General features: G+C 54.8%; 8 protein-coding genes across 15 annotated transcripts in view; 4 read left to right on the top strand and 4 right to left on the bottom strand.

The window, feature by feature from the left end:
- Positions 1 to 2,213, top strand: part of LDLRAP1 (low density lipoprotein receptor adaptor protein 1) — a 10,637-nt gene extending 8,424 nt beyond the window's left edge. For all 3 annotated transcript variants that reach the window (XM_063177415.1, XM_063177416.1, XM_063177418.1), the window contains exon 9: positions 378 to 2,213. In XM_063177415.1, coding sequence (XP_063033485.1) covers positions 378 to 516 — 139 coding nt within the window. In that variant the 3' untranslated portion in view covers positions 517 to 2,213. The remainder of the gene's footprint in view (positions 1 to 377) is intronic.
- A 10,320-nt stretch (positions 2,214 to 12,533) lies between these two features.
- On the top strand, positions 12,534 to 62,357 carry MAN1C1 (mannosidase alpha class 1C member 1). The gene is made up of 12 exons (XM_063177630.1): positions 12,534 to 13,130; positions 29,686 to 29,782; positions 47,357 to 47,472; positions 48,880 to 48,960; positions 50,940 to 51,034; positions 53,831 to 53,954; positions 55,630 to 55,723; positions 58,473 to 58,588; positions 58,764 to 58,983; positions 59,496 to 59,668; positions 60,230 to 60,345; positions 60,685 to 62,357. Exons 1-12 carry the CDS (start codon positions 12,564 to 12,566, stop codon positions 60,803 to 60,805), a joined length of 1,920 nt encoding a protein of 639 aa, XP_063033700.1. The 5' UTR covers positions 12,534 to 12,563; the 3' UTR covers positions 60,806 to 62,357.
- A 1,946-nt stretch (positions 62,358 to 64,303) lies between these two features.
- SELENON (selenoprotein N) lies at positions 64,304 to 76,344 on the top strand. Its single transcript, XM_063177631.1, has 12 exons — positions 64,304 to 64,417; positions 66,381 to 66,498; positions 67,441 to 67,571; positions 67,969 to 68,181; positions 68,842 to 68,966; positions 69,920 to 70,057; positions 70,918 to 70,999; positions 71,861 to 72,049; positions 73,111 to 73,216; positions 73,978 to 74,090; positions 74,681 to 74,782; positions 75,109 to 76,344. The coding sequence occupies exons 1-12, from the start codon at positions 64,304 to 64,306 to the stop codon at positions 75,277 to 75,279; spliced, it is 1,602 nt and encodes a 533-aa protein (XP_063033701.1). The 3' UTR covers positions 75,280 to 76,344.
- Positions 76,345 to 77,454: 1,110 nt separating this feature from the next.
- MTFR1L (mitochondrial fission regulator 1 like) lies at positions 77,455 to 82,648 on the top strand. Its single transcript, XM_063177634.1, has 7 exons — positions 77,455 to 77,506; positions 78,053 to 78,115; positions 78,741 to 78,845; positions 79,474 to 79,583; positions 80,106 to 80,317; positions 80,853 to 81,174; positions 81,790 to 82,648. Exons 2-7 carry the CDS (start codon positions 78,101 to 78,103, stop codon positions 81,893 to 81,895), a joined length of 870 nt encoding a protein of 289 aa, XP_063033704.1. The 5' UTR covers positions 77,455 to 77,506; positions 78,053 to 78,100; the 3' UTR covers positions 81,896 to 82,648.
- Positions 82,649 to 82,923: 275 nt separating this feature from the next.
- On the bottom strand, positions 82,924 to 84,732 carry LOC134429832 (uncharacterized protein DKFZp434B061-like). Its single transcript, XM_063177210.1, has 3 exons — positions 84,643 to 84,732; positions 84,087 to 84,255; positions 82,924 to 83,705 (listed from the first exon to the last, which is right to left on the bottom strand). The coding sequence occupies exons 1-3, from the start codon at positions 84,730 to 84,732 to the stop codon at positions 83,062 to 83,064; spliced, it is 903 nt and encodes a 300-aa protein (XP_063033280.1). The 3' UTR covers positions 82,924 to 83,061.
- Positions 84,733 to 85,626: 894 nt separating this feature from the next.
- Positions 85,627 to 88,796, bottom strand: PAQR7 (progestin and adipoQ receptor family member 7). Of its 2 annotated transcripts, none has more exons than XM_063177633.1 (2): positions 87,841 to 88,796; positions 85,627 to 86,867 (listed from the first exon to the last, which is right to left on the bottom strand). In XM_063177633.1, the coding sequence occupies exon 2, from the start codon at positions 86,834 to 86,836 to the stop codon at positions 85,814 to 85,816; it is 1,023 nt and encodes a 340-aa protein (XP_063033703.1). In that variant the 5' UTR covers positions 86,837 to 86,867; positions 87,841 to 88,796; the 3' UTR covers positions 85,627 to 85,813. The 2 variants fall into 2 exon arrangements, with proteins under 2 accessions (XP_063033703.1, XP_063033702.1); XM_063177632.1 differs by having other exon boundaries at positions 88,362 to 88,795.
- A 1,983-nt stretch (positions 88,797 to 90,779) lies between these two features.
- STMN1 (stathmin 1) lies at positions 90,780 to 96,103 on the bottom strand. Of its 2 annotated transcripts, none has more exons than XM_063177636.1 (5): positions 96,023 to 96,103; positions 93,302 to 93,372; positions 92,466 to 92,638; positions 91,629 to 91,820; positions 90,780 to 91,294 (listed from the first exon to the last, which is right to left on the bottom strand). In XM_063177636.1, the coding sequence occupies exons 2-5, from the start codon at positions 93,312 to 93,314 to the stop codon at positions 91,226 to 91,228; spliced, it is 447 nt and encodes a 148-aa protein (XP_063033706.1). In that variant the 5' UTR covers positions 93,315 to 93,372; positions 96,023 to 96,103; the 3' UTR covers positions 90,780 to 91,225. The 2 variants fall into 2 exon arrangements, with proteins under 2 accessions (XP_063033706.1, XP_063033705.1); XM_063177635.1 differs by lacking the exon at positions 96,023 to 96,103 and adding an exon at positions 94,821 to 94,896.
- Positions 96,104 to 106,642: 10,539 nt separating this feature from the next.
- On the bottom strand, positions 106,643 to 113,589 carry PAFAH2 (platelet activating factor acetylhydrolase 2). Of its 4 annotated transcripts, none has more exons than XM_063177514.1 (11): positions 113,310 to 113,587; positions 112,489 to 112,577; positions 111,831 to 111,978; positions 111,434 to 111,530; positions 111,274 to 111,342; positions 111,077 to 111,191; positions 109,611 to 109,751; positions 108,687 to 108,778; positions 107,964 to 108,134; positions 107,699 to 107,847; positions 106,643 to 106,909 (listed from the first exon to the last, which is right to left on the bottom strand). In XM_063177514.1, the coding sequence occupies exons 2-11, from the start codon at positions 112,570 to 112,572 to the stop codon at positions 106,815 to 106,817; spliced, it is 1,161 nt and encodes a 386-aa protein (XP_063033584.1). In that variant the 5' UTR covers positions 112,573 to 112,577; positions 113,310 to 113,587; the 3' UTR covers positions 106,643 to 106,814. The 4 variants fall into 4 exon arrangements, with proteins under 4 accessions (XP_063033584.1, XP_063033585.1, XP_063033581.1 ...); XM_063177515.1 differs by having other exon boundaries at positions 109,611 to 109,724; positions 113,310 to 113,585; XM_063177511.1 differs by lacking the exon at positions 106,643 to 106,909 and adding an exon at positions 106,930 to 107,212 and having other exon boundaries at positions 107,975 to 108,134; positions 109,611 to 109,724; positions 113,310 to 113,589.
- Between the last annotated feature and the right edge of the window lie 936 nt (positions 113,590 to 114,525).

Raw genomic sequence — 114,525 nt, forward strand, 5'->3', positions numbered from 1 at the left:
TCTGTATTTACTTCCCTCAGTGCATTTCTCTGTATTTATTTCCCTCACTGTTTCTCTGTATTTATTTCACTCTGTGCGTTTCTCTGTATTTATTTCCCTGACAGTTTCTCTGTATTTATTTCCCTCACCGTTTCTCTGTGTTTATTTCACTCTGTGCATTTCTCTGTATTTATTTCCCTCACCGTTTCTCTGTGTTTATTTCACTCTGTGCATTTCTCTGTGTTTACTTCCCTCAGTGCATTTCTCTGTATTTATTTCCCTCACTGTTTCTCTGTGTTTATTTCACTCTGTGCAATTCTCTGTATTTATTTCACTCTGTGCATTTCTCTGTATTTATTTCCCTCACTGTTTCTCTGTTTCCCACCTCTGTGCCCCAGGCTGGCCCAGTCCAGGACCAATCCCCAGGAGCTGGACACGGGGCTGTCGGCGCAGGAGGCTGCAGAGGCTCTGTCCCCCCTGCACTGGGGCCAGCTGGAGCCCAGCCCGGCTGAGCAGGACGATCTCTTCATGTTCTGAGGGCCCCAAACCCTCCCTGAGCCCCTCTGGGACCCTCCAGGGCCCCCACACCGCCGGGTGCCGCGGCCCAGCTCAGACCAAAGCTTCAGAAACCCAGCGTGGAATTTTGTACCTTGCTCTTACCCAAACCACAGGATGCTCTCGGACGGATTTACTCACAGTTTACAAGAGGCGTGGGGCTGTTCCTCCTGCAGGCACCACCACAACCCTCTGTGGGTGCAGACGCAGCTCTGGGTGTCACCAGTGCACCCAGCCTGGCACAGCTCTGGGTGTCACCAACCCATCGTGGGATGCAGACACAGCTCTGGGTGTCACCAACCCATCGTGGCCCGGCACAGCACCTGCGTGGCCAGGGAGGGTCTGCAGCAGCTGCTGGCAGTGTGACAGCACAGAAATCACAGGGAGCAGAGCTGGTGCTTTGTGCCCGTGGCGCTCTCGCTGCTGTCGCTCACCCCAGCGGGTCCCAGCTCCTGTTTAACCCAAAGACTTTTGTAACTCAAAGAAGTTTTGCACTTTAACGCTTGGACAGAAAGCAGCGCTTGGAGTGTCAAGGTGGGCAGTGCCTGGAGCTCTCCTCAGAAGCTTTTCACCCAAAAAGAGCCCCCCTGGCAGTGCTGCAGCTCTGGCTCCAGGCTGACTCCGGGTCCCAAACTCCAAAGTTGGCTTTAACAGCAAAACCAGCAGGGACCAAAGGTTTGGTTTTGGATTCTGCTGGGAAGGGCAGCTTGGGAGGAGCAGCAGGGGCACAGCTCCACGTTCCCAGCTCGGCCCTGCAGGTTTGCCTGGCCAGGACTCCTCCTGCCCCAAACCCATGTGGATGGGATGGGGTCAGGCAGCAGCAGTCCTGGTGCCCAGTGGTGCTCCCACCCTGTCCCAGGAACTCACTCCTGGTGCCCAGTGGTGCTCCCACCCCTGTCCCTGACAGCTCCAGGGGGCTCAGGAAGCTCCATCTACCCCTGGGGCTGGAACCAGCCACGGAGGTACAGCTCGTGCTAACTCGAGATTGGGTTTAACCATCCCAAACAGCCTCACTGACACCTCTCAGTGTTTGTGGCCTTACGTGAAGTGTACTAATCTGTTTTATAGATTTGTAACTCGGGTTTGAAGCACTAATTCATTCCCCTGATAGCTCTTTAGAACTCCCTCAGAACTGCTCACAGGAAGGAAGGAAAACCCTCTGAGTCAGCTGCAGAGTTCATGAGGGAGCAGCTGAGTGGCTCTGCCTTAGGTTGGAGATGTTTTTTCCCCAAAGTGTGAGTGTGGGAAGGTGTTGGGGGTCTCTCTGATGGAACCTGTGCTCTGTGGGCTCTGCAGGGAGCAGCTCAGAGCAGTTCCAGGTCCTGGCAGGGCTGTGCCCATGGGTGCCTCAATCCCGGGGGCAGCAGCTCTCGCCAGGACCCTGGGATGGGTGAGGAGCACATCCTGCTTTCCCCAGTAACCTGGGATGGAGGGTGAGGAACTCCTCCTGATCTCCTCTGGAACCTGGGATGGAGGGTGAGGAACACCTCCTGCTCTCCCAAGAACTTTGATGGAGGGTGAGGATTCCCCTGTCCTTTCCTAGAGCAGCACCATGCTGACATTCACAACACTATCTCTGTGTGTCCAGAGTGTTTTGTTTTGTTTTGTTTTTGTTTTTTAAGAAAACCTGATGCTGTAAAGAATTTTCTGCACTGAGGGGAATAAAAACTCTGCCTTTTTTTTTTTTTTTTTTTTTTGCAGGCTCTGTGCTGGGTGATTTTAATTTATTTCCCCTGTGGTGGTTTCTGTGTCTCTGGGTTCAGCCTGGCCCTGGTGTGTGGCAGGATGGGATCAGAAGGGTCCTGGGGGTGATTCCAGGGGGGCTGAGCTGGATCTGCTCCCAGGGGATGCTGAGGGACTGGAGGGGACACACAGGAACGCAATCCCAGTGTCCCATCCCAACTCCCAGTGTCACATCCCAGTTCCCATCCTCATTCCCAGTGTCACTCCCAGCGTCCCATCCCCTCTCCCAGTGTCCCATTCACAGAATCACAGAATTTTCAAGACTGGAAGAGACCTATAAGATCATCTAGTCCAGCCGATCTTCTAACTGTTCAACTAGATCATGGCAGCAAGTGCCACATCCAGTCTTTTTTTGAATTCTTCAAGGGATGATGCCTCCACCACCTCACTGGGTAAATGATTCCAGTTTCTGACCACTCTTTCTGTGAAGTATTCCCAGTGTCCCTTCCCCATCCCAGCCCGTCACCAGCCCCTCCCTGGTCACAGCCCCCGTTCCCAGGTGTAATTAATGCAGCAAATGAGTAAAGACTGGAATCTGCTCCCAAGTGCCAATTTTATCCCTTCTCCAGGGCTGTCACAGCTCCCAGTCAAACTGACAGCAAGGAATAAAACACTTGCGTCTCTGGCATTTTTTATTACTTTTAATGTGGTTTTTTTTTTTTTTTTTTGGTGAGTTACTGGAAATTTAAATTATAATGGTATGCTTCACTTAAAGAAAGTATCCATAGCAACAGAACATCTAAATTATTGCAGGCTGATCACTTCCCTGCTGGAGTCACATCTCACTCCTCTCACAGGCACTCCCAGAGGTGCAGCATTTTAATAGAGGTTTGGGTTTTTTTAACCTTTTTTTGCAAATAAACAAGAGAATACACAGCGTTTCTCCATCAGTGCAATACCTACAGGGAGACCCAAAGGGAGCAAGTGCTTTTGTTGTCCAGACAGGAGGGGCTCCAGGCTTGCTCTGCAGTCAGAGATTTCTCCTCTGAGTCTGGGGTTATTCCATGTGAAACTGGGGGATTTCTGTCCACTTCAGGTGCTGGAAATTCTCCTGACCAGGAGAAAGCAGCAAGGGGAGATTGTCACATTCATATTTTCTGGAAAAAATCCCTTTGCCCAGGATTTTGCTCCTGGGAAGCTGAGAAGCCTCAGAGAAAAAGGAAAACAATAATTACCTGATCTGCTTCTCCTGTGTTTTGCTGTTTTGGAATGTGTTTAAAAGGGAAAACAATAATTATCTCATTTGCTTCTCCTGTGTTTTGCTGCCTTGGAATGTGTTTGGGGATTGTTTACCAACAGGTGATTGTTTCATTGGTTTCATGTGAGTTGTTTTCACTCTTTGGCCAATTGGGGCCAAGCTGTGTCAGGACTCAGGAGAGAGTCACAAGTTTTCATTATTATCTTTTTAGCCTTCTGTCAGTATTCTTTCTGTAGAATAGAATAGAATAGAATAGAATAGAATAGAATAGAATAGAATAGAATAGAATAGAATAGAATAGAATAGAATAGAATAGAATAGAATAGAATAGAATAGAATAGAATAGATCAGCCTTCTGAGAGCATGGAGTCAAATTCACCATTCCTCCCTTCATCAGGGCACCCTGCAAATACAATAAGAGATCAGGAATATTTTGTTTGATTTTGGGTTTATGGGTTTATTTCTGTTTTATTCTTTCCAAATTCCTGCTTGACAGGACAAAGGGGGATGGGTGAAAGCTCAAAGAAAGTGGGATTAGATGGAATATTAAGGAGAAATCCTCTGCCCCTGGCAGTGGCCCAGGCCAGGCTGGAGCACCTGGGGCAGTGGGAGCTGTCCCTGCCCACCCAGGGCTGGGAATGAGATGATTTTTAAGGTCCCTTCCCACCCAAACCACTCCATGATCCCCAAAAAAACAACTCCAGCAGCTGCTTGACATTTAAAGGCAATGGGGGAGAGAACACCCAGGTATTTTGCTCCCACCATCGCTGAATTTTGGGCTGTAGCAGTCACAAATTCCCACTTTGAAAAGATTCCTTCACTTTAATCACAGCAAAACTCGAGTGCTGCACGCCTCGAGCTGTCACACGTGAGAAACAAACTCGCTGGGAGGAACAGAAATGTGTTTTTTTCCATTCCAATCTCAATTATGGGAATCAAATGCGTCATGTGGATCAATAGTAGGTTGAGATTGCTCAGCCAGAAAGAGTTCAGATATAAAAAGCTGCAGCTGAGAGGCTTCCTGAAAGCTCATGTATTATTGCAGGGGAGATGGTGACAGTGAGCAGTGCCTGCAGTGTCCCCTGGACAGCTCAGGGGAGAGCAGAGCTTTAACTGGGGTCCTGTGTGCAGGACCCTGAGCCCAGGCAGAATTTCCCCTGCCCAGGATTTGCCTTTGATGTCCCCTGGTTCCCCCTGCCCTGTGGAGCACTGCCAGGCCATCCTGACCTGTATCTCTGCAAAAACCTGCAGGACAATGAGGCAGCATGAAGACACATTAAATATTTTTAACCATTTAACATTTCTAGAACAGGAGCTGGTGTGCAGAGAAGTGGCCGTGGCTCGGCCAGCCTAAAGGAAAATGTTAAAAAAGCGGGAAAAGGTGTCAGGATTCTTCGGGTGATTGGGTTTGTTTGTAAGGGAGGCTCCATGTCCATGGGAAAGGAGATTTTGGGGTGACCAGGGTGGCAGCAGTGACAGGAGCCATCTCCTGTCAGCGACTCTCAGACCAGCTTGGCTTCAGGTGTGAGTTAAAAGCACAGCACAGAAGGTGGGTGGTGGAAGAGGGATGAGAATGATGCAAAAAATCTGCTGGACCTGCAGATCCAGCTCAGGTTTGGGACTCTCAGCCCCTGGGAAATCACCTGGGACAGGAACCTGCAATTTCGTGGTTGGTGCAGGAGCCAGAGGATGACCCAGGTGGAGTCAGGGGTTTCTGCTGAGCACGGATCACTCCCAGCCCTGCAGAACCAGAGCTGGGGCTGGCGCTGCCCAGCTCCCTCCCAGCTGTTCCACATCAGCTCAGCTCTCCCTGCCCACAGCTTCCCCAAATCCACCCAAATCCCTCCCCCAGAGGAGCCAAATAAACCCCGGAGCCGGGGCTGCTGGTTCTGCAGAGGATTTGTCTCCCGTGGTGTGGCTGTGGGATGGGGATTTGCTTCTTGAGTGGGGCCAGATATGATATTTGGCATTTATGTTTGAGGCTCTGATGGATCCTCAGACCCATCAAACGAGCTCCAATGACAGTTTAGGGCTCAGTGGCTTGGCCAAACGTGATTTCGTGTGGCAGTAGGCAGTGCTGGGCAGGCAGGAGCTTGGCTTTCGGGGGATGGCAGAGGCTGGGTTTGTTTTTCCACGCTGGTTCAGCGCGGTGAGCCAGCCGGCAGCTGGGGGTGTACATCACCATTCAACCGGGGACGGTCTGGCAGGATCTGGGTCAGCTGCTCCTCCGTGCTGCCGGTGATATTCCGAGCGGGGCTGACTCACGGCTGCGGAACGCGGTGGGAGCTGCGGGAACTCCCGGCTGAGAGCATCGGGCTGGGCAGCGCTCTGTGCCCCGGCTGAGCTGCTCGGAGCCGGGCGATGCCAACCCAGCCAGCCCCGGGCACACTCGGAGCGCTGAGGGACGCTCCGGGCACAAGCTGTGCCCTGTGCCAGCAGCCTCACCATCCCCAGAGCTCTGTGTGCGTGTCCCCAGTCCCCTCTGCCGTGCCACCATCCCTCGCAGGGATGCAGGTGAGTCCTGCCCTCGGACTGGCACCGCTGCCGCCGCGCTGGCAGTGCCAGCCGCGGTGAAATGGCACCGCATGCGTCTCTTCCGAGTGGTTAAACCCGCTCAGAGCCCGGCGTGGCGCTGGGAAATGCCCGGGCTGAGCATCCCCACCTGCCCGCAGCGGTAAAGGCTCCTTGTAACGCTGATTTAAAGCTGCCTGTCCTGCAGGGCTCGGGCTTTATCTGCTTTGGGCCGTCTCAGGGAGGTGCTGGAGCGATAACACAGCGACATACCTGGAGAGGAGCTCCTGGCTGCGGTGAGAATGGCTAACCTGGGGGAGACGCTCTCAGCATCCCTGTGCCTGTGCAGGGATGCTCGAGGTGTCACCGAGGCCACTCACAGCCCCCAGACGCGCTCAGGGCTCACCAAGCACAGGGACAGGAGCAGGGAAAGGGCACTGCCCCGGGCAGGGGCTGCTCAGCCGGGCTGAGGCTCCAAGGAAGATTTTTTTGGGGTTTTTAATGTGGATTAGGTATAGCCCCGTGTGCAGTTCTCAAGGAGGGAAAGGCAAGGTGAAATCTGAGCGGGTCTGCAGGAGATTTGTCATTCCGAGGGATCTCAGGGAATGAGGAGTCTGAGCTGGGGCCACACAGAGACACCGGGAAGGGAAAACATTTCCCCGCTTCGCACCAGCACCTTAAAGTTATTTCGTTTCCTCCTGACCCAGGAAAAATGGAAAGGACATTTCTGAAGGCACCTGGAGGATCAAACCCCCCTCTCCCAGCAGCAGCAGCAGCAGGGGCTGTGCTGGCACAGTGCCACCAGTTCAGGTACTGGGAACACTGGAAACCCGCTGTGTGAGCTCCCAGAGCTGTGCTGAGCTCCCTCCAGGCTCTGGCTGTGTCACAGGACGTGTCTGGCCTGAGGATGCCACCAGGAACACCAGACTGGCACCGTGACAACAGCTCAGTGCTGGCTTCAAATTTAGAGCAGACAGTGACTCACCCCAGGCAGCTCGGGGTGACCTGTTCCTCGGGTTGGGACACCTGAACTTCACCCTCAAGGTGACTGCACAGAGCCCTCTCCTTGTCTCGGGGAGCTCAGCAGCAGCAGCTGCAGGGGGTTTGGGCACCCAGGGAAAAGCTGGGCTTGTTTTGCTTTCACCGAGTTCCTCCCTGATTTGTCTTCGGGTCTGAGCTGCGTTTCCTGCCAGGTGAAGTCTTTGGCTGGAAATTATTCTTAGACCTTTCCCACTTGGGATCTTCCTTCTGAAGCCATCTAAAACGGGCTGGTGCTCCACATTCACAGCATTCCTCTGGCCCTCTCCTCGTTCCAGCAGGGCAAAGTGGAGCACAGGAGTTCTGATGGTGCTGATTTTGATGGAAAAACAGGGAAAAATAGCTGCAGCCTGCTCCATTAGTCACCTGGTGTTACAGGGCAGCAATAAGCTGGGAATGTTCCTGCTCTCTCCTCCATGCACCTTCTGTTGTGTTGCTGCTTTTGTGCTGGTTTTCAGCGTCTTTGATATTTTCCCTGGCACGCAGGAGGGAAGATTGCTGAGATGTAGACCTTTACCATAATTAAGCAAGATTCCTCCTCTTGTGAGAGCTTGTTCCTACACAATTCTGGGGTGAGGGACTCAGATTGGGTTGTTATCTCAGATGTGAATGGTTTTTTTCCCTATTCTGGGATGGAACAGGAGTCTGGCTGAGGTGCTGGGGTTGGCATCGTGCAAATGTCTCTGTTGGAATTCTCAGACTGAACAGAAATAATCCTTCACCTTCCCCAAATCCCCTCTCCCTTGAGGAAACCTCACACAGCAGAGAGGCTGCATTTTGTCTCATCATTATTGAAAAACCAACCCCAAACCAGCCCAAGAAAACCCCTCAAACCAAAGCTGCTCTGTTCCTGTAGTGGTCCCTTGATCTTCTTAGGGAAGGCCCAGGATGGGAAAGGTTGGGCAGCTCTGCTTCCTAAGAGGATTTGGGGGCATCAGGGAGGATAATAAATAAAAATCAACAGCAGAGAGCGAAGCAGAGGGAGGATAAAGCAGCCAGTTGTGAGCAAAGCACAGGGCTGTGCCTCGCTCCCCATTCCAGGCAGCAGCAGCTCTGGAAAACTTGGAGGCTTATCTTTTAATTAGGTTAAATTAGGAAATCTTTTTGTTTTGCTTTTTTTTTTTTGTGTTTAGCATAACATTGTCTTGGAGGTAAAAGCTTGGAATTGGAAGGTTCTCCAGATTAGGTTAAATTAAGATATTATGCTTCTTAAAGAAGACAAAGCATTGTCTTCAAGGTAAATGTTTAATTACATTTCAAAAACAATTTTGTCTGTGCAATAATAAGACAGAGCCCAGCTCTGCCCGTGACTGCAATTCCAGACAGAAGCCAAATAAATTGAGAAATTGCTGCTGAAGGAGTTAGGAGGCAGAGTGTAATTACTGGGGAAATGGGGGTCCTGTTGCATTATGATTCTTGGTTTTTTAGCAGCTCTGGAAAAAATAATTTAAAGAAAATTACTTTCCCTTTTTTTTTTTCTTTATGGGCGCAAGAAAAGTAGAATTTAATATCCACCTTTCTGTGAGGAAGCAAACTACAGAGTGACAGATAACACCCAGGGCAAAGGAGTTTGGCCCAATTATTGCACTGGAGCCTCCAGACCATGTTTTAGAGAGCCTCGGTGTTTATTCCTCTCCCAGAGCAGAAAACATTTCTGGTTCTGGCTGTGGGGTGAGTCCCAGGGCTGGAACGTGGATCCAGAAAGCTTTTCTGGCACCCAGATGGGGATTTTTGGGCATCACAGCCATGAAAGGATGGAGCAGGCAGAGGGAGAGAGGCTCAGGGGCAGAGCCAGGAAAGAGGGGGGGAAAGGAAAAGGAAAGGAAACCAACCCAATAGTCAGGGATGAGGAGGGAAAAATGTGGAGAGGGGAAAGGAAGGGAAAAGGAAGGGGGGAAAAGGAAGGAAAGGAGGGCAAAAAGGAAACCAACCCAATAACCCAGCCTTGCTCCCCCGTGGTGCAAAGGGATCTAAACACGTCCCCAGAGCAGGGCAGCCCCAGCGTGTAGAGCAGACACAGAATCTGTGCTGATAGCTACTACAAAGTGCAGGCAGTGACAACAAACCCTGCTGGGGCTGCCAGCCGTGACAGGGAGGGATCCCCTCCCTCCTTCCTTCCCTCCCTGCCGGGGAACAAGCTGGGCTGACAGAACAAGGAGCCATCTCCCTGGAGCAGCTCTGACATCCACAGCCCCGTTTGTGCCTCAGCTCCGCAGCCTGAGCTCAGCATCCTGCTGGGAATGGGGGCTCCTGATGCTGGGGATGGATCCTGGCTGCTCCCACCTGGCTCTGCCTCACCTGGCCAGCAGGGAGGATGGCCGGCCCTGGGCCATGGTGGCCATGGTGCCCTGTGGGCCGCGGTGACCATGGTGGCCATGGCCTGTGGTGCCCACAGCTCCTTCACGCTCAGCAGGCCCTGCCTCCAACAGCAGAGGGAAAAATAAGCTATTTCAAACCCAAACTATCAAGATGCAAATCTGTGGTGGCCATGGTACCCTGTGGGCCATGGTGGCCATGGTGTCCATGGGCCATGGTGCCCTGTGGGCTGTGGTAAACATGGCGGCCATGGCCTGTGGTGCCCACAGCTCCTTCACGCTCAGCAGGCCCTGCCTCCAACCGCAGAGGGGATAAAAGCAATTTCAAACCCAAGCCATCAAGATGCAAATCTGTGGTGGCCATGGTACCCTGTGGGCCATGGTGCCCTGTGGGCGGTGGTGAACATGGCGGCCATGGCCTGTGGTGCCCACAGCACCTTCACGTTCAGCAGGCCCTGCCTCCAACTGCAGAGGGAAAATAAGCGATTTCAAACCCAAACCATCAAGATGCAAATCCTTTTCAGAGGGTGGCCACCTTCAAGGTCCACCAGGCAGGCACCGGAGCTGAAAGCATCATGATTGTTTGGGTTTATTTGACTAAACCTGCAGCAGCTGTGGAGCTGTGAGGAAGGTGAAGAGGGAGGATGGCCAGCTTGAGGTCAAGGGCAGCTCCACAATCCTGTTGTGCTGCCTGCTTTATGCCCCTCAAAGCAGTTTAAAGCAGGGAAAATGACAATTTTAGTGTGGCTCTGACTCTCAGAGGTGTGGGCCCTGCAGCAATCAGCTCAGGTATCTGTCCCCCGCGGTGCTGCTTATTGTGCAGCAGGCACACACCGAGCACACAAACTGCAGATGATTTCTTTCCTTTCCTCGCAGTTCCAGCTCCTTTCCAGCCTACAAAATGTTCCCTTTTAGCTCTTCCAAGTTTAGTCACAGCCGTTCTCCGGTGGCTGCGTTTACCCTTTCCTGGGAGCCTCATCCTGCCCCCTTCCCCCATCCAGCTATTCCTGAGGGGTTCCAGATGCCTCCGGCGGTGGGTGATGCCCTTTTCTCCCTTTCATTGCTAATTCTGCAGGTTTGAGGGTGTTTTTTGTAACATTTATTAGCTGAAACTCTGATTCCTCATCTTCGCCGCTGGTATGGTATTAGCTCACAGGGTCACTCAATTTACCTGGTGAGAAATTGAAGGATAAGGTGTGGATTTGACAATTTGGGATTAAGAAGTGCTTCATGGCACTTAAACACGGGCTTGTATAAAGCAGAAAAGGGGTTCCCAAGGCACTCCAGCCCCTCTCCAAAACTCCCACTCCTCTCCTCATGCCAGGCAGCGAGGCAGTGCCCCCCAGGGCAGTGGCACCCACAGGGTAGGGAGCCCCTCGTGGGGGGATCTGTGGGTAAGTCGGTCCGTCAGAGCCCTTACAGTGTGGGAGGATCGGAATGAGTGCCAGTGGCAGCACGCAGACATACCGAGCCCTCACAGCCTCTGGAGCTGCCGCGTGCCCGCAGCCGCTTTTTAAAGTAGCGGCGCCCCCCCTCCGCCAATCGCAGCGCGGACGGGGCGTTCCTCGCGGCCAATGGGAGGCGGTGGCTGGAGGAAAGGGGCGTGGCCAACCCTCGCCGAGCTCGAGCCGGGCGGCTGTGGTAAACAAGGGGGCGGAGCCCACGGCTTCCCTGTCGCGGGCAGCAGCCAATGGGTGATCGCAGGGGTGGACAACCAGCCAATAGCGCGCGAGGGTGGGCAGAGCCGCGCGCTCTGATTGGCTGGCGCGGCGGCGGAGTGACCGTTGGCGGGAGGGGGCGCGGCGGCGGGGGCGGGGCCGGGCGCTGTCGCAGTGAGCGGCGGCGCGGGCGGGGCTCCGTGCGGGCACCGGGCAGCGCTGCCCCGCCGGTCCCCGCGCCCGGCACGGGCACGGCCAAAACCCCAGCCTGGCCAGGGGCTCGCGGCAGTCAGGCGCTTCCCTCGTGCGGGCTCGGATGGGCAGCGAGAGGAGCTGTCCCCTGGAGAGCGCAGCATCTTCCCTCGCCTACTTGAGCGGGCATCCGTGAGCGCTGGCAGCAGCGAGGGGCTGTCGCTTTTGGGATGAGCGGGCAGGACTGAGAAGATTTTGCTCGCTGCAGGAGCCAGAGAGGCTTGGATTAGTCCGAGGGTGAGTAAACAGCGCTGGGGGTGGGAGAGCGTCCGCCCCAGCGGGTGTGACGGCGCTCGGGGGCAGCGCTGTCCCTGCCCGCAGGAGAAGGGGCGATTTGGGCATCGCACGGAGGGGTTTAAGCCGCGTGCTGCCGGCTTGCGGGGTCTGGAAGTTGAGCTCTGGCTCTTCGGCAAGGAGAGGATTTGTGAGGGGATACGGATAACTAGCAGGCAGAGATTTGGGACAAAATTGCCGGTATCTATTAGGCAAAACCAAACCCCGTAGATTTAATTTTTTTTTATTACTGTTTTTTGCCTCGAGAAGCTCAGCCCGAGCGAGCTTTCCGCATGGGTGGTTTGCAGCCCCATCGTCCCCAACCCGGCGCGGGCGAAGGCAGCTCCTGGCAGGGAAGCGAAGCAGCCTGGTCCCTGTCTGTGTGCGCTGTCCCAGGGCACCCTGTCCCTCCTGGGGTGTCCCGGAGCACCTCCTTCCCCCCGGGGTTCTCCCCCTTGTCCCCCGGGCTGCCCCGCCAGCACAGCCCGGCATCCCGGCGCTGGATGGGAGATGGTGCAGAGCTCAGAGCTGCTCGCAGACAGGAGAGTTGATGCCAAGTCCGGACAGAGGGAACCGAACTAGTGCCGCTGGAGGGTGGGGGACCGGCCGGGGACAAAGGCTCGTCTCGCCGGCCGCATCCCCGGCGGTGCTGAGTGACCGCGCTCTTGTCTCCCCCGCCCCGCAGAAATGCTGCAGCATGAACCCACCGCCGCCTAGAGAGACGGGCTCGCACCGCCCCGGCGCCGCTGCCTGAGCCAGCCCCGGAGCGCCGTCCGGCCGGGAGCCCGCACCGGGAGCAGCCCAGCCCAGCCCAGCCCCGCTCCGCCCGGCCCCGGCGGGATGCGCTCGCCGCCGCCTTCATGCCGGCAGGGGGGACGCTGAAGCGCCGCTCCGCCCGGCCCGGAGCCACCCACGTGCGGTCCCCGCTGAAGGCGGCCGGTGCAGCCCAGGGCGGGCCCCGCTGAGCGTTCGGCCGCAGGAGGCAGCGGCGGCCCCCGGCGCGGCGGCGGGTCCAGCCCGGCGGCCGCGATCCGGTGCCCCATGGTGGTGCTGCGGAAGCTGCCGGGCATGCCGGGCTGGCCGGCGGCGCTGGGGCTGCGGCTGCCGCAGAAGTTCCTGTTCCTGCTCTTCCTCTCGGGCCTGCTCACGCTCTGCTTCGGGGCCCTGTTCCTCCTGCCCGATTCCTCCCGCTTCAAGCGCCTCTTCCTACCCCGCCGGGCCACCGCCTCCGCCTCCTCTTCATCCTCCGCCTCCTCGTCCTCAGCCTCCTCCTCCTCCACCCGCGACACCGACCTGCCCCGCAGCCCCCCCGCCGCCGCCGAGCCCCGCCACGCCAGCCCCGCGGCCCCGCGCCGCCTGCGGGAGAAGCTCCGCACGGCCGCCCGCATGGCCGGGCCGCCGGCCCGCACCGCGCCCGGCTCCCGGCAGCAGGTGCAGGGCGGCGAGAGCCGAGCCCAGCCCGCCAGCGCCGCGCCCCCGGCCCGGGAGACGCGGGCCCCGTTCCGCTTCGACTACGAGCGGTTCCGCCGGAGCCTCCGGCACCCGGTGCGGGGCGGGCGGAGCGGAGAGGACCCCGAGACCCGCGCCCGCAGGATGAAGATCAAAGAGGTGGGTGAGGAGCAGGCAGCGCTCCCGGCCGAGTGCTGGCTCAGTCCCTCCATAGCCCCCTCAGGCAGCCTCACCTCAGTGCTCACATCCCCCTCAGGCGGCCTTCACCTTGCTTCACCTCCTCACAGCATCGGCTCCCCTCAGGTGTGTGTCCCCTCAGCCATGTCCCCATCAGCCCTCATCTCCCCTCACGAGTGTATGTCCCATCAGCCATGTCCCCATCAGACCTCACCTGCCCTCACAGGTGTGTGTCCCCTCAGCCGTGTCCCTGTCAGACCTCACCTCCCCTCAGGTGTGTGTCCCCTCAGCCGTGTCCCCTCAGCCGTGTCCCCATCAGACCTCATCTCCCCTCATGAGTGTATGTCCCCTCAGCCATGTCCCCATCAGACCTCGCCTCCCCTCACAGGTATGTGACCCCTCAGTCCTCACCTGCCATTAGCGGCCGCATCTCCCCCTCAGTCAGTCCTTGCCTCCCCTCACAGCCACATCGCCCTCAGCAACCCTTGTCCCCTCTCACAGCCATGACCACCCTCAGTTTCTGGGGCCGTGTCCACCTCAGCCCTCATGTTTGGGTCCCCCCTCAGTCAGCCGCAACCTCCCCTCACAGCCATGTCCTCCTTCAATCCGCTGTCACCTCCCTTCACAGCCACGTCCCCCCTCAATTTGCTGCCACCTCTCCTCACAACCATGTCCCCCCTCAGCCATCACCTCCCCTCAGCCGTGTCCCCCTCCTTGCTCCTTTTCCCAAGGAGGGTGGCAGGAACTGGGGTGTCACTTTCTGGGGGAGTGTCCCTGTCACTGCCCGTGTGTCCCACACACTTCCATTCACCCGGTGTCACCGAAATTAACGAAGGGTAAATTTCAGTTCCGTTATTCACGGTTGTGGGGGGAAGAAACTTGCTTGGTGGGAGATGTCTTTGCTTGTGCAAGAGTCTCCATCCCTGGGGGTCAGATTTGCACAAAAACCAGGGCATGACAGAGCTTGGCTGGTGCAGGGGGATGGAGGGACGGGATGCAGGGGCCGGGGAGGAGCAGGAGGCTCTGTCCCTGCAGGTCCCTGTGGGACTGGCACTGGAATTGTCACCCCTGTGAGCTGGGGGGGCTGCCAGGGCCAGGGGAGGCTTTGGCCCCGTGTCCCCAGCCTGGCACACACGTGGAGCAGGCTGTGACCCACTTAACCGCGTCTGTGTGGGGTTCCATCGTGGCTGTCACATCCCTCGCCCTGATGGATGACCGACTTGGAGGGAATTCTGCTCTGGGAAGAGGTGCCAATAAGTAAAAAGCACAGGTTTAATTAAGCAGAGTATAAATTTCCTGGGTCTGTGCTCTCGCAGAGGTGCAGGCATCCAGCGACGATACTGGATTGAAGAGAGAATCAAGTCGGTGATAACACACCGAGGGCTTTCATCCTCTGCAACCTGCGTCTCAAAAACAGTTTTTAAAGCTCCCCTCCCGCTGTCTTTGTCAGGCACTAAAACAAAGGCTGTGAATTCCAATTGCTCTGCCAGGCAAGCATGCCCAGGGGTGCTGGGTTCCCTGATGGTCCCAGGAGGGTTCCAGCCATCCTCTCCTGCTGCCGGGTGTGTGGAATGTTCCAGTGCCCAGCCCTCACGTGTGTGCCTGGCTCTCTGCAGATTGCCACCTCCAAGGTGTGCCAGGGAGCACGACACACCCCCAGGAGCAACCCAGCTTCCACTCCCTGCAAACAAATCAAATTGAAAAATCAAATTTAGGGGAAGCGAGTGGCATTCAGTCCTTCATTTGGAGTTAATTATTTTTTAAATATAGCATTATTTCAAGCTGTATGGATTCAGCCCCATCTGTTTCTAACAGCCATAATCAGTGCTGGGTAGCAGAGTTAGAGTTTTCAAGGATGAGAATCCATAAATATTAGTTTTATGCTGACAGCTAATTACTCTTCAAACAGAGCCCTTATTTCTTAAAAGTGCCTACGCTTCTATTTATTCAGAGAGAGAGAAACAAATATGGTGCTGAGATACGAGGCTGAACATGCAAAACAAGGGAGGGTGGTGCAGCCTGGGGAAGAGATAAGGTGTGTCTCTTTTTGTTAATCAAAAAGACAAGAGGAGAACAAACCAGGAAGGTTAGAAGACAAATGCTGCATAAAAAAGAAACAGATGGAGCAAAAAAAAGAATTGCAAGGAAGAAGTGATGATACAGCCTTTGGATTAGCAGATATTGCTCACATGATGGGAGATGCCAGCAGGGCAGGTGGTGGCTGTGCTGGCTGCTCTGAGTTGCTTTTCCCTCCTCCCTCCAGAGCTTTCAGTCCTGTCACTTGCTAGAAGGAGTCCCCAGCTGTCCTTGCACTGGGAGTTTTGTTCTTTTCTCTGCCTTCCCTCAGGCCATTCTCCCAGCTCTGTAACAGGGAGGATGGGTGTGGATGGGATTTGTGGATGTTTTTCCCCTTCCTGCCTGCCAGATGAAAGCCAGGAGGAAAAACTGGTGCATGACCACAGATGCCCAGCCCAGAGGCTGGAACTTTCTGTGTTCCCCAGGACCCTCCAGCGTGAGGAATTCCAGCCAGGAATCCGAGCTGGTGTCCCCTCCTTCCCACCACCTCTGAGCTGCCTGATCTTCAGCTAAAGGGGAGGCAGTGCCATGGCTTCCCTGTAGCCCTGCTAGACCTTCCCTGCTTGAAAACCAGAGTTTGAAGCGGAAAGCCCCATGGCCTCTCCCATTTTATTGCTGTTTGGGAAAGCCTTTGGGGCGAGAGGAGCACTCGGGCTGTTTGCAGAGTGAGGAAACGGCGTGAGGCTGGGCTGACGTGTGTGTGCAGGTACCTTCACCCATAAACACGAGTCCAGGGTCGGTTAACAGCTGTTTTCTTGGAAGTAAAAAAAGAGAGCAGCTGTATTGCACAGCTTTTGCTGCTGAAGGTCGTTGGTCACCTGCAGAACAGTCTGGGAGCCACTGCTGTGTGTTCCTGTGGGCAGCCCAGGCTGGGGCACTCTGACCTTTCCAGGAAAGCTGCGGAAAGCCAAATAACAAATGTGCCCATGCTGCAGGTTGGGAAATTTTGGGAGGGATTATTCATCTCTTAAGATGACCTCTGGAAAAGGTATTAGTTGTGTAATTGATCAGTCAGGCATGGCTTTGGGGATTAGCTGGTTTTTTACATGTGCCAAATACAAATCACCGATGCTCAGGGAAAAGAAAAAAAAAAAGAGAAGTGGTTGTAGCTGGAGAGTGACTGCAGAAATTCCACGGTGGGATTCCATATTTATTTGCTCTCAACAATTTCCAGATCAAATTGGCTCAGGGAAAAGTCAAAATTATTTCCCCTCTAACTGCTGCCTCTGCAAACTCAGCCTCAGATGTGAGGAAATCAGAGCGTGTGGTTCCTGCCTCCTGCATCGTAACCAGTAATAAAGATTGTGCTGGTGGAGCTGAGCTGACACTTTTGCTGATGATGGATGGAGCCAAACAGGCTGCTCCTTGCTGCACTCCTGGGTCTCACAGGTGGGGAAGCAGGGGGGAGACAGGGAAGAGCATTTCTTTTAAGTATTTTTATACCAACCACTGCTTAAAGACAACCACAGGAACCAGGCGGAGCAGAAAGTTCATCGTTAAATACTTCCAGCTCGGTCACGGGATGTGAGAAAAATGTGAACAGAGGGAGAGATTTATTAGTTTTTCTTCTCTTTTTTTGGGTGCAAAAGGCACTTTTCCATGCCTGAGGTGTGGGAATGCCTCGTGCCTGAACCTGGCAGTGCCTTTTGTCCCTTCCAAATGAGGGAATGTGTCACATCCAGGCAGGGATTGTCCCCTTGGGTCTGACACCTGCGTTCATTTCCTCTGGATTAATGATACCAAAGCCTGTTTGTTTCACAGTGCAGTTCTCTTCATCCTGGCTTTTCCTGCCATCTGCACCTCTCCCTGCCTCACCTGGCTGTCCCCTGTCCCCTCCTAACACAGCTCTAGACATGTGTTTGCTCTCAGAAATCGGCCACTGGGGGCAAGGAGGCACCAACTCACACAGTTATCCTCCATCACTCTGCACATCAGCAGGTGGATCAGTCTTTGGAACACAAATATCTTGACAGCTTATCACTGAAAGGTAATTAGCAGGAGACAGGAATGTTATCAGGAGTTCAGCCTCTGGTGAAAGCCCCTTGGTGGTGGTTGCTGAGTTCCCTTTATGTGGTTTTGACTGTTGTGACTGCAGTGAAAAAACTGCCCATATTTGGGGCAGGGCTGGGGAAATGCTGCAGCTTCTCCTGATTTTTTTTTTGCCACAGCCCTGACCCGTGCCAGGGGAGCTCTCAGCCCTGGTGCTGCTTGCCTCTGGCGCACCTGTGTGTGTTTGGGTGCTCTCCTGGAGCTCACAGGTGCCCTGGGTTGGGCTGTGATCACCAGTTTGCCAAAAGCAGGGCTCAGAGCAGCTCTCACGCTGAGCTGGGCTGTGAATCCCATCACCGGTCATCTCTGACCTGCTCCTTCCCACAGCCAGCAGGAAAAGGATGTCAGCCCTCTCCCTTTGCCTGCACTGTGCAACTTTCAGCGCACGCATTGGAGCAAATGCCTTTGAGTGCTGTGCTCTGGGGCTGAGCGGGCTCCAGGCCAGCCGTGAAATCCGTCCGTGGCTCTGTACGTGAGCAGCACCACGCTCAGCCCAGCTGGAAATGCTCCTGCCGTGCCCATCTCCCCTCTGAGGCACGGTCTGATCCTGTGTGCCGGGCACATGGGCACCCAGGCACTTCCAACAGACTGGCTCTGGCTGCTGAGGGTAAGGAAACCAGTTCTCTGTAAAATATTTACTGTGGTGCAGTGGAATTATGCTCTCAAACCAGTCAGATGTGCTGTGATTGTAATTCTCTCTCCGGGGTAGAAATACCTCTGAAAGAGAGAATTTCTCTGCAGTTGGAAGCACTGGCTGGCTCCAGCCTTGCTGGAATTTTCCTTTGCTCCACACTCCTCATGCATTTATTTACTGAACCTGTGAAAGGGGTACTGTGGTGGAAATCCCACAAATGGTGCATGCAGTGGGTTCTTTGCTTCAGTAGCCTCCGGTGGATTCACGCAAACAGAATTTAGACCTGACCTGGAGCCTGTTCTAGCTGTAGGGGATACAGTTAATTGACTAAAAATGTATTTGTTCAGTCGGTGGAGTGCAGAGCACAGGAGTCTGGGCTGTGATCAGTGCTGCAGAGCTGCTTGCCTCAGTGCTACCTCAGAGCTCGCTCTGACCCAGCACTCTGGAATTTGGGAGTGCTCTGCAATTTGCAGTCATTTGCTCCTCTCTCCCCAAGTCTAGCAGCGAAAGCACTTGTTCCACAACAACTAAATTTGATGCTAGACTGGTTTCTGAACTGCCACTTAGAGCCAGCACACGGCTCCAGCACTGCAGAGCTGCTGGCGGGCGGGTGATGAGTGAGTGCTGGGCGGGGGAAATGAAATGACTTTGTGGGATGCCCACAGATCTGTGCTGCTGAAGGACCTGCACTCCCCTGGATCCCTGCAGGAAATGCACGTCAGCTCCTGGAAATGGTGTGGGTGGGAAGATGGGGTTAGGGCAGGGGGATGGAGCCTGGCTGGGAGCTGTCAGTGACATCCTGCTGGAACCTCCCTGCTCCTCCTCCGCCGGGCTGGGGCCTGAGCACATCCAGGTCTTCAAATATTTACTGAAAAGCAGTCACCTGCGTTAAGATTCCGTCTTCCCAGCCAAAATTTTTATGGACTCGTGATTAACTTTTAATCAATGATTAAATCTGCCCCTTAATGGGAGAAAGATTTTCGTGCTAAGTGTTCTTTCCTTTGGTTCTGTGTGCAAGGCTTTGCCAGATGAGGCTAATCCATTATGTTTAGTTTACTCTGTGACTCTGTTATTGTACAGATTGTTTGTCATTTTGATGTTTTTGAATACGTTCTCCGGTATTGAAAACAATTCCGATTTTAGATGGGGCAGCTGAGAGGGAGGAAGGGAAATGTACCTTAGTACTAAATGAGAGACTGACCTGAATATAAAACTGACATGCAGCTGTCAGAAGGAGAAGGCAGGAAGGAAAATTCACTCCAGTGGTGGCAAGAGGAGATCTTGGTGCTGGGAGCGTTCTGATTTTTAAACTTTAGGAAGAGACTACATTTAAATTCCCCAGAAAAATACTTTTCAGTGGAAGCTGTGAGTGGATTTGGCATGAGGAGCACACGCTGCCATGATTGCTGTCTTTACTCTGGGTCCCCTGGCACTTGAGTTCATCATCTGACAGCACATTTTGGAAGGGCTCCAGAGGAGCTGTTGTGGGCAGTGGTGGCTGTGAGCTGCACGTAATGTGAGGGCTTTGTGCACGGTGCACCTAGAGTGTGGCAGGAGGCACAGCACCCCGGGAGCTGTGCTGCAGGAGTGGACAATAACCATCCCCACTTATGGGCCGGGATGGCACTCGTGTGTGCCCTGGCTGAGGGGCAGAGCAGCCTCTGGGAATTGAACAGGACACTCTGTGCTCTGTTCCTGAGGGCACATCCGTGGTGGCGCCTCTGTGGAACGGGCACACGCTGCTCAGTCCCTGATCCAGCAGGAAAATGTGCAGGAGGACGCTGGAGCGTGAGTAAAGCACGAGGCTGCACTAAGCTGAAGTGACTGCTGTGCTTCCCTCCTGCATCTCCTGCTGCTGACGGCAGAGCTGCAGAGTGCCCTGTGGGATTGTGGAGCCCAAGGAGGGATCTCAGCGGGTTGGAAAGGGGAATTGTGTTCCCGAGGCTCTTTCCCTGGGCTGGAAGGCAGCAGGGTGCAGCTTTCTAGGAATGTGTGCTGGAACCTCCTCAGAGCCATCAGGCAGCCTGGGGCTCCCCATCCTTGTGCCCCCCGTGTGAGCCCCAGGCCCCATCCCGACCCTGGTGCCTGTTCCTCAGTGCAGCAGCAGGAGCCCTGCACTGACCCCCCTCTGTGGGGCTCCCTGGGGGTCTCCCCCGCTGCAGCCTGCACTCAACTCTGCTTTCTCTGTGACCTCTCCCCTCTGTCAGAGCCAATTGAAGCTTTGCAGCTCAAGAGGTACCGGGGAGGACGGGGCAGGCGACAGCGGAGCAGCAAACGGTTCCTGGGTTCATTTGAGCTAATTGTTCTAAAGGCTGGGATTGAGTGGGAGCCAGGAGCTCATTAGTTCTAATCTGGCCTCCAATACTTGCCTTGCGTGGCCCTGGAGCTGTTGTTAGATTTTCCTCTCTGAGATATTGCAAGAATAAGGCTGCAAAGAATATTATAAAGAATATGAAATGCGGGAGATGGAGAAATCCTGCAGCGTCTCGTGCCAGCAGCACTAGCACAGGAGGATGATATACAGTGAGTGTTCCTCCTAGAGAGTGTCCCTTCCCTTCCCTTCAGAGGCCCTCGCTGACAGAGCTCCTGCTGATTTATGGAGCAGGATGGCTCTGCAGCCTGTCTGTGCTGAGAATTGGAGCCGTGTTAGCGGCGTCCGAGCAGCCGTGTTTAAAGCAGGGCTCTTGCTCTAATTGTGTTAACATGATTTCCCTGGGCAGGGAGGGAAGTGCAGAACCGTGTACTTTGAGAAGTAACACAGGATAATTGTGGAATAATCGCGTTTCATCCGTCCTGAAACCCTCCTGCTGCCTGGGTTAGCCAGCAGGATCTAATACAAATAAAATACTTCCAGTGGAAAAGGACATTTCTGGCTCTCCTTCCACATGAGCCTCGTTTTTCTCTGGAGTTTTCTAGGAAGGACATGTATTTACATTGGAATGCAGCGCTGATGAACCCAAACAAACCCCTGGCTGATTTCTGGTGCTGTTTTGGCTTTCCTGAAGGCCTTTCTCCAGCACCAAGACCATGTCAGGATTGATGAACCACTATGACTGTGTTTGATTATCTTATCTCTCAGAGGTTTGTGCTGCTGAGCCCAAACAACCAGAACACCACTGCTGCTGGCTGTGGCTCTGCCCACCCTCACTGGTGGCTGCACAGCAAAATAATTCAAAAGGTTGGCACAGGACAAAGCCATAGGCAGCTCTCTTCTCTTGGTTCTTTCGTTTCTGGCTTTCAAAGGCTGAAATCAAGTTTTGAGCTGAGTGTTAGGGTGGGGTTTGGTGAGTGGAGGCTCATTCCTTAGGCCTGAGCGTTCTGTGGGTGCCACTTGTGCACTGACGTGGAGTCTGGCGGCAAGGAGCTGCCTCCAATTCTGATGTTATTTCTGCAGTTTATTACCCTGATGCCCGAAGCTGCCGTTCCCTGCTGCATTCTGCCAGCAGCCCATTAGTCACAGCAGTGTGATGGCGGTGCTGGAGCGGTGCCAGGGCCCAGCCTTGATCCCTCTGGGCATGGGAGGTGAGGCCCAGGCCCCTCCATCCTGCCAGCTGAATCCTAACATTGTTCTCATACCCACCCCACCAACCTCATTTTCATCAGGGATCCGGTGTTTGTGACCTGCTTTGTGATGATTTATTGTGGGCTCTGGGGCTCCTGTAAGGGTTTATCAGCCTCTGGCTAATAAATTTGCTACTGTGGTCCAAGGATTTCTTGCACCACTTTTGTGAGGTGACAGCTCTGACACGTGGCTGTAGGAAGGCTCTCAGTGAGTTTCTCGTGTCTGTTATTAGCTATTACCTGTGATAAATTATTGGACTAATCTCAGCTGACTACTTAATACTTGAGAATTGCTCTGTTCCTCTCTTCAGAAGTTCCAATCACGAGGAACTCTGGAAAAGGGAGAGGACAGCAGTGCTCCAATCTGTCCCTCTGAGCAAGGACTACAAAGACAGATGGGGAGCAGGTGAACCAGCAAGAAATCATTAAACTAAACTCATCCTCCCAGATCTCTCCTGCTAAGCCATCCAAGTGTGAGATGAAGCACAAGGTGTGCTGGCAGTCCTCAGCCTCCCTCTTTCTCCTGTTCCAGCATTTGGACTGAGACAAAGGCAGTTTCCAAACAGATGTTCCTCCTGCTCCCTGAATCCGTTCTCACAGCGCAGAACAGGAGCGGTGCAGGATGACTCTTGGCCTGTATTTACATTTTTTCCTTCCCTTCTCCCTTCCCTTCAGCTCTCCCATCTGCTTGTGCTGTGTTTTGGGCCCCTGAGCCATCCATGTGTCAGCAGCAATTCGCACCTTGTGGGTGCTGGGGGAGAGGCAGCTCAGCTGCTGGTTCTGGGGTGGGGAGCTGAGCTCTGGGGGAGCTGGCACGGGGCTGCTCCTTTTGTCTGTGCCAGCTGTGCTGGGTGTGGGGCTGAGCCTCACTTTGTGTCTCTGGGGATGCTTTGGGAGCCTGCCCTTGGCTGTGAGGCTACTGGGGTGGGAGCACCCCAGATCTGGTGCGCCCACCCTGATCTCCATCGCACCCAGGACAGGCAGGGAGCTCACAAATCCCCTCCTCTGCTGCCCTGCCTGGCCTCGGCTCCCTGGCACACAGGAGCTCTGGAGCCTGTTGGCTCTTCCCACCCCTCTGAGGATTCCTGCCATCCTCCCCCAGCCAAGGCTCAGCAGTGCAAAGCCTCCTCTCCCCTCTGTTTTGTTTCTTTTCGTTATTGATCTGTTTGACATTTGTCCTACAGCCTGTCAAACAGACAGGCCCAATATGTTCTAGAGACTTGGGTTTTCTTTTTTTATTTTCCTTGAAAAAGAAAAGCAAAATATTTCCACACCTTTTCCTTTCCTTCCTTCTCCTTGCAGTGTTTTGAGTTACTTATGGCTACAGCTCCTTTTGAGCATCCCCTTGGGCTGTGGCTCTCCAGAAATGAGAATTCTGTGCAGATGGTATCTGTAGGGAAAAGGGAAAAAAAACCTTCCCTTGCCATAATGCAGGTCTGTAGAAACAATCCTGTGTTTGTGTTTCCATCCACCTTGCCATGCAGCGTGGGGGGATCCTGGGCAGGAGCTGATGGATCCTGCCTGCCTGCTCAGCTCTTGCTGGTGCTCACCTGGAATGCTGGGCACTTTCAAGGAGAATTTGTAGTCTGTGTGTAATTAGGGATTTACAAAGCCCTGTGCTGTACATGCTTGGAGGGAAGTAGCTGAAATGGAAGAGCCCTCAAGGCAGCCTGCAGGAATGAGACAGTGCCCAAAATCTTGAGAGCTCAGGGAATTCCCTGTGTGGTTTGTGCTGCAGGCTCAAAACCCAGGAGGGGACCCAGAGGTGACATTTGAAGGAGCATCATTACTAGGGAAGTAATTTTTCCCCCACTTTTCTTTCCTTAAAGTGTGCTGGAATGCAATAGTAGTTGCTAAGAAAAGCCAGACTGTCCAGCCTGGAGTGAAACGGAGTTGAAGAAATGCAAAGAGCAGTGTCACCCAATGGGTGCTGGTGGCTTTGTGCTCCTCCTGCTGTCCCGTGTGCCTGCAGAAGCTCAGGAACTGTGTTTGACCCTCAGGTTCAGCTCCCCTGGGCAGGTGCAGCGTGGGGCTCAGGGATTGCCTCTGCTGCCATCTCCCTACACAGTGACAGCAGTGCCTGACACAAGGAGCATTTATTGTGTTTATTATACTGTGCAGTGCCAGCCTGGCTGTGCTCTGGAATATCCTGACTCTGATCAGCCCTAGGGGCTCGCAGGGAACACGAAACTGAGGTGTCAGGGTGGCCAGGAACACAAATTCCTTTTGTTCCCATCAGAATTTTCCCCAGGCTTTGATTCTGGGAAGCAAAGGAAGAGGAGGCTGCAGTTCCCCTGATCTCTCCACTAAATCACCCCGTGCTTTGGTCTAGACTTGCAAATTTGTTCTCAAAACCATTGTCAGCCTCTTCCAGGCCAGCATCTCATTACAGAGCTAACTGCAAAATCAACTGCTCTTGCTGACATGTTTCCTGATTTAGATGCAGCTGGATCCAGCTGGGGTTTAGTGCCTCAGATAGCCTGAGAAGGGTTTTATTTTTTTCCCCCTCTTGACACGGTTAAATCTAGTTGCATTAGGAATTTAATTAGGTGTTAGTTTAATTGTGGTTTGAGCTGTTTTCTCCCATTCAGCTTGCCTAGCAGGGACTGACTCTTGAGTTCTATTTCTGTCCTTTCTACTAACACTGACAACCTTGGGCTGCTCTGTCCTCCCAGTGCATTTTTCTGTCCTCCCAGTGCATTTTTCTGTCCTCCCAGTGCTTCTTGTCCTGCTTTTCCCTGATTGTGCTGGGCAGGGAGTGCTTGGCTCTGCAGGTCTGTGCTGGAGAACTCACCTTGACCTGGCTGCTTGGGAACACCAAGGAGGAGCTTCAAACTTTTTTTTTTTTTTTTTTTTTATATTGTGACTTGCTTGAAGGTGATTTCTTCAGTTCCTAAAGAATTCTCCCATTGTTCCAGTGATGGAGATCAGTTTTCTGAGCAATGTCTTTGGCTGCTGTGCAAGAGAGGCTGAGCTGTGGTAGCAGCTGATGGCAGAAAAATCCACCCATGCAGCTTTGGGAAGGAGTTTGCCAGAAAGAAATCAAAGCAAAGCCCGACTCACCTGTTGCTGCAGTTGCTCTGTTACGTTTTTTTCCAGATAAAGCTGCCTGTAGCAAGCAATTCCTCTATCTGCCATCTCCTCCTGAGCTCTCGGCTGGTGTGTTTGCAGGCAGGAGCTGACAGGGATGGAAATTTTGGGTGAGAATCCTCCAGGAAGAGTGGAGCCCCTGGGAGGAGCTCTGTAGCCAGGCTGCTGCTTTGGGTGTGGAAAATGAGCCTTTATCTTGTGTTTAAGGAGAACCTGATGGGCCAGGTGAGCTCAGGCTCTCAGTGTCCGGTGCCCTCTGGGTGTTTCTGTGTCCAGCTCCCTCTGGACGTTGCTGTGCCCAGTTCCCTCTGGATGTTTCCACCCTGCCCAGTCTCTGTGTTTTATCTGGAGGGGCTGAGGAGCAGTGGAAGCTGCCCAGAGGATGTGTCAGAGTCACCAGTGGAGAGGAAAGAGCTGGAGCTGGGCTTGTGCTCTCCTGGCCTTCCTTTGGAGTGACAGGCTCAGGTTTTACCCCTTGGCCATCAGTTAAAGGGATGAGTTTGATTTAAAGTGGGAGGAGAGAGGGGATGTTGGATTGCCACGTTTGAGGGCCCATTAAATGGAAATCTCTGCAGTTCCCGAGTGCTCCATCCCAGCAGGACAGAACATGGCTGCTGGAAAACAGGCAGGTTAGCCAGGGTGCCTTTAAACTGCTGGAGCTGCTGTTGGGATCTATTGGGTTTCCTGTAATCTTTAATTATGAGGTGTAATTGCTTTAGGATGGATTGTCAATGTTGGTGTCCATCTGCGGGAGTTGCTTGGTAACGTCCCTGGGGCTGCAGCTCCTCCTGCTCTGCACTCCCAGGCTTTCAGAGGCAGCTCTGGCTATCAGTGTCTGCCTAAATGGAACATCTCCGTGCTCTGGAGTGAGCACACAGCCTTTTTGTTATCATTTTGCTGTTACATAAAAGCATTACCGGGGACACGGGCCCGGAGAAGTAACCTGAGAAGTTGCTCAGCTTTCTATTAAAGGTTTTCAAATGAATTCCAGCCTTTTTATAGCATTCTGCCCTGCTGTTTGCCTGGGTATTTATATCTCCATGTGCAGCAACACAAAATAAACATGATGCTGTTTCATTACCTTTTCAGCAGATCCTGAATTATACAGGTTTATGCAAGTTTGATAAGGGAAAAATGCATCCATTATTCCAAACAGAAATGAGTTATTCCAATGTGTTCAGGCACACTTCTTCCTACAAGACTGACAGTTCCTCTTTTCCTTCTTTCTTGTCATCTGGCAAATTATGTTTTATACAGGAGGGGGGAAAATAAATGTCATTACTGCAGCTGGAAGACCCAAAGTGGCACAGGGTTACCATGGGGCAAGGAGGTTAAAGGTGGGAAAGAACTGGTCCTGCTTTGGAAACTGTCAGCACAAATAATCTGCTCCAGCTGCAGGAAAAGGAAGAGAGATGGGGGAAAAAACAAGTTAGGAATACAATGGAGAAAGAAATATTGAGATTACACTCACCCCCCTGCCCTCCTTTTTTTTCCTAACCCAAACTGGGAATTTCTTTGATATTTTATAGGGGAGTGTTTGAAGGGAAGTTGAAGGAAGGAGGCTGAAGAGGCACGGAAGTGGTTATCTTGTGTAGATAATGGCTTTGTGCAATGTTCCTTGGAAGTGCTTGAAAGGGGCTCATTGGTTGGTATATTTAGATTTCATCTTTTAAGCATTTACTAATGATCCCAGTCTAGATGGATAAAACTAATCAAATAGCTGTTTGGGAATGCTCTGCCTTTGGAAATCTTCCCTGTTGACAAAAGGAGGGCAAGTGATGGTGGGGGGAGCTTTTTCTTCTTTCCTTCCCCTCTCTTCTCTCTGCTTTTTGCAAGTCCATAAGCCCAGAGATTTGGAGTGGTTTAGATATTAAATGTGCTAAAGATTTGCACGCCTCTTCAAAGTGAAAACACTTTCTTGGTCAAGTTTTTATCCCGAGACCCATTTCCTCATTACCTGGGTCACAGCATCCCTAAATGCTTTTTGTTCTGCTGCTGCCTCTGTGAAGCAGATGGGCTTGAAAGCCAGGCCCCTTTTGGGTTTGGATGGAGCAAAGCACAGGAAAAGATGGGGATCTAAGGGGTGAAAATGATAGTGCAGGTTTTCAGAGGTCAGTTTTGTCATTTCTAATTGATTTTAATACAGGCTTGTCTGTCTGGGCAGCTGAAACTCCAAAGTAACAAGTGACTTGCAGGTGAAAGGAAAGAAAGAGCAATCTGACAAATTAACTTATAAATTTGGAAGTCTCTGCTATAAATCAGCTGAGACCCAGAGTGCTTAGAATACCAGGCCCAAATAGATAATTGTCTGTTAGGTGGCAGATGGCTCGCTGGTGAGAACAAAATCTGAAATTATGGATCTATTTCCATAATTTTTGTGGTTCCAGTGCCATTTTTCAAATGCAAAATGGCACAGTGTTAACACTGATGTATTGTAACGTGTCAGGACCAGAATTCATAAAATATTCACTTCTAATCCTCATCAGAAATGAGCCTGGAACGCCTCACCACACACATTCCCCTCCCTCCTGCGTCCATCCCTTCCCTTCCAGGCTGGAATTTGGAATCTCTGTGAGTGTGGATTCCCCCCTTTCAGGACCTTGCTGCATCCCTCCAGTGCTTTGGAAGCCAAATTTGGGCTGGAGAGGCAGCTGCAGGCAGCCAGAACAGGCAGAGCGGTGCAGATGCTGTTTTGGCTCTTCACCTGTTCCAGTTGCTGCTCTTTGGAGCCCTCAGTGGAGAGAGGCAGGCTCTGGGGTGCTGGGAGATGGAAAAGCTGCCACGTTCTGCATCCTGCCTCCCAAATCTGCAGGGTTCCAAGGCAGCCAGCACCGTGTGCTGCACCCAAAGGCAGCACTGCCATCCCTGAGCATCAGCCTCTGAGCAGAGGCAGGGTTTGGGCAGGAATCTGTGCTGGGGGATTTCTCACAGCAGTGTGGCACAGGCAGCTGAAATGGCTGAGGAGGCAGGTGAGGGATTCACGTGTTGGCTCCATCCTGGGGGACGTGGGGCACTTTGGGGAGCCTCGGGCTTGATGAGGAGATAGAAAAAGAGATTTTCCCCATAGACGTGGCTGATGGAGGCTGAAGGGAGGCCTGGGTGGTTTCCATGCCCTCCCTGGGATGGGGGTGTCTGCAGGCAGCCCCAGGGAGCTGTGCCCTGGTCCTTGTGCACTGGAGGGGTTAAAGGAGTCGAGGGAAGGAAATAACTTAAAATTTCACACTCAGCTTAAAATGAGGCTGACTCAGGGTCACAGCGTTGGGAGTTTTAGGGAAGAAAACAGAATCATTTCCACATCCTGTGCATGTCCAGGCTCCCTCCTGTGTGCCAGGAGGGTGGGTCCCCATCCTCACCCTGACTGAGGAGCCCGGGAGGGGCCTGGCTGGTTCCTTGTGGTGCTGCTGGATGTGGGAATGCTGCCTGGACAAACGGCATCCTCCCTGCTGCCAGCTCCAGCAGCAAGCTGTGACACACAGAATGGCTCTGCATTGCCCAGGGAGAGGCCTGAGCTCCTCACAGACTCACCCTGGTGTGTTCGTGGAGAATGAGAGCTTCCCGTTTAGAATCTGCTGCCACTGGGGGAAAAAAAACCAACAAAACAAAAAGAGATTTGGCAAAAATGAAGCAAGCACCCCGAGTCATATGCCTGGGACATGTCTGAGTGCATTTTGTGGAGGGTTTCTTCCCCCTCCCTGGGTCATTATTTAGTTCTCCACTGACTAATTCATCCCACACTGAGTTTTTAAACCCCAAATTGCCTTTATTTGTTTGTCCAGCATTCCATCTCCTGGTGGTGTTGGAGCCTGAGTGTTAACAATCAGTTCAGCAAATGTTTATCCTCCTCCATCTGAGCAGCTCCAGGAAACTTTACTTTGGAAGCTTGATGTTTAAAAAGGAGGGGGGGATCGGGGGATGTGGCTTTGTGCTAATTAAGGAGGATACTGCCAGGGGCTTGTGATGCTGGGTTTGTGAAACACACAGCTGGAGGGGAGAGTGAGAGCTGAGATGACAGGAGGAATTTCAGGAGGAATTTCAGACCAAGGCAACCTGTGATCCTGATCCTGAAACAGAGCCCTGCTGCAGACACGGGACAGGAGCACTCTGTGCAGGAAGGATTTTGTTTAAACTGCCATTTTCCCTCAAAAGCCTGCTCTGAGGGAAGTGTTTCAGACTTCTCTTATCTTTGTTGGAGAACATGGCTGGTTCTCTGAAGCCCCCTCTTGCCCTTTATCTTTTTTTTGCCAGGAATTGGATCAAAGGATGTTCAGGTCAGTGCAGTGCTGGGGCTGGAGCTGCTCAGAGCCAGGCTGGGGTTGGAAAAGGCAGCTTGGTTTAAGGCACTCCTTGGAATCTGACAAGCCCCAGTGTCTCCCAGGTGAAGAAAGGACACTTGCATGTTTAATTTGCCCTCCCAGAGGGGCAGGAGGGCAGACAGAGCTGCTCTGGGATACGTGTGTGTGTTGGAACTTGCACAAGCACTGCCCCGCCGCCCTCAGGGGAAGGTCAGGGTGCTGGGCTCGGGCAGGACAGCTCAAACATCGCAAAAGGAATTGTTTGAGTTGGAAGGGGTTGCTCAGAAATCACCCAGCCCCTGTGCAGAGCTCTCTGAGGAAAGCACTGTGGAGTTCTGAGAGAAGATAACAGAATGTCATGGGTTTGGTCTTTGTGAATGTATATTAATTATGTCAATTAACAGAATGAAAACCTCTGTACAGTCCCTAAGATCAGCTCCTGCCTGTACTTAGGCACGGATCAGCTTTGGCCTTACATTCTTAGCCCATTTTAACAACCATTCTGAAATACTGCTGTATTTAACAACCATTCTGAAATACCCTCTGAAAAAGGCTGGAAATTCAGAGATGGAGACAGCTTTTTACAAATCCCACGTGGTTTGCAGGGCCAAGGTGAAATGTGGGGTTTTGGTGGGACATGTGCCAGGTTCTTCCCCAGGAATGATGAACTGGAGACTTCCCAACCTCTGGGTGCAGCCCCGCTCCTGGTGTTCAGCGGGAATGAAGATTTTCTCATTAACAGGCCATGGGTTCAGCAGCGAGTGGGAAACTGCCGTGGGTTCCCGGAGCTCGGGAGTGGAAATCCTGACTGTTTTCACTGCCTTTGCCCTTGCAGATGATGAAGTTTGCCTGGGATAACTACAAGCAGTACGCCCTGGGGAAGAACGAGCTGCGCCCGCTGACCAAGAACGGCCACATCGGGAACATGTTCGGTGAGTGGGGCTCAGCTGCTGCAGTTCCACTTTTCCTGAGCTTTGGAAGTCACATGAGCAGGGCAGGGAGGTGCCTGTCACAGCTCTGACCCCATCCCTCTCAAAGCTTTGAGTCCCCATTCTGTGCCTGTCCAGGGCTGGGACCTCATCCCTGCAGGCAGCTCCCAGTCCCAGCCTGGGGCTCCTCTCTGTGCACAGCCAGCACCAAATGCAGTGCTAAAATGAAAGTGTCTTTATTAAAACATGAAGCCAGCCCAGAGCTGACAGTGCTGCTATTTGTCTGGGCTTGTAGGCTTCGGGACCTGACCAAATTGAGCATTTTCTCTCTCTCGTTTCTTCACTGTTGAGCAAGATGTGAATTCCATGAAATATTGAGTGAATCAATATTAAAAGCTCTTTATACTCAGTGCTAACTGGCTTGTATAATTTTACTCTTTAGCAGATTATCTTTTTTTATGTGAGCCACTTTGAGTGCTATTCCCCTGCTCATTCTGGTGGGATACTTGTTGTGGCTTTGGGGTATTTGTTGGCTTTTGGGGATATAAATTGTATTTTTGCTGCTCTGCACGGGGAGCATTTCCCTGCTCTGCTCCCTGAGCCTGTGCCATGGGGATCCCTTCCTTTCCTTTCCCTTCCCATCCCTGGGGAATTCCTGCTGTGCAGAGGGCTCTGGGCTGCTGTCCAGGGATGTGTGTGCAGAGATTCTCTCCTGGAGTTCCTCCATGGGCAGGCCACCGTGAGCTGATTGCAGAGGGTGGCACTGAGCGTTTGGAGACCACTCCCATCCTGTTCTGCACTCTGTAGGTGCCCAGGTCCTTCTCCACACCAGCTCCAGGACCTGGGGGGAGCTTTCAGCCCGAGGGTATCTGCTTTGTGCAGAGCCCAACCCTCATCCTGCTCAGCTTTGGGGGCTGAGGTTGGGGAAGGGATGTGTGAAGGTGGAAACGGCATCAGGTGTCTGTGACACCATCAGAGAAGGTTTGGGGTGACTGATTGTGGCCTTCCAGGACCTGAGGGAGGACAAGAAAGATGGAGAGACCATTTAGGAGGGTGTGGAGTGACAGGAGTGGCTTCAAAGGGACAGAGGGCAGGCTTAGATGGGACATTAGGGACAGGTTCTTTGCTGTGGGGTGGGGAGGCACATCTGGCTCACAGCTGGCTGGGCTGCAAGGAACCCCATTAACCCTTGTGGAGGCTCAGGGAAGGAGGTCTGGGATTGTCACAGGCTGGGTGTGAGCAGCCCCTGCCCCTGGCCAGCCCCTGTGTGCCAGGAGCTCTGCTTTGGGTGGGTTTGGCCTTGTTTTGCTCTTTCAGCCCCCTCCAGCAGCAGCCAGGTTCCTTACTGGAGGCTCTGCATGGAGTTCAGAGCAAGCTGAAGCATTTTGCAGCTCTTCCACTCTGGCAAGCTTGTCAAAATTCCTCAAGGAGTGTGCCAGTAAACAGACAAAAATATTGAAAGCTTTAAAATGCATTTATCATGCTAAAACAATTGACAGTACTTATGCTTGTTTGCAGTGTGCCCGTGAGCACTCTCAAGAAAAAAATGCTTTGGAGCACGAGGATTTGCAGACAATTGCAGAAAAGCAGCTCCGTGGTACATTTCAGCCTTTTCATAGGCTTTTCCCCCTCCTGGCTGTGCCTCTGAAGGAGAGAGCATCAGGCAGTCCCTTGGTGCAGCCCTCTGTCCCTCTGAGGAGCCAGGACAGGGCCCTGTGGCCCTGCACTGCTGCCCATTCCCCCTCCTGTCACACCGAGTGGCTTTTTATCCCAAGCTCCAGCTGGAGAGGAGGCAAACTGGGTGCTCTCCAGGCTGGAAATGTCAATATTAAGCTGAGATTTCTGTGCAGCTGCTTCCATGTGGGAGGGGAGGAACCTTTTTCGGGGCTATTTTCGAGTGTGTTTGCGTGCATGGGAAGCAATCAAGTTCCTGAAGGGTGAATTTGCTGTTGTGGATGTGCTGCTGCTCACTTGGAGCCTCCAGCTTGGCAGCCTCAGCCCGGGGGGAGCTGCTCTGGATCAAATATTGCCTCTAAGTCCAAGTAGAAATAAAAATGAACTCTGAATTCTGCTCCTGCAGAGTGCCCTGCTCCTCCTGGCAGCCAGGACAGAGCATCCCTCCCCATTTTCCTGCCCAGGTAGGAAAACTTGGATCCCCAGCCCCATCAATCTCTCCAGAAATCCAACTTTGCCATTTCCCAGGTGTTTTTCCAGCATTCCCCCTCTCCTGCGCTGTGATCTGGTCTCATGTTCCTGCTGGTGCTTGGTGTTCTCCAGCTCCTGTTTCTCTCATCCTCCCACGTTTCTGGCCAGAGTTTATTTGCACAGAACTCCTGTGATTGCTGTCATTTACAATCACTGCAGCTCGAGAGCCCTTTCCCTAAACCCACAAGCTGTGCTCCTTTCATCAGCATTAATTATTCATCAGCCACGCTTGTGGTAAGAGGTGCCACGCTGAGCAGCCCAGCCCATGCCCTCCAGTGGGGTAAACACGGTTTGGGCTTTAGGTGTGGGATGATTTCCCTGGAAATGGTGCCATGGGAGTGGGCACAGTGCCCCACAGAGGGTGGGGGATGATTTCTGATGGAGCAAACCCCACATCACGAGGTTCCAGTGGCTCCTAAAGGCTGCACAGCTTGGGGGGGGTTAATTATTAATTTATTTTATTGTTATGTTTGTTATTTATATTTTTATTATCATTATTATTAATTCATTTTAGGTTCAGGGTTGTCTGCAGAATGCCAGGCACTGCTCAAACCAGACCCCAAACAAGGTGGTTTAGGAACATTGAAGCAAAATGGCACAGCTGAGCTTGAGGCTGAGGGTGAGGCTGGAGATCTGCAGGCACCAATTCTGCTCCCAGTGCTGATGCAGTTGTTTTAACCCTTCTCAGCACCTCAGCCCTGCTGCCTTGGGTGCTGTAGGGATTAAATTCCGTGGTGTTTGCAGGGGTTCCTCCCTGGGGCTGCTGGAGAGGGCACAGCCCCTGAAATGCACCTGTCACCCTGAGCTCCAGAGCTCTGGATTATTATTCTGCCCACTCCCCAGCTCTGTCAGAGCCACTTATTTTTCTGACAAAATGTTTTTAAAATCCTGATAGCTTTACAGAGCTTCTGCAGCTACGGGAGAGTGAGCTGGCATCTCGTTCTGCTCGTGCATCAGCTGAATTGTCAGTTACATTTTGATTGCACAGTCTTTTAACAATGATAAGGTGAGAAGCCTGATTTTCAGATATCTCTTGAAGTGTGCAGTGCTGGCAGCAGAAGAATCTTTCTTTGACTTATACCCTGAGCCAATTTGCTCTGAAATCAGTGACAGCAAGTAAATATGGAACCCTGCTGTGCTGTTAGGCGTTCCTCACCACCTAAATGCACGTTGGTTTATTAATTTTAGTTTAAAAATAGCAAACCTTAACCAGGTTTCTCCCCTTTTTTCCCCTCTTTCCCCACTCGATATCATGCCTTGAGATCCTGAATTGCCTCGTCGCAGCCATTGCTGCTCTCAGCATATGCTGAATTTCTGCAGCACAGGGAGGCTGCCCAAGTGCCAGCTGTCACAGCCAGGGCACTGCCAGGCCAGCACGAGGCCTGGCTCAATTTCTGCAGGTGTTTGCACCTCAGCCTGCAGCAGGGCCATCCTGTGTTGGATTGCCTGGTGACAGGGCCCAGGCTGGAGGAATTCCTGGAAAATCCATGGCTGTGTTTGTGTGTTTGTGGGCTCAGACCTTGGCTGGGCTGTTTGCTTTGAGGACAGGAGGTCACTGGCCTCAGCTGCCTGGAAATGGGGCTGGTTTGGCTCAAAGGATGAAAAAAGGGGAAGAAAAGCAGTGACCACAGGAATGCATCCAGAGAGGCCTCTGGAAAGGACACAGCTGAGCTCCAGAACCTTCAGGTTTGTTCTGCCTGGCAGATCCCACCAGAATTTGTCTCTGCCCTGCCAGGCTCAGATCTGGATGGAGATTCCAGCAATGCCATTGGGTATTCCAGGAATCCCCAGTGGATTTAACACCCCCAGGGCTCCTGTGACAGCAGCTCCTTTTAACAGCAGCTGCTCACGTCCTGGACCCCAAAATCTCCAGGTGCCCCCAGTCTGGCCAGCTGAGCCAAGCATTTCCCAGAGAGCTGCTTCCTTCTGCAGGATTTAGCAGGCAGCAGACACACCCAGCTCAGTCAGAAGCAACAGGAGCTGGTCTGGGAATATATAACAGAGATAATTGAATGAAAATATTAATTCAGCAATATCCCAGCTACCAGAAGAGAAATGGGAACCTCCAATTGTGCAATCGCTTACTGCACCTTTTCTCTTCTGTCTCTGGGTCTCTTTCCCCGTGATCACAAAATTGCAAAACCCTGGAGAGTCCTTTTATGTGATTAAAATAATAATAATAATAATAATGGTTCTTTTAATTTCTATGCTGAATTATGCCTGCTGCCTATTGCTCATGACATTGGATGCTTGGCTCCATGGGCTCTTTAAAGAGAAAAATACCTTGTAATGAAGATGTTGCTGGAACTCTGTTGCTCCCTGGCATCATCATCTTTTTTTATCTTTTTCATGTGTAATGTTCCCCAGATGAATAATTTTCAGGAGGGCATTTTGAGTTGACTTTGGCTTTTGATGCCAGTGAAATCTGCAGCAACAAACTTATTTCCTGGCAGCAGGAAGCAGGGAATCAGGATGTGCTCCAAATCCCAAACTCACTGGAGTCTGGCTGCATCTTGAAGCTGACATTAATCCCTGTTTTGGGTTTTTTTCCCCTGTTTTGACATCACTCCCAAGCTAATTAATCCTTCAGGAGATCTGTTCCCACTCCACTCTCACCTTGGGTCCTGCTGGCAGTGGTGGCTCAAACTTCAGGGCTCTGCTGGACCCTAACCAGGGGTTTAATCTGATTGCAGTGGCTCAGCTGACTTCTCAGCTTGAAATACTCATTTAAAAAGTTTAACCAGAAAAAAAATCCCCAACGTCTCAAGAGCGGCCTCCAAATGAGGCCACCTTGCCATCAAACCCTGGCTCTGGGGCTGGGCAGGGCAGTGACTGTTGAGAAAACGTCATTTGAGCAGAGTGGGCTCATCTTAGGTTTGCATTTTAGCAGGGGAGTGAAGTCAGGAAGGAGAAGGGGAGCAGAGGCTGAGGGATCTGGGCGCTCTGGGCACCCAACCTGCCCTAGCAGCAAGCTGGGCGAGCTCCAGCTCATCTCCCCCAGCCCATCCATCAGCCCAGCTTCCTCAGCAGCCTCCTGAGCTTTCCCCTGACCCCGGGCTGGGGCCGGAGCCCGACGAGGCCTGGGAGGAGCGGAGCGCGCCGCGGGATTTGTCGGGAGCGCTTGGCGCAGCAAAACGGGGCAGGAGGAGACAAAGCAAGGAGCAGAGAAACGGCCATTAGAGCAGCAGGGAAAGGGAGAGAACTGAGCAGAGCTGGGAGTGGGGAGGGTTCTGTGGGGCCTCTGTGGGCTGTGAGACAGGAGCGGGCAGAGATGAGGAGGGAGCCACACGTGAGCAGCCCCGTGGCGCAGCACGCAGGGAACAATCAGGCTGGAGCTATTTTTTAATCCTTTTTGCAGGCTCTGGGTGTATTTTAAAACACAGCGAGCTCGTCTTTAAGATTTTTTCCCTCTTTGCTTTTAATATTTTCTTTAAGCACCCCATTATGGATGTTGCCTGTGCCTCATTCTGGACACTAATTATGCGGAAATAATTGTCTAATCTTGAGAGATATTGAGCGTGTGATTAAAAGGCAGCCAGCTGAGGGTGGGTGGAGTTGGACTGCTCACAGATCCAGCTCTGGATTAGGAGCCTTTGGTGGCAGCTCCACAGCAAAAGCTGAGTTGGAGGCTTGGCACTTGCAGCTGGTTTGAGCAAACATCCAGCACCCGCTCCAGGGAGCTGGGAACCACTGGGAGCCTGGGTTGGGATGGGATCTATGGGGTGGGATCCACAGTTTGGGATGGGTTGGGATGGGTTGGGATGGGATGGGATCCATGGGTTGGGATCCATGGGATGGGGTCTATGGGATGGGATGGGATCCATGGGCTTTGAGGGCACTTCCCACCCAAACCAGTCTGGGATTCCTTAGGGAGGTAGATGCCCCACCTGGGGCTCCTGATGCCCTGCTTGGGCTGAAGGTGGATTTTGGGAGTGCTCAGGGCCACTGCTTGCAGTCAGATTCTTGATGAGGTTCTTGCCAGAATCACAGAATTAAGGCTGGAAAGGACCTTTAAATCCAAGCACTGGTCCAGCACCAGCCCTGTGCTCACCACTAACCCACATCCAGATGTTCCTGAGCACTTGCAGGGCTGTGACTCCAGGAGTTCCAGTGCTTGATAACCCATTCAGGGAATAAATTTTCCCTCTGTCCAACCTGAACCTCCCCTGGCACACCTTGAGGCCGTTTCTTGTCCTGTCCCTGTTCCCTGGGAGCAGAGCCTGACCCTCTCTGGCTCCAGCTCTGTTCCAGGAGGAGTTTGCAGCCACAGCCCTCCCTGCACTACCAGGAGCTCCATCAAATCCAGGTTAAGAATATTTAAAAAATACACTTTTAGCTATGCCTTTTAATGTTGGAAATATCTTGAGACTCGAGGGTTTCTTACCTTTATCCCTCTGTGTTTTAGCTTTCCCTTGTTTATTCAGAGGAGATGGAAACTGTACAGCAAAAAACCCACTTACTTTGGTTTTAATTCACTTGGTTTCTGCTGCTGAAACTTCTGAAGAGATTAAGCAGGTTCCAAACTGGCTTTGCTGTGTTGGATTTCACATTTAGAACTTAACTGCTTTATCACATCATTTTGTGCTGCTGCTGAGGTTTCTTTCCACCCTCATTATGTATCTCATTGGATATTCATCTGGATTAGTGTTAGATTTTGACATTTTTCCATTCACCTCCAGGAGATCATATATCAAATGGGTCCTGCTACTGAATTTCTTCCTCTGTAATTTCTCCAGGTGCTTGTTTCTGATATTTTTTTTTTCCATCTCTGCTGCCTTTTGGGGGGAGAGGAGTCCCTTATCTCGCTCAATCAGTGGGTTTAACTCCCTCCCTCAGGACGTGAGCTCTCAGATTTGTCCCTGCTCGGGGCTGGCTCTGTGTGCTCAGAATGCTGTGGCAGGCATTTGTCACTCCAAGACCTTCATGCTTTCACAGAGTGCTTCCTTTTAGCCTCCCAGGATTGTGTCTGTCTCTGGAGAGGATTTTTTTGGAGGTTCAAGGAAATCCCTCAGCCTTTGCTTGAGGCATCCGTGTGAAACACAGTGAGGATTTTTTTTATTTTTTTTTTTTTTGGACTGACTAAAATTGTTCCTCTTGCTTGTGATGTTTTATTCCCAACACCACTTCTGCACCCTAGCACACTTTATATGCAGCTCCAAAAGGGAAGAAAAAGTTCAGTGGAGGAAAATGAAAGCGTTTCAAGAGGAAGTTCTAAAGGCAGAGGTTGTTTCCTACTAATTTCAATAAACCCAGAATTTACCTCTCAGGTACAAACACAGGGTTAAGAGCACCAAATTTATTCCTGTTTCTCTGCACGGTGCTTTCCTCTGAACCAGGATTGCTCTGGGGTGGGAAAACACAAACCCTGAGTTCTGAAGTGGGGGATCCCAGCATCCAGGGCTGAGTTTGCAGCTCTGCTTCATCTCCATTTCCAAGCTCCACAGTCTGTGCTGTGTCTGCCAGGAAAAGAAGGAATCCAGAACAAATCCTGAGCATCAAGGTCTGCCCGTGCAGGAGAGCAGAGCGTTCATGGATGTCTCCTTCAGGCAGCTGCAAGTGGAAGTCACCTCCAGGCATTAAAATTGACACCTTTTGCCTAGGCTAGAACATTCCTTCTCTCTTGGCAGGCTCCCTCCTGGTTGCTGTGGGAACCAGCATTTTTAATTTCCTGACTTTTGTGTGTACATCCCAAATTGTAGCTGTGATGTTCTCTGTCACCAAGGGAGCTCTGGGGAAGGTTTGCAGGGGATGGAGCCAGCAGGGAACGTTTCCTGGAGCTTTTCCTTCCCTCACCATCACTCTGCTGCCTCTCCAGGGCATCTTCTTGGAGACCCGCAGCTCCCACTCATCCCAGGGAGCAGCAAAACTCAGAGTCAGCAGTCTGGGGTCGTTTAGTGCTTCCCAAAAGCTGGAAGGTGCTGGCAGGGACAGTTCTGCCTCTGGTCCTGGTGGCTAACCCCTCTCTGTGCAGAGCTCAGCTGTGGCTCCTTGGCCTCCCCCTGGGGATTGCTGAGTGCTTTTACCCTCTCCTGCTTTGCAGCATCTCCAGTTTCCTCCGGGGGCCCAGCAGCCTCAGGCCTGCCCAGCTCTGATTGCAGGTCACATTCCTCCTGCTGGCATTGCCCTCTGCAGTCTCCAAATGCTGCTGGAAAGGGGAATCTGTGCCCTTTCCTGTGTGAGGCATTGCTGCTCCTCCTGGGGTGGGCTTTGCTCCTTTTTCCAGCATTCCAGCATCTTGGTTTGAGCTTGAAATCATTGGTGTGAGCTGGAAATTGGTGATTTGAGCTGGAAATCATTGGTGTGAGCTGGAAATTGGTGATTTGAGCTGGAAATCCTTGGTCTGAGTGAGAAATTAGTGATCTGAGCTGGAAATTGGTGATTGGAGCTGGAAATTGGTGATTTGAACAGGAAATCCTTGGTTTCAGCTGGAAATGGTTGATTTCACCTGGAAATGGTTGATTTCACCTGGAAATGGTTGATTTCACCTGGAAATGGTTGATTTCAGCTGGAAATGGTTGGTCTGAGCTGGAAATCATTGGTTTGAGCTGGAAATCCTCGGTTTGAGCTGGAAATCATTGGTCTGAGCTGGGAATGGCTGGTTTGAGCTGGAAATCATTGCATTGAGCTGGAATTGGTTGGTTTGAGCTGGAATTGGTTGCTTTGAGCTGGAATTGGTTGGTTTGAGCTGGAAGTCCTCAGTTTGAGCTGGAAATCATTGCTTTGAGCTGGAATTGGTTGGTTTGAGCTGGAAATCATTGGTTGGAGCTGGAAGTGGCTGGTGAGAGCTGCATTTCCTGGGCTGCAGCCTGGCAATGGTTTCCTGAGTGCTGCCTCACCATTTCTCCCTTGTGCTTCACGGCTCGCTGTGCTTCCCCGGGGCAGGACGCGCTGTGCAGCCTCACTGAGCTGCATCCCTGCCTGTTTCCCCAGTTTGCTGAGGTTGTTTTGGTATCTAATCCTGTCAAGCAGCATGCTGGAGAGCATTTGGAGGCTTTCAGCTGGGGTCTTGTTGGTGTGGCTTTAACAATGAGGGAAGAGCGGGGACAGATGGTCCCGAGTGATGGAGTTCTGTGCCTTAATGTGTTTGTGCTGGTGGTAATGGAGCATTTGCATTCTCCTGGCCCTCTGCATGCACACAGAAAATGTGTTCAGATCCTTCCACGGGTGGTTTATGAGGGTTCCAAGCTCAGCCCATGGGTTCTCAGCATGGCCAGGCCCCATAACGAACAGCACAATTAATCTGTTTATTCGTTTTGAGGCAAAGGGTGCTTTGGTTTCTTCTTCTCTGAATTCTCTCCCACCTGGGCTGGTGCTAAGGGCCAGATAATTTCTGGGAGGTGACGTTTGCTGGGCTGGGCGGGCTGTGGATAAAACCACGACAGGGATGAGTGGTTTTACAGCCCCAGCTCCAACGTGGTGCCTGTTCTGCAGAGCCCATCCAGATCTGAGGGAAAATCACTGTCAGGAGCTCCAGGCTGTGCTGTCATAACACATCTGCCACTTTGGGGAGGTGTGTTGGAGAGGCAGAAGGGCACCTTCTCCTGATTGTTGTAATGAAGCATCTCCCCTTTGAGTTGTGAGGTGAATTAGCAGCTCTGCTCATTAACTGCTACCTGTGGCTCTGGCAGAGCAGGATAATGGTTGCAGGTAGGACGAGTGTGTTTGCTTTAATGGGCCTGTTGGGACCCCTCACATTAAATGCTGCAGGTCCTCCAGGAGGGCTGTGGAGCAGCAATAAATTGAATATAATCAGATTACCTTTAACCACTCCAAAATTAATTTCAAACGCCCAGAACGGGGAGGCACCAGCAGCGCCTTGCCCCAGCTGTTGTGTTGTGCTTAACCTCCCTGAACCGCTCCTCCCAGCAGTGCTCCTGCCTTGCCAAATGGCCCATCTCTGTCAGGAGTGATTACTCTGCTGGCCAGCATCTGAGCCCCACTGAGCAGGAGGGGAGCTCCTTCCCTCCCAGAGGAGCATTTCAGCGATTATCACTCCAATTTCCTGCCCAGCCCTCCCTGGCCCGCAGAGCTGCTCCGTGTGTCACGGGAGACAGATGGGAGGCACGTGGAGAGTGGGTTTGCAGCGTCTGTGCCACGGCAGGCACTGTGCTGCCAGCCTCCCCTCCTGCCTGGCTCTTTGCAGCAGGAAGGGTTTGATTCGAGCTCCGGGAGGTGCTGGAGTCGTGCGGGGATGAAGCAGAGCTGCTTGTTGGAGCGTCGCTAAACGTTGAAAGATGGTTGGAGGAGCTGGGGGAAAGAGGATTAAACTGGGGGGTGCTGCCAAGTATTAAACATTTAAGAATCAGTCGGCAAAAGGTGCTTATCACACGTCTGCTCTGCCGTCCCTCTGAAGGAAGTAACTTATCTGAGGGGCTGCTGCTGTGACAAGCGACTCATTTTAGTGCTGAGCACCTTTCTTCTCCTTTTCCCAGTGCTTAATAAGGGCATTGTTAACCTGTTCCCCCAGCCTCTCACATCCCTAAAGGAGCCCAGGCTCTCTTTTGTGTCTCCCACCCATCGCTGCATCAGGGCAGAGCTGCCACTGCTGCTCCAGCCTGAATGATAGCCTTAATTCTCCAGGGGAAATTGATATTTGAAAAACATGAGTGGTTTGTAATCCAAAAAAGCCATTTCTTCTCCAGCTGGAACACGCTCCCTATTAAATTTGATCATAGCAGCCTAAAAGGCAGCACTTGAAGCTGCCAGTCTGCTTTACCTGTGCAGCCCGTATGCCGAGGCTGCTGCGTGCTGCAGGTGGAGCTGGCACTCATTAGCACTCCCCAGGAGCTGGGAGAGCTCTGCTGCCGACAGCAAAGAGCAGCCTGGGCTGCGTGTGAGCCACACGTTTGGGTGATTTCCCTCATGCCAGCCTGCAAAGTTCCTGTGCTCTGGGTGGGAGGCTCAGCCTGGGCTGGCAGTGGAGCTTTGGGGGCTCTGCTGCCTCCCAGCCTGGTGCAGGATGGATTATTTTGCTGTTGCTGAGCATCTTTTCAGGCCTCTCACCTTTCCTTAGCTGGGGAAATATGACTTCAGCACCCTGCACGAACAGGATGGGAGCTGGAGCTGGTTTGGTGTGAAGCTCAGAGGGTGACACGGTGCGAGTGATGTCCTGTGGCTCATGAATGCATGGGATTCCAGTGGATCCCTGTTTCCTCTGGGCCTGTGTGGAAATCCTCATCTCCAGGGCCAGGATTGATAGCTGAAGAGCTGGTAACTCAAAACAGGGCCAGCATCCTGGGAATGCTGAATCTGCCAGGGTGGGGAAGGGGAGGAGACAGAACAGGGACTGAAAATGGGGGGAAATTGTGTTTTGGGCTGATGGGGGCTGGTTTGTTGGGGTGTGAGGTGGGGCACAGCACAGGATGTGACCCCAAGAGCCCCATGGATGGCAACTCCCACTGATGGACAGGGATAGAGCTGCCTGTGACCCTTCCTGGTGGCCTTTGCTGCCCATCAGGGCACGGAGAGCACTCAGGTGTGACCCTTTGACCAATACCTGCAGAGGAGAGTGAGGAAGATTAATGAGGGGAAGATGGGAAAATAACCTTGGCCATGGAGTGGTTTTTGATGAGGTCCCTGAAGTGTAGGTGCAGTGGTTTATTTGGAAAGCAGAGAAAAATGAGGTTGCTCAAAAGCTAATGGACTTTTTTTCCCTAACTCTGCAAGAGAATGTGCTGATACAAAAAGAAATAGATCTTTTCTAATTCCTGAACTGCTTCTTTGTCCCCTCTATCTCTGGCTTCTGCTACCTTGTTGCTCAGATGTAATTTGTTTAGTTTCTCTTAAATAAAGGGAATGTAGTTACTCTGTGTTACAGCTATCAGGTTCCCAGACAAAAAACTCAATAAATAAGGCACTGGCAGGGCTGGAGCTCAGGTCTGGTGTTTGTGCCTTCATCTGCAGTAGGTACCACTCACAGGCAGCTGAAGGGCTGTAATGAGCTGACTGTGGATTTAACTGAGCACTTTTCTTTCTCCCTGCAAAGCAAACCCATTTCCCAGTTCCATTTGGATTTTCTGTCTAATCTCTGTCAGCTGGAGCAGTGGTTCCAGCCCTGTCCTGGGGATCCCTGACATCTGATCCTTGCAGTGGGGGCAGAGTGATTTTCCACTGGAGCTGGAGTTCATCTCCAGTGCCCATCCCTGGGGTGAGTGCTGGAGGAAATGTTTGGAAATCACAGGTGGGGAATGCTCCTGCACCGTTCCTGAGGGGGGATGGATGGATGGATGGATGGATGGATGGATGGATGGATGGATGGATGGATGGATGGATGGATGGATGGATGCTGCAAAGTGCTTGGGAAGAGCAGAGACAACAGGTTGGATGTAGTGGACAAATTCATTATTATTTCTCTTGTTTTAAACCCTCTTTCTTTTCATGCTTTGAGGAAAATTCCTCCTGCTTTTTAGGCTGGCAGGAGAAGCTGAAGGCCAGACAGGGAGCTCTGGCCTGAGCCCAGATCCCAGCTCAGGCTCCCAGCCTCTGCTTGTGCCTGGCCTGGAGCGCTCTGCACAGGCAAATCTTGGCTGCAGGGCAGATTTTTCCAGTGATTTTCACAGTTTACTTGGTTGCCAAGATAATCCTGAGCTGTGTGAAACGTCTGTGTGTGTGGATTTCTCCCAGAATTGGACAGTTTGCCACCAGGCAGGAGCCGTGTGGTGGCACGGTCCCAGGCAGCTCCCAGGCTTCTCACACACATTTGGGATAAATGTCAGGAGTTCAGGCTGCTCTCCAAGCCCTGTCATGGAGAAAAAGGACCAAAAAGAACAGGAAAAGCAGCACTTGGAGATGGTAATTTTTCAGACTCCTGCTGTACCAGGGCACTGGTTTTAATTGGAGCCTTGAGCCAGCAGAAGCAGGGAAGGGATCTCGTGTTTTCGCCCCTGTACCCCAGGAGATGAAGGTAAACAACCAGAGCCCCTTGGGCCTTGGCAGTTAACAAGTTTGTCGTGTTTCATAGTAACTGCATCCTAATTTTTATTCCAAACAAGGTTTCAGCACTAATTTCTGTTTTGACAAACACGATCTGACATAAGAACAGTGGGAGTCAAGACCTTTCATTTTTGATCTGGGTTTACATTGCGCTGATCTAAATTCCTCCCCCTTCTGCTCTTGCCTTTCAGTTGTAAACTCTGTTATTAAAGTTAGCAAAGAGCTGTTTAAACCCCCTGTTCTGTGCCATTTAAAGAGTCCTGCTGCATGCAAGATTAAGTCTGATATCCTCCTAATGGCTCGTGCTGTTCATCCGAGGCGTTGGCACAAAGCGTCACTGTGCGGATTGGAAACGGCTTTGTTGGAAATGAAGGATTTGGTTTCTGTTCACTGAGTCACTTCATCAAGGGCTCTTTGCCAAATGGCAGCACCAGCCCCCTGAGGCTCAGGGCGTTAGAGATGCCATTCCCCAAGCTCTCTGCCTGCTGCAGGGCTGGTGGGGTCAGGGTGGGCTTCCCTCCCTCCCTGGGGCAGGCAGTGATGGCAAGCACAGGTTAATGTGACTCTAAGTGTGGCTCTAAGCAGGGGGGACACAGCACAAGGAATTTCCTAGTGGAAGGCTGGAATTGGATGATCTTTAAGGCCCCTTCCAAGCCAAACCAGCCTGTGAAAGGATAATTTTATTTGAGCTGAGCCCTGACATCAGGGAGTGCTGGGGATCCTGGTGAGGGTGCTCCCATCTCCTGCTGCTTGGGCATCCTGGTGCTCGCCTTCCCAAAGGCACACCCTGAGCTCCTCCTTGGTCCCTGGAGCCCAAAGCAAGGCTGGTGGGACAGGAGGGTCCAGCCTGTGGTCTGGGGGCTTTGCAGGGTCCTTTTCTCCATGCCCAGGCACAGAGAGTGTGGTGGGTCCAGGAGAGCCTTTGGAAGGAGCTCTCCTTCCTGAGGAAAGGCTGTTTCAGACCCACTCTGAGCTGCTGAGGGGCTCTTTGGGGGCTTTTTTTGAGGCTCTCAAGGCACAGACTTGCAGCTGGGAGCCCTTCAGGTTTGTCTGGCCTGTGATATTCCATGGTGGCTATTTTGGGAAGAGGGAAGGCAGTGCTCTCCATCCCTCCCATCACAGCTGCTCCCCTCTGGAAAATCAGAGTTTTGCTAAACTCTGGGGGCTGGATGGGTGCTGGGGTTAGGCCACTTGTTCAGGTGTTGGAAGAGGCAGGTGCAGGTGAGTCTGGGCTTGGACATGGAGATGCCAGCCTGTAAACACCTCACCCCAAGGTTTTTCATTTGGGGCAGGGTTTCTTCCTAGAGCCTGAGTCATCTCCCACCAAAAAAAAAAAAAAAAAAAAAAAAAATTGAAAAATTAAGAAAAGACGAAGCAAAACAAGTCAAAGCCATCAATGGCAGCTCCTCTCCACCCAGCACCTTTCCCCAGTTGTGTCAATGAAGTCAGTGTTGGTTGGTGCAGCTCCTGGGGTGGGCGGCAGCAGGAACAGAGCAGCCTTGTTGCCCACACTCCTCTCTCCATTCTTCTGCTGCACAAAAGAGCAAATCCAGGGTGGCACAGCTCCTTCAGCTCAGGGAGAGATGAACCTTTGTCTGCTGCCATCAGCTGCTGCTTCTCCTCCCCAGTCATCACTCAGGGACAGAGCTGCTGTGACACTCAGGAACGTCCCCAGACGCCCTGGAATCCTCCTGAGCTCCCTGTCCTGGTCCCTGGTGAAGGTGTCCCCACCCCAGCCAGCCTGGGGCAGGATCAGGAGGGGATTTCATGGCACACTTGGGTTTGGGACAGACAATCTCAGATTTTGGTCCTGCTCCCAGCCCTGGGCACTTCCAGCACGGTTTCTGTCAGGGGTTTCTGGTGGGGGTTTCTTGGTTCCTGCTTTAACACTCCCTCAGAGTCGGGCTGAAACCGGCAATTTGGAGATGAGGGTGTCAGCAAGAGTCAGGAGTGACAGAGAGGGGTTGGGTTTGGTTTGGAGCTGCCTCCCCTTTGATTGCAGCCCTCCCACCTTAATGTGCAGGTGCAGAGAGGGGCTGGTGCTGTGACAGAGCTGGCAGGAGGTGTCACCACCCTGCCAGCTGGGTGTGTTGGTGCTGCCCTGAGCTGCTGAGGTGTGCACACACCAAATCCTGACAGCTGCCCCTGCAGCTCCCTCCAGCTCTGAGCAGACAGGAGGGAAATGTTCCTGTGGCACAGAAATCACAGGCTGGGGCTCAGGGGCTCTCTGGGTGCCCTCTGTCCTGGCCAGGGCAGGGCTGACACAGCCCCTCCTGGCCTCAGAGGGCTCTGGGGCTGCAGGAGAGGAGCCCCTGAGCACCTGCAGCTCCTCAAAGCTGCTGCAGAAAAAAGGGAACACGGCCCAGCCCCTGGTACAGAACACACAGCCCCGGGTTCCTCTGATGATGCACAGGGTGAGGGAATGTTTAAAACAAATGTTTAATGTGACACAAAGGCAAAGCAGCAGGGAGTGAGGTTTGCCCTGCACTCTGTCAGGCAGAGGCAGCAGAGCTGAGCCTCTCCAAGCAGAGCTCCCAGTCCCCAGAGTTAAAGGCCTGACTTGCTAAAAACATAAAAGGCTCTGTCAATCCCAGCAATGTTCCTCACTTCAATTAATCATCCCAGAAAATGGTGAGTTTGTTGTCTCTTTGTCTCCGTTTAGCTTGAGCAAATCCAACTTTCCTCGTTGTCTCTCTGCAGATTATGGAAAGCTTTTGTTGATTATATCATCAAATTAAGGCGAGCCCAGCAGTGTGATTTTCCTCTCTGAGTATCACAGCAGCAGCTGTGCCTCAGGTGCCGCTGCCCTTCCTTCCCTGCTCACATGCTCTCCCTGCCTCCCTGTCACGTCTCTCCCCGCTAACAGGAAAGTGTATAAAAACCACATAATCATTAATATTGAAGAGTCATTAGGGCTGATGAAAGCAGCCCTGCCTGCCACGCTGTTGTTTTCCATGCTCAGTGCTTTTGGCAAACACGCCAGGCCCACTTCAGCCCAGCTGATTTTCAGAGGCCACCAGTTGATCCAGGGGCTGTTTGACTCCGTCCACCCTCTGCTCCTGGAGGCGGCTGCAGGGAGATGGCCATTTCCCAGCCTGCAGGAATAAATGCATTTCTGGAGGCTGTTTGTGCCTTCCCTGCTCTCCCCCAGCCCTGCTTCTGATGCAGACAGCATCCCGGAGGCAGCAATCCGTGGTGGAGCAGCAAAGTTCCTGCCTGGGTTTTTATTAAAGCAGTGATGTGCTGCCTGGCTGAGGAGTGTCAAAACTGCAATCTTGGAGCATCAACAAGATAAGGCAGGATCCTTCCCTGGGGGAGAGGAAGGCTGAGAGGGGGAAGGAGCCCGGGATGGGTGATCTGAGCCCTTGTCTGGGTCACATCAGAGTCAGACCCAGCCCCTGTGTGCCTTGGAGAGAGCTCAGACTCTGCTGAGCCAAGGCAGGGCTGCACTTGGGGCTGGGGGCTCCAGGTGTGGGCCCTGAGCTCTTCCTTGGGGAGTTCTTGTAGCCATGGGATTTCCTGAAAAATCCTTTCCTTAAGATCTTTCCTCCTGAGAAGCTCAGGTACAAAATACAAACATTGATTATCTGTTTGTATAACAGATAATATACTGTTATTATCTGCTGCTGTGGAATGCAGCAGGTGCATCTGGGATTGGGCTCATGTGGCTGTTTCTAATTAATGGCCAATCACAGTCAGCTGTTCGGACTGTCTCAGTCAGTCACAAGATTTTATTATCATTCTTTTTCCATTCTTAGCCAGCCTTCTGATGAAATCCTTTCTTCTGTTATTTTAGTATAGTTTTAATATAATATATATAATAAAAATAATATTTTATATATAATAAGATAATATATATAATAAAAATATATAATAAAATAATATATCATTAAAATATATAATAAAATCATATGTAATAAGAATTATATTATATAGTTTATTATATATATTAATGTATTTCATAAAATATATAATGTAATAATATATAATTTAAATAGTATGTAATATTATATATATAATGAAATATATATAATAAAAATTATATCATAAAATAATATAATATATAAGAATGATTATATTATTATATATTTTTATTTTATATATTAATATAATATATCATAAAATATATAATAGAATAATATAATATATAATAAGAATAATATGTAATATATTATATATCATAAGAAATATATGTCATAAAAATATATCATAATAGATCAAGCCTTCTGAAACATGGAGTCAGCATTCCCATCTCTTCCCTCATCCTGGGACCCCTGCAAACACCCCCACAAGTTCCTGTGGAAATGGTGTGAGCAGGGCTGAGCAGCCCGGGTGGAAGGTGCCCCCCAGCACAGGTTCTGGGAGCTGCTGTGCCCGTGCCAGCCCCCAGGCTGACTCAGAGCTGTGCTTTCATCCCTCTGCTCTGTTTGTGCCACACAGGAGGCCTTCGAGGAGCAACTGTGATCGACGCCTTGGACACCCTGTACATCATGGAGCTCGAGGAGGAGTTCCAGGAAGCCAAGCAGTGGGTGGAGAAGAGCTTTGACTTGAACGTGGTGAGTCAGCTGCTGGGAATGCCTGCCTGTGCCACCTCAGCTGCCAGCCCCGAGCACAGTCCTCCCCACAGCTCTGGGGGGGAAGAATCCACTCGGCTGATTGTCCTCCTAAGGCAAAGGGGCAGTGCAGGGATGACCCCAGTTTGCAGCAGGGGCCAGCAGATCAGCCTCACCTGGCTGACAGGGCTCAGTGTTTGATGGTTCTTGTGTTCTGCTCTGGGTTATGGAAACAGACTCTCACTGTTACACACTCCAAGGAAACGCTGCTCACCAAAGAACAAGCTCTGTTTCATCTCAGGTAAATGTCTGCCTGTCATAAAACCAGATTTCCTTATTAAATTTTCTTATTAAATTAGATCAGGGTTGTAAACCCAGCTCTCCTTGTCTGGGCCCTTTGTTGGTGTCACTGCTGGGACCTGGTGACACCTCAGCAGCACAGGGGGAGCACAGGGGAGCCAGGGTTTGGAAGGAAGGGCAGCATCACCTGTGGAAACAGCCAGGGCTGCTTCTCCCTGGGGCTGCTGGAGCTGTGCTGGGCTCTGGTGCAGGGCTGGCAGCTGAGGATGCTGTCCCCCCTCTGCCCCTGCATCCCTCACCCCCAGCTGATGGCATCTCATCAGTGTCACCCACAGAGAATGCTAAAACCAAAGTGCAGCTTAAACTTGTATTTGTTTAGTGCCAGCCTAGTTGTTGTGAGGAATGGTTCTCCCACGGGAACAATGCCTGCAGCTGCCTTTTCAGAGAAGCATCGTTTGGGAGGGCACCACTGGCATTCATGGATTCATAAAAGGCAGCCCACATCTGATAAATCTGGTGAATGGTCTCAGTCTGTTACTGAATCGATAAACAAGGGACAAAATCAACTGGGAGATAATTTATCTGGATTTCATAAAAGCTTTTAATCTTGGCCTGCAGAATAGATTGATCTGTAAAGACAGGAGTGAATGCTATGGATTGATCAGTGGAGTCGGGGAGCACAGCAAGGGAGGCAGGGGGAAATTAATTCAACATTGCCTCTCCACAAGGAGCTCTCACAGTGCAGAAAGGCAGGACAGGGACTGCAGGACCCACGAGCTCTGCTGGACGCCGAGGGCAGTGATCTGCCTGAAGTTGTGTTGGGGAAGTTCAGGCTGGATTAGAGCTCCAGGAGCTCTTGGGCAGTGCCCAGGGATGCCCAGGGTGGGATTGTTGGGGGTCTGGGCAGGGCCAGGGTGGTGCTGGTGGGTCCCTTCCAGCTCAGGAGGGTCTGTGATTGCCCCAGGTGCTGCCTCAGGTGATGAATGGGGCAGTTTGGGTATTTCCCTTCCCTCCAGGCTCCCCCAGTCCCTGCAGAGCAAACAGAGAGCTGGGAGATGGGCACAGGGCTGGGGGCTGTGCTGCACTCAGGGCTGTCCTTTGTCTTTACAGAATGGAGAAGCTTCCCTGTTTGAGGTGAACATCCGCTACATCGGGGGGCTGCTGGCCACCTACTACCTGACTGGAGAGGAGGTGGGTCCCCAGAGTGTCCCCACAGCACCTGGAGTGTCCCCACAGTGTCCCCACAGCTCCTGGAGGGTCCCCACAGCTCCTGCAGTGTCCCCACAGCACCTGGAGTGTCCCCACAGTGTCCCCACAGCACCTGGAGTGTCCCCACAGTGTCCCCACAGCTCCTGCAGTGTCCCCACAGCTCCTGCAGTGTCCCCACAGCACCTGGAGTGTCCCCACAGAGTCCCCACAGCCCCAGGAACCAGCTGAGAGCCCTGCCCAGAGCATCACATAATCCCCCCCTTAACAACAGGCTAAACCCATCCTTTTTGTGAATATGGAAATGCCACTAATGTTCCCTTAATTAAGCCTCGAATAATTACCTTGCACACACCGTGCACGGCTCATTTGCCAGGGATCTTCCCTCCCTCCTGTGGGCAATTGTAGCCAGACACGTTTGCAGTCGGACACATTGCTCCCCGGGGAAATGCCATTTGCAGAGGAGCTTTGTCTCTGTGCTTGTTCCTCTCTCGGCAAGTCGGGTGAGATTCCATCAGACACCATCCCAGATCCTGCCTCGGGCTAAGGAGGGCACTGGGAGGGGCAGGGGCTCCCCACATCCCCCTGGAGCAGGAATTGCTGAGCTGGGGTGCAGGGCTGGGGTCTCAGCCCCTGGGGTGGATGTGGAGCCCTGGCTGGGGCAGAGATCTCATCTCCACTGCCCTTCCTGGGATGGAATTTTACATCTGCAGGGAGATGAGGATGTTATTAATTATTATTAACACTGTCCTGGGAGTCTGAAACTCTGGTTCAGGGGTAGCTGTGTGAGGACTGGCCCTAAATGAGAGCTCATTAGCCCCAGCACAGAGGTGAGATGGCTCCTGCACAGTGACACCACTGATCCAGAGCAGCTCTCTTTATTTCAGCTGTATTTCAAATGTGTTCCAGGCATAACTTCCCTCTGGGTTTTCCCTCCAGGGAAAACCCTCAAAGACTCAGTGCCCCAACTCAGAGTCTGCCTCAGTGACAACTTCAGCAGGTTTCAGATCCACAGAGCAAAGAGAAACCACATTAAAGCATCAAACTCCAGCAGTGACCCCTTGGAGCCCCATCGGCAGCTGGGGCAGTGCCTGTCACTTACCCAGTGTCACTGAAAGGCAGAACCCAGTCCCTGCTCCTGCTTTCCCCTCTGAACCAGCCCCCTGTTTCCCTGTGAGAGTATCAAAGGTCTGAGAGCCCACAGGAGAGCTCAGCTTTCCTCAGTGCTGTATTTTTAGAGCAACGAGTTCCTGCTTTCTGAGAGCCACCACCACAGGGCTAGAGGTAAAAGGCTTGTGCTTTATCTCCTAAGTCACTTAGAGGCTTCTCTTGATCAGGACTAATCTCTGCAGCGAAGATTAGTGCTGGTATCACTCTGTCCCAAAATAATTGTGTGTGCTTGCTTTGTGCTGCAAGGCACCATAAGCTGCAATTTGAGTGGAAAGCCCAAAACTGAGGCATTACCAGTGCAAAAGGAGCAGCTTAGCCATGAAACCACCAATCCTTCTTGGCCAGGAGCTGCAAGGAGAGGACGGCTGGTTGCAAATCATGTTTTTTTACAACAGGAGATGAAAACAAACTCTGGGCAAGCCCACGTTGTAAATGCAGCAGTGCTTCAGCCCAGGAGGATTTCTGATTTCAGATCCTTCTGTTCTCTGCCATGCTGGGAGTGGGAAGGATTTGGGGAGCACTCTGTGGATCAGCTCAGATCACAGGTGCTGCTGTGAGCTGCTCTGGTGCAGGCTGAGGCTTTGGGTGCTGCTTTAGTGCAGATTTGAGAGGAAATTCAGAGATGCCCAAGTTCAGTGAGACTTTTGGTTCAGATTTTTTGTTCAGGGCACAGCACACCTGGAGCAGGGGCTCTGCAGCACCTCCAGTGTTTTATAACTGTGTGTTTGGAAAAGGGGATGAGGGAGAATCCTCTGTGACTCCTTCCATCAAATATTTATCCTCCCTTTTAACAGGTGTTCAAAAGCAAAGCTCTGGAACTTGGAGAGAAACTTCTGCCAGCCTTCAACACCCCCACTGGCATCCCCCGTGGAGTCATCAACCTGGGCAGGCAAGCACAGCCTCAGCTGCATTTCCTTTATTCTGGGGCTGGGAAGGAGCAGGGGCAGCAGCAGCAGCTCCTCAGAGCTGTCCCCCCTAGGGCAGATTCCTCCAGGTCCTTTGCTCTGCCAGCTCAGACCCTGGCACAGATTGCAGTGACTCAGGGCAAACCCAGCTGTGTTTTATTCATCAATTTGGGGCTGGGCACATTTCTTCCTCTGCCTCCCGACAGGGCTCCCTGCTGCAAGAGCATTTTCCTCACGCTCAGGTTCTGTGAAAGGTGATTTTCTGCTCTGCTCATGGCAGGGATTTTTGCAGTGTGCCCAGCTAGTTTCATGTGAATTCATCCAGGAAAAATGGATTTAAAAAATTGGGAAAACTGGGCGAGGGAGTGGATGGGACTGGCTGACAGGTTTGGTGCTGGGAAACAGAACACAGCACACAGCCCTCAGCCAGGCTCTGTCCTTGCTCAGAGCCAGAATTGGGGTTGGTGATGTTCTCATGGCCAGGGAGGCAGCTGAGTTCAGTCAGTCCCTCCCTGCCAAAGGTCTGGCAGCAGAGAGAGCACTGCCCTGCTGCTCCTGCCTCTCCTGGCTGACAATTCCCTGCCAGCCAGGCAGGATTTGGATTTGCTGCTTCTGATGCATCCAAACAAATCCACGGGTGAGGGCTGCAGGAAATGTGGGTTAACAAAGCCTGTCAACCTCACCTCTTGCGAAACCCTCAGAGTCATTTTCCAGCCCTTAGCCCAAATCTCCTCCTTGGCTCTGCAAGCAAAAGACTTGCAAACATTTGGCTCACGCTGCTGCGTTGCTCAAATATCACTGTCAGCCCTCAGCTGTCTGATGTGCTCCTGATCCCGGGGAAAATTGGAGCCACCAGCAGCTCTGTAATTGTCCTTTTTTACAGCACAGACATCCTGCTTGCTCTGGGCCTGATAAAGGCTCTGCATAGACTAACCTTTCACAGAAATGCCAAACCCTCCCCTGCCCTTTGTGAAGACAATTGAAGCAGCCTCGGTCTGCCCAGACATTCCCAAAATGTTCTGCTGATGACCTTGAGTGAGAGCGGGGAGAATGGACAGAACACCCAGGCCATGGCAGAGCCCCCTCTGCTCTGGGGCTGCAGTGGCAGCTGATTTAGGAGCAGGCATGGAGGGAGCTGGGAATGGGAATCACTCACTGTGCAAGGGCAGGGTGAGGGGAGGCTGTGACACCACACTGACCCAGACACCAGGGCCAGAACAAAGCCCAGAAGGGTTTTGCAACGAGGAATTCTCTCTCCAATTCTGCTTTTGCAAGGATGTGCTAATCCCAGAGAGACCTCAGCATCCCGGAAGGAGGAGGAGGAGGGTCCTGCAGCATGTGTGGGCCTCTGCTGGTGGCAGCCTGGGGGCTGGGTTAAAAGGGACGTTCAGAAATTTGAAACCAAAACCCCCCTTGGCACTGAGTCAGTTCTGCACGTTCATTTTCCAGGGCCCAGCACAGCCACCCCCCCCAGCTCTGCCACAACAGCTGCCTTTATCTCTTGCTGTCACCTCTTCCTCTGGGGTCCCCTCTCTGCTGAAGAGTTTCCTGTGGCTGCCTGCTGTCTCCTGCCTGTGTGTCCCGTCCCACACTCCTGCTTTCCATCCTGCTGCTCCCTCCTGCCACAGCTTCACTGCTGCCCTGTGCTCTGCTCTGTGCTCTGCCCTGTGAGCTCTCCCTGTGCTGCAGCCCTTTCCTTCACACCTCCCCAAACCCTCTGTATTCCACATTTTCCCTCAGCATCCCCTCCTGGCCTCTCCCCTGACCTGCCACTGGTTTTGCTGCTTTGGATCCCCACGGGGGAAGGACACGATCTGACATTCCAGAGCCACTTATCTGGGAGATAAAGGAGGTTCTGGGCATGTTCCTTCCCCTTGGAGGCCAAGGTCCTTTAAACAGTGGCTTCCTCTGAGCTGCTGGAGAGCAGAGCAGCTCTGCAGGACTGGGCACTGTGACCAAACGGCCAGATCGGGACCTGCCACGTTTTCCTCTCCATCACAGCGAGGGAAACTTCTTTTTTTTTTTTTTTTTTTTTTTTTTTTTTTTTTTCTCTATTTTCGTGCTCAGGATCATTAGTTTTAACCTCTGTAAACAACAAACCCTTCTCTCTCTCCAGCCAAGCTTCCCGGCGCCATCTAGTGTCACCCCCACCTGTCCCTGTCCCCTCCCCGGGACTCACTGGGGCCACCACAGCTCTGGGGCAGCACCCGCAGGGGCTGCTGTGGTTACAGCCAACCCTGCATCCTCCAGGATTGTCCTGGGATGTTTTATCCCAACTGTCTGTGTGGGGCAGGGTGGCAGTGCTCCTCCAAAGCTGTTTGTCAGCTGAGCTGTTCGGGAGGGATTCCTCTCCCACACAGAAATGCAGTTTGTGCAGCCTGTGTGTTAGCCCAGTCCTAAAGAACCTCTGGAAAATCACAGCTCAGTGCCACTGGAACTGCTGCTGAAAATCTGTGTATGAGTCCTAAAATCTGTGTGTGAGTGCTAAAATCTGTGTGTGAGTCGTAAATATGTGTGTGTGTGCTAAATCTGTGTGTGTGAGTCGTAAATATGTGTGTGTGTGCTAAATCTGTGTGTATCCTAAACCTGTGTGTTTGTCCTAAATCTGTGTGTGTCTTAAATCTCTGTGTGTGCGTCCTAAAATCTGTGTGTCTGTCCTAAATCTGTGTGTCTGTCCCAGATCTGTGTGTGTGAGTCCTTTCCATGCCCCAGTGACCCCTGGGCAGGCTCACCCCAGGCTCTGTCTGTTTCCTGGCACTGAGTTTTTTCTCTCCTTGCAGTGGCATGAGCTGGAGCTGGGGCTGGGCATCTGCTGGCAGCAGCATCCTGGCAGAGTTTGGGACGCTGCACCTGGAGTTCCTGCACCTCTCCGAGCTCTCTGGCAACCCAGTGTTTGCAGAAAAGGCAAGTGAGCCCAGCCTGGCTCTCTGGGGTGGCCTCTTCATCCTCCTGGGGCTTTCCCAGTGTGGGTTTTACCCAGAGAAGGGCGCTTGCAGATCCCTCAGGAGCCTGCTTTGAGGGACACGGATTGTTCCAGGCAGAACCCAAAGGGAAATGGGGCTGGTCCAGAGTGCCACAGTGGGATACAAACTGACAGGATTGCCAAAAAAAACCCCAAAAATTCTGCTTTTCCAGGATGTGTCCAGTGCAGGTCTGTCAGCTGAGAAACGAGGAGGGGATTTGAAAGAGAGACGGGAAAAAATAAAAAAAGAGGAGGAAGAAGCTGGGAGAGCAAAGTGGAGCTGGGATGGAGGGGATGGAAAGCAGAGGGTGAAGGGAAGCAGGAAAGCCTGGAAGCTCTGTGGGGAGATCAGGAGAGGCTGGTGATGTGAAACAGAGACAAGGCTGAGGTTCCTGAGGACAGGGACAATGACAAATTGCTGCCAGGGAGGGGCAGCTGAGGAGAGGCCAGGAAAGGGAGCAGGGTGAGGCAATGGAGGGAGGGGAGAGAGGAGGAAACGCTGGGGATGCTCTGCTAAAAACCAGAACTGCATCCTCATTCTGGGTTCAAACTGTGGCATTTTGAGCCAGGGGCAAACCTCTGTCCCCAGCCTAGGAATTTTCCTCTTTTCCTCCTAAACCTGTGGAGGGAAAAAGGCAAAACCTTTCTGAGGGACTCTCCTGGGCTGGTGTGTGCACAGAAAATGGAGCACAGCCACCCTGAGAGGGAAATGTGGGGTGGTGGGGGCTGTTAGAGCCCACAGCAACTTCCCAACAATTTCTGTGGGAAATTCCTGCAGGGGAGCAGATCAACTCCCAGCTTGGGACCGGGGTGATTTTAGCAGGAATTAAAGCCCATCTGTGTCTTTTATTCAAACCTGTCATGAATATGCCAAGCTCCCAAACTCCAAGTGAATATTATGGAGCCTGGCAGCTTCCTTGGAAGCACTGGCTGAAGGCTGTAGCCAGCTTTTGGCGTGCAAATTGTCTGATTTTGTAAAAGGTTTAGGGCAAATTAGCTGCTCTGTAGGTTATAATAGAATATTTATGCTGCATGGAATTTAACTGGGTCCCTTAAGGGAAAGGCCTGTTGGATTTAATGGGGGTGAAACCCAGGGAGGCTTTAGAGAGTTAAGTGCTGGCTGTTCTGGGGTATTAAGGGAACTGTCTCTTGTTGAAATTAAAGGCCCCAATTCATCACATTAAGTGACCACATGGTGAATTTAAGTGCCGTGTGAGTCACTCATCCCTGCCACTCCTTTCCCTTTGGATCATGGAAAAAAATCACCCCTGGCATGGCTCACATCTCCCATTTCCACCCAGATCCCCAAGCACAGGATCAGATTTGGGTTTGGAAGGGACCTCAGAGCCCCACCAGTGCCAGCCCTGCCATGGCAGGGACACTTGCACTGTGCCAGGTGCTTCCAGGTACTGGAAGGACAAAGTCTCCCAGGATTGCACCTGGACCACGGCAGTGAGCTGAGCTGGGGCTTTGCAGGGTTTCCTGAGCCATTTCTGAGATAAGGATTGAAATAAGAGCCTGTCCCTCCCTGAGCTGTGTCCGGGGGCTGGGCAGGGATGGAGGGAGGGATGGAGGGATGGAGGGCATTAACCCCAGGCTGTGTGTGCTCTCTCGCAGGTCAGGAACATCCGCAGGGTGCTCAGCAGAGTGGAGAAGCCCCAGGGCCTGTACCCCAACTTCCTGAGCCCGGTGACGGGGAGCTGGGTGCAGCGTAAGTATCCCTGCCTGCAGCATGCCAGCCTCTCCTTCCCTCCTTCCCTCCTTCCCCAGGGGCTCCTGGCACAGCAGCCAGGCTGGGGGACAGGGGATAAGCCAGGCTTTGCAGGGAGCAGCGCAGGAATTGTGCCCATTACCCTCCCAGATGTGTGTCCAGCTGTGTGTGCCAGCTGCAGAGGGAGAATCAGAGCCTTGCTGAGTGTCCCAGCTGCAGACAGAATTGGGACCTTGCTGAGTGTCCCAGCTGCACTGGGACCTTGCTGAGTGTCCCAGCTGCAGAGAGTGTCCCTCTGAGTGTTCCCACAGAGAGAATCAGGGCATTCCCTGCACAGGGGCTCATCCCACAGGTGGTGGGAGCCGGCCCAGGCTGGGATCCTGCAGCCAGCGCAGGAGCTGCATGGGGAGCACGGTGAGGTTCCCCTGCAGAGGGCTTGGAGGAGCCCTGGATCCCCCTCGGATGCAGGGAGGAATTCTCCTGTGCATTCCTGTTGCTGTTTCCATGGCAGCCCTGCAGAGCCAGGATGAGATAAGGATGTTTGCTTCTCTCCCGTGGGGAGCCCAGCACTGGAGCAATGACCAGGGAAGGTCTTGGAGAGGGCAGGGAGCTGTGGTGGCACCCAGGGAGGAGGCTGTGCCCCTCCTCAGGAGTTTGCCCTGTGCCGGGAGCAGGAGGTGCCACTTCTGCAGCATCTGTGACCTCCCCTCTCTGCTCTGGCATTGATCTGCTCGTTCTGGCTGCTGGATTTGCTGTTGCCAGAGAAAAGTCTCTTTCAGAGGCCGGTTTGAAGCTGTCAGTGGGTGACATTTGTTATCCAGGCAGGTTGCTCTGAGTCCTGCAGCTCCTGGTGTCCCCATTGCACTCCTTGCTGGGCTGGGTCACTCCAGAGCTCTCCAGTGCTGCTTTTGTGGCTCTGGTGGCACAGGCAGGGACAGAGCCCCGGCTCTGAGCAATCCCTGACCTTCAGCTGGCAGGGCTGCTCCCAGCAGAGTGCCTGGGATGGTCACAGCTGTCCCATTAAACCAGAGCTGCCCTTTGGTGCTGGGAGGAAGCCCTCATCTCTTCTGCCACCAATTTAATTCTGTTTTCTGTCTCTTCTGCCACAAATTTAATCTGTGTTTTCAGAGAGGGGCCCTGGTGGTGCTTTCCAGAGCACATTAAAAGCAGTTTCTGATTGCTTGGGACAGGAGATGCCTGGAGATTTCCTGGTTCCAGACAGACTCTCACAGGCTGTTTGTGACCTTGGGATCTCACCCCATATTGCAGGCAGGGAGAAGAGTGAGCAGCCCCTCCTGCACCCCCAGTGCTGCTGGGGACAGACAGATGGGGACAGAGCAGGGAGGCACCTGCAGCCTCTCCCCAGAGAGGCCAGGCTCTCATTTTCTCTCTGGCCATTAAAGCTCTCTCTGCAGGAAGCTGTTTTCCCTTGAAATTGCTGTGATTTTCTTAAAAGGTGTATCTTTGACCTGGCTGAATGGGCAATCTCAGCCGTGGGGAGGCTGAGGGAGGGCAGCAGTTACCTGGGGGCAGTGGATTTATTGATGCAGGGTGCCTGGGAGGCAAAGCTGCCACACGGAGAGCGGTTCTGCAGCTTTGGTGAGTCTCTGAACGGCACACTGAGGATCACAGAGCTGCTCTTTAAAGGCAGCCCGTGTTTGCAAATCCCCTGCCCTCCCAGCCGGGTGTTTAATCTCATTGTTTTGCTGGGGATTATTCCCTGGATCACTGGACACACTGCGGCAGGGATGTTTGCTCTCCAGGTCGGGAAGATGATGCGTGGCTGTTGGGGAGGATTCAGCATTTGGAATAAGCCTCGGGACTTTATCTGTGTGCAAGGAGAGGGGAAACAAAAACCTGAGCAGCTCTGAACACCTGCTGCATGAGCTGAGCTGGGAAATGAGGGTGGGGCAGAGCCGGGGGGACACTGTTAATTTGTTAATTAACAGGATGGCTCGGCCCAGGGAGGGCCGTTTGTCTTGCTCTCCTAAAAACGGGAGTGCTTGAGTGCTGTAAAGAGCTGCTGTTCCCCCTGTGGCAGGGTTTGGAGCTGTAAATGCATCCAGCAGCTCCCCCAGGCACAAACCTGCAGCTGCCAGGCCCCTTTCCCTCTGCAATCCCTCGGAGCAGGGCTGCTCTGAGCACACAGCCTGGGAAATCTCCATTCTGCAGAGGGAAACGTGCACTGCACATCTCCGTACCTGACTTTATCATTTTAATGTGCCAGCAAGCCCCAGCCTCCTCCAGGGCTCAGAGTCCCTCCGTGAGGCAGAAATACAAATGGCAGAAGCCAGGAGTGTGTGCCCAGCCCCTTGCTGGCAGCTCTGTGGCATCCAAACACCTCTCCTTCCTCTCCTGAGGGGTGAGACAGCTCCCAGGGGCTCCATCCAGATGGAAATCCCTCAGTACCCACCGCTGCTTTTGCTTTATGAGGCTGGATTTATGATGATGGCTCCATAAACAGGAAGCATCTTCACGTTGCAGGATAAATAACTTGTAAAATAAGGCCTCTGAATGGTTCTGCTAAGGGACACTAATGCTCTGGAAAATGACAGAACATTTTTCTCCTGATTGCACTTTCCACCTTTCTTCCTCTCTGAAAAGCAGTGCTGCAGGCTCTCCCCAGGAAGCTGGGCAGGGGAAGGAGAGAGCAAGGGCATTAAATGGGACGAGATTGTTTCCCCTTTGTGAGGCAGCTGCTCGCTGCCTGCCGTGCACCTGAAGCTCTTTCCTGCCTTTCCCACCACAGACCACGTCTCCATCGGGGGGCTCGGGGACAGCTTTTATGAATATCTCATCAAATCCTGGCTGATGTCAGACAAGAAGGACTCTGAAGCTAAGAAGATGTACGACGATGCCCTGGAGGTGAGGAGCCAGCTGCTGCTCCCTGGTTTTTGGGGGGGACATGGTTCATGAGAAGGGTTCAGACCTTCAGAATGAGCCTCTGGGTTTCCCTGGTACTCACTCCTGCCACTGACTAACACCGAGTAAGTTTTACTCACTGTCCACTCTCTTGACATGCTGATTTTCGTCCCTCTAGGCAATAGAAAAGCATTTGGTGAAAAAGTCTGCGGGAGGCTTGACCTACATTGCTGAGTGGAGGGGCGGCATCCTGGACCACAAGATGGGGCACCTGGCCTGCTTCTCTGGGGGCATGATTGCCCTGGGGGCCCAGCATAGCGCGGGGGACAGGAGGCAGAGGCACATGGAGCTGGCAGCAGAGATCACCAGCACCTGCCACGAGTCCTACACACGCTCAGGTACCTGCACTGCAGCGGGGCCATTGCCAGGGGGGCTCTGTGCCTCAGGGCTTTGGGCTGGAAGGGACCTGAAATTCCATCCCACGCATTGCCTGCCCTGCCAGGGGGGTTTGGGCTGGAAGGGACCTGAAATTCCATCCCATGGCAGGGACACCTCCCATGGTCCCAGGTGCTCCCAGCCCCAGTGTCCAGCCAGGGATCCAGGGACAGCCACAGCTGCTCTGAGCACCCTCATGAACCAGTTTTTTGGTGTTGAAAGCAGGGATCTGAGTGCTGGACGGTGCTCACAAGAGACTGGGATTCCTCACCACAGACCAACATACCCTTGATTTTCTGTTTATAAAACCAGTGCAGTTGGTTTACCACCATCCCGATCCCTTCTCTCCAACGCACTGCAGAAAAAAGGCTCAGCCAAGCCTTGGGCAAAGCCTGGCGTGCTGAGCAGCCCGAGGGCGCCTGGCTGGTGTCCTGCTGGTGCTGGCAGGCAGTGACAGCGCTGTGCTTGTCCCCAGACACCAAGCTGGGCCCCGAGGCGTTCCGCTTCGACGCGGGCAGCGAGGCCACGGCCACACGGCTCAGCGAGCGCTACTACATCCTGCGGCCCGAGGTGGTGGAGAGCTACATGTACCTCTGGAGGCTCACCCACCAGCCCAAGTACCGGCACTGGGGCTGGGAGGTGGTCCAGGTAAGGCTGCAGAGGGCCCGGGGCTCTGGGGGTTCCTGTGTTCCTGTGGAGGAAGGAGCGGGAATTATTGAAACCGTGTTAAACGCTGAGATGGGTCAGGAACGCTCCAGGCTGGATTGGATGGGGCTCTGGGGAGCTTGGTCTAGAGGGAGGTGATCCTGTCTGTGGCTGGGGGGTGGAACTGGGTGATTTTGAAAGTTTCTTTTGACCCAGATTGTTCTCAAACCCGTGAGCAGTGGGGCAGGATCTCAAACCCATGGGCAGTGGGGCAGGGTCTCAAACCCATGAGCAATGGGGTAGGATATCAAACCCACAGGCAATGGGGCAGGATTCAAACCCATGAGCAGTGGGGCAGGATTCAAACCCACAGGCAATGGGGCAGGGTCTCAAACCTGTGAGCAATGGGGCAGGATTCAAACCCACAGGCAATGGGGCAGGGTCTCAAACCCACGGGCAGTGGGGCAGGAATACACAAAGTGCCTCAGTTCAGGGTTATCTCCAGTGTGGATTTTTGCTTCTGCCCACACTGCTGGGGTGGCTGAGGGTTCTCTCTCCCCCCAGGCCCTGGAGAAGCACTGCAGGGTGGAGGCTGGCTTCTCTGGCATCCGGGACGTGTACACCACCACGCCCACCCACGACAACATGCAGCAGAGCTTCTTCCTCGCAGAGACCCTCAAGTAAGTCTGGGCTCCCAGGGGCCTTCCCGAGCAGCACAGCTCCTGCAGCAGCTGCCCAAGGAGCCTCAGATGATGAGGGGGAGGTCTTCTCTTCCCAGGGGAGGTGTCCTTGCCCAGGGCAGGGGGCTGGCACCAGGGGAGCTTTCAGGATCTTTCCAAGCCCACCCATTCTGGGGGAAACTGGGCAAGGCTGCCAATCTTTGGGAGCCAGGGCTGGGTTACCTGGGCAGGGTGGGGATGTGCAGGGAGGTGGTGGGAGTGTGTGCCATGCTGCTGCCTGTGCCTGCCTGGAGCCCCGCTGAGCTCCTCCAAGCTCTCCTGTGTGTCCCTGTGCTGCAGGTACCTCTATCTTCTGTTCTGTGAAGATGACGTGCTGTCCCTGGAGGACTGGGTGTTCAACACCGAGGCTCACCCCCTGCCCATCAACCACACGGACTTGAGGGCAGCAGGGCAGCCCTGAGGCCCTGCCCGGCTCCTGCTGGCCCAGCCTGGGCAGACTCTGCTTTTCCTTTCCATTGAAGGAATTCCTGCTGTTCCTGAAATGGTGTTTTGGGGCACTAGTCCAATTGCGGACAGGATTTTCTCGGGAAGATGAACCATGACTAAGCACCTTCTTTTCCTCTGTGAGGAGCTCTATTAGGCTGATGATGAGATGTTTATTCTGGGCCATACTGTACACAGTTCACAGACATTCCTTTATACAGAGAATTTATATGAAATCCGCTGATTTTGCTTTATAGTGGCCAAAGGACTGGAAGTTTGCCATAAAATAGACTTTACACACACACAAACACACACACACATCCTCCTTTCCTTTCTCCGGTTCATTTCTGCCTTTTGTCTGCTCTTGGATTTATCACCTTTCCAGCGAACAGCTCTCAGTGTTCTGGGATTTCTGGTGCTCTGGGGGCTCTGCAGGAGAATGAGGGAGTTGCCCTTGGTTGGGAGAGCAGCTGGAATTGTTGGGGATGGTGAGGAGGTGCTGGGAGCTCAGGAGTGAAGGCAGGACAGGGACAGGTGATGTTTTACTGGGAAATGAGAGCATCAGACCCTGCACACACAGGAGCAGCCTCAGGCTGGAATTTACAGATTTCAAGGGGGGGGACTTGAACCACCCTGATCCCTGCTGGAGAGGTAACTCAGGAGCAATCCTGGAGGCTCCTGGAGTGAGAAATTCCTCCTGCAAGGGACACAGGAGCCAACAGAGGGGCTCTGCTGAGCCCAGAACGAGATCCAAGGCTGCAGGGGCTGTGGATGGTGAGTTCAGGATCCTGAGGGCACCAGGGAGGGGGGAAAGCTCCAGCCTGGACCTCTCCAGGGGTGACACAGCCCTGGGGTTCAGGTGACACAGCCCTGGGGCCCAGGTGGCCCTGCCTGAGCGGGGACTGGGACAGAGCCACCCCAATGTCCCCTCCAGCCTCAGCCATTCTGTGACTCTGCGGTGTCACAACTGTAACTAAACCAAAATCCTTGCTCCTGATGTATTTTTATATTTTTTTTTCTGTGCTCTTAAAACACATTTACCACCCATCACATCTCATTTAACTTTCCTTTTATTGTTGGTTTGTTTTTTTTTTTTTGGTGTTTTTCTACTTTTATTTGGAACTAAATGTTACGAGTCACTTGTAATAATTTTACTGCTGTAATAGTCAGATCTGTGAAACAGAATAAAAGTCTTGTAAAATAAAAAGCCTGTTGGGGTTGATCCTGTAAAAGACCAGTCACTCCATGCTTGGAATGAGACAGCACTGGATTTAAAGAGTGGATTTGGAGAGTTTTGTGCAGTAGAAGTTGATTTCTAGGGGAATCCAGACAGTGTTTGACAGCAATTCCAGCTCTGTTAAATGCTGGATCTGGGATCAGATTCCCTCTGATCACTGCACAGCTCTGTGGCCCCGGGGGATGGAACATTTTTATTTTTGTTCATTCTTGTGACAGCCTCGTGACAATCGGTTCATTCAGCAACTTGGGGGAAAATAAAGTTGCTTTGAGCAAGTTGTGAAAACAGAAAATGTTGTTTCTAAATTCCTGCCTTTGTAATTCCCCGAGAGAAATAAGATTGTCAGATGGGGACTTAGCATTATCCCAGGGATAAAGCTGCTGCCTGCTAAGCCTGGCCTGGAGGAATGGCTGTTGGTAAATAAACATCTTGGGAGTGAGCTGTGTTATCCGGGAGATTTGGGGATGGGGAGCTCTTGGAGCTCAAAGGATTCTGATAATGGATTAAGGGAATTTCTTAAATAAGAATGACCTGCTCTTGGAGTAACATGGAGCAGAATTTAAACCCTCAGAACAAACAGTGTGGTTCTGGTTTCCTTCAGGAACAGCTCCATGGCTGGTTTCCATTTCTCACAGGTGAGTGGCACCATCCCACACCTCCCAAGGAAGTTTCCTGCAGCTCAGCACAAACCAGGAGTTGTTCTGGCCAAGGGGAAACCTTGGGATCGTTTCTCCTGCTGGGTGGAAACCTTCCCTGTTATTATTATTTTTAGGATTCCCTTTGATCCAGGTGTGCCTGGGTGGGCCCCACAGCAGATGTGTGGATATTTAACATTCTTCATGAGTGCCGTAATCCCAGCCCCCAGAACAAACCCAGAGAGGCTTGTTCTCTTTCAAAGAGCAGCAGGCACCCTGAATTATTCCACCTTTTCTCTTTCATTCGGGTTCTTCATGGAGCAGAGTTCCAGGGGAGTTTTCTGCTGTGCTGCAGAAGGAATTTTCACTGCATGAATCACAAAAATCCCCGTGGGCTCCTCTGCTGGTCCCATCCTCATCCTCCCTCCCTTAATGGCTTGGTCATGCTCTCGCTCATCTCCATCTCCAGAGTTATTTAAACCTAAAACAAAAACGATTAGGCAGGCTTAGGATACAGCAGAGCTTCCTTCAAAGGATTAAAGGCTGACGCTGCCTGCTTCCCTCGGAGAGATCAAACATTCAGTGCTGGCCCTGCAGCAGAAATCTTCCCCGGCTGTGGGGGATTGGAGCAGGACGGGAGGATGAGGTGTGGGGAGGGGTTAAAATAATAAATTTGTGTGTCTAAATAATAAATTTGTGTGTCTTGGCCCAGCCACCGCTAAGGGACAATGTGACAGCAACGCCACGGCTGTGGGAGGGACACTGAAAATATGGGAGGTTGAAAAGCTTGGGGGGGAAATGACCCAAAATGTGACCCAAATGATGGTAAAAATGACCCAAAATGTGGGGATGATACTGGAGACAGAACGCTGAGCACCATCACCCCAGGGCTGCCAAGTCGTTCCCATCCCCTAATTCCCATTTATAGAGCTCAAACCTCAGCAGAATCACTGCAAGTGAACCCACCGATACCTGTTTTATTAAAAAAATACCCATTTTCGTCAGCTATAGCCAAGTAGAAGTGCAGGATACGGCTTTGGGAAATGCAGAACAAGTCCAGGGTTTTTGTTCTTTCTGGGAAAAGCTGAATTAAGGGCAAAATGGGAATATGAGGATGGACAGACACCCATCTATCCCATGGATAATAAAGAAAAAGTCCTTGGAGACAGAGGATGGGGCTCATCCCCCCAGAGCCCTCACAGCAATTTCAGCCTAAAAAGCGCTTTTTCCTGAACAAGTGCCGCTCATTCACCATTTAGAGTGGTTTTATCTTCACAAGTGCCGTTAATTTAACACTAAAATGAACTTTTCCCTAACTGGGATTTAACACTAAACCACATTTTTCCCTGACCGGGCGCCGGTCATTTAAACACTAACACGATCTTTTCCCAGACGCACCGACGCTCATTTAACACTAAAACACATTTTTCCCTGAACGCGTGCCGATATTTAACACCACACAGCCCCTTCCCGTGACGGAGCGGAGGTGATTTAACACAAAAAGGGGTTTTTATTCCCCGCGGGGCCCGCGGCCCCTCCTCGGCCGCCTGACGCCTCCCCCGGCCGGGCGGCCATGGCGGCTCCGCGGCGCGGGCCCGGCGCGATGGCGGGGCCGGGGCCCGGAGCGGCCCCTCCGCGCCTGGCGCTGGCCCTGGCGCTGCTGGCCGCGCTGCTGGCCGCCAAGTACTACCGGGACGCGGAGGCGGCGCGGCAGCAGGTACCGGGCACCGGGTACCGGGTACCGGGTACAGGGGCGGGGACGGGCCGGGCGGGGCGAGGGGAATGGCGGGCGCGGCCCGGCCGGGCTGCGTGAGGGGAGGCGGCGGCACCGGGCAGGCAGCGGGGCTCGGGGAGCCGGAGCGGGGCTGAGGGAGCCGGAGCGGGGCTGAGGGGGCACCAGGAGCCGTAGCGGGGCTGGGGAAGCTGTAGCGGGGCTGAGGAGACACCAGGAGTCGGTGGGCACCGGGGCTGAGGTGGCTGCGGCCAGGCTGAAGTGACCACCAGGCATTTGGTGGGGTGTGAAGTGGCCATAACCAGGCTGAAGTGACCACCAGGAATCAGTGGGAGCTGAGGTGGCCATAGCTGTGCTGAAGTGACCACCAGGCATCGGTGAGGGGTTAAGTGGGCCATAGCCAGGCTGGAATGACCACCAGGCATCGATGGAGGCTGAGGTGGCCATAGCCAGGCTGAAGTGACCGCCAGACTTGGGGTGGCTGCTGGGGTTGAGGTGACCACCAGGCATCTGAGGCCACGGGGGTTAAGGTGTCGCTGGTGTTGGGGCACTGCCAGGCATCGGTGGCTGCTGGGGCTGAGGTGGCTGTGGCCAGGCTGAGGTGACCACCGGGCATTGGGGGGGTTCAGGTGGACACCGGGTTGAGATGGCCAGGCTGAGGTGACCACCAGGCATTGAGGGGGTTCAGGTGGACACTGGGTTGAGGGAGATGTGTCAGCACCTGCAGCCAGGCGCTCAGCAGAGCTGTTACCTCTTTCCAGAGCCCAGGATGCTCATCCCCATTCATTCAGGGAATAAAAGCAGGTTAACTGTGGACAGTCCACAGTGCATTGTCCCTGTGCATGAAAACACATCTCTGTTCATTTTTTCCTGTCCTTGGCCATGTCCTCATCCACATCTTCATTTTGAGCTCCAGTTTATTTCAGTCTCGGCCCTGGAAGTGCCCTGGAAGGCTCTTTAGTGCTTTTGTAGCTGCAGTTGATGGGAGCAAAGCCTTCCAGGCTGCATTAGTGCTGCTTCAGGCTGGCAGGCAACAGATGGAAAATAAACGGGCTCGGGAGCTCTGGGGATGGTGCTGCAGGCAATGGAGAGCAGCAGAATGCAGAGCGTTTGTGCTCCCAGCTCCAGCCTTCTCCAGGGTGGCAGGGCAAGCTGCTGGATCCTGGGGCATGTGCCAAGGGCTGGCTGGCACTGAGGGCTTTGCCCTGCCTGCTCTGTGTCCCTCCCTCCTCTCACACCAACCTGGAGCTCTTGCTCTGCCTCCAAGTTGTCCCTTTGCCTTCAGACTGGGGAGTGGAAATGTGTGGAAGCTTCCAGAGCCCTTCTGGGCCTTGTGGGGGCTTGTCAGAGGGAGAAACTGAGGCACAGAGCAGATGGGGTGCTGTGTAAGTCTCTGGAGAAGGCTGTGGGTTCTGTGACTCCCTGATGGGTGGCTGAGGGAGCAGAGAGCCAAAATATTCCATCTCCAAGTCTGGAGCTTTAGAGGGGCACTGACCAGTGCAGGGCAGTGATGCTGGAGTGGATCCCACTACAAGTGGAGGTTTCTAATTCCAAGGGCTCAGCTCACTCCCTCTGTGCTTTAGGAATGTGGTACTCACATATTTGTCTGCCTTTATTTGCACGTCAGATTATCCCAGCAGCCACCGCCTCCAGGTGCTCCCAGATCTGCAGGTTTAGGCTGAGCTAGCTGGAAAAAGTGAGGAATTTTTCTGGCAAAGGGCTCTGAACGTGAGCAAATGGTTCAGCTGGAGTTACTCAGGCAGATGTAGGTTCAGTGTCCTCGTGCCAGCAGTTCCTGGACACGTTGCAAATAGCACCAAACCCTGCCAAGGGCCGTTCATCTTTCCCTGGATGTGCTGGGAAGGGTGGGATTAACTCCAGAGGGGCCACAGTGGGCTCCTGCAGGAGGTTCCAATGAAATCTCTCTTGCCTCTTCTTCCCAAACCAGGAGCTGGCTCTGAAGTCCTTGGGGAATGAGGGGCTGTTCCTCTTCTCCTCCCTGGACACCAACAAGGACCTGTACCTGAGCCCAGAGGAGTTCAAACCCATTGCTGAGAAGCTCACAGGTGGGTTCCTGTCTGCCTTCCTGCACAGAGCCAAACATCATGAACACACAGCTTGAACTCACTGAATATTTCATTCACTTTATTGCTTTCTGGGTCTTATTTACACGAAGAGAGGCTGTGAAGCTTTCCATGTTGTTGGAAAGGCTTAAGCAGCAGACATCACTGTGACAAAGTGCAGTTTTTACAAGGTGGAGGATCCTACTGCTGGACTAGCAAAGTACATAAGTGACTTTGTGTGGAGCTTAAGGGGGATTTGGGATGGGTGAATGGCACAAACGCAGCTCAGGCCAGGCCAGAGGCACCAGTGAGGGCTCCATTCAGCTGGGGCAGCTCTCCTGGCTGGCAGCTGGGGGAGATCATCTCTGCAGGCTGTGTCAGCACAGAGCAAGTGGCTCTGCTGGTGCCAGCCAGGGAGAGTGTGGGCATGACAAAGGACATGGGGACACAGACAGGGATTGCTGTGCTCTCCTGGACTGGCTCCAGCACGTGCTGGGATGGGGCTGTGAGCGTGCCTGGGCTTTGCAGCCAGGGAAACAGGGAATCATGGAATGGTTTGGGCTGGGAGGGACCTCAAAGCCCCTCCAGTGCCACCCCTGCCATGGCAGGGACACCTCCCACTGCCCCAGGCTGCTCCCAGCCCTGTCCAGCCTGGCCTTGGGCACTGCCAGGGATCCAGGGGCAGCCACAGCTGCTCTGGGCACCCTCACAGGGAACAATTCCTCCCCAGTGTCCAACCTAAACCCACCCCCTCCCACTTTAAAGCCATCCAGTTCATCCCCTTCCCCTTCATTCATGCAGCCAGAGCTGGGTCTGAGTTCTGCTGTGTGGGATCAGCTGGGAGACCCCTAGTGCTCCTGGATTTGCAGGATAAACGTGTGATCACAACTGCATAAAAGGGGAGGGAGGGGAAGCAGCTGCCTGAATTCCTGTCCTTGTGCCCAGGGGTTGCTCCAGTGTCAGAGTCTGAAGAGGAGGAGACACCAGATGCAGATGGGGAGACTCTGTCCATCGTGGCCAAGTTCCAGCCCCTGCTCATGGAAACGATGACGAAGAGCAAGGATGGCTTCTTGGGAGTAGGTGTCCTGCCCAGAGGGCCCAGACTGTGGGATAAACACATCTGGGGGCTGGGAACAGCACCAGGAATAGGCTGGGAGGGGACAGGGTCCTTGCTGTGACAGGGACCCCCTCAGCATTGCAGGCTTTCAGCACACTCAGCTGTGCCCTGCCCCAGTCAGAGCACCCTCCCTTCCTGGGGAGCTGGGAGCAGGAACAGAGCTGCCTCTGCTCGTGCCGTGTTCCCTCTGCTCTGTTACTCACATTCTTGAGGGCTGACAGAATGTTTGCTGGGGTAAGAAGAGTTTGGGATGTGATGCATTTTCTCCCCGCCCTTTTCCAAAGCCTCCCTGCATCCATGACATGACTGCACACTGGGACACTCCTGTGGGCTCTGACAGCATCTTCTGTTCCCAGATTTCCCACGTGGCTCTGTCTGGGCTCAGGAACTGGACGGCCCCAGCAGCCCCCATGAGTGTCCTGCTTGCCAGGCAGTTCAAAGCCTTCCTCCCTCCTAAGGACAATCTGGATCTTGGGGAGCCCTGGTGGATCATTCCCAGTGAGCTGAACATCTTCACTGGGTATCTCTCCAACAACAGGTTTTACCCTCCGCCTCCCAAGGGCAAAGAGGTGAGATATGACACTCAGATTTCATATGTGCATCCCTGTTTTCTGGAGAAGCAGGAATTCTGCAGTGTATAGCCAGGAGCACCTAAACTGAGAGCTGGCCAAAGCTCTGTGTGTGTGTGACAGCCAGATGGGGCTGACTCGAGTAACTTCATCTTGTTTCTTTAATTGTGGGGGACTGGAACATAGCTTTTCCCAGAGAGGGTTATTCAGAAAGGACAGGGGTCATTCCTGATGGGACAGTGTCCAAGTGAGCCTTCAGGTGCCAGGGGGGACCTGTGTGTGCCCAGCAGGTAAAGCCTGGCTGTGCATCCCCTCCCCTGGGTGCATCCCACCCCTTCAAGGCTGAAGCATTGCTGGAGGCAGCCTTGCACATCAGTTTGCTGTTGTGCCTGGGCTGATGGAAGGCTGCAGCCCATGGCAATGGCACAGGAACCATGGAAGATGGATTTATTTGTGACAGCAGTGCCTTGCTTTGTCTCCTTGCTGCGTGATTAGGTCGGTCTCTGAGCTGGCTGTTAAATCACGGCCGTTCTCTGACCTTCCTGCTCAGGTGGGGGCTGCTTCGGAGCTGTGTGGAGGAGCAGTTCTCCCTGCTGTCCTCAGTCCCTGTCCCGTGTGAGGAGCAGTTCTCACGCTGCCCCTGCCCTCCCTCATCCACAGGTGCTCATCCACAGGCTGCTGAGCATGTTCCACCCGCGCCCCTTCGTCAGGACGCGCTTCGCCCCGCAGGGAGCCGTGGCCTGCCTCCAGGCCAGCAGCAGCTTCTACTACAGCGTGGCATTCCGGTGAGCCCCGGGGGCTGGGGGCACCCCCAGCCCGTGCCCTGCCCCAGCTGGGAGCCCTGGCAGAGGGCACAGCGGGCATGGCACTGCAGCGTCGTCCCACGGGACACTGGGTGGTGGGGCTGGGAGGGAGGTGCAAGCCAAGGGTCCCCTGTGCTGCCAGTGTCACCGTGTCCTCATGCAACCCAAAGGGTCCCCTGTGCTGCCAGTGTCACCATGTCCTCATGCAACCCAAGGGTCCCCTGTGCTGCCAGTGTCCCCGTGTCCTCATGCAACCCAAAGGTCACCTGTGCTGCCAGTGTCACCGTGTCCTCATGCAACCCAAAGGTCCCCTGTGCTGCCAGTGTCACCGTGTCCTCATGCAACCCAAAGGTCCCCTGTGCTGCCAGTGTCACCGTGCCCTCATGCAACCCAAGGGTCCCCTGTGCTGCCAGTGTCACCGTGTCCTCATGCAACCCAAAGGTCACCTGTGCTGCCAGTGTCACCGTGTCCTCACGCAGGGCATCACCCCTGGCTGAAAGGGGAGGATCTGGCTAGCAAGAATTCTGTTACATTTATGTTAGTCAAAGTGTCTTTCCGTTGTGGAGAGTGCACAGAATTGTTTTACTGGCAGTGTTACACGCTTTACACAGCTGTTACACGCTTTACCGTGTTACACACAGCTGTGATGTGTCTGAGCAAGCTAAAGAGGCCTTGTTCTGTCCCTGTGTGTCAAGGAATGATAAATTACTTCATCCTTCCTGGCTGCCCAGTTCCAGAAGGCATGGATACTGGAGGTGCTCCTGACCCAGGGCATCTGTTCCAGTCTCACCCTCCTCACTGTGTGCCATGAAAAGCTGTTTAAGCTCCACCTCTCCTGCCCAGTTGAGGCTGATAGTTTCAGGTGCCTGGAGACAGCTTTTCCCTGCTGTCCCTGCAGTGCAGGATCCCAGCTGATGGCTCCTCTCTCCTTGCAGGATCCACGCCGAATTCCAGCTGAACGAGCCACCGAACTTCCCCTTCTGGTTCTCCCCGGGGCAGTTCACAGGTTACATTGTCCTGTCCAAGGACTCCTCCCACGTCAGGGACTTCAGGCTCTTCGTTCCCAACAACAGGTACGGCTGTTTCCCTCTCTTTTCTGGGAAAATCTGAAGAGATTTGAGCTCTGCAGTTGCTTTAAATGCATTTCTGCAACACTGGGGATCCCTGACACATCCAGGGCCTGATTCACAGCCAGTAACTGTCCCTTGGTTGTGGGAGGGACGGGCAGGGTGTGGCAGGGCTGGCGGTCCCAGTGGAGTTCAGCACAGCCTGCTGCTCCTCCTCCAACACATTCTTTTTGCTTGGAGTCTCACAGGTTAAGGCTTTGTGTGCAGAGCTGTGCAGCAGCTCGTTCCTGCTCTCTGGCAGGGAGCTGGAAGTGTTTCAGGGGGAAGGAGCTTCAAATCTCTTTGCCCATGACAAGAGTGAAAATTCTATTACAACGTTACCCTGGCGACTCAACCCCAGTGGCTCTGTCAGCACATTTCTTACAGCCAGCAGCCACTTTGGGCTCTGCCAGCAGCCTTTTGCTTCCAGAAAAACACTTTTAAAAGTTCAGCAGGATCAGAATGTGCGAGTGAAGTGCTGGGAAGGAAGAGGGAGCAAAGACATCTCTCTTTCCTGTCACTTGACAGAGCTCAGGGGTGTTGAGTGCGATTTCCAGAGTGCTGAGTGGGTGCCTGGGCCCTGGGCCAGCAGGATTGGTGTTCCTGGGCTGCTGCAGGGAGCACGGAGATCTCCAGAGGCTCTGGGTCTGGTGCTGGCCCTGCAGGAGGATGTTCCCTCAGTTTGGGGTTCCCTTGCCCAGCTTTGGCCCTGGGTCAGTCCTGGGTTCCAGTTTGGGGTTCCCTTGCCCAGCTTTGGCCCTGGGTCACTCCTGGGTTCCAGTTTGGGGTTCCCTTGCCCAGCTTTGGCCCTGGCTGTTCCCCTGCAGGTCCCTGAACGTGGACATGGAGTGGCTCTACGGGGCAAGCGAGAGCAGCAACATGGAGGTGGACATTGGCTACCTGCCCCAGGTCTGTGCCCTGTCCTGTGCCCCAGGACAGCTTCTCCTCAGGGGTTTGTGCTGCCACAAACCTCTGGAACCTCTGTACCCCATTCCCTGGAGCTTTCCCTGGATCATTTCAGTACAGCAGTGCAATTTCCATTTATCTCTGTCTGTCCTCTGCAGCCCCGTTGGCAGCTCTTCTGATTTTCCTTTTTCCCTCAGTGTGGATTGAATCCTAAGCTTTTGGAGACTTTTTCCTTTTTTAAAACATTGCCTGACAGGCAGGAGGGAAGATGAGGAGCTGAACCCAGGCCCTGAGCCCAGAGCAGGGTATGAATAACTGTGGGTCTGGATTTAGAAAGTGCACGAGGTTGTTCCCCTTTTTTGTGCTCTTGGGACAGGAAACATAAGGCAGAATTCTGAATGTCTGAATTCACCAGGCCCATGTTCTCCTAAACTAGAGCTGTGATTATTTTTAATTGGCAGGAGTCAGATTTAGCAGAATCATTCCAGCTGTAGCAGAGCCTCAGGGAAGCTCCTGGGCAGCTTTTCCTGCTGCTCCCTCTCGTGGCTTCCCAGGGCTGAGCTGGTGACAGAGCAAGAGCTGCCAGTGAGCCCTGCAGGTCCTGGTGGCTGAAAGGATCTGGTGTCCCACAGCACTGGAAGGTGGGAACGTGGAGTCTGTGCATTTCCAGCCCAGGGAGTGCAGCCACACTGAGGGAAATGAAGTTCCTCTCCTGGTGTTTCACTGGCAAAGTGCAGCTCCAGGAGGTGGGAGATGAGGCTGTGCCTTCCTGAGGAGCTGCACGGTGTTATTTAGGATCTGTGCCCTGTCCTGGAGCACCAGGATAGGGCTGGGAGCAGGTCCAAGCCAGGCTGTTCCCTGCAGATGGAGCTGGAATCCACAGGGCCCTCGGTGCCCTCCGTGATCCACGATGAGGACGGGAAGGTCCTGGCCAGCAGGGACCCCTCGGGGGAGCCCATCCAGTTTGTGTTTGAGGAGATCACCTGGCAGCAGCAGATCCCCTGGCAGGAGGCAGCCCACAGGCTGGAGGTGGCCATGTACCCATTTAAGAAGGTGAGGAACGGGCTGGGCTCTCCTTGGCACGTTGATCTGGGGCAGATCGTCCTCACTGAGCCACCCAGTGACCTGGAGGGCCAGCAGGGTCCAGAGAACACGGCCTGAGCAGCATCCAGGGCACTGGGAGGGTGTCCCAGGGGGTTTGGGGTCACACAGCAGCACAGGCAGCAGCAAATTCTCCATGTCAGGATTGTACTGTGGGTGTAGGCTCATCCTTCCTGCCCCTTATCAGTGGCTGTGCTGTGATTGCGGAGCAGCCAGGTAATTGTGCTGCTTACAAATGCTTTTTGCTCTGGCTTCACTGGCACAGCAGCCAGGTGCCTCTGGACCAAGCTCTCCTTATCAGCAGAGAACACACGAGCTGCCTGTGTCTCTGCAGCCTGCAGCCAGACACAGATTTACAGCTCTGGGTGACCCAAACCATTTAACATGCCAGCAGGCTGTGGAGCAGATGGCCACTGCCTGTCACTGCTGCCTTGGCTGCAGGGACACGTTTTGGTGGCTGCCTCCTCGTGCCCGAGCTTACAAATGTCCCTTCAGGCTGCCAAGATGTTCAGATCAGTTCCTTTCACTGGAGTGATTGCAGCAGCTCTGTGCAGGCTCCTCAGCCATTTCTCAGGCTGTTTCAGGATATTTTATAATAAATACCTCAAGGCCAGGTTTCCCAGCAGCTGAGGTGGGATGGAGCAGCTCTGTGCAGGCTCCTCAGCCAGCTCTCAGGCTGTTTCAGGAGATTTTGTAATAAATATCTCAAGGCCAGATTTCCCTGCAGCTGAGATGGGGCTGCAGACAGCCTGGGCACCCTGGTGCAGGTGTTCTCTGCAGTGTGTGAGGTCAGGGCTCTGCAGGGACAGGGACAGGGGGACTGCAGCCTCCCCACCACAGTTATCACTTTATCACAGTTATCACTTTATCATAGTTATCACTGATTTAAATCTGCATGTCCTGCTGCAGACTGAGCTCTGTGTGTGTCCCCCCTGGGTCGGTTCCCTCAGAGCTGCTCCTGCTGGAGCTGGGCTGTTGTGTCCCTGTCCCACACGCTGTCCCTCTGCCCCCAGGTCTCCTACCTGCCCTTCACAGAAGCCTTTGAGAGAGCACAAGCAGAGAAGAAGCTGGTGCACTCCATCCTGCTCTGGGGGGCCCTGGATGACCAGTCCTGCTGAGGTGAGGGTGTTCCCAGCCTGGCTGCAGGGATGGGGGGTCAGGGGCCAGCAGGAAACCTTGAGCCACTTGTTTGGGCTCTGGAGGAGCTGGACAGACAAAGCTGGGAGTGGGAGTCACTGCTGGGAGCCGGGAATCACTGCTGGGAGTGGGAATCACTGCTGGGAGCTGGGGTGGGAATTATTGATGAGCTCTCTGCTGCCCAGTGGCCACACCAGCTCTGTCTGAGACAAGCTGTGAATCAGGTGCCTTTGTTGAGGTGGAGACATGGCTCTGGTCTCTCCCCTTCCTCTCTCCTGCTGGGGAAGAGGAGAGGCAGCGTTGGCAGGGAAAGGGGCACTGCTCTGTGTGCCTTGTCCTGGCACCTGCACAGGAGAGGCAGAGCCAGGCCTGGCCTTGGGGCTGTCCTGGTGTGCCCCTCAGTGCCTCAGAGCTTCTGTGCCACGTTGGGCAGGAGGGGAAGGGTTTCTTCAGTCCCGTGTGCCCTGAAGAGCCCTCAGCACTGGGCTGTGCTTGGCACGAGCAGCGGGTGGCACTGGGGGTGGCTGCCATGGCTCTCCTGTTCTGTGCCCGCCTTGGGCTCTGCTCTGCCAGCAGCACCTGTGGGGAGCAAAAGCCATGGAAAACTGCCAGAAATGGAGCAAAAAGGCAGTGGGGAGGGCTGGGGGAGCCAGAGCCAGCTGGCACTCAGCAGCTGGCATGGAGCACGGTGGCAGTGCCCTGAGGAAGCCCAGCAAAGCCTCCTGTGCCTCTTCCCGTGCCAGGTTCGGGGCGAACTCTCCGGGAAACCGTCCTGGAAAGTTCGCCCATCCTCGCCCTGCTCAACGAGAGCTTCATCAGCAGCTGGTCCCTGGTCAAGGAGCTGGAGGAGCTGCAGGTGAGGCTCACGCTCTGCTGGGGTGCCAGGGGGTGCCAGGGGGATCTCTGTGCCCAGCCCTCCCTGTGCTTGGCTGCTGCAGGGGCCAGGCAGACAGCAGATGGAGCAGGCTGAGAAGTGGCACTGTGACCCCTTGGCTCTGTCCTGGTGCCAGGTTTAAAGCTAAAACAGATGATTCTCTGTGAGACAGCCCTGCCCAGGGCCTCTGGTGCCATCAGCCAGCTGACTGCCCTGCAGGCCAGGGGACAAGCAAATAACCAAATAACCAAATAACTGTGTGAGCCCTGGGGCTCCTGGCTGAGCCTTTCCCCCTTGTGAGCCTGTGCTGTCAGCTGGGATCAGTCACAGAGCTGGAGACTGGCAAGGGCTGGGATCACACTTTGGTGTGCCTCTTGTCTGGGGAGAAAATCTGCAGCTGAAATGGGAGAGGGAGCCTGAGAGGGAAAGGGAAAGCAGCCTGTGAGAGTGGTACCAGGTACCATTGCCCTGCAAAGCAGCTCTCTGCTCCCTCCCTCTCTCCTGTGGGCTCCCCGGTGCCATTCTGCCACTTCTGGGGTGTGCCAGTGTGTGGTTTTGGTGTCTCCCTGCAGAGCAACAGAGAGAATGAGCTCCACAGCAAACTGGCCAAGCTGCACCTGGAGAAATACAACTTCCCTGTGGAGATGATGATCTGCCTCCCCAACGGCACGGTGGTAAGGCTGGGCTCCTCCATGGCATCTGTTCTCTGCAGGGTCTGCCAGAGCTGGGGCTGCCCCTGAGCCTAGAAATCTGAAACAAATGTGTTTTAGTTCTTCTTCCTAACCTAAGCAAAGGGTCAGCACCCTTGGGGGAACATCACACATTGTTCTCTGACTGTGAAATTCAGACCCAAATTCTGGTTCCTGAATTAGCCCTTGGAAAGAATCAGATATTCTGTGGGAGCTGTTGGAGCCTTGTCTCCTCTGTGCTGGCTGCAGGCCAGGCAGGGGTGGGGAATTGTGCTGACCCTTAGAAGTCTCCTCTCATCTTTCTTTGCCAGGTTCACCACATCAATGCCAACTATTTCCTGGACATTACTTCCATGAAGCCTGAAGATGTTGAAAGCAGCATCTTTAGTTTCTCAACCAATTTTGAAGACCCTTCAACTGCAACTTACCTCCAGTTCCTGAAGGAAGGGCTGCACAGAGCAGAACCTTACCTGCAGCCCTAAAAGCAGGCACTGAATGCCCCCCTGAGATGGCCAAAGACTCCAGAGATCTATTTTGGTTACAGCAAATCCTCCTGATCCCCGTGGCAGACGCTGAACTGCAGCAGTCCCAGCTCTGGATCCTGGTGTGAGCTGAGTTCAGCTCCACAGCCTGCCCCTCTCACTGCAGACACATTTCTGCAGGAGTGCAAATACCTGAACACACTCCCAGTGCCCCTGCCTGGGTGTGCACCCACCCTCATTGCTCTGGAGCTGCTGCAGGCCCAGAGCTGGCCTGCAGGACTTGCTGAGAGCAGGGACAGCACTGCCATCGTGACCAAACACTCGTGCCCAGCACAGAGCCAGCAGCCCTGGGCAGTCGCTGTCCCCTGGGGCCAGCCTGGCGTCCTGGGCAGCTCTGGCTCTGACAGTGACAGTCTGTGTGACAGCACTGTGGCAGCCCTGAGCTCCTGTGGCACCTGGTGGCCTTGCTCAGGGAGGGTCTGTGCCCCGAGGGTGGCATGGGGACAGCAAGAGTGGGCATCAGAGGGGTGAGCTGAGGATCAGTGTGAGCTCCCAGGCTGAAGGACACAGCAGTGAGCAGTGTCCCACCCACCCATCCATCCATCCCTCCCCAGCAGCTCTGGGACCTTGTCCCCGTGTCCCCTTGGAGCTGCTGCTCTGTCCCTGTCTGCTTTGAGCTCCCAGGTTGTGAACATGAAGTACCCTCTGGGAGTGCCCTGGGATCCTCACCTGGCTGGGGACTGGGCAGCTCTAAAAGCCAGCAGTACAAAAAGGTATTTTCAGGAATTTTTTCCAAAGAGATTGTTCAGACACGAAGCCATCATCCCTCATCTGAAGCCGCCCTAAGCAGTTGCTCCTGCTCTGTGCCAATGCCTGGATCAGAATGAGCATCATTTTGTGATTTGGAGAAGGAAAGGTTGAGTGAAATGGGATTTAAGGCAAATTCCTACAGACACGTGAGGGACAAAGCATCCTCAGTAGCTGCCTGCAGCCAGCCCTGGCTGCTGACGCTTTTTCTGCTCTCTGAAGCACAATTGTGTTGGACCAAATCAAATTAAGGGAAAAGCCTTTTTTTTTTAGTTTTAATTTTCAGTCCTGGGAGGAGCCTGGTGGTGGCAATTCCCCTGTCCCCACCCTGGTCCATACCTGAGCCTGGAGACTGAGCTTAGCTCTGGGCTGAACCAGTGCCACTTCACTAATTGCTCTAGTGAGACTAATTAATGACCCTGGGATGGTTGGCTTTGTAACTATGCATTAACTCTGCACTTTCCACACCCCGGTGGGACAGGCCGGGCTCAGGGCAGCACTGCAGAGCTCTGGCAGCCCTTGGGGCCCTTCCATCCCTGCAGGGCTCAGCCTTTGGGATCCCACAAGAGTTTATTTTTATTTTATTCTCTCCTGGGATCCCCCAGCCACCCGTGAGCGCTCTCGGGATGAGCGTGGGCAGTGCAGGGGGAGCCCCAAAGCCACCCCCGAGCTGGAGCGGCCTGGGGGATCCCGAGGGGTCACAGCCCGTGTCCCTTTTCCCGTGCCAGGCTGCGGGGCTCCATCAGTGCGTGCCAAGCTCGATCTGTCCGTGCCAAGCGTTCCCCCCGTTCCCTCTCTGTGTTCCCCCCGTTCTCTCGGTGTTTTCTCCCCGTTCCCTCTCTGTGTTCCCCCGTTCTCGGTCCGTTCTCTCTGTACGGGCTCCGCCGCCGCCCCTGCCGTGCCTGGTGACGCCCCGGCCCGAAACCCGCGGCGGGCCCGGGCCGATGTCGGCCGGGAGGGGCGGCGGAGCGGCCCCGGTAAAACCAAAACCATCCGTGCATCGTTTCCTCAGCTGGGCTCGGCTCTGCTTCCTGCGCCGGGGCTGCGGGGGCGAGACGGGGTGTCCCCAATGTCCCTTTGTACCGGGGTGTCCCCAATGTCCCTTTACATCGGGGTGTCCCCTCGGCACCGGGGTGTTCCAAATGTCCCCTTTACACCTGGGTGTCCCCAGTGTCCCTTTACCCAAGGGTGTCCCTGGATGTCCCCATGTGCCGCGTTCCTTCACACCGGGGTGTTCCCAATGTCCTTTTACACTGGGCTGTCCCCGGGCTGTCCCCTGTCCCCGCTGTCCCGTTGTCCCCGCTGGTCCCGGCGCAGGCGCTGCGGCCCCGGAAGGCGCGGGGCGGGCCCGGTTCTGGTTCCGGGGATGGCGGCGGAGCGGGCGCTGGCAGCGGGGCCGAGCTGCGCCGCCGGCCCGCAGGTACCGGGGCCGGGCCGGGCCGTGAGGGGCCGGGGGGCCGGGCCGGGCCGTGAGGGGCCGGGGGGTCGGGCCGGGCCGTGAGGGGCCGGGGGGCCGGGCCGTGAGGGGCCGGGGGGCCGGGCCGGGCCGTGAGGGGCCGGGGAGCCGGGCCGTGAGGGGCCGGGCCGGGCCGTGAGGGGCCGGGGAGCCGGGCCGTGAGGGGCCGGGGGGCCGGGCCGGGCCGTGAGGGGCCGGGGAGGCGGGCCGGGCCGTGAGGGGCCGGGGAGCCGGGCCGGGCCGTGAGGGGCCGGGGAGCCGGGCCGGGCCGTGAGGGGCCGGGGGACCGGGCCGTGAGGAGCCGGGGGGCCGAGCCGTGAGGGGCCGGGGGGCCGGGCTGTGAGGGGCCGGGGGGTTGGGCCGGACCGTGAGGGGCCGGGCCGGGCCGTGAGGGGCCGGGGGGCCGGGCCGTGAGGGGCCGGGGGGCCGGGCCGTGAGGGGCCGGGGGGCCGGGCCGTGAGGGGCCGGGGGGCCGGGCCGGGCCGTGCTGAGCCCTCGCTGTTGTTGCAGTGAGCGGCGGAGCGGGTGCGATGAGCGGCCGGCGCTGAGCAGGCGGACATGGACGCGGAGGCCGTGAGTGACACGGACGGGACAGCGGGCACTGCCCCGACACTGCCCTGGCATTGCCCTGACACCTCCTCCGAGGGCTGCCCCAGAACCTTCCCCCGGGGCCGTTCTCCAGCAGCAGCACCCGGGCACTGCCTCCGCCCCTGTCCCCAGGCAGAGATGGCAGAGATCTGTCCCCAGGCAGAGATCTGTCCCCTCCCTGCCCCCAGGCAGAGAGATTTCTGTCCCCTCCCTGCCCCAGCCCAGAGGCTCAGTCTGAAGGGCTCGTCAGGAGTTTCAGGTGTGTCAGCATGGAGCAGTGCTCAGGCACAGAGCACAGAGGAGCTCCAGCAATAAATCGATTCCTGGGCGAGCTGTGGGCTGAGCTTTGGCACCGTGCTGTTCCCTGTGCAGGGCCTGGTGCTGTTCCTGCACAGGAGCTCTCATGGGCAGAGCACTTCACCCTTTAGCTGCAGCCCAGAAGTGTCCTGGGAGCTCAAACCAGCTGATAACCTCAGTTACCACCAGGTGCTCAGTTGCAAGTGAACAGATAACAAGTCAGAGATAGCCCCTGACAGCTGAGGAGAATTTCCAGCAGAATGAATTCCAGGGAGGGCCTGGGTGCGGTGCTGACCGTGCTGTGTCCCTGCAGACCATCCCCATCTGGCAGAACAAGCCCCATGGCTCAGCTCGCAGCGTGGTCAGGATGATCGGCTCCAACCTGCCCCTGAAGCCCTGTCCCAGGGCCACCTTCGAGGTGAGTGTCCCCTGCCTGGGCACCTGGGGCAGCACAAGGCACTGCCAGCAGTGCTGCTCTGCCCCACACATCTGCAGAGCTGCAGCCACAAAACCTGCACCGGTGCAGTGAAGTTTAGGAATTCGTTTTGTAATTTATTTTTTCTTTGATTCTGTTCTTGTAAAGTGATCCCTGGCAGCTTGAGGGAATCCCTGCTCAGGCAGTGCCTGAGCTGAGGGAGATGGAAAGGTGGAGCTGCTGCCCCAGGGTTTTGCTGTGTGACCTCTAAGGGGCCTGGTGCCCTCTGGGGCTGTTCCAGGACTGTGGAGTCCCTGATGTCACCCTTGGAGTGACAGAGGGTGGCACTTGCAGTGGCAGAGGGTGGCACGTGGCCTTGGCAGCGCCTGGCCTGGATCAGGTGTCCCCTCCTGCCTCGCTCACACAGAAGGAAGGAGCAGCAGCTGGCCCAGGGAAGGATTGATCTCCCAGCTCCAAACCTCAAACAATTGTACAGATGAAGGAAACTGCTGGAATTGCTGCTGTGTGTGTGCCTGACACAGCTGCCCACAGCACAGGGGCTCTGGCAGCACCCCTGGGGCAGCTCCAGGAGAACAAACACCCTCCCCTCAGCAGCATCTCCCTCCTGCAGGTGCTGCCCAGTGTGTCAGACCTGTACCTGGGGGATGTGCCCCCCGTGCCCACCCTGGCTGACATCGTGTGGATCGCAGCTGACGATGAGGAGACCTACGCCAGGGTCAGGTTGGTTTCCTCTGCTCTTCTGGCACAGAGCTCAGGCCACACTCTGCTCTCATGAGCACAGCTTCCAGTCCCCTCAGGGTCTCATGTGGTGCCTCTTGAGAGACATTTTTACCCAGAGAGGGGGAAAAAATGACAAAGTAACTGGAGAGGAATTCCTGTGGGAAGTGCCAGGAGCCTGGGCCATGTCCTGCTCTGTGCACAGTAACTGCTGCTCCAGGGGCTTTTCTGGCCAGGAAAGGGTTGAGCTCTCCCAGGACTGAAATGCCCTGGACACCTGCAGGGATGCAGGGGCAGCCACAGTTCCCTGTGTTCCTGGTGCTGCAGAGATCTCTCTGAGGGTGCACAGAGCCTTCATTTGTTTTCTCGGAGGCTCTGCTGCCCTCAGGAGAGGCCAGGCTTTATCCTGGACAGGTTTGGCCCCAGTTCCTGACAGGATTTTGTCCCAGCTCTGCTGCCCTCAGGCTGTGCCAGGCTCTGTCCTGGCCAGGTTTGGCCTCAGCTCTGACAGTTTTGTGTCCCCAGAAGTGACACTCGCCCTCTGAAGCACAAGTGGAAGCCGAGTCCCTTCACGGTGATCCAGAGGAACGCCTCGGTGCCCAACCTGAGGAAGCAGGAGGAGAAGCTGCTGGCCCTGAAGAAGCCTGGGTTGCCAGCCCTGAGCAGGACCACGGAGCTGCAGGATGAGCTGAGCCACCTGCGGAGCCAGATCGCCAAAATCGTGGCTGCACAGTCAGGTAGGGCCAGGTTCCTGCTGGGGCTGAGCCCTGGCTTCCTCCAGACCCCCTCTGGGCTGTTTTCCCAACATTTACCCTGTCTTTTACCTTCTTTCCTCACTCCTCCATTGCTGCAGACCAGCAGGCATGGATCAGTATCTATATGAACCAGATAAATCCCAAAGCACAACTACTGCATTAAGGTGCCGGATCTTCAAAACTCAAATACACAAACAACACACAATTGGTTTTTGTAGAAAGTATCACATGTATTTTGTTTAATGGTTCATCTGATTTACTTTTGGAGGCTGAGCCCTGGGTTCCTCAGGCTCACTCTGGGCTGATTCTCAGCATCTCCCTGGGTCCCTCCAGGTTCATTCAGGGCTGGTTCCCAGCAGTTGCCCAAGTTCCTCAAGCTCATTCCAAGTGTTTCCCTTGGTGGAGTGCTGGCTCTGGGGGCAGCTCGGGAGCTGTATTTAGTTTTACACTCTGCTGTGCCGGTGAGAAGCCAGCATTGCTGTGAGTTCACCCTCCCACCTCCTGTTCTCTGTCCCAGCCTCGGCCCAGCTGACCCCGGACCTGCTATCCCCGGGCAGCTCCAACGCCTCCTCTCCCGTGCACTGCTTCGGGCCCTCCTTCCAGTCCACCACGTCCTTCGTGATCAGCGACATCACGGAGGAGGAGGCGGAGCTGGAGAGCCCCGAGGCGCCGTCGGTGGCCGAGCTGGAGCTGCCGCCGCTGTGCGCCGCCGCCGAGGGCCGGCCCGAGCCCCGCGAGCCCGACGAGGAGGACTCGGTGTCCCTGTCCAAGGCCAGCAGCTTCGCCGACATGATGGGCATCCTCAAGGACATCCATAGGATGAAGCAGAGCAAGGACTTGTGAGTGCTTCCTGAAATCCTCCTGAACTCTGAGTGAGATCTGGGCAGGGCGCTGGGCTGGAGCTGCTCCGTTCCTGGGGAGATGAAATATTGGTAACTCGTTCCTGGGGTTTTTGTCTCTCTGGGATAGGAAATAATGGAGAATTTTCATGGGGGAAATACCTCCTTGGAGCAGAACTTGGTAACACGTTCCTGGGTTTTGTTGTTCAGGGCTGAATGCAGGGAGTTCTGTGTCCTCAGGAACCAGGCAGGCCTGTCAGTGAGGAATTTGGGTCCTGTCAGGGCTGAGTGCAGTGAATTCTGTCCTGTGTCCCAGTGAGGAATTTGGACTGATTGCAGTGAGTTCTGTGCTCTGTGCCCCTTGGGAACCAGGCAGGGCTGTCAAGCAGGAGTTTGGGTCCTATCAGTGAAGACTTTGGGTCCTGTTTGGGCTGACTGCAGTGAGTTTTGTGCTGTCTGCAGTGAGTTCTGTCCCCTGAGGAGCCAGGCAGAGCTGTCAGTGAGGAATTTGGGCTGTCTGCAGTGAGTTTTGTGCTGTCTGCAGTGAGTTTTGTGCTGTCTGCAGTGAGTTTTGTGCTGTCTGCAGTGAGTTTTGTGCTTGCTTTGTCCCCTCAGGAGCCGCCCGTCCCTGAAGCAGGAGGACCCGGCCGTGCTCATTGCAGAGGTGCTCAGGAGGAAGTTTGCCCTCAAGGATGAGGACCTGGCCCTGAAGGAGAAGTGATGCTGCTGCCCTCAGCTCTGCTCCCACAAGCTCCTCCACAGTAGCTGCCTTCTCCCAAGGATTGAGCCTTCTGCCTCTTTTATTGATCATGGTTTGTGCACAGACACCTGGTCAGGAATTGGATTTGATGTGTTTGCCACGTGTTGTTCTATTTAAGAAAATCCTTTTTAAGAAGATGGGAGCTGTTTCCCAGCTGTGTTTGGTGTTGGTGAGGATCTCCTGGAGTGCTGCTGGATGAGTTCTTTGTTCCTGCACTGTTCCTTAGGTTCCAGTTCGGCACTGGGCTGCAAGGACAGGACCAGTTCCCTGCCCAGTTTGAACAGGACAAATCCCAGTTTTTATCCTGAGAATGAGCTCCTGGGTGCTCCCAGCCCTCCAGGACTGTTGGATCATGGTGGGAAAAGGGATTTTATTTCCCCAAACCCCCCTGGCTCGGGTCTGAGGGGTTTCCTGTGCCCTGGGTGTTCATTCCCTCACAGATCAGCCACAGTTGCATGACAGAACGGCCTTAATTTCCTGCCACTAATTTAATTAAAGCCCCTGTGCCCTCAGCCTGTGTTTCATTCCACCTCCCCAGGGTCTGTTTGTGGACCTGGCAGCCCAGGCAGAGCAGGGCAGGGGCTTGGCCTGGCTGTGGCTGCAGCTCCCCCTCACCCAGAGCTCTCCCCAGCTCCACCTTCCCTGCAGTGCCCCCATGGCTGTATTTAAAATGTCATTTTTGTTTCCTTTCTATAAAATGGAGCCTTAATAAGACACTGATGGTCTGTGGGGTGATTGATGGGCTCGGGGTGGGGCTGGAATCACAAATATTCAGGTGCCAGGGGCTTTCTCCATCCTCCTTGAAAAATTAAATCATCATCCCCCCCTCAAAAACCAGAGAAGAAGAGACGTGTGTGGCAGAGAGAAGATGTGAGATTTCCCATTTTTAGGGAGCTCTGCTTCAGGATTTGGGGGGGTTTTGGTGGAGATGGAGCTCTCAGCACTCCCTGCCCTGGGAACGAGCTCCAGGGACACAGCCAGACCCAAAAAGAAACAAACTGCAACTTTTATTTGGATTAAAGCAGCATCCATGAGAACAAAGAGGAGCTCAGAGAACAAACAGGAGCTGGGGGCTGCACCGGGGGGTTCCCTCCCCTCTGTGAGCCCCGCAGGGCCGGGCTGGGCTCTCACCAGTGCTTGATGACCCTGTTCCCTTCGGAGTCCTGCGTGAACAGGGGCTCAGAGCCCAGCTCGGGGGGCTCCGGGGGGCTGGGGGTGGCCCTGAGGGGGAACCTGGGGCTGTCCCTGTCCCTGCAGGGGCTGGCCCTGTCCCTGTCCCTGCCCTGGCTCTCCCTGTTGGGGCTGGCCCTGTCCCTGCAGGGGCTGTCCCTGTCCCTGTTGGGGCTGTCCCTGTCCCTGTCCCTGCCCTGGCTCTCCCTGCAGGGCCCCGCCCGGAGCTGGCCCCGCTCCCGCAGGGGCTGAGCTGGCCCCGGGCTCTGCGGGGAGCAGCAGACCCGGCTGGGAGCAGCCCCCGGGGCCGGGTTTGTGCCCCCAGCCCCGGCTCTGGGGCAGGGCAGCGCTGTCCTGGCCCCTGGGGCCGTTCCTGCAGGGGACACCCAGGGTTTGTCCCTGTCCCGGCCCCAGGAACGCCCCCTGGCCCCGGGGGAGGCTCTGCTGAGCCCCTGGGAGCCCACCCTGAGCTCCGGGGCTGTTTGTGCTGCCCGGGCTGGGCCCTGCAGCTCCTCCCGGGCTCCTTCCAGCTGGGGCAGGGGCAGGATCTTCACCAGGGGTTCCTCACAGGGAGCAGCAGGCCTGATGTTCTCTTTGTCATCTGCAAACAACAGGGAATCGGTGAAAACAGAGCCATTCCCCAGGGCTAACCACCCCAGAGCATCCCTGAGTGTCCCCAGCGCTGTCCCCAGCACCCCCAGGGATCCCCAGAGCTGCAGAGGCTGCCCTGGCACAGCCCCAGAGCTGCAGCTCCAGCTGCCCAGAGTCACCAAAAGCCCCCAGAACTCCCCAGCTCTGCCCTGGCCTCACTCAGAAACAATCTCATAGAAAATCCAAGTTATACTCTGAAATCATTCCATAGAAAATCCAAGTTCCCAGGGCCATCCAGCTTCCTGGGAGTTCCAACCTCTGCCCCGTGCCCCCAAAAAAGCCCAGCATTTCCTGCCCGGCCGGGAGGGCTGGGTGGGTGAGGGCTGGATACCTGGCTGGGGGCTGAAGAAGCTGAGGATGGAGCTCTGCCAGGAGCTGCAGCTGTGCCCGGGGTTGATGCTGTGCCTGGGGCTGGTGCTGTCCCCGCTGCTGCCGGGCTGTGGGAGCAGCCCCAGGCTCTGCTTCCTCCCCGCAGCTCTGGGTGCTCGGAGCGTGAGGGGCTGTGGGGAAAAAACACGTGAAAAATATTAAAATATTTTAAAAAACCCATAGAACTTATATCTATATAATTTATATAATATATAATTTTATATTGTAATATATAAATATAAAAATATTAATTTTTAAAATGAATATTAAATAAACCCTCTCCCAGCGCTGGGGCACAGCTCCCGCCTTCATTGCGCAGCATCCCAATGCTGGATAAGCCGTTATCATTTGATATTAATTATTAATAATTAGCGAAGCATCAGCGTCCCCTCCCCAGGCCCCGAACGAGCCCCGGGGTTCAATGGCAGCGCCTCAGCCTCAGCCCGGCCCGGGGCTCTCTGGGGACTCCCGGTGCTCCCGGTGCCGGCCCGACCCCCCCGGTTCCCTCAGGGCCTCACCCGCGCCCGGCCCCGCTTCAGCTCCGCCGTGTCCAGCCACACCCCGCAGGCCTCGGCCGGGGCCGCGCCGCCCCCGCGCCGCCGCCTCATCCCGGGGCTGCCGGGGCCTCCCCGGGACCGAGCCTGGGCCTGGGCCCGGTTCCCGGTTCCAGTTTCTCCCGGTCCGTTCCCGGTTCCGGTTTTTCCCGTTCTCCGGTTCCGGTTTTTCCCGCTCCGTTCCCGTTCCTCGGTTCCGGTTCCGGTTTTTCCCGGTTCCCGGTTCGCGTTTTCCCGCTCGCGCCGGCCCCGCCCTCAACGCGCACTGCGCACGCGCCGCCCGCATGAACGGACCAATGGGAGATGAGGGGCGGGGCTATATATGCCCCACCCCTTAAGACGCACTGCGCACGCGCGGCCCGAGGAAACGGACCAATTGGGGATGAGGGGCGGTGCCACGTGTGCCCCGCCCAGAAGCCGCAATGCGCAAGCGCTGTCTGAGGGAACAGTCCAATGGGAGATGAGAGGCGGGGCCATGTGTGGAATGAGACCACGCCCATGCCCATATAAGGGGCGGTGGCGGCGGGGCCTCAGAGCGGCCGGAGCGGGCCCGGAGCGCGTTCGCTGTGGGATAACCGCCTCGGATTTCCTCCGGATCCACCGCGGGATCCCCACACCCGCCCGTTCCCAGCCTGACCCGGTGCTGCGGCTCCCATTGCACCACCCCCTCCTCTCCCCGCGCTGCCAGGGCCGTGCCCGTGCTGCTCCCAGCGGGTAAAGGACAGGCCCTGGCACTGCATGGAGAGCTCTGAACAACTCCCTCAGCCCTACAGGAGGGGCCTGACGTGATATTAAATTAATTTGTCACCTCAGTGGTTTAACCAGCCTCGCCCTGGTCTGTTTCCATGGTTTGGAGTCTGACAGGGGCCAGATGGCCTCTCCTTATCTCGTGCTGGGAGCCCTGGCAGCCTCCCAGCGCCTCCCCAGCCCATCGGGGCACGCCGACACTTTGTTCCAACTGTTTATTCAGGGCTTTACTGAACCCTGTGCCATTCTGCGAGCAAGCTGGAACTTAGGCTGGATTAAAAAGGCATTAAAGCATCTCTCATCCTTACAGAAAGCACTTGCTGAATAACAGTTCCTGAAGCAGCATCTGGGGGCTGGGGGCTGGGTTTGGGCTGAGCTCATTTTCCCTTTACTCCTCCTTGAGGCCCAGCTTGTGCCTCACCCTGTGGGCCATGTAGGCGGCTGTGAGGACGGAGCAGGCGACGGTGAGCAGGAACAGGGCAGAGAAGTCGTGAGCCAGGCCCCGCTGCAGGGAGGAGTAGATCTCCCTCCTGGACTCGTAGTCCAGCACCACGGCCTCGATCTGCGCCAGCGTGCACAGCACCAGGAACACGTGGAAGATCTGGTGGCTCTGCCCCACGAAGTGGCACCGGCCCGGGAACCACTTCTCGGGGTAGGGGTGGGAGAAGAAGAAGGCGGCCAGGAGGAAGAAGAGCACCTGGCACTTGTGGTAGAGCAGGGCGGGGTCGGGGCGCGCGGCCGTGGCCAGGCGGTGCAGCACGGGGCTGATGTCCAGCAGGTAGGCCAGCCCCGAGGGCAGCTCCTGGCACAGGCGCCCGGGCAGCGCGCAGCGCGTGTGGAAGCGGAACTTGGCGTAGCAGGAGCCGGCGCAGGACAGCCAGGCCAGCGCCGCCGCCAGCGGCAGGAAGAAGCCGCGCACGCGGCGGTGCCAGCCCGGCTCGATGGCGTAGTAGAAGTGGCCCAGGGCGCTGCCGTACTGGTACACGGCCACCCCCACGTAGTCCATGAAGAAGAAGCCGTAGTGCCAGAACTCGGACTTGGCCTGCAGCAGGTGCGCCAGGCTGCTGAAGGTCAGGTAGGTGATGGCGGCGGCCAGGATGATGAGCAGGGGCCGGGCGTGCGCGTCCTGCCCGAAGTCCACGCGCTGCCAGAGGCGCAGCAGGCGCAGCAGCAGCGCCAGCGCGGCCGCCAGGTGCGACCACACGTTCACGGCCTCGTTGTGCTGCTGGAACAGCGTGGAGAAGTAATAGCGCCAGGTCTGGCGCACGGGCCGGTAGCCGCGGTGGATGTAGGGCTTCCAGAACACGGCGGGCACCTCGGCGCTGCTCACCGTGCCCGGGCACAGCGGCCCCGGCAGCCGCCTCACGCTGAGCAGGAGCTGGCTCAGCTTCCCCGGCACCACCGTGGCCATGGCGAGGCCAAACGCCGCGTCCTGGTTACCTCTGGGAGGGAGAGAGAGTTCTGCTGTGGGGATTTAATGTAGTAATCGTGACAGACACCGTTAAGGAAAATCCTTTCCTTAGGGTTTTTCCTCCTGAGAAGCCTAGAGGCCTCAGGAACAAAATGCAAACAATGGTTATCTGCTGCTGTGGAATGCAGCAGGTGCATCTGGGATTGGTCTCACCTGGTTGTTTCTAATTAATGGCCAATCACAGCTGGCTTGGACTCTCTGTCCGAGGCACAAGCCTTTCTTATTCATTCTTTCCTATTCTATCCTTAGCCAGCCTTCTGATAAAATCCTTTCTTCTATTCTTTTAGTATAGTTTTAATATAATATATATCATAAAATAATAAATCAAGCCTTCTGAAACATGGAGTCAGATCCTCGTCTCTTCCCTCATCCTGGGACCCCTGTGAACACGGTCACAAATAATCAACAAGCAGGGGGTATTTAAATGCTACGGTTGGGATTTTCCCTGTGGAATCCCCAATAACAGTAACAAAAATGAGGCTGGAGGGAGATTTAAGAGCCCCCGAGGTGCCTCTGCTGTGTGGGCAGCCCCAAGGACACGAGGCTGGGGTTAAATGACAATAATGAACACACCAGGACACACCAGTGCCTGGCTCACCCCCTCCCTGTGGTTTGGGAACAGCTAAACAAACCAAGCATCCCAAACAAACCTCCCACTGCAGATTCCCCCTCCTGCAAACTGTTTGCAGAGTTTGTCCTTACAAATACCAACAAGTAACAGAGGCTGCAGCTCCTGTGTTTGGAGTTTTACCTCCTTTTTCAGCTCCTGATTTCCCAAGCAGCTTCCCACATCGTGGCCCTGTTGCGCACTGAGGTCCAGCAGTGCAATCTTTGTGAGCAGGAATTTCCATATTTACCTTTTGGAAGATGTTGTCCTTACCCACTGCAAGGCAGCCCTGCCAGCTGCTTCGGCCTTTTCATAAAAATTTATTGAGATTCTTTACCTGCTCTTGCTCAGACAAGTCCTGAAGAAAACCTGGTTCAGGTCCAGCTCGAGTGCTGCTCTGTGCCTCACCCCCAGACAAGTGCCCTCATTTCAGGGACAGGAAAAAGCTCTTCAAAGTTTGGGAACAGGAGGAGGTGGGGATGGGACTGTTTGTTTAAAAACCTCTGTAATTTCCCCATCAAAGTTAGGCTGTAACTCATTCCTGCCTGAATCCAAGGGGCACCGATGCAGAAAGGAAAACAAACCGGGCTCTTTGCTGCCCCATTTCCCTCCCAGGTGCCCTTTGCCCACCTGGCCGGGTCGGAGAGGCCCGGCTGGGGCAGGACCTCACCCCGGCCGCCCCCGAACCCTCCCGAAGAGCCGCCGCCTTCTGGGGCTGCCAGGGGAAATTCACCCCCCGAGCTTCCCCCTGCTCTGAACGCAGCACCCCGAGAGGGCCAAAGCAGAACCTGCCAAATTCAGCTGTCGTGACCCAAATCCCGCGGGCAGCTCGGAGCAAACAGCGCCCGGAGAACTTGCCTGGTGCCGGGCGCGGGGCAGGGGGCTCGGATCTCACTCGGTTCTCGGCTCTCTCGGCTCTCTGCTCGACCCCTGCGCGGCTCCCAGGAGGGAAATTCCTGCGGGAAAGGCGGCCCCGGGAGATGCCGTGCCAGGAGCAGCAGGGGAAGGGAGCGGTGTTTACTTCAGCCGCTCCAGAACTTGTCGGAGCAGGATTTCATCCGAGCTCTTCCCAGCTACGGAGCCTTGAGCAACGCTCCGTTATGACGGGAGCGCATCCTGGAAATCCTTCATGTTCCCGGCACTCCGAACAGCCGCCCGCACCTCCGCAGGGCTGCGCTAACGCTGCCTCAGCCGCCTGGCGTTTCCTCCGCAGCGTTTCCTCTGCCCGCCAGCATCCACCCCACCCGCTGGATTTTTGTGCGATGATAAAGGCTCGCCCCCGGCTGTTTCCAGCGCTGTTTGCTCCCGCCGCGCCGCGGCACAGCCTCCCCGAGCCTCCCAAAGCGCTCACAGCTCTCATTTTCCATCCATCCATCCATCCATCCATCCATCCATCCATCCATCCATCCATCCATCCATCCATCCATCCATCCATCCATCCATCCATCCATCCATCCATCCATCCATCCATCCATCCATCCACCCACCGCGGGTTTGATCAGCCCCCGACCCACCTGAGCCCCGCAGAGCCTGGGATGGTTCTCCCTGCCCTGGGATGGGGATGAGCCGGGCTGTGGTTCCCTTCCCTTCGCGGGGACCTCCGGGACCCCCGGCCCCACCCCGGCACCTGCAGAGCGGCCCCTCCGCGCCGGGGGTCCCGGGGGTCGCGGCCCCGCAGCCCCCTGGAGCTGCTCCGAGCCACTGCTCTCCCTTCGCAGCCCCAGCACAGCTCCGCATCCCTCCCTCCCTCCGCAGCGGGAAGAAGCTTTTAAAACTATTTTTTAAAATTATTATTACTATTATTAATAATAATTAGTAGTAGTAATAATTATTATTAATTATTGTATTATTATTATTATGGAACCTGTTTCCAGCCCAGCTCTCCCCAGAGGGACCCCGAGCTCTGTTTTCCTGCCCTGATCATTCCCCTCCCATTCCCTGCCCAGGTCGCTGCTGTCCTCTCCCCAAATCCCCCCGGGGCACCCAGAGAGCCCCGAGGGGGCCCTGCAGCCCCGCTGAGCCCCCCTCGGCACACACGCGTGCAGCAGGAGGAGGAGGAGGAGGGAACAGAAGGCCCCGAGCGAGCTCTGACAGCTCTGGCAAGCCTAAACCTCACATTTAGCATCCATTTGGGCTCCAGCAGCATTTGGGGTTTGGCAGAGCTGCCACTCTCCTCCCCCACGTTTGGAGAGAGGAGAAAAAGCCCCACATGGCACTGGGGACACTCTTTCCTCAGCAGGTAACTGCATTCAAATGAAGATCTGGGGGTTTGATTGCTGATCGTGCCTCATTTTGTACTCGGGAGCCGCTCCAGGGCTCCCTCAGCCTCCATCACACCGTGCCAGGTGCTCAGCCTCGCTCCGGGCTGCCCTCACAAGCTTGGAGACAAAGTTCAGCTCTGTTTGCCTGCCCTGACCCTGCGGGGCAGACCCTGACCCTGGCCCCATCCCCAGGCAAACCCTGGCCCCGTTTCTGACCCCATTCCCAGGCAGACCCTGGCCCCACACCGGTGTCCTCAGGTTCCTCCCTCGCTGCCGGGCCATGCCGAGGAGCCCCGAGCCGAGCAGGGAGCAGCACAGCCTCTGCCGAACCTCCAAACCTGCTGGAAACGCCTCAGAGCAGGCAGCACCCCGGGGCTCTGTCCTGCTGCTCCTCTCGGGCTAAGAACAGCTGAGCTCAGCAGAGCCCAGGGGGACACGGAGCTGAGGCTCCTTCCCCACCACACCCCAGACCAGAGTCCAGTTGCCCAGGACTCCCCGAGTCCCTTGAGAAAATCAATTCCCTACGGATTTCCCACCTTCAGGTGCTCTGCGCGTGGAGTTAAACTGAGAACAAACCTGGGAGCCAAGGACAGAGGACTGAGAGCAGTGCCAGCAGTGCCACCTCCATGGGCTGTGGCAGCCCAGGGACCTGTGGGTACCCTCAGGGGAAGGGTTTGGGGTACAACAGTGATTTTCTTCCAAATCCACCTAAAAATTACCATTCCCCAGAGCCCTCCCCTTTCTCCCAGCCCCAAGGAATAAACAGAGCAGGCTGTGGGCAAGGGCTGTTTCATCCCAGCACAGAAATGATTCTTCTGCCCCTGTGCCACACGCAGGTCCCGCTGTCCCCCTGTGCCACACGTGTCCCCCCAAGAGCCACAAGGGCCGTTTGTTGTGTCCCCAAGGCCGGGACACAAACAGCCCCAGCTGAGGTGTGACACAAAGCCCCGATTGTCACAGCCCAGGACAATGGCCTGGCCCTGCACCCAGCCCTGGCTCCTGAGGAGGCAGCAGATAACAGCACTGTGCAGCTTTATTGAGTCACTTGTTACAGCAGGATTTTAGCAGACTGGACAGTCAGAGAATTTTGTTTGAAGTGTAACAGATATTGAGCATGGAACAGTTACCAGAGATTCCTTGCACAAAGGTCTTACAGAGCTGATACAGTACTCGCCATCAACCCAGGAGCGAGTGCACTGGCGTAGAAAAGGATGCAACAAGAAGAAAAAGCTACACTGGAAAGACAACACTTTAGAAAAGTGACACATGGAAGGTCTCCCCTCTAGCCCCCAAAGCAAGTGTACAGTTTGGATCTAATTTTACAGTTCTACATCAGTTTCTAAGAAACGTAAAAAAAAAGAAATATATATATATAACCGAACCAAAACCAAAGATAAAACCACTGGCCAGTACAGTCTTTGGATATTTGGAGGAGGGGGAGAGTCAGTCGCCAGAGCGCAGTCAGTCGGTCTCGGCCTCGCCGGGGTCTTTGCCTTCTTTGTTCTTTCGGACCTCTTCCACGTGCTTGTCCTGGAAAACAGCAGCACAGGGGCTGAAAAACACCACAGGAGAGAAAAACACCACAGGAGAGAAAAACAGCAGCACAGGGGCTGAAAAAACACCACAGGAGAGAAAAAAAGCAGCCCAGGGGCTGAAAAATGGCACCGGGGACCGGGGGCTCCAGGGCCAGGAGGCTCCCCACACCGCTGAGGGGCACAGAGGCTGCCCCAGCTCCATCCAGCCCCACACAGCTGCAATTCTGCAGATTCCACAACCACACCGTGCCCTCCCCACCTTTTTTTTTTGGGTTTTTTACCTACTGTTCCCAGCAGGGGCAGCTCCCCTGGCAGGGCTCCACACCCACCTTCTCCCGCAAGCGCTCCAGCTTGGCAGCCATTTGTGCCTCACGGTTCTCTTTGTTGGCTTCCATTTTGTGGGTCAGCTTCTCCTCTGCCATTTTGCTGAAGTTGTTGTTCTCCTCGATGGCTTTCTGCAGCACCTCCTTCTCGTGCTCCCTCTTCTCGGCCAGCTGCTTCAGCACTTCTGCCTCGTGGGACTGGGGAGACAGGGCCAGGCTGAGGGAGCTCCGGGGCTCCAGGGGTGCACACTCAGCTCCTGGGGCTCCCTCAGGACCTGCACCTCACCACATCCGCCTGCAAACTCACTGTCTGCCACTGCACATCTTGCTAAATGGGATTGTTCTGGAGAGGGAACGTGGATTTTTTTTTTTTTTTTTTTTTTTTGATGTTAATATTGGAAGAATTTTCCTTGAAGATCCTCCCCTCTCACTGAGATTCAGGTCAGGCTCACTTCAATCAAAGCCTCGCCACCCTCGAGGGCTCCAGGCTGCACCCCCAGCCACATCTTTCATCACTCAGACAATTTATTCCCCAACTGCTCATTACAGATTCACTGCTGCGTTTTCTGGGAGAAAATTCATCTGTTCTGGTGTTAAAAGACAAGAAAAACAGCTTCTTCCTGAAGGAGCTGCCCCTCTCAGCCACGCTCACTCCCATTTTTCTTCAGAATCTCTTTGGGATCAAAAACATAAGCATAAAGCTTCACAAGAGCCCCAGGGATTTCGTCAATAAATTCCATTAATATTCAATTTGCGATAAAAAACCCCACTTATCCCAAGAAACAAATAAAAAGAGCCCCAAAAGTGGTGGAGCAGAGCTCACTCCAGCTGCTCCAGCCTTACCTTGCGTCTCTCCTCAGCTGCTTCCAACTTCTTCTGGATCTCCTCCAGGGACACATCCTTCTTCTTGGGGGGGGACAGAGGGAACTCTGCCACGGCCTCTTTGGAGCGGGGGCTGAGGATCAGCTCAAAGGCCTGCCCGGAGGCTCGCTTCTCCAGCTCCTTCACCTGGATGTCTGCGAACATGGTAAAGCCAGAAAAACCAGTGCTCAGTGCAGGAGCTGGCTCAGGCGGCTGTAAAAACAGCCTTCCAAAATTCAGCACCCGAGGAGGGGCAGCCAGGACAGGAGTTCTGTTTGCAGCACAGCAATACTGTTAAAAATGTGGAGATTTCCTTTGCAACCCTTCCTCGACCCTGCATCACCCAAGCACCTGCTGGTTAATTCAGCCCTCAACACCCCAACGGTGCAAACAAATCCTTTAGTTCAATCAAAAATCACTGAACCAGGGACAAACCTGAGGGTGAATTTGCGGGCTGCACCCTGAGAGAGCCGAGAGAAGGACAAAAGGGGATTTTGGAGGAATGTGCAGGCAGGGCTGTCTCCCCCGGCCCTGCAGGGTGTCAGCTGCACCCGCGTGCTCCCCGAGATGGCTCGGTGACAGCCAGCTCTGCCGAGGAGCAGATGGCAGCAGGGAGCTGCAGCCCATCTGCTGCCAGACTCCTCTTTTGGGGTGTTTTCACAAGCTCCAGCAGCCTCGCCCAAGACGGCAGAAAAGCCTGCTGACAGCGGCTCATCTCACTAGATTTGGGGTTTTAAGTTATTCCTGAGGAAATCGGGAGGCAACAAAAAAAAAAGAAAAAAAAGACACAAGAGGATTTAGCACAGGATTCTACCTACCAGAAGTAGCCATGGCCAAGAAAATCAGAGTCCAGAAGCCAAGCCTGGGAGAAGGTCAGTCAGGTGGGTTCCTAGGTAACAAAGAGATGTGCCTTTCAACAGCCAGCACAGGGATCCTGCTCCTTCTAATAAAAACTGAACAGAATTAGAGCTGGTGAACAAAAGGCAGACAAGGTAGGTCACTGCAGTCAGTGATTCCAGGCATTTTGTGCAGCTGATGGGCAGTGCTGGGAATACTGGAGAGGTTATGGAATTACTGGCGATGCAGGATCTGTGTGATATTCGAGCATCTTCAGTCTGTTTTATTCCACCTTAAGGGACTCGAACAAAGACCCCCGTTTTAGCACGGGGCTGTGGGGATTTCACTGCTCTCACACACATAAAAGAGCTCGCAGAATACAAAAATGACGCACCACAGGACAGCACGGCTAGGATTCCTGCCACTCCCGAAGGATCTGAAATGTGCGCAATCGAGCTCATTTAAAATTCGGTTTTAATTGCGCAGCTCAAGTCAGATGCTTCACACCGCGGCAGACAGCGAGGGCGTACACCGCCCAGCACACCTCGTGAAAACGGAGCGCCGTAAAAAAACGCCAGAAAAAGGTCTAGAAGCCGTTTTAAAGAAAATCGACAAAAAAGGGTTTTTTGGGCGGGGGGGGGTTGAGGGGCTCGGATCGGGGTCCGGGCGGGGCCGGGGCGCGGAGCGGGGACCGCGCGGCTCCGGCCCCGCCCCCCGCGGCCGCAGCCAATCACCGCCGAGGCGCCAGCGGAGGCCCCGCCCCCGGCCCGCCCCCGCCCCTCCAACCGCACCGAATTCAAACGGCCGGGGAGAGCGCGCGCGCGCCCGCGCGAGGGGGCTCGAGGGAGGGGGCGGGGCCAGCGCCAACATCCGGGCACCTGCCGCCCCCCGCCTCAGGTGCGGGGCCGCACCCCCCCCCCTCCGCCTCAGCCCCTCAGGGGCGAAGGGGATGGGGAGCGCTGGGCAGCGACACCGGGACAGGGCGCCCCGGCAGGGTCCCCCACGGCTCGATGGCGTCGGGGCGCGGCCGCCCGGATACCGCCCCTTCCCCACTAACAATGGCGGGGAGGGGAGGGGGCGCCGCTGCCGCGGGTAGGGCGTCGCCCCTCGCTGAGGGACAATAGCCACCCCGTTCCCCTCCGCGATCGGGGCGCGGGGGAAACACGAACGCATACGAGGAATCCCCCCCATTGTCTCCCCTCCCTTTGTCACCGCAACGCTCCAAAACCGGGCGGCGACGCGATGCCCGCGAGCGGGGACAAAAGCGACCCCCGCCCCGAGCGCCCGAGAAGCGCCCCGCAGCCCCCCCTCACCTTGACACCCACCCTGGGGACCCCTCCGCTGCCCGTATCAACGGGGCGCCGGACCCCCGAGAAGCGCCGACACTTCCCCCCTGTCCTTCCTCCAGCCCTCTCGAGACGCGGAAGGTACGGCAGGGGGGCCCCGCGGCCGCGGCCCGCCCGTGCCCGCTCCCCCGCGGCGGCCCCGCCGCGCACCCACCTGCCCGCGCCGCCGCTCCGGCCACACTCCGCTCGCGCCCGCCCCGCCGCGCACAAAAGCGCCAAACAAAGGCACGTGACCCGCCCCGCCCCGCCCCGATTGGCCGAGCCCGCCGGCACGTGCCGCCCGCCGCGGGGAGGGGGGGGCTGTGGGGGCTCAAGCCCACCCCCTCTCGAACGCTCCCCCGGCCGCGCGGGGCACGCCGGGAGCTGTAGTTCGTCCCCGGTGGGGGGCGGCTGCCCCCGAGCTCCGCCCGGGCCGCACCAGGGCTGCGGGGCCGCACCGCGACGGCCCCGGCCCGCAGGGACCCCCAGAGCCCCGCGCTGGGGTCCTACCCCTGCCCCCCGAGCGGCTGGGATTCCCTTTGTGTCTGGGGGGGCGGACAGGGGCGTCAGGGCCTGTGCTGCGGTCAGGGGTGTCTGGCCCGATGGGGGGAATGGTCAGAGTGGGGCTGTGGCTGGGGTGAGCAGAGCTGCGGCCACCCCATGGCCATGGTCATGTTAGATCCGTGGTTCCCTCAGATCCAGTCATGTTAGATCCATGGTCACCCCACAGCCATGGTCATGTCAGATCCATGGTCACCTCATGGCCATGGTCATGATCCATGGTCACCCAGAGCCATGGTCACCACAAGATCCTGGTCACCTCAAAGCCATGGTCACGTCGTGGCCATGGTCTACGGCCATGGTCACCTCAGAGCCATGGCCTTGAGCCCTCAGTCACCTCAGAGCCATGGTCACCTAGGTAAGGGCACGGCCACCTCAGGGCCACCATAACCTCAGGGCTCTTGATTGTCACCAAGACGACCACTGAGTCCCTTTGGTCATCTCGGGGTCACAGCCACCACAGAGCCACCACACCCGCAGCGTTTGGGGCCACCCAGAGCAAACCGCAATTGTGCAGATCCCATGGAACAGGCATGGTGCCTCCATAGGGACCTTCCCCTCCCCAGGGCACCTCTCTGGAAGCTCCTCACTCCCAAAACTGCTCCCAACAAGCTGTCTCCATCCCTCACCAATCAATCCCGTGGTGGTTTCCACACCAAGAGTCCATCACACAAAAGGCAGATGGACGCACAGCACAATCCTCCACTGCAGCCTCCACACCCGCAATCCCAAAAAACCCCAATTTTCTGGGACCCCCCCCCCACCGAGCGCCCTCCTAAACCCAATGATTTTGCACCAAAAAGAGAGGGCTCCTACCTTTGAAGGTTAATATTGTGACAGAAAGGCAGGGAGCTTTCAAAACAGAGATTATTTTAAAGGCTGGCCCTGGTTTTTGCTGATCTGACGTCTATTTCCATGGAAACCACATCCAGCCGCCGAGCTGCTGGAACTGGGAGAGGCACGGTGGCCAAGCAAGAGCCATTTTCCAGCAGGGGGATGGAAGATTTTCATGGCACTGCCGGGACCCCAGACCCCAAACCTGAAACCTGAAACCTGCCGGGCCTTTTGGGGCCACTGATGCCTTTTTGGGGATCACTGCTGGCGGATCCAGCCCGGGGAAATCCCATCCCTGACACCCCCAGAACACGTGGAAAACATTAAGTGATGGAATGGAACACTGGGGGGACAAAGCAGCCCCTGCCACCAGACTATGTTTGACTTTATTATAATTTATTAACCACTTATTATTTTATTAAACACTGTGGTGGACAAAGCAGCCCCTGCCACCAGACTATGTTTGACTTTATTATAATTTATTAACCACTTATTATTTTATTAAACACTGTGGGGTACAAAGCAGGCACCAGCCCCTGCCGCCAGGCTGTGCTGGACTTTATTTTAATTTATTAATTATCGCCCGTGCAGCCCAACAGTGGGGTGGATGCTTTAATATTAATGCTTTTGAGGCAATCAATGAGCTTATCCTGGGATGATCCCCGGATTTCCCAGAGGAACTGAGGATTCCTGGGCTTGGGGCTTTTGGGATGGGCCTGTGTGAGGGCCTTGATCAGTGAAGGGGAGAAGGAAATTTCCTTTTCGGCCTTTGAAAAGGAGGCATGCAGGATGAGAGAAAGGTAGGAGTCATGCCAGCACTTCCTGGGTGATTTTCTGGGGAAAAAAGGAGGAAAAAAGGAAAAAAAAAAAAAAAAAAAGGAAAGAAAAAAATATAAAAAGAAATAAGGAAAAAAAGGGGAAAAATAAGAAAAATAAGGAAAAAAGAAAAGGGGAAAAATAAGGGAAAAAAAGGGAAAAATAAGAAAAAAAAAAAGGGGGGGGGGGAAGAAATAACAAAAGGAAAAAAAATTACAAAAAAAACCACCTGTCTGCAGCTTACCTTCCTTTGCAGACTGGCTTAAAAAGCCAAAAATATTTCCTTGGGGTGAGAACTCTCTTATGTAAGAGGAAACTCATTGGCAGAGAGGATTTGGGAGCTGCTCTCGGCTCTGGGATTTTTCCATGCCCTATCTTTTGGGATGAGGCTCTTGCCCAGCCCCTGCCACTGCTGCTTCTGATCCGAACCACAGAAACCCCTGAGCTCTGCTCTGACACCCAGAGAGGAACAAGAGCCCCCAGCAGGTGCAAAGACACGGAGGAAATCTCTTTTTTTTTTTTTTTTTTTTGGCCCTGTTGCAAGAGTGGTTTTATTTTTGGAGCGTTTCATAAACCCCGTTTGTTTGTGTGGCATTTATTTCTGTCTGATCTCGAGGAGAATGGAGTGCATGAAAGGCTTTTATTTAATTTGCTTTTGATTTGTGTTTATTGACACATTTTGCTGCGGTTCCAAACAGGCTCTTCCCTCCCCAGCGTGTGGCTGGGGCGGTTGTTATCTGCTGGATTCCTTATCACCAACAAAAAAAAGCTTTTTAATTTCTGCTTTAATTCCAGTTTTACCGCTGAGAGAGCAGGCGGCAGTGGCAGGAGCATCCCCCAACACGTCACGTTTAGCCCCAAAACGGGTTGGAGCAGAAAAACACCATTTCAACACCAAATTTAACATCAGGATGAATTTCTGATGGATGAATTTCTGTCTTTTGAGGAAAATAAAAGGATCCCAGCAGGAGAAATTCCCAGAGAGAAAGGATAAAGGCTCTGGAAATCAGGAATATGAGCAGTGGCCCTGCAGAATCTGAGCTGGTGATAACAACACCCACCCCAAACGTGTTCCTGGGGGCTCAGCCCCACCAAAATCCCAACCTGAGCCCCTCATCTCCATCCCAGCCCCTTCTGCTCAGAACGAGACCCCAAAATGCAGAGGGATCCTGCTGGGTGTGAATTTGGGACGTGACGTGAGCAGATGGAGCCCAAAGATGAAAGCCTGAGCTCTGATGCGCTTATCAAAACACCCCACAAAGAGACTGACACAATTAGGTGACGACTCAGCCCACGGCAGCTCTTTTAACTTGCAAAAATATTTAATCTCCAGAAGGAAAATGTGGTTTCTGGGTGTTAAATTGCCAGCCCAAAGTGCTGGGGCTGGTGGAGGCAGCGGCGGCTTATTTGTTCATCAGAGGATGTTTGAGAGCACCTGGGTTGGTGATGCTGGCAGCAGCCCTGAATTAGCAAAGTTTATTTTAAAACTAGAAATCCAATGTATTATCCGACCTGAGTGGGTCAGCTGGAGAGATTTAATAACCAGGAGTTGTTGAATTTTAATAATTTTTAAAGGAACTCAGAGGTGGGGAAGGGCTACGAGATCTCTTCCAATCCGCTCGATGATCTCACAGTTTGTTTTTCAAACCTCAAAAATCCTTGATTTTCAGATAAAAATTCATTTTAATGCAAACACGGCCCAGGAGCCCACGGAACTGAAAAGCAAACCAGGATTTTTAGGGAGTGCCTCCCTCACAATGAAAGCTTTTCCACAGGCAGGAAACGTTTAAGGTAATTGATATTTGTTTACTGGAGGTGTTTAGGCTGCTACTATATTTATGCCGAAAAACACCATTAAGAAAACGCTCCCCTCGGAATAAATTTGCACTTCCCAACGCGCTGTTGGAAATAATTGAATTTCTGCGGCTCAGACAGGTTGTGTTTTTTTGAGAAATTCACTCGAAATCTGTTAATTCCTCCCTTAAACGAGAGGAGGAGAAGCGCTGAGCACAGATGGCGACCACGCCTGCAGCAACAGGGACGGAAATATCAATTAATTGCTTTGATATTGGGGCAACAGAGCCCCGAAATGGCACATTCAGCAATGGGGCTGCAGTGCCTGGTACCCAAATCCTGGGGGTGTGGGGGTGCCAGGGCTGTGGGGCACAAGGAGAATGTCAGATATTGTGAAATAAAGACAAAGAGTGCAGGAATGCTGCTTCCCTCCTAAAAAAATACCCAAATAGTCAAAAAGAGTGACTGGTACCCAAATCCTGAGGGTGTGGGTGTGCCAGGGCTGTGGGGCACAAGGAGAATGTCAGATATTGATGGAATTAAGACAAAGGCTGAAGGAGTGCTGCTTCCCTCCTAAAAAATACCCAAATAGTCCAAAAGAGTGATTGACACCCAAATCCTGAGGGTGTGGGTGTGCCAGGGCTGTGGGGCACGAGGAGAGCATCAGATATTAGTAAAATAAAGACAAAGGCTGCAGGGACACTGCTTCCCTCCTAAAAAATGCCCAAACGCTCAGGAAGAGTGAAATCCCTTATTTCAGTGACCCTGAAATAAGGGATTGTCACCGTGAGCACCTCAAGCCAACAGAGGTGAACGTCCCCATCCCTGCAGGTGTGTTCTTGGCATCCCCACCATTCCCTGCAGGTGTGTTGTCCTGCTGAAACCATCACACAGCTCCCCGTGGGTGCTGCCCCGACCCTCCCCGCGCCCCCAGACCCATTCTGGGAGCCCTCCCGGCCATCTCCTCACTCCCAACCACGCCCTGAGCCGTTTCTGCGCTCTCCCCACTCCCCCTCCCAAGCCGAGCCCGTAAATTCCCGTTTCCATATGGAGCATGGAGCTCTCCTGCTATTCCAGGCAGCATCTCAGCACAAAAATACCCGAGCTGGGAGCCCAGCAAGCGCCAGGGGCTGGGTGGGAGAGCAGGACAGGGGCAGGGATTGGGATCGGGGCTTTTTCCATGCCCTGATCCCATCCTGAGAGTGCCAGGGCCAGCCCCTGGGATGCTGCAGAGGGTTTGAGGGTTTATCCATGTCCTGATCCCATCCCAGGGCCATCCCATGGGATGCTGCAGAGGTTTTTCCATGCCCTGATCCCATCCCATCCCATCCCATCCCATCCCATCCCATCCCATCCCATCCCATCCCATCCCATCCCATCCCATCCCATCCCATCCCATCCCATCCCATCCCATCCCATCCCATCCCATGGGATGCTGCAGAGGTTTTTCCATGCCCTGATCCCATCCCAGCCCCATCCCCTGAGATGCTGCAGAGGGTTTGAGGGTTCATCCATGCCCTGTTCCCATCCCAGCCCCATCCCCTGCCCCTGGGATGCTGCAGAGCCCACAGGGGAGACCCTGACAAACCCACGGAATAGCCGCGCACACAGGAGCTATGAAATATTCAACAGCCACAGAACATTCCAGCACAGTGGGGCTTTGAAAATAAAGAGGAGGGGAGGGGGGGGAGCTGAAGAAAATCTGGGTATGGCACTAATTATCCCCAGCTCCTAATTAGTTGCCTGAATTTAAAGCACGGGCCGGGCTGCGGCAGCAGCTCGGCGAGCCCATTGTGCTATTAATACATCCCTGGCGTGACACGGTTAAAAATACTCCCACCCTGTCAAGGCAAAACGAGCCCTGGAAGTGTCACGAGGGGAGGAGTTGAGGGATGGAAATCCTCTTAAAGGAGCACGACTCGCCCAGCACCAAATAAACAGAATGAACGGGTTTGTTTCAGCCCCCACATCCCAAATAATTCTCGGCGCAGAGCTCTTGGGACACCCGACATCAGAGCAGATTCCCTGGCACGGCCAAAAGGGAGGAGTGTTTTATTTTCCAGGGGCTCTCCTGTCTGGGGAACAGGTGGATTTGCAGCTCTCGGGGGCCTGGGTGCTGAAATTGTGGGCAAAAGTGGGAATTTTATAGTGGCCACCCCTCCTCACAGCCAGGGGACGCAGGGCAGCTGCCAGAGATGAGTTTTCCATGGAATATCTATATTATATATAGGTAAATATATCTATATATATATATTAGATATTCCATATATATATATTCATATTCCATATATATATAAAATATAGATATTCCATATATATATATATACACACCCATATATAATATATTCCATATATATTTATACCTATATATAATATAGATATTCCATATATATACACACCCATATATAATATGTTCCATATATATTTATACCTATATATAATACAGATATTCCACATATATATATATACCTATATATAATATAGATATTCCACATATATATATACATATATATATACATACATATTAAAAATATATATAAATATATATATATATTTTTATATATATATATATATTTATATATTAATATATATAAATATATATACACATATATAAAATATAGGTATTTTTGGGTGGGATCCGTCAGACACCGGGGCCTCTTCCCACAGGATTTGTGAGCCAAGGAAAGCACTCTGGGGTGGGGTTTTACGGATCAATCCAGGTCTGTATTTCCACATTTCAGATCCCGTCAGGACGAGGAGCAGCTGCCCTCCTGTCTGCACTGACAGTAATTCCACACCCAGAGGGGTTCAGTGCTGCTCCCTGCCCCTGGAATCTCAGCCATACCAGCACAGAAACAATTCCTGCACTCCACATTTGCCCCCTGCCTTCTCATCCCTTTTTTCCCCCCCGCCAATCTGAGCCCCTGATGGATCAATACATAAATTAAAAGACAAAAGAACCTGACACATCCGCTGTGGCTGGGAGAGCAGGCCAAGCCAGGCTTTCTGCTGGAAAAACATCCATCTTTTGTACAATAAACCAGCAATCTGCTGCTCCACGCCAAAGCCAACACCCTCAGAGGCACCCTCGTGTGATGGGCAACACAAGGGCTTTGTTTTAATGAAATTAAAAATAAATAAATTTTTAAAAAACAGCGCCCAGCCAAGGGTTTGTGTGGTGAATGGTGACAGGAGGGGTGAGACAGCCTGAATGGGTCTGGGGGCTCTGGTGGCCCCCCAAGGGAGGGCTGGTGGCGGTCTCAGCACCAATTTTGGGGTGAAAACATGAGCTAAAGGGTTAAAAAGGAGGATTTGGCGTCCCCCAGCTCCCCATCATGCTGCAGGAGCACCCACAGGCTGAGCTCACTTCCCAGCACGGGGAAAAGCCGGATTCCACCCAAAATGCTCCATTTCCATCTGTCCCAGGGGCTTTCCAGAGCACACACACCTCACACAGCCCCTTCCCTGCCTCAGTTTCCCTCCTCAGCCCTTCTCCCTCCCTGTTCATTCAGGAACCATCCCTGGGTTTGCACCAGGTGCCTCCAGCCCAAAGTGGGGAAACTGCTGGAAAAAAACCAACCGTGCCCCAAAAACCCCTTTGGGCGCTGCTGTGGGGTGAATTTTGGGGGCCAGGGGAAGGGGGAGAGCCCTGAGCCTGCAGCTCTGAGCTGCTGCAGCCCCCGAGGGTCCGTCCTGCCCCGGCTCCAGCGTGGGAGGAACTTGGGAAGCTTTAAATGTGATTTAAGTGTGGTTTAAATGTGGAGCTGCGTCCCTCGTGACTGGCAGCAGGCAGGCTCCTCAGCTCAGGGACGAGAGGATAAAAATTTCACTTCAGAGAGCGAGAAAACTTGGTTTTCCTCACCCAGGGCAATGCTGGGATTTTGTTTTCCAGTGGAAAAAACCCAGCGTGAGAGGGAGTGGATCCCCAGCAGCCAAAGGGATTTGGGGGATTCTGCTCGAGGAGGGGAATTGGGGCTGGACACAACCCCAGGGCTCCCACTGGGCTCAGCTGGCAGGGCCCTGAACCTCCACGTGTTTTCCTTAAAAACACAAGAAAAAGTGAAAATTAAAAAAAAAAAAATACCCAACAAAAACCACGAGAGCCGTGTTGTAATTACAGGGAGCTTTAACACCAGCCTGGATTTGCATTAATTAAATCAACGGGGAAGCACCAATTGAGGAAAAGAGCTTTTCTGTGGATGGCAGCGAGGGCTGGAATTTGGGGTTTGCTGCAGGGATGAGCCCTGGAAGGGGAGCAGGAGGAGGAGGAGGAGGAGAAGGAGAAGGAGGAGGAGGAGGAGAAGGAGAAGGAGAAGGAGAAGGAGAAGGAGAAGGAGAAGGAGGAGAAGGAGAAGGAGAAGGAGAAGGAGAAGGAGAAGGAGAAGGAGAAGGAGAAGGAGAAGGAGAAGGAGAAGGGGAAAGAGAAGGAGAAGGAGAAGCAGGAGGAGGAGGAGAAGGAGAAGCAGGAGGCTCCGGGCTGTGCTGACACCGTGCGATTGCACATTCCAGGGGGAAGCTGTGGTGGGAGAGCTCAGAGAGGCCGTGGGGAACAGGAATGTGCCCATTCACAGCCCAGCCCGGCTGCAGGCACAGCTGTGAGGGGAATATCAATGGGCAGCAGCGCTTGTTGTGTTTGGGGCTGGGGTGTTTTTCCATTTTTAAAGTCGTAGGTTTGAGTACAGTTTTTGTTTTTATTTTTTAAAGTCGTAGGTTTAAGTATGGGGTTTTGGTTTTGTTTTGTTTTTTAAATTTTTAAAGCCATGGGTTTGAGTATGTGTTTTCTATTTTTAAGTTTTTAAAGCCATGGGTTTGAGTAGCCCCTTCCTCATCCATCCCAGACCCAGAGAACAACCCCAGCCCCTTCCTCACCCATCCCAGCCCCTTCCTCACCCATCTCCGAACCACCCCAGGCCCAGCAGAGCAGTTTGAGCTGGCTCTGGGCTGGGCAGGGTTAACCCCAGGGCAAAGGCAGGCTGGGGCAGTGTTTGGGTTTGTGCTGAACAGCAGGGTTGGTAACACAAAGATGTTTTGTTGTGTCTCTGAGCGGCCTTTGAGCAGTGCCAAGGCCTTTCCTGCTCCTGTGTCACCCCCGGGGAGCAGGGAGGGGACACAGCTGGGACAGGTGAGCACAGGGGTGTCCCAGACCATGCCCAGGATGGAAACCAGGATAAGGGGGACACTGGGAGTGATGGGTTTGTCTTCCCAGCTCACCTTTGGGAGTGGCTGAGCCCCTTGGAACGGATTTCTGGGAATGAAATCCTGGGAATAAATCCCTGGGAATGAAATCCTGGGAATAAATCCCTGTCCACGGGAAAGAGGGGATGAATTCCTTGGGGCTGGATCCCTGGGAACGAATCCCTGGGAATGAAACCCTGCCCATGAGAAGAGGGGAATGAATTTTGGGAATGAATTCCTGCCCATAGAAAGGGGGGAATGAATTTTGGGAATGAATTCCTGCCCATAGAAAGGGGGGGAATTAATTCCTAGGAATGAATCCCTGTCCATAGAAAGGACGGAATGAATTCCTGGGAATGAATTTTTGGGAATTAATTCCTGCCCATGGGAAGGGGGGAATGAATTCTTGGGAATGAATCCCTGGGAATGAATCCCTGCCCATGAGAAAGAGGAATGAATTCTTGGAGGTAAATTCATTCCTGGGAATGAATCCCTGGGAATGAATCCCTGCCCATGGGAAGGGGGAATGAATTCTTGGGGGTGAATTCCTGCCCATGGGAAGGGGGAACGAATTCCTGGTGGTGAATCTCTGCCCGTAAGAAGGGAGGGGATGAATTCCTGGCTTCCCCCTGCTCGCACACACAGCTTTTCCTTCCCCCTCCCTATCAAACCTCCCTTATCTCAGCCCACAGGTTTCCCTCAGCCGTGCGGTTCTCTCCCCATCCCAGCGGCTGCGTGGGGCCGGGCTTGGAGCATTCCGGGGAATCCTTCCCGGGGTCGGCTCCCGTCCTCCCATCCCGGCTGGAAGGGAGCGCGGGGAGCTCGGGAGGGGCCGCTCCGGGCTGGGATTCGGGATTCGGGATTCGGGATTCAGGGTTGGTTCAGCATCCTCCCATCCCGGCTATAACGGAGCACGGGAGGAGCCGCTCCGGGTTGGGTTTGAGAGATTTGGGATTCGGAATTAGTTCAGCATCCTCCCATCCCGGCTATAACGGGAGGAGCCGCTCCGGGCTGGGATTCAGGGATTCGGGATTGGTTCAGCATCCTCCCATCCCGGCTATAACGGAGCACGGGAGGAGCCGCTCCGGGCTGGGTTTCCGAGCCGCTGAATGAGGAGGATGCTCAGCACCGCACACCCCACAGAACACAAACTGCAGGCTTCCTGCCCTGCCCCAGCGCCCCCGGGGGCTTTTTTCATCATCTCTTTTCTGTCAGGATTTTATCCAGAGGCACAAACCCGCCTGTTTTGGGTGGTGGCAGCGCTGCAGGGGGAGCAGAGGGATGCGGGGATGGAGAGGAGGGTCCTGCCTGCTCCCCTACGGGCACCGGGCAGGGGAATGAGCCCCCCGGGAGCCGAAGGGTTAATGCCAGAGCCCCCCGGGAGGGGAAGGGTTAATGCCGGAGCCCCGGGAGGGGAAGGGTTAATGCCGAGCCCCCCCGAGCAGAGCCGGTGACCACCGCCCCTCCCGAACCCTTTACATAAGCGCCCTGCAGAACTCCCAGCCTGTGCCGGCACAACATGGGATCGGATCGGACCGGATCGGATCGGATAGGACTGGATTGGACTGGATCAGATCGGATCGGATCGGATCGTGCACCAGCGCTGCCTCTGCCCGCCCAGCGGGACCTGCCGGGCTCCGAGTGCCACCCCCGGCTCCATTTGTCACATCCAGCGACGCGGGATGTCCCCCCAGCACGGCCCTGTCCCTGGGAACAGGGCTAGGAATAAGGCTTTGGGTGTAAAACACTGAAAAATTCACATTTGGAAGGCTTAAAAACGGCAAAATCCTGTGGGTTTGTTCACATCAGTCCTTTGTGTGTCACTGGGGGGCGGAGGGGACATCGAATCGATGTCGTGTGAGGATGTCACCGGTGCTGGGGGATCCATCCCCATCCCACAGCTCTGAGGGGTGCTCAGAGACTCTTTCCTCTTCCTTTTCCTTTTAATTTTCCTTTTCCTTTTCCTCTTCCATTTCCTTTCCCTTTCCCTCTTCCTTTTCCTCTTCCTTTTCCTTTTCCTCTTCCTCTTCCTTTTCCTTTCCTTTTCCCTTTTCCTTTTCCTCTTCCTTTTCCTTTTCCTTTTAATTTTCCTTTTCCTTTTCCTCTTCCTTTTCCTTTTCCTTTTCCTCTTCCTTTTCCTTTTAATTTTCCTTTTCCTCTTCCTTTCCCTTTCCCTTTTCCTCTTCCTTTTCCTTTCCCTTTTCCTTTTCCTCTTCCTTTTCCTTTTTTCCTTTTCCTCTTCCTCTTCCTTTTCCTTTTTTCCTTTTCCTCTTCCTCTTCCTTTTCCTTTTCCTTTTTTCCCTTTTCCTTTTCATTTTCCTTTTCCTTTTTTCCTTTTCCTCTTCCTCTTCATTTTCCTCTTCCTCTTCCTTTTCCTCTTCCTTTTCCTTTTCCTTTTCCTTTCCCTTTTCCTTTTCCTCTTCCTTTTCCTTTTAATTTTCCTTTTCCTTTCCCTTTCCCTTTTTTCCTTTTCCTCTTCTTCTTCCTCTTCCTCTTCCTTCTCCTTTTTCCTTTTCCTTTTCCTTTTTTCCTCTTCCTCTTCCTCTTCCTTTTCATTTTTTCCTCTTCCTCTTCCTCTTCCTCTTCCTTTTCCTTTTCCTTTTCCTTTTCCTTTTCCTTTTCCTTTTCCTTTTCCTTTTCCTTTTCCTTTCCCTTCCCTTTCCCCTTCCCTTTCCCCTTCCCTTTCCTTCCTCCTGCAGGGTTTTTTTCCTTCCATCTGCATGGCTTTGTGGGACGATTATGGGATTTTCCTTACCTGGGGATGGTTTTAAAGCCCTTCCCAACCCACCCCCGTGGTTTACACTCTGCACACCCAGCTCCGTTTTTATCCCTGGGGGTTTTATTCCCTCGGCGCAGGCGCAGGGGCAGGGAGGGCTCTGCTGGCACCTTCCCTGGCACTGCCCCAGCTCCCGCTGCCCTCAGGGCTCCTCTGCCCCTCCTGGCTCTCCATTCCGGGTCGCAGGAGCCACTTTGCAGCGCCCGGGGGCAGCTACAGGTGAGAGCGGCCAAAGGGCACACCCGGCACCAGCGAGTCCCCAACGCCTTCCAGGAGCTCGTCCCACTGTCCAAACTGCTCCTGCAGCTCTGCACGGGGCACGGCAGGGTTACCACAGTGTCCCCTCTGGGTGACAGGGCCACCACGGCCTCCCGTCCACCGACAGGGCCACCGCAGCGTCCCCTCCACTGACAGGGCCACCAGAACCTTCTCTCCAGCTCACAGGGCCACCACAGCGTCCCCTCCACTGACATGGCCACCACAGCAGTTCCCTGAAGGTGACAGGGCCACCACAGCGTCCCCTCCACTGACAGGGCCACCAGAACCTTCTCTCCAGCTCACAGGGCCACCACAGTGTCCCCTGCAGGTGACATGGCCACCACAGCAGTTCCCTGAAGGTGACAGAGCCACCACAGCCCCTCCAGGAGTCCCCAGGGGGCACCCACTGTCCCCCCTGTGCTTTGGGCAGCCCCATCCCAGGAGCCCCCCAGTTCCCCCTGCTCCCCATCCCCAGAGCCCCCTAGCCCAGGAGCCCCCATCCCCAGAGCCCCCATCCCCAGAGCCCCACATCCCCAGAGCCGCCCAGCCCCATCCCCATCCCCAGAGCCCCCATCCCCAGAGCCCCCATCCCCATCCCCAGAGCCCCCTAGCCCCATCCCCAGAGCCCCCATCCCCATCCCCAGAGCCCCCCATCCCCATCCCCAGAGCCCCCAGCCCCAGAGCCCCCAGCCCCATCCCCAGAGCCCCACATCCCCAGAGCCGCCCAGCCCCATCCCCATCCCCAGAGCCCCCCAGCCCCATCCCCAGAGCCCCCCAGCCCCATCCCCGTCCCCAGAGCCCCCCGTTTGCCCTGCTGCCCACCCTGCCCATGCCCATACCCAGGTGTCTCTGCAGGAAGGCCAGAGCAGCCCGGCTGGTGATGGTCAGAGCCCTGCGAGGGTCCAGGCTGCCCCTCGTGCCGAAGATGAGGCTGAAGAGCCCCCCAGGGAGGAAGGCAAGGTCGCTCTGGCCCTCGTGCACGGTGCCCCTGGGCAGGGCAGGGCAGGATGGGCGTCAGGGCGCGTGCAGCAGCACCCAGAGGTCCCTGCTGGGCACCCATGGGTGCTGCCTGCAGCAGGAGGGGTGGGCGATGCCCGGGCTCACAGCACGGTCACAATCCTCGTCTGGCTGTTCCTGGAGCTCAGACTCCTCATCTTGGCAGCGCTCTCGGGGCTCTGGAAGTGCTCGGTGTTGATGAAGAGCACGGGGCTGGGCACCTCTGGGTACAGCAGGTTCTCCAGAGGGAACATCCAGGCATCCAGAGCCACGGCACACCTGCAGCAGCACAGGCACCATCTTCCATGGAAAAGCTTCCCTTTAGGATTTCTCCTCCTGAGAAGCTGAGGGGCCTCAGGAACAAAATGCAAACAATGGTTATCTGCTACTGTGGGATGCAACAGGTGCATCTGGGATTGGGCTCATGGGGTTGTTTCTAATGGCCAGTCACAGTCAGACTCTCTGTCCAAGACACAAGCCTTTGCTATTCATTCTTTCCTTTTCTATTCTTAACCAGCCTTCTGATGAAATCCTTTCTTCCATTCTTTTAGTATAGTTTTAATGCAATATATATCATAAAACAATAAATCAAGCCTTCTGAAACACGGGGTCAGATCCTCGTCTCTTCCCTCACCCTCAGACCCCTGTCACAGCCCACCAGGGCTCCCCTTCCCTCCAGGATGAGCCCAGAGTCCCCAGAGCCCCTGCAGGCCCTGGCAGCCCTCACCTGGAGCTGGGCACACCTGAGGCTGGGCACACCTGAGGCTGGGCACACCTGAGGCTGGGCACACCTGAGGCCGGGCACCCTCACCTGAGGCTGGGCACCCTCACCTGAAGCGGGGCTCCTTCACCAAGGCCAGCACCGCCGTCACGCCCCCGAAGGAATGGCCCATGACGGCCACCTTGCTCAGATCAAGGTTGTCCTGCAAAAGGGAGAGGGCTGAGGGCTCTGGGCCCAAACCTCACGGCTGGATCAGGGATTAGGGGAGAAAAAGCCAAGGGAAGGTGAGCAGAGTGCCCCTGGAAGGGGAAATGCCGTGTCCCACTGCTGGTGTGAGGGGCTGGGGTGCCGCAGACATCTTTTATGGAAAATCCTTTCCTCCCGAGAAGCTGAGAGGCCTCAGGAACAAAATGCAAACAATGGTTATCTGCTGCTGTGGAATGCAACAGGTGCATCTGGGATTGGTCTCGTGGCGTTGTTTCTAATTAATGGCCAATCACAGTCGGACTCTCTGTCCAAGACACAAGCCTTGTTATTCATTCTTTCTTTTTCTATTCTTAGCCAGCCTTCTGATGAAATTTTTTTCTTCTGTTCTTTTAGTATAGATATAATATAATATAATATAATATAGCATAATATAATATAATATAATATAATATAATATAATATAATATAATATAATATAATATAATATAATATAATATAATATAATATAATATAATATAATATAATATAATATAATATAATATAATATAATATAATATAATATAATATAATATAATATAATATAATATAATATAATATAATATAATATAATATAATATAATATAATATATATCACAAAATAATAAATCAGCCTTCTGGAACACGGAATCAACATTCTCATCCCCTCCCTCATCCTCGGCCCCTGCGAGCACTGTCCCACTGTGGCTCTGCACAGACCCCTCTTGCGCCAGCAGGACAAGCCTGAGGCAGCCAGGAGCGACCCAGGGGCACCCAGAGCCCACCCAGAGCCCCCCAGAGCCCCCCAGTACCTTCAGCACAGAGAGATCCCAGTCCTGGGGGAGGATGGCAGGGGCAGCTCTGCCACCAGCGATGCCCTGGAACAGCCGCAGTGCCCGCACGCACTCCCGGGCCCTCTGGTGAACCTGGAGCCAGCAGGGTGAGCCCAGCTCCTGCCAGCCCCAAATCGGGGTCACAGCTTCCCCCCAGGGCCCCACCCAAGCCAGTTCCTGCAGTGCTTCTCTCCCTGAACTGAGCAAACAGCAAACCTCAGCGTGGGACACGGCGCGGGTATTGGGGTGGTTTCTCTTTGGGGTTTGCTTTAACTCAGCCAGTCTGGCAGCAGGGAGAGCAGGGAGAGCCCAGGATCCTCACCGGCTGCCCCCAAGCTGAGCCATCCCCTGCTCAAACCCCCCCGGGACCCCCAACCCAGGAGCAAATCTGGGTGTCCCCCTAAAACCCACCCAGGCGCACCCCAAAACCCCAAACGCTCCAGGGAGAGTGTCCTGGTCACACCTGGGTGTCCCCTAAAACCCACCCAGGCGCACCCCAAAACCCCAAACGCTTCAGGGAGAGTGTCCTGGTCACACCTGGGTGTCCCCTAAAACCCACCCAGGCGCACCCCAAAACCCCAAACGCTTCAGGGAGAGTGTCCTGGTCACACCTGGGTGTCCCCTAAAACCCACCCAGGCGCACCCCAAAACCCCAAACGCTCCAGGGAGAGGCTGCCCTGACTCGGAGCCACTTTGAGGCCACGTCCTCAGCTGCCCTAAGGACGCCAGCGCTGCTGTCTGTGCACATTGAGGGTGACAAGTGACAAAAATCTCCGATGAAAACCTCCCTCCTGCTCCCTGCAGCACAGAATGGAGGCTGACCTGGCAGCTATTATCATTTATTTCTGTGTCCCCCTCGCCATTTGTGCTCGTGGGCTCAGGAGAGCTGCTTCCCTTTAGCGTGCAGCGTGCCACGAGGCAGAGCACACGCACAAATAGCAGTTTGGGAGGTGATCCGAGGCTGCCAAAAGCACCTCCGTTCCTAGAGAGCTTTCCCACCGCTAATCTGCACTCGCTGCTGCCCTTTTAAACGAGGCAGGAACAGGCAGGGGGTGAGGGGAACGCGGCTCAGCAGGAACCCTCCCTGCTCCCCAGCCAGCAGCTGTCCAGGATAATCCCAGAGGGACAAAAAATCCCACTGGGAACAAACCCAGCAGCCGCTGCGGGGCCGGGCAGGGAGCCCTGCTGTCCCCAGGGCGTGGGGACATCGAACAGGGCCAGGGCCAGCTGGAGCTGGACAGACAGAAACGGGCTGAACAGGTTTTGCTCATCTCTCAGGAGAAAGCTCAGCCCCAGCAGCATGGGAAGAGCATCCCCAGGGATGCAGGACCAGCCTGGCACACAGGAGGAATTCCCAGAGCATCCCCAGGGATGAGGGACCAGCCTGGCTCAAGGAGGAATTCCCAGCCCTCCCCTGTGCCCACCCTGGATCCCAGCCCTGGTACCTGCTTGTTTCTGAAATAAAACTCCTTCTGCCCCTGGGGCACCCTCTGGAAGGGGATCCACTCCTCCGTGCCAGCCTCTGCCGGGCAGAAATAGGTGGTGGCAGCAGAGTGGTCCCTGCGGGGCAGGAGGGAAGGGGACACTGGCCACAATGTCCCACCAGCCCCAGGATGAGCCCGGTGGGCACCTGGGCACCCACCTGTGCTCCAGAGCTGCCACCACGAAGCCCCAGGAGGCCAGCTCCGTGCAGATGGAGGAGTACGAGGTGCTGGGATGGAGATGGGAGCAGGGGGGGCTCAGGGTGGGGCCAGGGAGGGTCCCCGCAGCCCCATCCCAGCCCTGCTCAGGGCTCACGTTACCGAAAGGTTCCCAGGCCGTGGGAGAAGATGATCAGGGGGTACCCACGGCTGCAGGGCTTGAGGGGCCCGTTCCAGCTCACCGGGACTCTGCAGGAGCCTGCAGGGGGAGAAAGGCCAGGAACGGGGTGGGGACAGGGCAGGGGGTGTGGGAGGTGTGAATGGGGAGGGGGACACGGGCAGGGGGTGCCACAGGTCTGAATGGGGAGGGGGACAGGGCAGGGGGTGTGAGAGGTCTGAATGGGGAGGGGGACAGGGCAGGGGGTGCCATGGGTACAAATGGGGAGGGGGACACGGGCAGGGGGGTGGGACTGAACCCCACCGGGGGTCCCTAAGGGTGGGCACGGGGTGTCCCCCTCCCCGATGGGGTGTCCCCCTCCCCGATGGTGTGTCCCCTCACCGATGGCCATGCCGAGCAGGGCAGAGCACCAGCGCCGACCCAGGGTGACATCGGCCAGGCCCCCGCAGTACTCGGGCCGGGGCACCCAGAGCGGCTCCGCGGCGCCGGCCCGGGCCAGGCACGGGTAGAACAGGCGCAGGAAGAGCCCCTGAGGGGGACAGGGAAGGGGGACACCGTGGGGACGGCACAGAGGGGGGTGGCAGTGTCCAAAACCAGCGGGCTGCAGCCACCTTGATCTGCAGGGAAGCCTGTCCCTGTGCCCATTCTCATCCCTGTGCCCATGCTTGTTCCTGTGCCCATCCCCTTCCTTGTGCCCATCCCCGTCCCCATCCCTGTGCCCATCCCCACCCCTGTGCCATCCCTGTGCCCGTCCCCATCCCTGTTCCCATCCCTGTGCCCATCCCCATCCCTGTCGCCACCCCTGTCCCCATCCCTGTGCCCATCCCTGTGCCCGTCCCCATCCCTGTCCCCATCCCCATCCCTGTCCCCATCCCTGTGCCCGTCCCCATCCCTGTGCCCGTCCCCATCCCTGTCCCCATCCCTGTGCCCGTCCCCATCCCTGTCCCCATCCCTGTGCCCGTCCCCATCCCTGTGCCATCCCTATCCCTGTGCCCATCCCCACCCCTGTGCCATCCCTATCGCAGTCCCCACCCCGTACCTGCCGCGTGTGCCCCACCATCACATCCGTGCATCCCACCTGGTGGGGTCCCTGTCCCGGGGGCAGTGCCAGCATCGCCCCCATGCTGCCTGGGCAGAGACGCGGGGTCAGCGTCTGTCCCCACCCCAGGGACCCCAACCCGCTCCCTCCTCCCTTCCCCACCGCTCTCCCATTGCCCAGAGCCCCCCAGTGACCCCCATTGCACCCCGTCCCAGGGCAGAGCGAGAGAGACCCCCCCGTTCCTGTCCCGGGATCGTTGAGGATGCTGTCCCCCCGCGGGGACAGGGGCAGGGACACGGACACAGAGCGGGGCTGGCACCCCCGGGACCCCGCAGGGCCGAACTACAGCTTCCAGCAGCGCCCGGGGCTGCGGGACCACAGCTCCCAGTATGGCCCGGCCCCGGACCACAGCTCCCAGTATGGCCCCGGCCCCGGACCACAGCTCCCAGTATGCGCTGGGAGCCCGGACTACAGCTCCCAGTTGGCGGTGCTGGACTACAGCTCCCGGCATCGCATCCCCGTGCCCGAGCCGTGCCTGCGGCTCCCGGCGCTCCCCAGCGCTCCCGGTCACCATCGCAGCTCCCAGCGCTCCCCAGTTCCCGGCGACCCCAGCTCCGAGTGCTCCTGACAGCTCCCAGTGCCTCCCAGTGCCTCCCAGTGCCGCTCCCAGTGTCCTCACCCACGCAGCTCCCAGCGCTCCCAGTGCCCCTCGCAAGCTCCCAGGGCTCTCCCAGTTCCAAGTTTCCCTCTGTGCCCTCCCGGCTCCCAGTAAAACCAGCCCAGTGCCCCCCAGTGCCCCCCAGTATGCCCTCCCCGCTCACACCAGCGCGGCGCTCCCAGTACGCCCCAGTGAACTCTGCCCGGCAGCTCCCAGTGACTCCAGCGCTCACGGACTGCAGCTCCCAGTAAGCACCAGTACAGGAAACCACGGCTCCCGGTGACACCGGGACAAAATCACGGCCCCCAGTGACACCAGTACAGCTTCCAGTGACACCAGGACAGGACACTGCTCCCAGTGTCACCAGTACAGCGCTCCGATCTCAGTGGCACCAGCACAAAACCACAGCTCCCAGTGTCACCAGCACAGGACACTGCTCCCAGTGTCACCAGCAGGAAACCACAGCTCCCAGTGTCACCAGCACAGGACACTGCTCCCAGTGTCACCAGCAGGAAACCACAGCTCCCAGTGTCACCAGCACAGGACACTGCTCCCAGTGTCACCAGCAGGAAACCACAGCTCCCAGTGTCACCAGCACAGGACACTGCTCCCAGTGTCACCAGCAGGAAATCGCAGCTCCCAGTGCCACCAGCACAACTCCAGTTCCACCAGCACGAAACCACAGCTCCCAGATGTGGGGGGCAATGCCCGTGCCCAGCACCCCCAGCCCAGGGCTGCGCTGTCCCTGTCTGTCCCCAGCCGTGTCCCCCTGTCCCCCCCAGAGGCCAGCGGTGCTCCGGGGCTCTCTCTGCCCACCCCCACGTTCCCTTTGTTTAATCCTCTTTCTGCAGCTAAAGCGGCCCCGGGTCCCGGTAATCCCCTCTGCGGCCGGGGATTAAATCCCTGCGGGGCTGGGCTGGCACAGAAACACCCAAAGGTTTGGTGACAACTGTCCCCAGGCCAGGCTGGCACAGAAACACCCAAAGGTTTGGTGACAGCCGCGCTCCGGGCTCACTGGGGAAACTGAGGCACGGCTGGGCACCGGATAGAGCCCTGGGGAAACCGAGGCACGCTCAGAGCGCTGCACAGAGCCCTGGGCTCGCCGCCGCCGGTGTCCCCGGGGCCGGGGCAGGACCGGAGCGCTGCCCGTGCCCTCCGGGCGGGGCCGGCCGGGCTGTCCCGCCCGTGGCCGCCATCCAGCGCTCCGGTCCCGGCTTGCCCGGCCGGCGGGGCAGGGCGGGGGCCGGGACGGGCTGGGACAGACGAGCCCCGACCTGTCCGGCCCACGCCCGGCTCGGGGAATGGGGACAGCACCCCCAGATTAGCCCGGCAAAGCCGCCCGGGGACACAGGGGGACACGGGGACACAGGGGGACAGGG

Source organism: Melospiza melodia, chromosome 27 (genome assembly GCF_035770615.1).
Source record: "Melospiza melodia melodia isolate bMelMel2 chromosome 27, bMelMel2.pri, whole genome shotgun sequence".
Classification (NCBI taxonomy): Eukaryota; Metazoa; Chordata; class Aves; order Passeriformes; family Passerellidae; genus Melospiza; species Melospiza melodia.

What these genes read in the sequence shown, in the direction of transcription:
- MAN1C1 (XM_063177630.1), top strand. Translation starts at nt 12,564, where the DNA reads ATGGTGGTGCTGCGGAAGCTGCCGGGCATGCCGGGCTGGCCGGCGGCG. An exon ending in CCACATCGGGAACATGTTCG is followed by an intron (nt 29,783 to 47,356) that starts GTGAGTGGGGCT and finishes TGTGCCACACAG; the next exon opens with GAGGCCTTCGAGGAGCAACT. An exon ending in ACTACCTGACTGGAGAGGAG is followed by an intron (nt 48,961 to 50,939) that starts GTGGGTCCCCAG and finishes CCCTTTTAACAG; the next exon opens with GTGTTCAAAAGCAAAGCTCT.
- PAFAH2 (XM_063177511.1), bottom strand. Translation starts at nt 112,572, where the DNA reads ATGGGGGCGATGCTGGCACTGCCCCCGGGACAGGGACCCCACCAGGTG. An exon ending in TTTATTTCAGAAACAAGCAG is followed by an intron (nt 109,725 to 111,076) that starts GTACCAGGGCTG and finishes TGCTGGCTCCAG; the next exon opens with GTTCACCAGAGGGCCCGGGA. An exon ending in GGGATCTCTCTGTGCTGAAG is followed by an intron (nt 108,779 to 109,610) that starts GTACTGGGGGGC and finishes TCCCTTTTGCAG; the next exon opens with GACAACCTTGATCTGAGCAA.
- MTFR1L (XM_063177634.1), top strand. An exon ending in GTCCCAGGGCCACCTTCGAG is followed by an intron (nt 78,846 to 79,473) that starts GTGAGTGTCCCC and finishes TCCCTCCTGCAG; the next exon opens with GTGCTGCCCAGTGTGTCAGA. An exon ending in AATCGTGGCTGCACAGTCAG is followed by an intron (nt 80,318 to 80,852) that starts GTAGGGCCAGGT and finishes TCTCTGTCCCAG; the next exon opens with CCTCGGCCCAGCTGACCCCG.
- LOC134429832 (XM_063177210.1), bottom strand. Translation starts at nt 84,732, where the DNA reads ATGAGGCGGCGGCGCGGGGGCGGCGCGGCCCCGGCCGAGGCCTGCGGG. An exon ending in TGAAGCGGGGCCGGGCGCGG is followed by an intron (nt 84,256 to 84,642) that starts GTGAGGCCCTGA and finishes TTTTCCCCACAG; the next exon opens with CCCCTCACGCTCCGAGCACC. An exon ending in CTTCTTCAGCCCCCAGCCAG is followed by an intron (nt 83,706 to 84,086) that starts GTATCCAGCCCT and finishes TGTTGTTTGCAG; the next exon opens with ATGACAAAGAGAACATCAGG.
- PAQR7 (XM_063177633.1), bottom strand. Translation starts at nt 86,836, where the DNA reads ATGGCCACGGTGGTGCCGGGGAAGCTGAGCCAGCTCCTGCTCAGCGTG.
- STMN1 (XM_063177636.1), bottom strand. An exon ending in CAGCTGAGGAGAGACGCAAG is followed by an intron (nt 91,821 to 92,465) that starts GTAAGGCTGGAG and finishes CTGTCTCCCCAG; the next exon opens with TCCCACGAGGCAGAAGTGCT. An exon ending in TGGAGCGCTTGCGGGAGAAG is followed by an intron (nt 91,295 to 91,628) that starts GTGGGTGTGGAG and finishes GCTGTTTTCCAG; the next exon opens with GACAAGCACGTGGAAGAGGT.